This window comes from Pelmatolapia mariae, linkage group LG8 (assembly GCF_036321145.2).
Source record: "Pelmatolapia mariae isolate MD_Pm_ZW linkage group LG8, Pm_UMD_F_2, whole genome shotgun sequence".
Taxonomy (NCBI): Eukaryota; Metazoa; Chordata; class Actinopteri; order Cichliformes; family Cichlidae; genus Pelmatolapia; species Pelmatolapia mariae.
Window position 1 is genome coordinate 15,480,252 of NC_086234.1, and position 144,179 is coordinate 15,624,430.

A 144,179-nucleotide genomic window follows, 5' to 3' on the forward strand; every position below is an offset into this window, starting at 1 on the left:
AAAGGACCAGAGCCCGACGTAAGATTTTAGCAAACTATATAAGAGGCAAAACAAGAAATCTGACCTAAATAGTTACAAAATGTTAGATGATCATAGTGCTTTATGTATTAAAGTAAAGATTATGTTTTTGCTTTTTGTGTGTGGGTTAATTTCTGTCTTTTATATAGATATAATTTACTCATGCCATATACTGACGCTGACAAAGTTCACAAACAACTCCAGTTACGACACAGCTGAACTTGTGCCTGGTTTCAGAATCGCTTAATTTTAAAGGGTATGTATTTTCATACATGTCATTAAATGCACTTTGACAGAGTTGTTGCACAGCAGCTATGCAGCACGTTTCCATAACCTTTACAGAGCTCTGCACAACTTCTTTACTTTAACAGCATCATTTTTAGCCAAACACGTATCAGGGACATGCATGTCGACAAATGAGAGACTTCCAAATGGATGCTAATCATGTTCAACCTCTGCTGAATATTAACTGAATTACAACATTCTTAGGTTATAGTTAGTGGTGTTCATTATGATAGAATTGGTAACAGACCAAAATCTTTTCCTGTACCTTTTTTTAAATATATGCCACGAAGAACGGGGCTGCTACAAAGACAGGGTTCAAACCCAGCAAGCAAGGTATAGCAGGTAGGTATAGATAAGTATAGCAAGGTACAGAAAGCTGATTAAGAATGAGGCACAGAAAAGCTCAAGTGGACTAAATAAAGATAACTAGAGATACAATTATCATGCTAAAAACTAAACAAGCAAGCATGCAAACAAACCTGAGGATCAAGGTCACTGTGGGATAAGGAAATTAAGGCAAAAATGCAGAACTACAAAAATACTAATAAATAACTAAAAATACAAGAACATTTAAGACTACAGGGATGAAGTGATGCAAATGCAGCACTCAGAAAATAAAATAAGCAAATAAAGACTTTTAAAAACATAAATTGTGCCAAAAGTCCATGAAGAAAAAGCAAAATCCAAACTCCTGGAAGCACATATGTAGCACACAATAAGATTCTGTATGAGGACAAAGGAATCAAGACACTTGGGGGGGGGGGGGGGGGGAAGCTGTGTGCAGCAGGCAGAATAGGACCCAAAAGCAGACTCTAAGACAGGACTTAAACTCAAAAAATACAGCTTTATTTGCTGAATGGAAAAACAAACAAAAACAAAACACAAAGCAACACTAAACTGAGAAACCTAAGAATCTGAACACAAGGGGAAGCACAGGGAGACTCACACAGCCACGAGGGAGATGCTGACATAAATACACAGAAGGATAACGAGGGAAGTGAGAAGACACGGGGAACACAGTTGACACTAATTAACATAAAGCCACAGGGGAAGCAAAACTAAACACACCGAACATGGAAAACAAGACTTTCACAATAAAACAGGAAACGATGTGTGGTGGCACGAAGGAGGGATAACCAGTAAAGGTGACCAAGGGGTGTTGACAATGCCACCTGGGGAGAGAGTTACACCCCAGGAAAGATTTTTATAGCCAATGTAGACATTACACTGGCTACCAAAGCCCACAGGCTCGTTATTAACAGCAGAGGTGAGGCAGATCAGTTTTACGAATCAAAATTTATTAAGAAAAACTACTAAATCATAGAACTGTAAAATCAGAGAAGTTCTTAAGGTAGCAGGGCTGAGTCTGCAAGACTGTTAATTAAAACACTTTAACAATGATTAAAACGACAAGGCTCGCTGCCACGGTGCTACCCTAGTAAAATAACTACTCAATAAAATAACTAAACAAAATAGTAGACCGGCCACTTGAGGAGGCAACCTACAGAGAGGAGTGCCCAAGGGTGCCACCAATTACTCACCCGTGTAGTTCTACTGCAAATCTCACTGTCACTCACACTGAAATCTAAATGGTGCAATCTACCTACTCTCACTCTCATACATCGGGGAGGGGATTCCACCTCACGTGCCTAGCCCCTCAACAAGCGGCCACACCTCCACTAAAGCAACAAAACAAAGCATAAAATGTTAAAGAAATTAGTAAAATAAATAAAACAAATACACCTTAAGTTACAGTTCTTTATAAAAGTATGATTAAAATGTATAAAATAATTCCGAGTAAAAGACCATAAAACCAGGAGTCAGTCGAGGCCAGTCCATAAATGTTTGTAAGATGACAAACAGGCCACAACAAGACAGAATAAAACCAAACAAGACAAAACGGGATAAAACAAGACAGCAGCAGTATGGCACAATCCTGTAACAAAAAGAGGGAAACAGTCGTCAAGGTCCACCCTACTATATGCCACAGTATAACAAACACAAGAGTCCCACTCACCACTCTCTAAAGGGCAATACTAAAATGAGCAGCTTTCCTGAGGAGCTCTGCAGTGCTTAAACTGCCTAACGCTCTCAGCCACCTTGGATGGGAAAAGACTGTCAAATGCCTCCGTGTGGTTGTGAAGCACAGCTGTTTCTTATAAGGTTGCTAATTATCAGCTGGGAAGGTGTGGATGTTAGTGCTGCATTCGCGGACATTACATAAAATCCTACCCCAAAATCTGCTTCACTACCATCGGAACATGGCACAGCACTGGAGGAAAGGCAGATGAGAGGGAGCGAGGGAACATGAGGGAGAGAGCCCGAGAGAGACATGACAGACTGGGGAAACATGGATAAACATGACAGGCAGGGGGGAACATAAAAAAACACGAGGAGGGAAACAAGACACAAGAACTCACACAACATATATAAACACAGAAACACAGAGGCCAAAGACACGAGGTGAAAATACTAAATAAACAGGGAATATAAGAAACTCAACACATCGACTAAGACTGCTACTGAATCTGAACACCAGAAACTCACAAACACTTGGTCAAAAGGACCCAGGACCATGGCAATCGAAACACTTAACATAGACTTGGCAAACATTTAACAACAAGATACAAAGAGATGAGGATACCGACGAGGTAAGACTAATTTGGAATACAAAGAAACAGATATTGATAGCTCAAAAACCATATAGATATATATATATAAGTATTAGCATAGAGGCATACTAGGATTTCACCTGCCACTGGTTATGATGACCCCAGCTATCAACAGTTTTTTCAAGTTTAAAAATACTCAAGAGCCCTAAGATTTAAGTGAATTGTCTTCGCTTGCTGCGGAGTCATGGGAAATCCGAACCATGCTAGTTATCCTTTAGTATCACACAGGAGAGAAAATTACATGTTAGGGTTAAATTGTCACACTTGACACTGCATGTTCCACATCTCGGTGACAAAGATGAAATTAAATAATGCACACCCAGTTCTTCTTTGTATTTGTGAATCTCATAAATTGCGTTAACCATCATAACAGGTCCGTCTATATAGATTATCACAAATTACAGAATTCAATCTTCCAGAAAGGTTAAGGTAATTATCTTTCTTTTGTTTTGCATTCAGAATTATGCAGGCAGTTTACTCAGTACTAAAAACCTCGACTGCACTTACTTTCCTTAGAGTTTCTCTCTTGTTGCTTTAAGTGGACACATTTAGTCCTGGACGTGGCCTAAAAGTGGTTCTGCTTTGCTCTTAAGTGTGAAATAAAATTATAATGAAGTACTGTCTGCTCAAGTTTCTCTATATTATCCTGTTCTCTTTCACAGATATATGAATACCAGAGCAATGAAGAACCGGACAGTACCATTAAAACCTTAACCACATACAGTCACTTCTTATACTCGTCAGCATTAAAATTCATACATCCACATCACACAAAATTCACTGTAGCACACACACAAAGGTGCACCTGTCAAGATGTGGCATTATTTAGAGTGACACAATCATTCAACCATAAACAGTCTTTTTTATTATTCACACAAATATATTCTCATATAACACAGGCCATAATCTAAGACCTATTTCTCTTTGTGATTGAATACAAGAAGCAATTACTTTTACTAATATTATATTTATAATATAAAAAAAAACATGACAGAATATAGGTAGTGTGGCATATAGGCGAATCTGATATTATAACTTAACCTTTAGTGGTTCAAGCACAGACAACTCTACTGTGCGATTGTGAGAACGCACTTACCTGGATGTGCTCGTGTCGCGCAACAACAAAATCAAAACATAAGAAAGTTCTCTCTTTGTGAATTGAGTGAAGTTTTGAGCTCCAATTTGTTAAGATTATTCAGAAGAGATGTCACCTCATGATTCCTTTCAAAACCAATGTTCTGAAAAAAATGCTTTTGTATTAATCAGTGCTAAAAATAACAATAATAGATTTCCTGTTTGCAGCAGTACAGAAACAGTGCTATCTTTGCCTCTTCCAGTGGACACAGCACCACTATACACAGACAGGCACATGGCCCTTCATTAGCAGCTGCAAAACAAAAGCTAACACCCCGGTATTTGTGAGGAATTTAGTGAGGTCACTAAAGTTCGATTTCAACAACACCTAAGTTTTAAACAGTTAGCATAAATGTTGACCTGGCTGACATGCACTTAAATGTTAGCGATTCAACTATTAGCACTTACCCAATAGCCACATTAGCTGTCTCTTAAGTTGTCACTAGGGTAGCAGATAGCAACTGTGGCTAATTAATAAAACAGTTACATTAATATGGGAAGTGGGCAACAAACTTCACCAGTTCTGCTCTTACAGAAAGTAATAATTTAACAGGATAGCACAGTTGCTTGTATCTAAAAGTAGTATGTTTCTCTTAAAGTCCCAGAATGAACATGAGAAAAGTCTGCCACTCTACTTCCTTAAGCAAACAATACTTATTTCAACATTTAGCAAAACTATTCAAGCATAAATGTTTGAATTTCATCAACTTACCATTGTTAGTTGTGGTAATATAAAAGTAGGAGTGAGAGTAGGTAGGTAGGTCGGTGGGGGGATGAATTCCAGTTTAAAGTGATCTGGGCCACTGCTGATTGGTCAGATGCAATGGAACCATTTTCGCTTACTGACTGGGATAAATCCATGTTTTGATGACTTCATGGAGAGGGATGTCAGCTTTAAGTTACCATATATGGTTCCTCGTCGTATAAAGGGTTGTTGAAGAATATAGATGTTTAAACTTTTTTGAAAATAAGTCCCACTAGCTAAACACAAGGCACAGGGTTCACCGCCACTGAAATTAATGGACAGCAGTCATTGTGTCTGTAAAAAATGGTCTTATCTCAGCATGTGTTTGGAAATTTGCTGTCTTTAAAGGGGCTGACAGAAATTTGTTTTTGGTTGTTTTGGCTAATTTTTCTCACCAGCAGTGTCTGTTCCTAGTTAATTCATTTTGGATCAAAGCTGAAATATAATTCCAATTTAAAATTCCAATTTAAGTTTGACATTTTAGTACCATATGTAATTCTCATGCTTGCCATTCTCTACTGTAATGACTTATTGTTAGGTGTTATTCTTGTACAATATATGTAACATTTCAGCTATATCATAATTAAGGGACAAGTGAAGAAACGCAAGCTCTCATCAAGTGGTGGGCGGTAAACGAGAGCCTTTTTTAGCGGGAGGAAAAATTCTTTAAAGAACGGATGGGAGTATGTAATGATTTGAGTGCTTGTATTATTGCCTGTGTGTATGAGAAAGCATTGGAGGCACACTGGGAGTGTCCATCTATTTTTTATATTATACTGAAGTGGCAATGTGTCACCTTTTGTTACTTATTTAATTATTTGTATTTCCTCAGGGACTCTGTTGGCTGTTCAGGCCTGGTCATAACAGCCAAACAGGCCAAAAACAAATGAAATAACTTGAAGGTAATCTTCCTTTTCCTGCCTGCTTCCTTTTTTTGTTTTAATGGATTCACTTTAGTTTCCCAGGCTTTACATTTAAACCATTCTTGTTTTACACAAAATTGGGTTTGAGACTAAATACTTTAATTATGTTAACATTGTAATTAAAAAATTAGGTCCCCACCTCCCAACAAAGGGGTAGTTACAGACATCAAGCAGATACTTGTGCAGTAAACCTGGCTCAGACGCAGTTTACTGACAGCCCCCTGTCAGCACTTACGTCCAAGTCTTCCCTCCAAGTCTCTTAGAGAACATCATGGGAGCAGATGATGCTGCAGAAAGCCCCCGCAACTTCAGAAGCAGAGGCTGGATCTCGAGTGCTCACAGGAAGATTGATTGCCAGCATGTTTTAAGGATGCCTTAGGTACCCTCAATGATGTTTCTGGCCTTTGTGTGATGTCTATCGAATCTTTCTTCCACGTGATCTGTAAAAAAAATAATAATTGAGCCAAGAGTCACATACATTTATTCTGTGCTCAGGAAGATTTTGGGGAGGGATAATAACTAGAAGAATAATATTGCTTTTGTTCTCATAAAGTTCCACACACTCCCACACTATTCAAGTGCTCATTGAAGATGGATCACCAGCAATGTTTTAAGCATGCCTAAGGTGGGCGCAGTGATGTTTCTGGGCTTAGAGTGATGTCTGTTGAACACTTCTTTGACTTATTAAAAAAAGGAAGCAAAGAAAATAAATAGTAACTTCCAAAAAAAAAAAAGGTCTTTATTTGTACTTTATTTAAATATTACTACTAACAACGGCAGGAAGTTACATTAATATTATGGGTAAAGGTGAAAAAAACCCTTTAATTAATTAATTTACCTTCACAGTGTGTTTTGGCATTAAATAACTGTCCTGTTATGCTTTAGCTGAAACATGACGTTAAAACGTTTCATAATAACAGCCCAGTGTGTTTTTGCCACAGGCTGATGATATGGGGTCATCTTTGAGTCTGGGTACTGCAGGGATGGGTATCCTCCACATCCTGAGAGGAATAAGTCTGCTGGTGGATACACGGCCTGTTTGTACATCAGTGAATGCCGAGGGACAAGTGCATCTACCACAGATCCTGAATTGCAAAGGTAAACATAAAGAAATGCACCTCTGGCTTCACAAATACCCTGCAGTATAAGCTGAAAAGTTTCATACAGCACTTTTGCTGTAACGAAACAAATTTCCCACCTGTGGGACTAATAAAGGTCATCTTATCTTATCTTAATCACATATATTTTTGTGTAACATGAAAATGTCATATCTGCTCTGGGAGCGTCATCTGTTTATGTTGATCCAAAATCTAGACAAGTCCAGGCATGTGTGAGAGCAGGAGCAGTGTGTTTTTTGGACATGTCTCAGTATTAGAAATACTACTATTATCAGTTGCCTTATTGTAGGTGATGCAAAAGTACAACAAGGTGATATCCACTAAAAACTTCTTCACCAAATGTCTCATCCTCCATTTCATACATAAATACAAAGATCGTTGTTCATTAGATATGTAGCTGACTTTCCTGTTGTTAGGCAGCTCCTCCAAGACAAGTCCTACTAGAGAAGAACACAAGAATATTATAAATAAACAACAACACACATCTAATCGAAAATTAGATCCCTCTTAGTGCCCTGCAGCTAGTCAGAATAAATGCAAATGAGGGGAAAATCTGCATTATAATAATAATAATGGCTGCTTTTTAATTTTTATTTTTAACCAAAACCACAGAAAAAACATCAGTAATGATCTTTTGTGTTAAAGGTATTAACATAACCAAAAGAGGAATACTTTTAAATAATAGAAAGGCAACTACAACAGGTAGAGTGGAACTATGCAAAGCTCAGACTTTATTATGGAGTAATAAGAGCAACATATAGAATTATCTATAGCGCTTTCTTGTTTAATGTCAAGCACAGCTGCACATTGATTGAGAAGCTCTCCTACTGGCTGTGATACAACTAGAAGGGAAAAATATGTATTTCTGGTTGGCGAGTAGTTCCAGGAAGTTGCTGGTTTCTTAGTTTCTTGCATACTTACGGATGCAGATCATCAGACTTATTTTAATAACAGACAAAGGTAAGCTAAGTAAATACAAATATCATGTGTCTTTTACATTACTGTGAAGGAGTATTGGCCCACTGGTCTTTGCAGAATTTTTTTAATTCTATCATGCTCTATACTGGTTAAACTGATTCATGATCAGTTTATCCACTAATTTTTTCCTCTGTTATAAATTGTTGAAATGCGAGCACTGTTAAATGCTATCAAAATGCTGCAATTTTATACCGTTAAAAAGCATCTGGCAACACTACAGTCTTTTAGGCTTGTTAACACTTGTCACACATCAGTCACGCTGAGGTTGAAGGGTTTTCATATGTTTTGGCTCACAGCAGGGTCCAATTTAACATTTGAGATCTACTGGGTTAAAGAGAATTTCTACTCCCTCATGTCTCGACTGAGCTCTGGATACAGAGACGTTCTGCGTCTGGAAGGGAAGGACCCAGCTGTTGTCTGTGGAGCGCCGGATCACTGTCATTGCTCTGGCTTCTTAGACAGCAGATCAGCAGTTTGTATCTGGACTCTCTCATACCTCTCTAAGGTATTTCTGACCTTTTGGCAGCCCGCTTAAAACTTTAAGACAAGGGCCTTATTGACTGTCAGCAATGATTTATGTTAGTAACGACTGAGGGCGGGAGGAGAGTGAATAAGAGTCATGGAAAGAAGGTAACAGAGCAAAAACAAGCAAATTGGCAACAACTACCATCTTTTCCTTTATGTATAAAAATTCACACAGGGAGGGCAAGATGGAATGGATTACAGCAAAGCTACTTGTTGCTTTGCTCATTTTTTTTGACTTGATCCACAAACCTTCTGTTAACCAGAACTATGTGGCCAGTGGATTGGAGTGTTTTCTTATTACCCTTCATTTGAAAAGGCCAACTCAAAGGGTGCCTAAGTTACTAATTACAGTAGTTTAGCTATTGGTGTTAAATGTTGCAATTATACCAATGACATTTCCCAGAAATAACACACTATCAGCCATTTAAGACCTGCAGAAAACCTAAAAACACCTTGTTTGCTCTCTCACCTCTAACATGATTTTAGATTTTGCAGTCTTCCTGCTCTTCTTGCCAAGTACACATATCTGTGCTTCTGTGCATTTCAGTTCACCACACACACACACATATATATATATATATATATATATATATATATATATATATATATATATATATATATATATATATATATACATGTGTGTGTGTGTGTGTGTGTGTGTGTGTGTGTGTGTGTGTGTGTGTGTGTGTATTTCTCTACTCCTTAGATGTTCTGACTGTTGCAACATACCACACATCAGGGCTTTTCTTAGATGTCTTTTCTTAATTTCAGAATACAAGATGTAAGGAATTCTGAAGCATGTTTTTTAGGCAATACACTTGTAGGCACAACAGATACTGTTAGACTTTTCAAGCTCTTTATTTTTCCAGTTTTTCTCAAGATCTTTAGCCTGCTTTTTAACACAAGAGTACACCTTTCCATCCAGATTTAGCGTAAATACAAGGATACAGGAAAAAGAACATGTTGAATTAATATTAATGAATTAATATCCATCTACCGCTGTGGTCAAAGTATTAGGACATGGTTGGTCAAGATAAACAGTTTCCCGATTGGGTGCCTGTAAATGAGTGCAGAAGTAGAAAGCATGAAACATGGGTTAAAAAAAGGGCAAGACACATCCCTAAGAGTGAAAAAAAAAACATAAAGAAAAAATGGTATTGATGTTTAGCCCATTACTTTTTTTCTTTGGTCTATTGATTTGACAATGTTTTCATCTCCCGCTAGTTTTCATCTCTTCAGGGGAGCCACAGCTTCAGTGAATCCTTAAAACACAAGTCTCCCTTAAATTGAAAAATGCCCACAAAGACAGGCAGATCATAACCATTTTATGCCAATCCTTTTAATGATCTTACACACACAGACAAGTGGTCTCTCCTCAGGGTGAAAGTGTCCAAAGTCTGAGGCTAGACTCTGACCTCGGACTTTCAGTCTTTTGATCATCACCTGCTTATATACAGGATTAGGTGACTAGACGAATATACTGGCTTTCTGCAACGGACAGACTCAATCAGAAATTGTTTTTAGGGACCAGTGTTATTAAAGGGATTTCTATTATTTCAGTTTGCTAATTCAGTTGCCTCCTTAATAATGTATTCGATAAATAACTTGTAAAGCACAACAGATCAGCAACTTTTTTCTGCGATATATCTTGTAAAATTCTTGAAAGAACATTAATAATAGATTGCATTTATATAGCGCCTTTCGAGACCCTCAAAGCACTTTACAATTCCACTACTCATTCACACACTGGTGGAGGCAAGCTACAGTTGTAGCCACAGCTGCCCTGGGGCAGACTGACAGAAGCGAGACTGCCATATTGCACCATCGGCCCCTCTGGCCATCACCAGTAGGCGAAGTGTCTTGCCCAAGAACACAACGACCAAGCCAGACAGAGCAGGGGATCGAACCAGCAACCTTCCGGTTACAAGATGAGCTTTGCAACCCCCTGAACCACGGTCGCCCCTTAATCTCAAAGTTAGAATTTTTTTCAGTGAAGCATGTCACTGTGTTTAAAGTTATTTAATGCACCATAAAGAAAGGCAACAGCACAGTTAGCAGTGTTAACCACTGCTCCAGATGAAATCAGATGAACTCTATGAAGTGTTGCTGACTTCAGATGTGCTACAAAAACAGTATGGCCCCTGATCTGTTCAGTGCCACATTGAACTCAGTGGTAAACGCCACTTTAGATTTAACTCAAACAATCAATATGTGATTGACTTACAGATTGTCAGCTTTTAATTCAAATGGTTTAATAAAAGTATTGTATTAACTTTTTAGGAGTTACATCAATTTTTATACAGCATACACCCCCCCTGTCTACAGGGCTCAAAGTAAGTGGATAATTAACTGACGATTGTTTCATGGTCAAATGAGGCCTCTCCCCTTGTTCATTTATAACAGCATAAGCAGAGAGAAGATCTGCAGTTGATTGAAATTGTTTACTTTAGAAGCAGAATAGTTATCCCTTTATTATTTAATAGCTTTTCAACTGAATTGTTGATTTAATTCAAAAGAGAGGCCAATGCACCTGAAGCAAGCTGGAAAAAACAGAGAAATGGCAAAAAATTGTCTCCAAATCAACAATCTGGTACATTCTTAAGGAGGCATGCACTGACCAGCTCAGCAATGCAAGAGTCTGAAAGATTTGCGCCATTTTCTAATACAAATGGTTCTGACTGTAAATGAAATACAGCAATACTTACTATGCACATGGTAAGCCAGACTTGCCATGTGTAGTCTTGAATTTACAAAGGTTTTTCATCATAATACCTCAGGGAAATTAATATCAAGCACCACACAAAAGCATTGCTATACTCTACAGTTTGCTATGATCAAAGAAAAAAAAGATAAGGAAAATAAATAACTGAGAGTAATGACTAGCATGAACTGTATGGAATGACAGTTAAAGGGGATGCTGTGGACAAGTATCTTCCCGTGTGTTTTATGTCTCAAACACACCTTTTTTATGTCAGTTGCTAACGCTCCCATTGTTTGCCTCTTGTCTGAATTGATGTTTTTCAATTCTTTTAATCCTTTTTATTTTTCGACTCTATCCTATTCGCCTTTTCTTCCTTTTTTGCCATCTTTGTCTCCATTGAGATTTCACTTCTCTCGCCATGTTCGCTTCATTCTGTGTGCTGATTGTTTCTACACTGAACCTTATCTGAAACTCCCTGCAGGATTGGTGCTGGGTAGAAGTGCACACACGCACACACACACACACACACACACACACACACACACACACACACACACACACACACACACATCCAACTCTATTACACACAAAAACAGACACGCAAGAACAAACTGTCATGAAGCAACACACAAATAGCTTAGCAGAATTTCCTCTCTTGGTTTAGAAGAATTGAAATGTCACTGCAGTCATGATCACAAATCAATAAACCATTCTCACCGCTGCCATTTTAGTGTGTGTGTGTTTGTACATGCTTTCAGGCCAAAACTCATGGAATTTTGGACATACCTCCCCAGTTTTCATTCAGTGTGTTTTAATCCCCTTAAACATCCTTAAACCAGGATGACATGAACTTCACTGACCTGCAGGAAAAGCAAAAAATCTTTGGCAGAAAAGAAAAAGATCTAAAAACAAGAAGCTCGTGCTCTCTGCAGTATTTACCTTAAAGGGAGTAGGTAGGCATTAGATAATATGTATTGATTTTTACATAACTGTACCTGATTAACTCAAGCGTATTGTATAATATTATCCTATGACATCTCTAACTAGCTAACTAGACAGCTCATTCTCTTGATAATACCTTAATGGACCTTGACGAAGAGGTCAGAGGGCCAAAATAATCTGATATTTAGATTCTCCATATACCAATTCCATATGCCATGTCAATAAAAACAATCACAGTATGAAACAGTTTAAAAGCTCGATATAACATCATTATGTCTTTGACCTTCAGATCAGTCTATTGACACTGAAAGACATGTCAGAGGTTAAATGGGACATATATGTGATATTTTAAATCTTTTATAGGCTACTTTCTGTGTGCCTATATGTATATGTATTTCTATATGTTGACAATACACACCACACTTGTAAAAATCATAGTTTCTAAGTTAAAAGGCTTTTTCTCAATAATCGACTAATTAATCATTAAGTTGACCTTGAAGACCTTGGTGAATTGTTAACATGACCCCACGCATGCACACAAACACTACCAAAAACATAATCTCCTTTGTGGAGGTAAAGAAATATGAAAATATCTTCCCTTTTTTCTGCAGTGGGTTAAAAAAACCTTTGGCTATGTGCTTTTCTACTTCAGCTCACATATATTGTAGGCTGAATCCATTCATAAAAGGTTGCTGGTATTTTATAGAGCTGTCTGTTGTTTGTCCAGTGTTGGTGCATAAGTCCAGTGTGCATAAGACAACAGTCTGTTGTCCAATTTGCAGTAATATATATTATAGTTACATAGAACATGACATCTACCCAACAAATCCAGTATTGATTGGGCTGTAATATAGAGAATATTAAGCTGTTTATTGATGTCAGCACAGTGTGTTTGCTACTGGCATTAGTCCCACATATCCAGCATTATTCATTAAAAAAATAAGCATTTCAAAGATTAGAGCCCAACCAAATTCTTAGTGGACCAATGATATTTGCTGATATTATGTATTACCCAATCTATTTGTATTGCCATTCATAACACCCAATCCATTTTAATTTAAAAAGTAAAAGAGAAACACCATTCAGTAGTGTTTTAAATGCTGAAGTTGCCTAGTTTGCCCACCAGAGGGAGCTCTGCAAAACATGTTCGAAATGCCACAAACACAGAAACCAGCTGATCCGAGCAGAGCCTAACATGTGAATAAAAGGCTACACATAAACAGGAAAATGTCGTTATGATTTGTGAGTCTGAAAGAAAAAATATCTTTTATTCGATGTAGTAGGGTATTGTGTTTTTAAATATTAATATTGGTCTTGGAAGTAAGCTTCTGACCTCTATTTTATTTTTTGTCCAGTCATCTTCTCATTTCCAACAGGTCAGATTATAATTAAAAAAAGAATTCTGAGAATTCAGAAAGATTGGTAATGATATGGTGAAAATGTGCAGAGGGATATGTGGATCAAGATAGAAATCTGATTCATTCGCAATTAATCCACGCTGACTTTGCTATGATTTCCCTCCTAAATATGGGATCCTCTTAGTTTCCACATGCTGAAGCACTTCGTGAATTAAGTACTTAGTTCTGGATTTTCCTTTGATCGGTGCTACAGACTGGTATCCTCCTCAATCTCCTGCTGGCTGAGTTCAATGTGTCACTGAACTCCAACATAGCAACGAACACCCTAATTTCCCTAGGGAGTGTTTCGCGTGCCCCAGTAATGGTGCATTGCCTTTTGTAAGGCCTAAGTGAAAGCATGAATAATTCTGGCACTATATTACACTGGATATGTTGTTGGAAAAGGCACGGAAGGTGATACGGGCAATGCAGGGCAGAATAAATTTATTAGTTATGCCACCTCAGCAGGGATCTTCTGCTGCAGCCGTTGAGATGCTCTTAATGGTTACTTTTTTCAGCACAGCTTTGTATATTTAAAAACTTAATGGCAACAATAGACAAAAGTAACCAACATTCAAGAGTTCTTCCTGTATTATTATTATTTTTGAAATAACCAATGATATAAAACAAGAAAAATGACAATGCTAGTAGTAAAACAGTTTTAAAACCATTTTTGTTAATTGGGGTCGACTCAAACATAATAATTTCTTGTTAATCAAATATTAAATACTAACATAAAAATGCATTTTATTGTACAATGACCAGTAATATATTGCTGTGCCCCCCGTCCTCTGCACAGGCCTGTTCTAAGCCATGGGAAAATCTTGCATTCCAGCTGCTCCAGCTCCGTTTCCTCTTGGCTGGATGTCCTGAGCAGTGTCTGCTGCTTGTTCATCAGCATTTAAAAATGATTGATGGTTCCCATATCCTGTGAGATCAAGTCACTCTGGCCGATGTCAGACTTTTATATTTGGGAAAATGGTCTAGACGCTTTTCTGTCCGTGCACTTAAGATATAAGACCTGACATGCACTTAACTTTATGTACTGCAGACAAATAATAGTGAATAATTCCTGCAGAAGTTAGGTCTTAATAAATCAAACAATGTAAGTCTCTAATGCATTATCTTGTCATATTTGTGACACTATTTCATATGGTGGCCTCATCCGGCGGTAAGCTGAGAGATCACAGACAAAGCCAGACACTAGAACATTTTAGAGGAGTTCAGATAAAGTCAATGATGTTCAAAAAAGTAGAAGAAATAACAGAAACACCTCTGTGAATACTGCAGTGCAGTTCAATAATATCACAAATCACACCCTCGATAAGCTCTATGGACACCTCTATCATAGAGTTTCAGCAATAAATAGCCATTATTATATACAGTACAGGCACTAGCTATTTGTTCAGTGCACCTGTTCAATTACTTTTTAACTCATATATCTAATCAGCCAATCACATGGCAGAAACTCAAGGCATTTAGGCACATAGACATGGTTGAGACAACCTACTGAAGTTTAAACTGAGCATCAGAATGGGGAGGAAAACTGATTTAAGTGACCTTAAATGGGGTTGGATGTAGTTGGCAATGTGAGCGTTGCCTAATTTTGGCATATAACTGTCTCCAGAGTATCCCTGTGACACACTGGAGATCTGTTTTGGTTGCACCCCACCTCTCGCCCTATGGTAGCTGGGATAAGCTCCAGCCGCCCCATGACCCTGATAAGGATAAGCGGTAAATCTCTGGGTTTTAATGGTCCAAAAAAGCGAAAATATCCAGTGAGTGGCAGTTTTCTGGGAGAAAATTCCTTGTTGATGTCAGAAGACAATGAACAGACTCGTTCAGGCTGGTTGGATGTAACTCAAATAACCACTCATTGTAAACAAGGTATGCAGAAGAACATCTCAGCATGCACAACATGTTGAACCTTGAAGCAGATGAGCTACAGTAGCAGAAAACCACACCACGTGGTCCTTCTGCCAGCTGAGAACAGGAAACTGAGGCTACACAAGCTCACCAAAACTGTACAAGAGAAGATTGGAAAAAGCTGCCTGGTCTTATGAGTAAACATTAAAACAAGGATCCACAGTGCTTTGTATCAGTGGTTTAGGCTGGTGGTGTAGGTTTGTGCTTGACTTTTCTTGGCACTCTTTGGGTCCCTTGATCATCATTTAAACTCTGTCTTCATGACCACAGTGTATCCATCTCCAGAAGGACACACCATGCCAAAAAACAAAAATCACTTAAACTTTACTTGTACAACACAATGAGTTCATTGTGCTCAAATTGCCTCCACGGTCACCAGATATACACTTTGGATGTAATGAGATGAGATTTGCGCAGCCAACAAATCTTCAGCAATTGTGTGGTGCCATCATGTAAATAGGGAAAGAAAATCTCAGAGAAATGTTTCCAGCACCTTGTTGAACCTATGTCATGAAGAATTAAGGCAATTCGGAAGGCACAAAAAGGGCCATACTCGGTATTGGCAAGGCATCTAACAAAGTAGCCAATGAGTGCAGATAAAATGTATAAAACCGCAATTGTTCTTTATTCATTAGTGGTTAATAAACCACCAGCTATGTATAATAGTCCAGGTAGATGGCAGAAAAACAAATTACTTGGCACTTCCTAACCAAGTAACAGACACAGCTAAAAGAACCAGCAGGCAGCACAAACAAAAAAACAACACACAGACAAAGGCAAGAAATATTAATTGTTAAAAGCAGTCTACTTAAAAGAACTAAGGGATTGGTAATGTGGCCAAATTACCACACAACAACAACACATCTGGCAGGAGCAGCTATATCTTCCACTGGCATGAACATCTGTATACTTCATTCTTCCCAATTTAGAAAAAGTTTACATAAACAATATACTGTATGCCTCAAAGCTAGTTTCAATTCACTTAAAATTAATGCCAACAACAGCAGTCAGACAGAACAGACAGAAGCTAGAGAAATATGTCCGTTGTGTGTGTTTCATCCAGGCAAACAAAGCTTGAAGTCCCTGTCCTATCATTTATACATTAGACACAAACAACATCGGCAGGAGGTTTTAGGGCTAAATTAGCAGCCATGAATTGTGCAGGTAGTCTTTTCATTTAGATACAAGCCACAGAACTGTAACTTTGAATTGTTTTTCACTTTCAATTGTGTAGAAAACCTTAAATAACCCTTTCCATTTATAAGGTTAGCTAACTCTCTTTGAATGAGCTAGCTAGTCTCACACACCTTTTGTGACCTTTCATGTGTGACAAGAAGTTTCTGCAAATTTGTTTTGCATTTTGAAAGATTCACCTAAACACTACAAATAAGGCTGAAATATAGTGATTAGAGAGCAAACGTCTATAGGGAAGCAATTGCATCAGTTTGTTGCAACTCAATTTCTTTCTGTTGGTCTCTCGACGCTGGTTGAATGTCAGCGCTGCCAAACGTCTGCCCAGATGACTTTGGTGCACAGGTGGTGCAGGAGTGACAGGTTCTGGATTCTCTGCCGACAGAATTTGGCACAAATTAGCTTCTGGGTTTTTTTTATGCATTTTTTATGTATTTATTTAGAAAGTGAAGAGGGTGAGTGGATGTAATGCATCAATCCTTTTGAACAAATGGCAACAAAACTATGGTAAAGAAGAGCTCTGGGCTTGTGTATTCAAAAACGTGGCTCTGTGAGTGAGATCTCAATAAAAAAAAGAGTTGACTCAAGAGAGGAGAAACAATCAATTAGGAAAGAAGAACAAGAATAATCTCTCTCTCTGAATGAGATCAGCGACTGCATGTGTAACACAATTGGAATTCATAACCAAAACTTGGAAAGAGTGATTCACATATGCTGCTAATACTTTCCCCAGAGCAGTTCACGCTTTAACACACACCTCACCAAACCTATTTTACCCCATAGTGAGAAAACGAATCATGTCCAACAACTATTCAGCTGTCAAGCCCTTCCTCTGGCAGTACCACAAATGTTGCCCTGTTCGTCTCTTATGTTCAGCCATCTGCTGGAAGTCCCTGAGTCACCTCAACACAGGATCATCACCTATTCTTCTCCTTTTAAATCAAACAGACTCCACTGAGGATTTTTCAGTGCAAACCTAATCCATCATCAATGCCTGACATCACTTCGCTGCATCAGAGCCAAAGAAATTCATCATCTTCACCTCTCTTCACAAACAATGCAAAACTTTAATAGATTTGGCAGCCTAATATTGGAGACTATCCTTCTATTCCAATGCATGTCAAAGTTTTTTGAAGTGCCTAGCCTCATCACGCTGTTTTTGACTGCTGCTTCTTTTTAGATTCTTAACGTTGCCAGTGTGACATGTGCTTCTCTACAGACACCCAGAGTTGACAGCACAGATATGTGTTTCCGTGTCGAGGCCACGATACAGGATTCACGGTTTAGAAAAAAAAAAGGTGAGTTCTCAAAAAGTGAAACTGAGCTTGAGAACTACACCTACACTTTACGTTTACATTTTAAAGCAGCTTTAAAATTATATCTGTCCATAATCTGTATTGTCTTGTAAACACATCATGTTTCCAAGAATCATGTCTCGATGGAAGTAGATTTCTGAGACTGCATCCACACTGGAAACAATTTTCTTGTTGTAAATCTCCAAGGGCGAGGGCTCAAATGTTGCTTGCAGATACTCCAGTTGCCTCCAGTTCACATGCCAATTAGGCACAGTCATCGGCTATCTAAAGATTCCAAAAAAAATTACTGGGATGGATTGGTTTCACAGTCATGTAGTAAACGTGGGTGTATCTTTGCATTTTCAAGCTAAAGCTAGGGAAACAGTATTTCTAATTATCTCAATTTTAGGGATTCTAAAAGACCGTTCTAGAGTTCTGGGACATTTTTTGGCCCACCAATAAAGTTGAACATAATCTGTGCCCTACATACATTTGTTCTCTAAATGACAAGTGTCATTTACACTACTTGCTGAAAAAGTTCCTCCAAAATATTACTCGAAAATCAGACACACTCCCCCCCCCTCCCCCCCCCCCCCCCCCCCACACACACACACACACACACAAAAATGTAGAAAGGAGGAGAAATGATCCAGTTGTATGCTAACGCCATGGGCCGACCACAGTTCAGTCCTCTTTCATATAATTTGTGTCATCCCAACACCCTCATTGGTGCGACCCTGTAAACCATATTAGCAAAAAAAAAAACCAAAGACAAAACAAAAATAAATTAATCACCAAGCTTCCTTCTTTTAATTTATGTATTTGTTCTTGACTTTCACATAAACATGTGTTAAAACATAGAAAATATTATTAAACAACAATTCTGTGGTCCTGAATATTTATTTTTCAGATGTATGGCATAATATAGAAAAATGAGTCATATATTCCTTTGGCCCTGTTATCTTGTGCACACTGTTTCTCTAAGTTTAACCTTTTTACTATATAACAAAATAAAATCATAATTTTTAATACTATAACCTTAAGTAGTTTTCTTGGTTTGCAAGGATTTAATCTGTTTAATCTGTCTTTGTAATTATTTTATGAATAGTACATTTTATGAAACATAAAATAAAAACTTATATTAGCATTAAAAGAAACATGAGTGACTATTAATAGGTACCTTGGGCAAAGTAGAAAGTTGGTTAAATTTATATAAGTCTTATCTGGCACTGAGACTGATTATCTTTAACTTAAAGGTCAAAGATTTGGTAAACGGTAGTTTTAAAATCTACTTTGAGGTGCCAGAGTATTAACATTAGCAGTATGGATAGGTTGGGGACCGCTGTATTATATAGTGCTGTCAGCGTTAATCTCGTTAAAATGACGTTAACATTAGCGAGTTAACGCGGATCGCTCCGTGCGAGGGCTGCTCGTGTTAACTCGCTAACGGAGATTTACCGCGTTAATGCAGTTATGGCATTTACGTCATTTTAACAAGATTAACGCTGACAGCACTAGTATTATAGCAAGATTCTATTTCAAATGATTCAATTCCTGAAATTCAAATTTTTAGTGCACTTCTTCAGGTAAAACAATTCAAAACATGAAACTCTTAAATTTAACTGCAATTAGTCAAGTTGAGGAATTCAAATATTAAAGATTCAAATTCAGTATTTTTGGCCTCATATTTCAACCAACAGATCAGGTTTAGCAATGTGTGTCTTTCAAGAGACACAAATGTAAAGTGTGGAATAAAAATACATTTATTACAGAAACACTTGACATCAAACAGATAAGAGATGAGCATGTGTCTGAAGTTCCCAAGCCTGAAGTTAATCCGTCCACAGAGAGTTTTTTTAATAATAGTTCCCCTTCAAATAAGGACAAGCAGTGAAAGTCTCTCAAACAACACCCAGAAAACAAGCAGCACTGTCCACGAGGCCTCCATAGCTGCAGAACAGACCACGCCAGTCAGTCTCCACCAGTCTTGACCTTTCCAGGCCTCTCTGTAGTATTAGCAATTCACTAAACAGAGGGAGCAACTCTAGAAAGTCCAAATTAATTATGGCTGCCAGAGGGCTTTGGTACTCCATAAATGTAAGTTGCTGACATAACTGATAGTCTTTTCTCTTGGGAGCGCTGTCTCTGCCTGTCCCTGACTTGCTGTCTGCTCTCTTGGTACTTGCTGAGAATGACTGAAGGTCTTGTAGGCTAGCCAGAGCTATTGCTTTTTTGTTTTGATAGTTCAGGATGAATCACCCTCATCACCCTTCAGACAGGTGGCAACACTCATGGCATCAGCTCATGAGTGCAATGCAACTTAGGCACCTGGGTAATGGGGATTTTTTGTTTGTTTGCGTTTGTTGCGCATTCAGGCGCAGAGAGCTTTATCAAAATGATGCAATTTTCACCCACGTTTATTAAATCAGCACCAACACTTTTCTTCCGGCTACAAGAGAATGCATCATCCCGTTGCAGGGTAGACGACTGTGTGACAGTCATACAGTATTAGAAAAGCATAAATATGTACAGTGTTTCCCCCAAGAAATGTGTTCTCGTACAGATTCATCATGACTCAGTTTGCACTGCCTGGAGCAAACCTGTGCCTGCTCACATCTTTTCTTTGACTTTATATGCAAAAGTGCTTTTCTTGAAATTCATCTTGCATTCACCATGAACATACCTTAAGGCTCTAAGAATCTCTTCTACCCGGTCTCGTGTGCTTCACCCTGTCATGAGTGCAATGGATTTAATGGGCAAAGTCGTTTGGGGAGCATAGCTATGACCTGGATTCACACAATAATGGTTCTATTGCACAGAAAGGGGGACATGTCACATTCGAAGAAAGAAAAATATCAGTTTCAAATCCCTCTGCTTTCGTCTCAAGAGCTGAAAGTCTCAAACAGGGATGCACTGTAAACAGGTTTTTCTCTCACTGTGTTTTTCTTGTCTGTTTCTCAAGCATGACTATATACCTCTGAGTATGGATATGTGCGTGTGTATTTGTATTACTCGTGTCTTGGGGACTTTGGTGTGTTTACACAGTCACAAAAATTAGAAAATTGTTCCATTTTAAAGTGAAAACCTAGTTGAATCCTGGGGTGAAGTATAAGACGAGGTGTGGGAATATCTACGCCACATGTTCTCAAGTGATGGAAAGAAAACTGTGATTCTATGAATGCCTGGTTCTTGCTTTTTGCCACCTGGACTGACATATTGCCAGAGTGCATGGGCAAATTGCAATGTCAACCATTCCTGTTGATATCAATCTTCTCAGAAATGTGAGTTCATGTGTGTGAAAGTGTATAAACTGCATATGTGTGCCTTTTGGCACATTCGGTCCTCAGCATAGATATTTGCACTATACCATCAGTGGGGTGTCTGATTAAATTCATTCTGCGGTGTGACAGCCACTCTAATAATGGTATAGCTCCCTTAAAGTCCTGATCTTGAAATCGTTAAGCCAGTGTGAGATAACATAAAGAGACAATGAGACATCCTGAAGCCACAGGAGAACTCTCGCAGGTAATTTGATTTTCTTTTTTCTGTCAACTGAAATTTTCATGAAGTTAATTGATAGAAACTGCTCACGACATTGTTTCTGAAGTCATCCTCACTTCCCTTGTAGTGCCTGAAATTTTTGCCTGGTACTGTGTGTTTGATGTTATTTTATTTCGTCCTTCCCATACATTTTTCTGTATTATCGATACGCTGGTGCGGATGTCGTTGCGTATGTGTGTAAAGCTTACCCAAATGCATGCTGTCTCATCATGTTGTTGTACTGCTCCTCCATATAGTGTTTGTGCTGAATAAATCAGCTAGGAGCAGGGAAGAAGCCAATGATCCCATCGCCTCTCAGTAAGAGGTTATTACAGGAGAATATCTCTGCCACTGCCACAAAACCTCCAGTGTTTGAGGTATTTCTTCTTTTTAAACTTCACAAGGTCCTATATTCATGCTTTTAGGAACCATAAAAAACTGTTCTTATCCAGCTGTTAAGCACATAATCGTTACTGTAATGTTACTGTAAAATTTGACCCCTATTTAATATCAATATTATTAATAGTAATTATTATTTTTAATCATTAGGTTGTCTTGTCCCGTCGTCCTCCCTTCACCCCCAACCAGACGCTTGTCTCCTCCTCCCTGAGCTTGGTTCTGCAAGAAGTTTCTTCCTGTTAAAAGGGAGTTCTTCCTTCTTGCTGTCACCAAAGCGCTTGCTTATAGTGGGGTTATCTGATTGTTGGGGTTTTCTCTGCAATTAATCCTCTGTTATTAAACCTTTTCATTAATAAACTTGAGATCTCGTTGTTTTTGAAATGGTTGCTTTGTAGACAAGGACAGGTCTGCAAGCACTCGCAGTCAATTGTTATTATCAGAACAATAAAGTAATAAGATGGCAATAAAACAGCAAAAAGACAGTTTGTCAGCCCTCAGTTCTGGACTGAATGGTTTCAATTTCATGCAATCTTTTTGTATGATAGGATAAGCTGGCAAAAATCACAAATCTTTTGCCATCTGCTGGAAATCTGTTGTCATTCATATGCACATTAAACATAATTTCCTATTAACTACAGTGGAACCCCGACTTACGAATACTCTGTTTCACGAAAAATTCAAGTTACGAAGGCACTGAACGGCAATATTTCTGCCTGTGTTACGGCAAAATGCCCGAGTAACGAAATCCGCTGGCTCTGATTGGCTGAGCCTACAATGCCCACAATGCCTTCCGAATCATGTGACAACCCCTTGGCTTCTGTACTTGCGCTTCGCTGTTCCACTTGAACGACGTATTGTTGTCCTAGTTAGCAATTAGCCTATAGCCTATCGTTCAGCATCGCCTCACACAAAACGCGCGATGGGTGCTTCGACTTACGAAAATTTTCGACTTACGAAAGACCCCCAGGAACGAATTAAGTTCGTAAGTCGGGGTTCCACTGTACTTACATTCAGACCCCAGCTAGAACCTCATGGATTTGAAATAAAAATCCCTCAACAGTTTGTGATGTAGTTGCTGCAGGAACTTGCTTTTACTTAGGAATAAAAAACAGTATACTGTACAGACTGTTCACTGGAGTCTCATATTGCAAAGAGATGTGCCACAGATGAGTTGCATTCATCAGACTCAGATTGAGTGTTGGCTCTATGTTTATAAATTAGATGTTAATTATTTGCAAATCTTTGCCAGTCTGTCTGAGAATGATCGCAGTCAGTCCAAGTCAGACTGCGATTGTTTGGGGACAGGTTGCCTACCACCATCTGGCCTGGCAGCTTCACAGTGGAAATTTGAAATTATTTAATGCAATCACCATTTGATAGATGTAAAAAAAAAAAAAGTCCCAATAAAATGGAAAGAATATTTCAATCTCAGGTGACAGTGTTGTTTTTTTTAATTAGCAAATATTCATGATAATATGAATGTAGTGGTTTGACGCTATTCCTGTGTATTCTTGTTGTAACATCTCAAGATTCATAAAAAAGAGAGACTTTAAGGTGACAAAACCTGACTCATTATTATCTTAAGCAGTCATTTCTTTGATAAGTGTCCGAACATCCAGTCCTTCTTTTGCGCTGCACATTGTTCAGAAGAATGTTGCTTAGCCAGAGCTGAAAAAGTTCAACCTGGCTCTGAGATTTATGCTAGCTTCCCTTTTCCCTCTAAAATAATGTCTGAATATCAAATCCTCATTGTTACGCCAATGGATTCATTCACTCATTTCATGCCAATCCCTCTGTCTCTGCCAGAGAGGCAACCAAGCATTGCCAGTCCCTTGTGCTAGTCCTGGCTCAGGATACAAGATCCCTGCATGTACATGCACAGACTGCGTATGTGAGTGCAGATGAAGGTCCGGTACCTGTGTGCATGCATAAAAATGCATGTGTCTGTCTATGCATACACTTATGTGCATCCCATTTTATTCCCTGAGAATTCCATCCATTATTTTCCCCATATTCCTGCCTTTTGTTAAGGCGAAGGCTGTGACACCTGGACTTAGCTTGTCAGGCGATCAGTTGAAATGTTTTGTTTGTTCACAAATTAATGAAGAGTTTGCTCCTAAAATGTGTCTCAGAAATGCCAATGACCTGGTTGACATTTGTTTTTGTGCCACTAGCAAGTGGTAATATTCACTTAATGACACTTCAGCTCATGAGAGAACACATGCAGCAAAACAATAACCATCTTTCCATTACATTTGCAGTCTGTTTATTCCACTCTCAAGGTGACTCGGGTGGATTCTGGTCACCCCCTGACCTTGCCATTAACATAATGGCTGATTTTTACCATGACATACATAAAGTGGATTATGCTTACCTACTCTAAATAGATCTGTGCGCCCCAGGGGATTCATCCTTTGGATTTTTAACAACCTCTCTCTAAGCACCATCTGCAGGGAAACCATTTTTACCCATTGTATCTAAAATTCTAAAGGTTAGATTGTCATAAGCAATTTCCTGCCACCTGCAGAAAGTACCACTTTACTATTGACAGCACTCTGACCTTCTCACAAGCACCTCATTCAAGTTATAATTTACACTTATATACAAAACAGTAGATTCAATTAAAAAATCAGTGCAATACTTAATACATTACAGATATGCTTATGCCAATATTGATTAAATAAAGAGAAGATTGCAAGTGGATTCTGGCTCCACTGCACCATAAAGGGGCCATTGAAACTCTGTGAGAAGGATTATTGATGTACATATGCCTGTTTGAAAGGCATACATCGCATTCAAACATGCTAAGTGTTGTTTCTTATTCCTATTGCCCAGGGTTTTATTTCCAGGGTTTCCTTCCTCCTTAGCAGCTGTGCAGACAATGTTGCTTCCATAAAAGAGCCTGGTTGCATCCTAATAAACAGTTAGCAACCAAGGTGTCTTTGAGTGCACCACTCCTTCAGAAGGTCTTTCTAAAAAAAATATATCAAACATCCATAATCCTGCATGAAAAAAAAACTTTCTAGGCAAGAGAAGGCATATTTAGCTTGTCAGCTACAGCAGTTTTATGAAAAATACCTACTCAGACTTGAAGAACTGTTTTAAATCCAGGCCATTGCTTTGTACCAAGGACTGTAGCCTGAAGCACACTACAGCATCTTAATATTAATATGCATTGTTAATATACACTGCCAAGCCCAAAAATGAAATACTTGGTTATAACTAAGCAAGCAGTTGCATCCATTAGATTATTACATCAGTGGTTAAAATATTCTGATGGAAACAGTTATTAGACTGCGTCAAGCTAAGAAAACAACTAAAGAGAGTGCTAAAACTACTAACACCTGATTAAGAAATGTGAAGTATCATCGTTGAGGAGGAAACTTTGCTCAGGAAAAAATTGTGCATCTTCATGATCTTTTAAATGTAGAAATGAAGAGATGGCCCTGACCAACTCCCTTAGAGTAACTCTCTGTCTCCTGGAATCTCCTCCACGCTCTTCAGACTGTGCTGAAAGACAACCAACATTATTGATGTGCCATCCAGGAGCTGGACTACCTGTGCAACCGGTGCAGGGTCATCATGCTACCAGTAGTTATACTGACTTCAGTCAAATGCAAAACTAGTGAAAAACAGTCAGAAAACATGATGAGGGAAAAATGTCAGTGGCCTCAACCTGTTTCAGGGGTTCTCTCATTGTTGTCGCTCTAGTGCACTTTTTGTTAATTTCGTTAATACCAAAGCAGCTGAATCTGATCACCTGATTAAATACCTCAGGCAGCAGAAACCCAAAGAAGAAGAGGCGGTAGAAGAGGAACCATCATGGAAGGACAGGCCCCTGCATGGCATGTACCACCAGCAAATAGAAGAAGTGGCTGATATTGAAAAATCCTACCAATGGCTGGACTGAAAGGTAACACAGAGGCACTAATTATGGCAGCATAGGAAAAAGCTCTGAGTATAAGATTGACAAAGGCTGAGGTTTACCACACCAGGCAAGACCCCAGGTACAGACTGTGCAAAGATGCCCCTGAGACAAACTGGCACATAACAGCAGACTGCAAGATGCTAGCAGGCAGGGCATACTTGGAGCAGATCCCAGCAACAACATCCTAGATATGTGTCCAGAGGAGGGCAGTCCTAGAAATAGCAAAGATACTGTGCAGGACCCTCAAGCTCCCAGACCTCTGGTAGAGGATCTGAGGTTGAAGGATAGAGACCGTCCACAGTTTTTGATTCAGGTTTAATGCTATGAATGCATTCCTAAACTCGTTGAATAGACAAATATTAATAACAGTAACAACAGTGTTTCTTGAGTCATTTTCTGTGTTTGTGCAGTATGATATCAGTTTGCTCGTGCTGTGTTTTGTTGACCTTCATGTCAAATTTGGAGAGCAGTGAGTAGCTAGTTTGACCATCCCTCTGATAAGTGCAGAAGAAGTGAGGGAGTGCTCTGCTTGCTGATAAAAAGGAACCACTGAGTGTACACAGCATCATTTGCAGGTGGTATTTGCAGCTGCCAAAATGTTCTCTCAATAATCCAAATATTTAAATATCAGTGGTTCTGAAAGACATTAGTCCATATCTTTGACCATTTTTTAACTGACCCACTTTTTTCCCTCTATTTTTCTAAGTAAAGGATGCAACTTGAAAGGATTTTTTCACCCCTTTCTTTTACACCCTCCATTTTTCCTTTTGTCCCTCTGTTTAAGGAAAAACTGCTCTTTCCTGTTCAGTTACTCTTGGTCCGTCTGTCAGTTTTTACTGATGTCAAAAATAGACCTTTTCATTCCCGTTCCTGCCTCTTTCCCCTCCTTTTTGCTCTCGCTCACCTCTCTGTTCCACTCTCCCTCTGTCTTTCATAGGTGTCAGAAAGACGTCTGTGTGCTCTGAATGTGGAGTGGAGGTGATGTTTGGATGTTTTGAAGCAGAACTGTCTGTCTAACCGTCTGAATACAGAGACCTATTGATTGCTAGTTTATGAAGGGATCAGAAGCTAATCTGTACGGCCTACTCACATACACAGAGATACACGCATACACGCCTGTGCGTGGACCAAGCGCTCACTGTCAGTGAGCTTTTCTTAATAACTGTCCATGCAGAGATAAACAGTAAAAACAGATTCATTTCTGATGGCTTTCATGGGGAGTCATGACCTTCACGTGGATATATAAGCAGCTGAATATGCTCAAATGCACAGGCACATGCACGTGGAGTAGGAGTGGGAGTTTACTGTAGGGCATAAGAAAGATAAAATGTAAAACCCAGCAGAGTACCAATAAATTAGAGTTTCTGAATATATGAGAATCAAATTTATCATCTATTTTATTTATGATTTTATGGTTGGTTCATTCACAATGAAATACATGAAAATGTGTGCATGGTGCTGAATGTGCTCACACTTTAACGTGTGATACACACAAAACCAAGGCAGTGACATGAATTGTCTCATCATTTTCCATGCTAAGTGATTTGGGAGGCTCCCAGGATGAGTCACTCACAGCCTGACACTCCCAATAACACAGCCCTGCTTCATGAATTCTGCACTGTCTCGCTCTCTTCTAATCACTACTCCATTCATTCATCCACTTCATCCGTATGTTCCACCTGTTGTCATGATGATTTGGGGTGAACCTCACGTGGAAGAATGAAGCAATCTGCACTAAACCAGACCTATATCCCCATCTGAAACCAACTTCTGACCCTGAAGATTTTTATCTAATCATACTTGGAGTATAAATTGAATCTGAAGTTGACGTAATAGCAGAAGTTGTCCAGTAATGCATTGATAGGATTACAGTAAACCTTTAAAAGAAGGGGATTGATTGCAGTGATCTGCGCAGTGTCCCGGTTTTTAAGCCAAAGCTGAGAAGATAGCACTAATAGGGAATAACTGGTATGTCTAAGTGTTGCGTCGTCTGTCATGATGATTTGTGATGAAATTTAGATGTAATAGTGTCCCAAATGGAGCCAAACTGTTTCCTGAACTTAAGCAGCATTATCTGCCTGACCCTAAGGCAGCTGCTGCTGCTCCCGCTGCTGTCGGAGTGAGAGTTGTTTCCCTTACAGCTTTAACTTTTTAGCCTTTGCACGCCTCAAAAACTGGTGCAGCATCCAAAGTTAGGTCACTAGCTTATTTAAATTGGGTACAAATTGTTCTGGAGATGTTTCTGTCAGAAAATGGATTTATAAAGTTCTTTGCATGAAAAGGCTGGTGACAAGGATGGATGGATGTCTATTTTCGCATTCTTACATATATCTTACACTGCATACAATCAACATGGGGTTTGACAATACGAGCCAACAGCCAGTAAATGCTGGTAAATTTTGACTGCTGTTGTTTAGCTGTGTGTATTCTGCCACCATGGCAAGTGTCCAAACCGGCATATGGTGGTTCACTTAAAGCACAAAATTACTTTGGCTGCTAGAATAATAGAAGTGACTGGCGAATTTTGGGATGCAGAAACCACTATGGCTGACATCCAAGAGAAGATTTGTTTTCTGCTTAGAATATAATCGAGTAGGACAGGAAGTTTATAGTTGCTTGAATAGACAAAGCAGATACATGCTTGATTAGTCCTGAAAGTTAGTGATGACAAGTTTCGTGGAGAAAGACAAGTTGTTCCTCTGAGGGAAAAGGTCACATGGAGTTTGTTACAATGAAACTGGAAAAATAAAGGCTCAATCATCTAAGAAGCAACACCATAGGTTATTTCTGGAAGATGATAAAGCAGCCTGATGATATAAGGATGACCTTATAAGTAAATGCACATAGATTTTGTGGTTGTAAGGGACCAGATGGAAGAGGATTCAAATAAACACCAGGAGGCAGATCCAAAATCCAAATCTTTAATCCGCACAAGCAGTGGGCATACACAGGTGAACAAGTAAACAACTCTTTTGAAGGGCGGGAAAAAGTCACGCACGAAGGGATCAATTATGAACACAAGGAAGATGCGAAGAACACTGAGCCAAGAACCAAGAAACAATGGACAGGAAGCCTGAGTAAAATCAATCTAGGAACTGGGGAGTGACATGTAGAAGGTGTATATACTGAGGGCTATGGGAAAATGGGGTCACTATCTCTAAATTTTGAATGATATATTTCAAAATTTCCACTTAGAAAGTATCTTGACATTTTGATTTACCTCTGAGTAACTCACAATTTTGAGATATGAAACTTGAAATTTCAAGTTATTTTGAAATTTGGAGATTTTAACCCAAAATGAACAAATGAAGTTAATTCTGAATATCTCTAGGTCTGGTATATTAAGTAAAAGTTCTTGAAGTGAATATGTTGGATGCTGAGAAGTGGGAAGGTGCAAAGATATAAGAGTAACTCTGACAAGAAGCTAATCGTAGCACGCCTGAGATGATAAAGCCTGTTTCGAACTCCTAGTGTCAGCAATGTTAAATACCCACAAACACTGATCTGACAATAGACAAACCACTGACTTGCTACAGAGTACAAGCGATCTGCACAAACAAATCTCCTGGCAGAGAGGCAGCTCCTTCAACTCCTAAAGGCTTTAAGAGATCTGCTGCTAATCTCTAAGGGCAATGGGCACCATCAAATATCTTTTACTCTACATAAGACTGCATAAGTAAGACAGACACAGGGAAATTCAGTGATTAAGAATTCATTATCAATTTCGATATCACTTATTGATTCTCATCGGTTCTCGCAGTTGCTAAGCAAAGACATTACATTTGTGTGAATTAATTGCATGGTCAAATGTTTGTGCATAGATGTATTTCCCCTCTTTGTTATGATCATTGTTACTCAAACAAAATAAATGCATTACACAGATCACTGTTCTTAAAGGTAATACATGACTTTACTGTCAGGAGAAAATAACTTGTTGCACTACTCATTACTGTATATTACTTTCGCGTTTCTCTGTAAAATTACCTGAAATGCATTGTCTCGTGATTACCATTAAAAAATATAAACCTACAGGCTACAGTCCCACACACCAACACAAGAATCCTTATCCTAATGAGGACACATATGATCTTTCTCTTGGTATTTATGTATAAAAACAAAGCTGAAAGCATTTAGCAAAGATGAAAACCAGCACAAAGAGACTTTAAAGCGATCGCCACACTGATTCTACTTTAGAAAAATGAAAAGGTAGAAATGGAAGCTGCAGCCTGACTGCTCATCACTGCCTTTGTTACCTGATAAGGTTCAGGGTCTGGCTGCAGGGCTGGGGTCGGCATTCACTCAGGTTTAACATCACTCTGGTTTCTTGGCTAGCTTAGCATTGCTGTCTGCACAGGTGCTTGCAAAGAGCAGTTATGCTATGTTAATGCAAATATTTCTGTCCTGGATGCAGTTTGCAAATAAATAAATAAATAAATAAATGTGATGTTGTAGACCACACCACTATTTTTCTCCTCTGGCACTCAAACTCAAATCAGTTGATTGCAGCAAAAAGTGGAACCAAGCCAAAATGATTGGCTAACATTTCCAAGAAATTGAACTACTGGGAACCAGTTCTCTACAAGAATTAGTTCTTTACTCCTATCCCTACCACCAAGTACATAAAAAAACAATTAATTTTCAAAGGATACTTCTGAAACAAAAAAGGTTGCTTTTCATAGTGTCCGTAGGTATTTAGCTTAGAAAAACTCCGAACTGCACACCTGAAGCTCTCTCATTATTTCTTGCTGATTAAATTATAAACATAAGCTGTGTCCCGGCTGCATCCTTCGGAGGACCCGGCCTTCGCGATCTACGTGGGCCGGGTCCTTCGAAGACCGAGAAGGCCGGAAGTGCGAGGCTGTGAAATGGGACGGTCTAGCCTTCAGATTAGCGTCACCGCTGTCTCAGTGGAGTTTAATAAACTCGGCCGTCTGCTCCTTGCTATCTAAAATATAACAGGACACTGGCGTAAATTCTCGACCGTCTCACACTTCTTTTTAATCAGTTTTCTGTTTAACGTTTATTCAGCTGTGTGAAAATCCCGGAGGAACCCACCCGATGGATTAATAAAGTTTTATTTAATCTAACAATCTAATAACTTTGATCTCAGCCAAACCGATTTACTCCGGAACAAATAAAACACCGAAAAAAGGCAAACAATTACATATTTAAGTTATCCGAGTGACTTATATATCATGTTTAACCTGAGTAGCGAAAGAGCGGGGGTCTAAAAACGATGAAGCCGGGAGTCTGCTGCTCTCGCCGGCTGGAGTGACCATTGAACCCCCCGGCTTGCTATCGAGCGGGTGGGTAACAGACGTCTCCGAAAACGTCGGCACACTTTTGCAGATATGTGATGTCTTGATAAACCAAGCAGATATTTGTAATTTACACAGTTACTTTCTCGCCTGAAAATATGTTAAAAGTTTATTTTGTGACCCAGAAAGATTAATAAGACTAATTTTAAAACTTAATAGCGGCCGCCATTGTTGGCAGCTGAAATTTGGCTGGGCCGCGCTATGAATTCTGGGATATGGTGGGCCACGAAGGACACACCCGACCCATCCTTCAAATTCGGGGAAATGAAGGACGCATTTGTCGGCCGCATTTGAAGGAGTCGACGAATTGGGACAGCCTTCGTCGCCTGGCTGTGATGTAATCGGCCTTCAAATGCGGCCTCCGGAGGATGCAGCCGACGTTTTGGGACACAGCTATAGTCTTTGAAAGTTTATCATAACACGTGTTATGTAACAGCACAGTGATGACAACGGGCACTTCCTGAAGTCACTGTGAAAACATGTTGGATTTTTTGCACCTAACAGAGTTAATAGTTGTTATTTAAGTTAGCTAAACATACTAAAGAGGTAGGCAGGTCCTTCAACCCTCTGCAAAAAATGGATAAATAAATGAATGACACCATAGTGTTCAACTTGTGGACTGATGTTATTGACCAATTTCAGCTATTTGCCAGTGTATCGGTATCAGCATTAATAATGGTGATTTTTTTTAATTAGAAAGTAAACAATAGATGAGACAAAAACCCACTGACTGTGTTGTTTGTGTTGAAATAGCACAATTTGTCCACCAGAGGGACAAATTGGTGGACCAGAGGGACTTGCTGCAGCCTGCCTGTTGGCAGCAAGTTTGAAATTCCAGTTGGCTAACTTGTGACAATAAAGTTATTTTTTTGTTTGTTTGTTTGTTTTTTTACTGCATCATCACATTATCTTAGTACAGATTCATAAATAACGTTTAATCTGTCTGAAAGAAAACAGTTTTGACGGATGTATCCAATTTTATATTCCTAAATTTCAATATTGATCTTAAAAAGTAATTTCTTTGTTATTATTTTGAATTAAAATGTGTATAAAAATTTCCTTTGGTTTGGTTATAAAGTTAAAATTATTCTCCAGTTTTAAAAATGGAGCCTGTTTAGCTGAGAAGGTTGAGCGGGCAACCTGTAAGGCTAATGCAGAGACCTAGGTTCAAATCAACCCTCAGGCTATTTACTGTGAGTCTTTCTCCTACTGTTTCAGTCTTCTTTTCACTGTCTCACCAAATAAAGGCTTGAATCACACAATCGCACTATTTTATATTCAAACTACACTTGTCTTACCCTTTTTTTTCTTTAGTGCTTGACAAGTGTGGATCTAGAAAAAGTAGAAACCACATATTCATTCACTTTACAAACACAATGTTTTGTCCTCTGATTTATTGTGGCCTCATACTTGCCAACGATTTTTTGGAAAAAGATGTACGCTGGTTATTTTGTGTCTGTCAGGGATGGAGAGCCAGAGGGTTTTAAAGTGATGAGTCGTGCAAGAGAATATAAATACAGGACACCAACAACAAAGCTCAGTCGGTGCTCTGCCACATGGTGAGATGAAATCATATGATGCCAGAAGACTGTCCTATTTCAAAGTTTGTCATCTGTTTTAACAGGAAACCGTCTTCTTTAGAGTACCAGACTTGTGAAGCACACTGACAACGCCCATTATAATGAAAGTACATTGTTGGAGTCCAAAACAAGTACAAGCTGGGCTTTCACGTTATTTGCTAGCTTATTTGATTATTTAAAGGGTGTCGACTCGACAACTTGATGTATACTTTTCATGGTTTGTGCAGCATTTATGTGTGTGTGTTATTGTGTAAACTCATTGGCCACTTTATTGGCTACACCCACTTTTGCCTTCAGAAATGAATGTTATGCGTAAGTTCAACAACTCCTCACGCAAGTCACTCCATCCAGTCCTCCATCATATCTACACCACCGGCTAGACTCTGGGGGATCTTGCCCTAATTCCTGTGACTGCTGGGATTTCATTGTGCTGTGATGTGCCATCAGAGTCTAGCATCCAAATAGCATAATTAAATTCTCTATATCAATAAATCAGATTCAATTCAGTCTAATGATCTGTCCGTATTGAACTAAAATGATAGCATCACACAGCCGCTGCTGATTTGTCAGCTGCAGATCTATGATGTGAATCTCCTGCTCTACCACATCCCAAATGCGCGCTACTGGATAGATGTCTGGTGACTGTGAAGGCCATTTGACTACAGTTAACTCATTGTCATGTTCAAAAAAACAGTCTGACATGAATGTGTGTTACCCTGCTGGAAGCAGCCATCTGTTCTTCATACCTTGGTTGTAACAAGTGGTTATTTGCCTTCCCATCATCTCAAAGTGGTCTGGCCATTATCCTCTGACCTCTGCCATCAAAAAGACATTTTCACCCAGAGAACTGCAGCTCACTGGATGTTTTCTCTGCTTCACATCATTCTCAGTAAATCCTAAAGATGGTTGTGTGTAAAAATCCCAGCAGATCAGCAGGTTCTAAATTCCTTGGACCAGCTCGTCTGGGACCAACAACCATACCACATTCAAAGTCACTTACATCACCAGCAGGTTGCATTAACCAAGTCTGCATACATAAAGAAATTGAGTTCGAGCAATGTGTTTGGCTGATTAAATACTTGCATTAATGAGCAGCTGAACAGGTGTACCTAATAAAGTGTCCGGTGTATATGTCACAAATACTGTATACTTATATACAACATATTTTGTGTTCATTTGGCAGTTAAGTGGATGATGTTTTTATTGAATTTCTCTATCATGTCAAATGATATAATGTGGGATTTATAATACACGAGAGATTGCCTACTGTTGACTGAATATCGCGCCAGGCCAAAAATAATGAAACGGCTGCTTTGAATCGAAGCCAAATACCCATACTTAGGAGGACTCAGCATCATTCACTCGAGACTTAAAGTAGTACTTGAATTGTTAAAGTTCAACAATAACAGAATAAAAATAATCAAGGCCTTGGCAGAGTGCGTACCCTTAATCTCAGTTTGAAATCAGCGTTCAAAACCAGGTTTTAATCTTAAACTGTGATGTTTTTGCTTGAAAATGCAATCACAGTCTTATGGACACACACACACAAAGTAGTACAGATGTTTTTTAATGACTTCATTATCATCATTACAGAAAAATACCTACAGTAGCCTTTATAGTAAAGGGGTTTTTTGGGGGGTGGAGAGATTCTGGGTGTACTCAAATAAATTTCAGAAAGGTGCAGACCCAGACAGGTGATGTGTGGTTTTGCCCCATTTTCTGTTTCATTTCTTTGCCAGAATAGATAATGGGATTGCAGAGTGATTCAGAAAGAAAAGGTGAGGTGAAGGTTGCCAATAGTAATAGTCATTATTGGAAAATCAACATTTCAATCTCAGACCATGGGGATTTTGTCAGTTATCCGCCATGCCCTTGAACAGGAAACTCAACATTTCTTGTCACTTTTAGTTACTTTTACTCATCAACGTGTAAGTTGGAGAAACATCCTCAGAAAAGATCCCCAACTCTCCTGCCATGAACTCTCCTGACTGACTTTAATAATGAAAGTTGTACAAAGAAAGAGAAAGCCAACGATACTGAGCTCAGAGCTGATTTTGAATGCAAATACTTTTGTCCAGTTCTTTCATCAAGTGTGGCAACATGGCCAAATAATAATAACAATGCCTCTGATTGCCTGACTTACGAGGGAGGACACTCCAATCAGTGCAAAACAAGCTTTTCATTTTCTGAGTTGTTGGCAACATGAAAGACGCGTCATGGACTCCTTGATGAAAAGCTGCTGTTTTGGAGCCAAAATTGGGCCGGTAGTAATTTTGCACTGACAGGAAAGACACAACCTCTGCCTTCTCGAGTTTAATGAGATAATTTGACCAAGAAGATTGGTTCAATTGCTAACCCCATGAAAAGTTTGAACTTTCAGATTTTGTGCAAAACTCTTGAACAATCACTCATTTCTTTATATTTTGTTAGAAAAATGTGAAATAGTTGCCTTGGTTTACTGAAAAATCTGCAAATATATCTGGAAATACAGTCGATTAGGCAAAAACAGAGTTTGTACAACTCTGACAAACTTGAAAGTGAATATTTGGTATGAACAACTTCATTCTTCAGCACAGCCTTAGGTCTCTTAGGCAAGGTTTCTTGTAATTTTTGTGAGTAGTCTTCAGGAATAGTTCTCCAGGCTTCTTGAAGGACATTCAAAGCTCTTCTTTGGATATTGGCTGTGTTTTGTTCTGTTCTCTGTAAAGATGACCCAATACTACTTCAGATCTGGTGTTACTTTTATGCATTCGTAATTATTCAATTTTGACAACATCCCCAACAACACTGGCTCAAATGCAGCACCAGACCGTGAGTCTCCACTGTATTGGCTGTTGACACTCACTGCTGTACCTCTCTCCTGACCTTCTTTCTACATAATGACGACAATTTCAAATTTGGATTCATCACTCCATAAGACTGTGCTTGCCTTTAGTTCGGTTCTTTTGGCATATTTCAGCCTAATGTAGCATATCTCAGCTTTTTCTTATTATTTCCATTCCTTAAGAATGGCTTCCTCACAGCCACCCTTCCACTCAGACCATTTCTGATGAGGCTTCAGTAAACAGAAGATGGATCAGCTGAAATGCCAGATGTGTCTCTCAGGTCCTAAGTCAGGTCATTTTCCTATTTCTTATTTATTTCTGACTTTGCTGCTTTGAATTGGGTTTTGGGTGGGGGTTTAGTGCTGCCATTTCTTCCTTTGTCTGCCACTTATCCAGTCCATGCCAAGATATGCCAAGTTTTCAGCTAATAGCTCTTTAGGAATCACCTTCCTGGGGCAAAATACTATTTTATGCTTGTCAAACTGTGTTAACTTTGGCATTTTTCATAGATTCAACAAAAGAAATTGGAACAAATTCTGTGTTTTTGCAACAGTTTGCTTGTCAGGTACTGAAAATGAATGAAAACACAATGTAGAAAAACTTTGAAAGGCATTCAGAAAGCCTGGAAAACAACTGCTCAAGATCACCTGAAAATAAAATTACAAGAAAGTCTGGCTTCCAAGGAGCCAGACTTTCTTGTATAGCATAGCCAGACACTATACTACTGCCACAATGCGAATGTTTTACTGTTACCAACTAGGCAAAAACAACTATTGAGAAACCATCCCGCAAAAAGATGTATTGCACTGTTTGATGATATTTGTGAAAGATTAAAACAATTGGGCAACTTAAGGCCACTTTAGGTACTGGTTGACAAACCAGTACCTAGTCTGATTACCTATCAGTGGCAGTATGAAAAAGTACAACAATCCTACCCTAGAAAAACAGCAGGAAATATCATCTTTGCAGGGTGATCTCAGTCACCTGGTGTGTCCGCATTTGTAGTTGGAGAGAAACTCCCTGGAAGTCTAGAAAACTGAGCTTTTTAACACCATTTAACCTTTTTAAAGGGTGTATTTTGACTCTAGACCTTGACATTTACCTATCCCAAGCCAAGAAAAAAGTACCTCCTAACAATGACTATGTCATTCCTTAAGTGACATGGCCCTATATGCTGTGTCAGGAACTTTGTATAAGGAATTTCAGACAAATGTTTAAAAAAACTGTTTGACAGCTGATCACATGATATTAACAAGAAAATATGACATACCAGTAACATCTCAAGATCAATTTGTAGCATTAATCAAGGGATAAATGTACAATTTGAACTACTTACACTTTGCTGCACAGCTCAACATAACAGCATTGGGCATCCGTTGCAAAATTCTCCATTTTCCACTAATTTTTGTGAATACTAGCTTTTATTGTGAGGGGAATATCCAAACCTCATACCAGGTGTAAAGCTTGGTGGTGGAAATGTTTGGAGCTACTTTACTGCCTTGGAGACTCAGCAGCTTGCGGTCCTTGATTCAACTATAAATATTCTATTCTGCATCATATCAAAGAGTATTTGAAGGTAATGTGTGGCCATCTGTCCAAAAGTTGAATCTGAAATGGAAGTGGAGTGTTCAACAGAATGATGATACTAAATACAAAGCAGAAAGAAGAAAGAGAAGGCTGTGGAGTTAAAACACAGAATTAAAGACATATTTAGTTAAAAAATTACAATAATTACAGAGCTGAGGAAGAAGGGTGATATTGTAAGAAATATTCTAAGAAATTTTAAGGGGAAAAAAAGTATTCCGGAGATTAAAGTCAAGAAATCTGTAATGGGGCGTTATTATGACAATGGATTGGTCCAGTTAAGTGAAATAACTAAACAGACATCTTTAAAAAGTGCATGCAAGAAAACCTTTAAACACCACTGACAACTGTGAACTTTGGAATGGGAAAAAATAATGAAAAATATCTGTGAGCTGATATCAGAGGCTGATAGACAATTATGCCAAACGCCTACAACAATTAGTTTTTCCTTAAGGAGGTAGTACCATCTGAGGTTGAGAGTGTACTTGCTTTTCATCTGTTGATATTTTTGTTTAAAGATAATTACCACCTCCCACCTTTATCTACAGGCACTGTTTCAAAGAGGATCAAATGTTTACTTGTCCAAATAAGTCTAAAAAACCCAATCATTTCTATTAATTTCATGTCTGTATCTTTATCTTGTCAAAATGACAATGGGGGAACCACATAAGGAAAAGAGAGAAAGAGAGAAAGTGGCAAGTGAACAAATAAGAAAGCAAAGATAAGCCAGTCGAGTTATTATTTAGGCTGAATGCAGAAAAAAAGATAAACAGATGTTTAATGGAGTAATTACTCCTGTGCACTTTTTTAGAAATATCTAAGATATATCTGGAGATCATGATGATTCATTTGACAGCCGTGGCTGACAAAAAGAATTGAGCTGAGATAAAGAAATGCATAAGCGAGAGGGAGAGAGAATAAGACGAGGGCAGAACAACAAGCTGAAAAATAAATCTGAGCGACAGTGAGTCAGAGAAACTGAAAGACAAGAGTCAGCAGAGAGAAAGGGAGACGCTGAGATTGTTGCTCATTCATCCAGACTTGCAAACAACAGAGTTACAGAGTCTGAGACAGACGAGGGAGATGGGGAAGAAGAAGAGAAAGCGAGGCAAAGAGAGGAGGATCTTGTTCGGCAGAGAGATCACAGCAATACAGATCTATTTACAGATTAGTAATGGTTCTGACTTTGTGTGTGTGTGCATGTGTGCGTGTGTGTGTGTGTACAGCAGGTACCAACACCTACAATGTCAAACTCAGAGACACACATGGCAAACATACCTTTGGCAGGTTATCCTCGTATCCCCCGAGTAGAAAGCAAAACCTTCCCGCTCTTGCATTGTGTTTATTATCAGTTGTAATGGGCTGCAGGTGTTTTTGCGCCATCTAGAGAGTGTAAATATAAAGCTTTTCATTTTTATCTCTGGGATTGTGATGCAGGAAGTAATTGCAAAACTAGAAACATGGAGTCATTCTGTAAAATTCGATACTTAATACTGGAAACATAATGCCTTCCCAGTGATGTTTGACCAGGTCTGCCATTCTATGTCTGGAAAATTCCACCTGTTTTCTGCTGCTCATCTGTGTTCGGGTCATGGGGGCAACAGCCTAAGCAGCGAAATCAGACCTCCCTCTCACCTGGCCATCTTTTTAAGTGTAATTTATGGTTCTGCAAATGTGCAGACACACTCCTGTGGAGTCTTTCAAAATCCTGACTGTCTATCTGTAGAATGCTGATTGGTTGTCAAGTTCACAGAGAACTGTGAAAAAAAATTTCAAAGATCAGAAAATACAATTTGAAAAGCACTGACAGTGGCTGCAGTGATCAGTCTTCATTGTTATTAATGCTCAGTTTCAATTCAGCTCTTTGCATGTTATAATTCTGCTGGGTGACAGACCAACAACAACATGATTACCCACTAATCGGTTGTAACACCAACTTTGTAAACTGTCTCTATCTGACAACAAAGCTCTCTGCAGTTAGACGGGCCAATTCCAGATGACCAGCAGACTGAGAATATGCTACTCCTGCTGGACCATCAATTCCTCTTCTGCTCCTTTGTGGAAACACCAAGGTATTCCAAGCCAATCAATAGACATAATCTCTCAACAATGTCCTGGGTCTCCCCCCATTAGGGCACACACAAAATTTATTACCTAGGAGGTGTCAAGGAGTTATCGTATGCAGATGGCCAACCCACCTCAATTGGTTCCTTTCACCACTTTGCAGCAGATAGAAATTCTTTTCATAAAAATTATTACCAGAATTGGTGACAAATGACAGCGCTGGCAGAGTCCAACACCCACCAGCAACAGATCTGACAAACAGGCAGCGCTTCTCCTGGTCCACTAAACACATGTAGATTCGCTGGGCAAACTCAGATATCCTTGAGAGGATAAAGAGCTGGTCTGCTGTTCCATCACCAGGACGGAAAACTCTCGACTAACAGACTTGCTCTCCTCTTGAAAAGCTTAACCTCCAGACCTCCTCGCTGCTGAAAAGATATCTCAACCGCGACAGCCCCACAGCAGATCCTCAAACAGATCTCGTCCAACCCAGGGGCCCGCAACCTCACCGACCACTGACATTGTTGTCTCCTTTGTCCCCAGAATGTGCTTCCTTTAAGAAGGCACACCAGTGGATTCTCAAAGTACTTCACCTTCATTCTCAGGATTCAACAGCACCTCATCCCTGCTGTACACGTGTGAGCAGAGCATTGGTTCCTCTTCCAGAGTCACATGTCAGTTTGTCAGAATTGCTCCAAGGCCGTTTTCTTCAGCCGTTGTCAGAGCTGAATTCCAGTTGATCCGCTGCAAGTTAACTAAGCTTGATATGACTCCTTCCACAGATTTATGACTCCATGTAGCTTGGGTGTCCACCATTTAGGTCAAGAGTTACAGCTACAGCTGGCACTGACCACCTTACCACAAGGACCGCAGGATCCAGGATGGGATGTACGTAGCCCAAACAGGGAAACTTGGACTGTCTTACTTTTCAGCCAAACTGACAAAAAAAAAATGCTACTCTGTACTTTCATCATACCAATAAAACCCAAACCCAAACAAACACGGGCAAAATTTAATTAGATCAATTGCAACCAGTGACAATGAAGAGATTTATTTTGCTGTTGTCTTACCAGATGCACTAAAAACACAGAAAATGAAACAGATAAAGAAACACCGCAGACTGTAACAGGTCTGCCTCATAGGAGCTTGGCCTCCTCATCGGTTGTTTCCTAATATTCCCTTTCATGAATATGATGGTGTGGGGCTGAACATTCCAGTTTTATCTAACTGCAAATCTTATCCTTTTCATGCTGGCTTCATAATAGCACTCGATGGTCACCAGGCACATGCTGATTTTGAACACTATCATCTTGAGCAAGAAACTGCACTGGCAAATGCATTTGATGTCAGCTTATGACAGAAATCATCACAGACACATTCAATTTATTAGTTCATCAAGCTTTACCTATTCTTGTCATAACTGGTAAATTATTTTCCGCGTGTCGGTGTACCCCTTCAGACTCCTTCAGACAGGACTATGACTCGGTTAGAAGATTAAATTTTAATGTCTTCTGGGGGAAACTTCAGCTTTATAAGAGAAATGGGATTCAACTAGAAAAAAGTATGCTAGTATGAAGATGAACATAAACATAACATTTATTAAAAAGCTGTTTCAGCTCACTAGAAATTCATTGTGTGGCTATCAGTTGGAAATGTCATCAACTCGTCTTCCTCCCTTTCCACTGGCGCCTTCAGGTTGCGCAGCTGAGCAAGCTGTGCCACCAGTTACCACCGGCTGTCTCTACCATGTTTTGCAGCTGCAGTGCAGTGGCCTTGAGTAATTTGTGATTGTAGAGTGTTACATTATGTTAAAGCACCTGAAACTCAAGATGAGCATGCTCCAGTGCCCACTCTTGCCCTCTGTCTCTTTGTTGTCACATCAGAAGTTGTGTCTGAGGTAACTCCACTGCCTCACCCTGAAAGATGACAGGTGTTACGAGCATCCTTCTGTTGGCATTTAGCTTTGAGTGGCAGGATAATAACACAGCAGAACCAAGAAGTATAGACAAAAATAGCTCCAGGGTGCACATTTAAAAAAATAAAATAAATAAAAGATGCAGGCTGCATCTATTTTACATGTATATTTTGGTTAAAAAACACTCGGATCAAAGCGGAGTGGACCATTTATAGCACAAATCGTTATGCAGATGAATTGAGCTCAGTACTCAGGAGGATGCACGCAAGAAGAATCCAATAAAGTATGCAACAGACTCCTCAGGGACCGCAATAAACCTCCCCTGGGGTATAACGGAAGAGAATATTTGTCATGCACAATGCAAGAGATGTCAGAATTATCATTATTATTAGCAAAAGTGGCAGCAGGGAGAAAGCATGGCCAAAAGCAGCTGATTAGTTTGAATCTAACTGGAGATCAGCTCTTATGAAACAAAAAGAAAATGCCTAAACTTAAGACCAGAGAGCACAAATTTTTGTGTCATAACACATTTTGCAGTCAACAAACTGTTATTCCCCTTAAGGGATTTTGCCAAAATTACTGTAGCGGGGGAGAAGTTCTGCGCTTTGTATTTTATTCAATAAAAAAGCAAGTTGTCCCAAAATTATTAATACTTTTCAGGCATAGCAAAATGTTATTCCAGCCACTCTGTGTTTTCACATACAGAGCTGCATAATAAAGAGTATTACAGCTCTTTGAAAAGTCTGCAGCTGCTGATGGACTGCATTGTTCATGCACTATGACATGAACAAAAGCCATAATTTTATGTAACTATTTGATCTTTTATTTATTTAAAAAACTCAAGCGTAAGAATGACATATTAGATTAATCTTTTTTGAAGTTACAAACCCGTTTTTCTGCTCTCTTACAAAACAATTAAGAATTCCCTTCTCTTCAAAGAAAAAAGGAATAGCTCTCCGTCTTTCCTGCATTAGAGCAATCGGCACCTTAATATTTTGTTCTCTGCTGATCTTATATGCAGAGCACAGATCTCTTGATGTGTGTGTTGATGAACATTGTGGTATTTCTAAATTAAATATCAATGATGTGTCAATAATACACAGGTATTATTATTAGCAGGTTGGATGTGCTGTGCGTTCAAAGACAATCTTCTGCAGGCCTTGGTTGTAACAAGTGGTTATTTGAGTAACTGCTGCCTTCCTATCAGCTCAAAGGAGTCTGGTCTGGACCTCTGGCATCAACAAAAGAACTGCCGCTCACTAGTTATTCACTTCAACCACCTTTCTTCCCCATGCTGATGCTCAGTTTAGACCTCAACAGGTCATTGAGATCATGCTTGCAGGCCTAGATGCACTAAGTTGCGTCCATTTGATTGGCTGATAGACTTTTGAGTTACAAGCAGTCCAACAGGTGTACCTAATTAATTGGCAAGTGACTGTATTTCAGCCACATTGAGCTCTTATTACTCCCTAGTACTTTAAACTGTAAACTGATGTTACTTTAATATTTTGGTAATATTTGAATTCAATCGCTATTATTTGCTTGTGTGCAGAAAAATCCTCAGTGAGATTATATGGTCAAATTAGCCGTGTTTTCTTACATTGTGCTGAAAAAGCACAAAGATCGTCAAGTCCACAGGAGATATAAAGTTCTGGAAAAGTGCTGAATTTTAAAAGGGTGCCTGTATGGGAACTCTGTAATTAGGCAGCCCCAACCAATTAAAACCTCTACCTGGATCAAGCTGCTATAAGCTTTAATCTACCAGAGGGCTCTATTTAGCAGCAGTCTGACATATGAAGACCGTGAGAAGTCATATGTAATTGTCCATATTGTTCTCGGTTATCTGTCCACTGGGTGGGAGCTGGGTTGGGTAACTGAGGCGTCCGCCCTCCTCCCCTCACTGCTTGCAGAGATAAGAGATGAAAAACCCACAAAACACCACCAGTTCACCCTCAGCTTCAAGGAGTCACACTTGCTTACAATGGCTGAGTCAAAGTAGTAAGTACAACAATAAATTCTGTTTTACATTAACTGAACATCTAAAGTTTCAGTATTGAGTACAGAGGAATATACGGGAACTTTAGGGCATTAAAAATGTCTTTCAGTGATGAGAAGCTGGCAGATGACAAGAATGGCAGCCTTAAGAAGAGCAAAAAGAAGAAAAAGGGGGACGATGCCTGGAGACCACAGGGGCCAAGAGACCCGTTCGCCATGGTTTGTTTTTTTGTGCATGTTTGACTGTGATATTCAATATGTTTTGTTTGTGGACTATGAATATTTGGCTGCTGGAAACATTTCGTTTTCAGTGCATTTGTATTCTAGCTGTAGCTGATTTTTCGTTTCTTTTTGACAGTCAAACTTTTACTTCCTTAGGTGGGATATTTGCACAATGACCTGTCCTTTCAATGTCATGTTCTGTACTAGCTGGATGCTTTGCCAGAGAAGAAGCAGCAGGAGATCCAGAGAGCCCTTCACCTCTTCTCCTTGGAGCCAGGTCTGCCAAAGACCCTGCAGCAGGCCAAAAAACACACCTACTGCTTTTGGGACACGCAACCTGTCCCCAAACTGGGTAATTCGTCTTTCAGAAAACGTCTACATACTCGTAAAAAAGAAAGCACTAATAAAAACACTAAACTTTTTCTTTGGTCTGTCTGCTAGAATTCTGGCAGCTGTGGGTTAGCGTAGCTTAGCACAAATAGAAAAATTAAACAAGCTTGTCCAAGTTTGTCCAAAGATAGCAAAATCTTTATAAACTTTGGTTTTAGCAGACTAGACAAACAAGGCATTATAAGAAAGGTAGTTTAATAATCAAGGTAATTATGGAGCTTTAGCTAACCCAACATGATTGGGTTACTTGTTTCTGTGTCCAGTCTCGTGGTTGCAAAAATAACTCCAGTTACAAAGGACTCAATAGGAAAACAATAATTCCATGAAAGTATAGTGATTGTCTTATGTTGAGTTCACAGTCACACTTGCTAGTTTCAATCCTTACTGAATAGACTGAAATGTTGATTTTTCAAATTATGGCCCTTAGCTGAGTCATATCTTTTACATACAGCCTGGACTGGCTGCTTTCTTTGTCTGTATACAAAGAAAGGAGTAGTTTTGGTCCTCTCAGTTTGTCAGTACACTGTAAGAAATATTTAATTTTGCAATTCTGTCAATATTTCATATGTAATCTTTTGCACTGTATTGGTGCATTCTTACATTTTACAGCAAAACGTATCACAGCTACACGTATGGATTGTTAGTGGGCAAGATACAGGACCTCTTCTGGAAAACAGATTTTTCTTTTCTTCCACTGTTTCTGGCATCTGTATGATATCACATTCTCATTATATATATATATATATATATGTATGTATATTATTTTAAATTGTCTTAGTTGCATATTATTTTATGCTCAGCTGACCTTCCTTTTGCTTTTACATATGATAAGAAGTCCTGAAACACTGACTTTATGTTGGCCTTTTGAAAATATATTGTAAATTTATAGTATATAGTATAAAAAGTGCATTTGTACATCACTCCTTCATTCACTTGTACTGAGAATAGTGTTATCTGAATGTCATTCGATGCAGACATGTCTATTTCTTTGCCCTCAGGTGACAGCATTACAATTCATGGCCCAATAGTAGAGGGTGAGGCAAGTATCCGGAATGAGCCCTACTCACTACCTCAGGGCTTCTCCTGGGATACTCTGGACCTGAGCAGCCCTCCAGTGGTAAGTTATTTATTGTAGGTTGTTGTATGCAATAACAGAAAAAATATGACAGTCTTTTTCTAGCATTTCAGAAGTAAAGGACCAACTTCTTAGTGTATGGCTCAGGAAAATAAAATGCTATTTAAAATAAAATGAGTCCAATTCAGCGGTTTTCCATCATTTCAGTTGAAAGAACTATGCAGTCTACTAAATGAGAACTACATGGAAGAAGATGATAACACGACCAGATTTGACTTCTCTCTGGAATATCTGCAGTGGTAAGCTCCGAAAAGATGTAGTGCCTTTTGATGTCTACTTTTTAGCATTAATACCTTTTAAAACCTCTTATCTAATAGAGAAACACACAGACATACACACACATACGGCTCAGGCATACTTCATAGATTTTTACAGATTCACAGCTGGACTCTGCTCTGTGTAATCACAGTGCTTTGCTTTCAGCCTCTGCGTTACACCGAATTAAAACACTAAATGTCTTTAAAGGACATTTTTTTCTTTTTTTTGACTTCCCAACCTGACCTAACACATCATATCTTTAACAAGCCTCTGCTTTAATGTCGTCACTGCTGTTTTGGTTTTTTTGTTTGGTTTTTTTTTGGCAGTGATCTCCATAAAGCAGTACCTTCGGGGCTACTTGCATCAAAATATAATAACATTTACTTTGAAATGAATAATTAGCGCTATCTTTTCAGGAATTGGCACAAGTGTTTGGCCCTGAGGTTGAAAAAACTGCTGCATTCATTCAGCCTCTGAATTCACATCATGCTGAGTTCTTTCTTTTTTTTTCAGGGTGTAGTGAACTATGTCTATATGAAATGAGTGTTGTGCTGCAAACAGCATTATTTGTTTTCTCTTAAGGGCTCTACAGCCTCCTAACTGGGTGGCTCACTGGCACTGCGGTGTGAGAGTAGACCCCAATAAGAAGTTAGTCGGCTTCATCGCTGCTGTTCCTGCAGATGTTCGCATTTATGAGATGTGAGTAGCTCATAAATATATGCAAAGATGTGTGTTTGTGTGAAGTCTGATGAGTGATGCCCGCATTCAGAGCACGTAACCGTGGCAATTTCCTCGTGAACATCTCAAAGCTGGGACTCAAAATGTTTCTGCAGGGAGAGGCGGGTGGTACAGGTCAAATTCCTGTGTGTTCATAAGAAGCTCCGCCTCAAGCGAATGACTCCAGTGCTGATCCGAGAGCTCGCCAGACGGGTCAACCAGCAGGGGCTCTGCCAGGCTGTCTACACCACTGGCATAGTACTGCCCACACCAATAAGCTCCTGCAGGTAGTAGCTGCCACACATAGTTGAGTCACAATTTAAAGGCAAAGGAAAGCGATACATATGAGCTTTGCATGGTGCAAAAGGGAATAAAATCAGCACCTTTTTGTCACGTTGCCATGGATGCCAGACTCTTCCGCCTTTATCTACAATAACTAATTATACATTTAGGTGTTTGTGTATGCTTCACTTAGGTTACATTTCGTGTTTTATTTATGAAGGAACGTCTCTGTCAAATAAATCCTTTTAGACTTTGGCATCGCCCACTGAATCCTCGTAAGCTGATGGAGGTCAACCACCCAGCACTGAGACAGAGCATGAACCTGCAGAGAGCTCTGAAGTTCAACCGCTTACCTGAGGTTAGTCTGTGCCGCCATCTAGAGACAGAAGTTTACTGCTGCATGTTGCTACTGCAGCACTTCTCGAAAGCATTTCTCCTGTTTTCATTCACCTCGCTTGAATTATTTCCAAGGTGACAAAAGTGCAAGGTCTGCGCCCTATGACCAGAGAAGATATCCTGGGGATAGATTCACTACTCCAGACAAACTTCTGCAAGTTTCACCTCAGCCCCATCTTGTCTGTGCAAGACGTAGAGCATCTGTTGCTTCCAAGGGAGAATGTGATCGACACCTATGTGGTCGAGGTCTGACCTCACTGTATCTCTACTTTAAATTATATCGAAGAAGGAAAAAAACTTTTTTTTGCTGGGGTTCTTTTTTTTGGGGGGGGGGGGTTTAAAATGATATTATGCTGTAGTCATTAAAAATGTATTTGCCTCCTCTCCTTCCACACAGGGTGATAATGGTGCCCTGACAGATATAGTGAGTTTCTATAGCTTCTCCTCGAGAGTGCTGAATCACCCGGTCCACAAAAGCCTCAGAGGAGCTCGCCTCCTTTATGTTGTCTCTACTAGAACGAAGCTGGTCGACCTCATGGAGGACACCCTGGTCCTGGCAAAGTCTGTGAGTGTGTCACTGTAAAAACTTAGTTCATATAAAGCATGGGAGCCAGGGATCCTTTACAGAGGCCAAAGTACATCCTCATATTCGTTACCCTAGTCTCTGGTCTCTGGTTGGGTGGGGGGTTGGAGCCTATCCCAGCTGTCGTAGGGCAAAAGGTGGAGTAATGCCTAGATAGGTTGCTAGTGTGTTGCAGGACTAACTATTCACAGTCCCATTCACACCTATGACCACTTTATATCACCATTTATCATCTAAAAACTGAATAATGTGGCATTATGTTTCACTCCACTTCATATGCTGTAAGCCATGAAGCTGTGTATAATTGATTTTGTGTATATAATGGTAATGTTATTGTTTTTCGTCCCCTCGCTAACAGAAAGGTTTTGACGTCTTCTCTGCCATCGAGGTGATGGACAACAAGAGTTTCCTGGAGAAGCTCAAGTTCAGTGTCAGTGACCAGAGCGTTCATTACTACTTGTACAACTGGATGTGTCCTAATATGAGCCCAGACAAGGTATTCAGTGCATTAATGTTGCAATCAGTTAAGAGCTATTACTGTCGTTCTTTACATTTACATGCAATCTGTTTGGTCCACCACTTTATTGTCTAACCTTGGGTCAAAGCACTGAGTTTTGTTTTGGGTCAGATTGTGGGTTCAGTGCATCGAATGTAAAGAAAAGTGGGACAGAATTCCTCCATGGTGATGTGGCAAGTTGTATAGAAAACCACTACTGCAGGTTATTGCTGCTCTAAGTAGTTCCACATGCTATTTAATCATTGGGTATACATAGTTTTTTACAGGACCCAATAGATTCCTGTCCTGGCAAATGCCTTACATGTACATTTTTTAAAGACTAATAGAGGGTGACTACTATGACTTCAAGTAGAAGTCAGATTACGGCGAGGACGATGAGAAAATGATGCTACGTCTAACTTGATTTAACACTTTGTTGTATACTTTTTGAATTAGTTTATGGCCTCAAGTTTCAAGACAGGTTTATTATAACATGATGTTTATTTTATAAAGTATAATCCCATTTAGATTAAAATAGACAATAAATGGAAGTATGATTCCGGCTGTGAATACTTTGTGTTTGACAAGTTGCTACATTATGAGTTGACATTCCTTTTGTCATGTCAGGTTTAAAAAGTAAATAAATAAAATGGCAATGTCAGAAACTGCTCAAAAATGTTTGTGAATCCGCCCTGTAAGGTTCAGTGTAGGCGTCTCCTGTCCTTGGTAGCTGTTGCTCATCAGTAATTCATACAATGGACGTTTGCTTCACAGGTTGGCTTTGTGTTCCCCAACTGACCTGCTACTGGAAGAGGGCAGAGTGGCAGAGCGGTGAAGGAAGTGAAAGGATTTTCAGGAGACTGGACGTCAAACTGCATCAGTATCAGCAAAGGGGAATTTGGGGTTTTGGGGGAAAAACACGTGCAAAACACGTGTATTCAAAAATCAAGAAGAGGAATAAAGGCTGAATTAAATGTCTAGATGCATGTTTGATCTTTATGGCAGATATTCATTGGGTCCAGTTTTTCAGTAACAGGGACGAATTGTTTTTGACGTAATGGAGAATTAAGTTGTGTGTGTGTGTGTGTGTGTGTGTGTGTGTGTGTGTGTGTGTGTGTGTGTGTGTGGACGGGTATTAACATCTTCATGGGGACCAAAAATTGGTAGTTTACTATACTTGTGGGGACAAACAGCCCTTGTGGGGACCAAAATCCCGGTCCCCACGAGTTTGAAGGCATTTTTGAGCCTCAAAATGTGGTTTTAGTGTCAGGGTTACAATTAGGTTATGGTTAGGTTTAGGGTAAGGGTCAGGGTTAGGCATTCATTTTTGATGGTTAAGGTTAGGGTAAGGGGCTAGGGAAAGCATTGTGTCAATGAGATGTCCCCACAAGGATATAAATACACACATGTGTGTGTGTGTGTGTGTGTGTGTGTGTGTGTGTGTGTGTGTGTGTGTGCGCGCGAGCACTCACAGAAGGGCATGATGCTGTATTAGTCTATTAGTCTCTGACTAATAGAGGAAACTCATATAACCTGTGATGGCATGACTCTTGATAGAGTGCAACCAGCACAAAAACATTATTGGAAGACAAAGGCATTAGAGTCACACACACACAAACACACTCACTCACACACACAGTCGTGTTTTCATATCTTTGTGGGAAATCTAATTGACATAATGCTATCCCTAGCCGCGTACCCTAGCACTAACCATCAAAAATGAATGCCTAACCCAAATCCTTACCCTTACCATAACTTATTTGTAACCCTGACACTAAGACCACATTTTGAGTCTCACAAATACTTTCAAACTCATGGGGACGTGGCCCCATAAGGGCTGTTGGTCCCAACAAGTATAGTAAATTTCCACTTTTTGGCCCCCACAAAGATATGTAAACACAGTACACACACACACACACACACACACACACACACACACACACACACACACACACACACACACACACACATATGCACACAAACCAGTCTGTCTTCTTATCTGCTCTTGCTATTCACTTTAAGTTTCCAAGTACACCATGACAGGAATGAAGCCATTCAAGTTAAATCTCAACTAGGCATGATTTGTTCCAGAAGTGTGAAAGTGAAACATTAATGAGCATTTCTGGGGGGGTTTTCTCTGTAGGGCTAACAGTCAGCAAAGAAACCAAAGGAAAATGCTGTAAAGTGAATAATGCTATCACAATCTATAAATCTGTATCTATCACACAGCAGGAAGTTTTGTTTTTTGTCTACATCTTAGACATTCTGGAAATCAAGTGCTGACCGCATTGCTTCAGAATAACCAGTTTGTAACCTGTTTGTTATGTTTGATGAAAAAAAGACAAATTACACATATTAAATTTTTGTTTTACTTTCTCTCCTGAAAGACAGTACAGTGTAAAAGCTGTTCATTGTACATAGGTTTTAAGCATTCCCTCATTTTTTTTTTTAAATATATGGTGCCTTTACTTGAGAACTACTGCTCAGGTGGCCTTGAATGAAGGAACTGAATTTTTTTTTCTTGCTTTCGGTTTGTTTGTTAAGCCTCTTAACTCCAACCTATGAATCATTTAAGCATGAAGACATACCTAACTCAAGGGACAAACCACAGTTGTGTCTGCACAAAACAGCTTAGCAAAGACCTTATTTTAAATGGTGTCTTTAGGCACTTTGCTACTATGAGCCTGTTGCAAAACACATAATTTGTTCCCAATTCTTTAGTTGAATCTATGAAAAATGCCAATTTCTGCACCAACAAGGTCAAAGCGCTGTTAGCTGTAAACTTGGCATAAACCGGACAAATGGAGGACAAAGGAAGAAACTGCATATAAACCTACATGTCCTTAAGAAAGAGGGAAAAAAATCCAGCAAAGACCTGACACAGGACCTGAGAAATGCATCTGGCTCTGCAGATGTTCAGTCAACTATTCACTGAAATCTCATCAGAAATGGTCTCAGTGGAAGGGTGGCTGTCAAGAAGCCAGTCTTAAGAAAGAAAAACAGGAAGAAAAAGCAAAGATATGCCACATTACACAATAACTGGACTGAAAATCAGTGGCAAAAGGTCTTACGTGCTCAATCCAAATGAAACATTTCTGGTTCAAATCTTCGTTGACATTAGGGTCAGAAGAATGAGGTCAAAAGAAAGGTACAACAGTCAGTGCCATCTGTAAAACATGATGGAGGCTCTGTCATTGTTTGGGGCTGGAGTACCATCACACCCTGATCCACAATGTGAGACCATCTGGAAAACATCTTATTTGCAACAGCTTCACTTTCAACATGACAAAGATCCCAAACACACTGCCAATGAAGAAAAACACACAGTGGAACTCTGTCAGTCATGGATCGACTCCCCAAAGCATAGACCTTAATGCTATTGAAGACTACTTACATAAATTACAAGAAAACTTGCCTATGATAGTTCACACTGTGTTGAAGAATAAAGGTGTTCATTCCAAATTCTGACTTTCAAGCTCTTAGAGTTTTTCAAACTAAGTTGTTGCCTTAGATGGTGTATTACATGTTACATGTTTTTGCACCTATTTCTCATTTTCCTTGCAAAATATAAAGAAATGAAGGGGTGGCTCAAGACTATTTCACAGTGCTGTACCTACAGTGCCTATCAATGAACAGCAGGGTGCGCTGCAAGATATCAAAGCGGGCCTTAGCTTAATGAGCAACCGAAGTGCCAGATATAGAACTCACCTGCTTTGCATTATGTGGTTGCATGTGTAAGAAAATCTGTAACATATAAGAAGCAGTGACAGTGACACACAAAGAGAAAGACGGTTGAGTGTGTTTTGAAAGTGTTGGGTTTGTAGTTTGTAGTTTATGGATCGATAAATAGTGTTAAAGCTTTCAGTCCCTCACTAACAGATCATAGACTTTGCCACTGGCTCAGTTATAGTTTTTATTTTAATCAGTGCGGTACAATGCGGTGTATCAAGCAGCACAAACAAGAAATGCCCCAATAAGGAATACACATAATGTAGTCATGTAAAGCTTTTGGCATTTACTAAATTTAACTTCTTGGTATATAATTACTTTTATTTTCTTACTGTACACACACACACACACACACACACACACACACACACACAGTCGTAATTTATACATTACAGCTAGGAAAAGGGGCGTTTACTGGGAAGACGCGAACGCACCGCCGTTTGGTTCCAACCAATCAGAGACGAGATAGCATTTTAAGTTTGAAGCAACTCGACCTGCTTCCAGTAGCCGCTATCACAGCTTTTTCTCTCTCTGCTTACTGACCAGGCAGGACTCCGCCGTGCTGACCCCTCAGTTTCGGTGAAGGGTGGTATGGAGAGCCTATCTGTCTTCTGAAGAAGGCAAGTGCTGACTCATTGCTCACTTTGCTTTCATGCCGTCTGTCGTGGAGGACTCGCTCTTGCCGGTGAAACGCTATCTGACGGCTTGAACTACGTGCTCAGGTTAACGTTAGTGCTGCCACCAAACTTTCCAAAACAGAGCGAGTGTTTGAACAGCTGTATCACAGAGGGTCTCTTTAATATCTCGGCGTGTATGTGGTTGTTTGCTTGCGCGTAAGGAGACCTCCACGGTGGGTCGCAGGTATGTTTACAAGTTAGGGGGTTATCCCCCCCTTTTTTTGTAATGACCGTGTTGTTATGGTGTAACTAATTCCGGTGCTGTCACGCTGGATGTTTGAAGGCATTAGCACAAACTGTGCACTTCCTGTGAACAATTTGAAGCATTTAATGGCTGTTTGAGGAAATGCTCATCTCTGATTGTCGTGCATTTTTGTATATGAAAAAAAAAATTTTGCGCACAAGGATATGATGCATGCATTGTGTCGAAACACTCATTGTAAGTCGGCTGTCATCGCCTTATTCATGTTTAGCCTCGTATTTTACTCAGTGTGAGTAAAATGTTGCTTTTTATAACACCAGTTTAATGGTTAATATTGCACTTGAATACGCCTACTACCGGCTTGTTCCCTTTAACTGTATTCAATGAGCAAAACGACTCCAAACGCTCCTTTCCATCTATAGGTTTTTTTCCCCGGGCAGTTCAAGTGTGACATATCAAATTGCATGTTAAAGTTAGCTGGTTTTATTCGTCCCCTCACTCTTTTACTTAGTTTTCGGCAAATTAGTCAGCAGAGAGTTGTTGAGCTCACTTTCCACAGAGGGGAACTAACCCTGGGTGCAGTGAGTGAACATTTGAGGCCTGTTCTGCAAAACCACCTGTGAAAACAAAGTGATAAAAAAAAAAAAAAAAGACAGAGAGAGAGCGATAAAAATGAAAAGGCTTCAGGGCCCACTGCTGTTACAGTAATGTCACTCCAGCTGGCACATAATAGTTTGGAATCAGAGTCGTGTTTATCTGTGTCAGACTACCATGGCTGTGCAAATACTGGCAGACTGCTGGGGAGGTGTGTATGATTGGCTTTGAAGTATGTTTTTCTTTTTTTGATCATATGATTGGGTCTGGTTCTTGTCACATGCCACGAAGCATATTCAAATATTTAAATTCAAAATGTTGTCCTTTTTTTGGTTTTTAAGGGAAAGGTGACCCTAGAGTTGATTACAGTCTGTTTACTTGTTTTTTTTATCTGTCAAGAAAAGGGTTTGATGCATGATTTCAAGAGTCGCTGTTACTTTTTCTGAAATTATGAATAGAACTAAAGTTTGTTTTGTTTTGTTTTTTTTTTTTTTTTTTTTTGAATCCCAGGGGTACTGTGTTTAAGGCTTGACTGTAATTTTCCCATTGTAAGGCATTTCAGTGGCTTGTGTCACAACAGGCTTCCCAGGACCATCATGAGCCAGCTGGTGTTGAGCAACACAGGGGGGGAATAAAACCCTGATGCATGCCTAGATAAGATGTACTATGTGCTGTGTGTCAGGCGCAGAGCAGGATGGCACATGTTAAAGCATTGCTCTTAATCTAATTTGTAACGGGGCCTGTTTCTCTGTGGGAATATACTAACCCAACACTGAAAAGGTTGAAACGCTGTGCAGAATCTAAATAAAAGCAAAATGCAATGATTTTCAAATCCCATGAACCCATATCTTATTCACCACAGGATATAGGAAACACATCAAATGTTTATATTGAGAAAAAAAAAGGGGGGGGGGGGATTTTGAGTCCTGTGTTTTGCCAGGTTTACCAGGTATGTCTTCACTGGCCTGTTGCTATTTAACCTAATTAGCTGCAAAGTGTTCCTCCAGCTATTTTCTTTATAGCTCCAATTACTTTTCCAGCCTTTTGCTGCCGCAATTCTAACTTTTTTGAGACATGTTCATGCAGTCAAATTCAAAATGAGCTAAACTTGTTTTGTAAAATAGTAAAAACGTCTCACATTAAACATTTGATTTTTTTTTCTGTTTTTTATTGTGAATAAAATATGGGTTCATGAGACCAGCAAACAATGCATCCTGCTTTTATTTACAGTTCCTCTCTCTCATCTGCATAGTGCTGCTGCACATTATCTGCCTTTTCTTTGAGCCATGCAAAGACCATAAACAAAGAGAGACAGAGACTCCATTGTTGTCAAGCAAAAGTGAGTGTTTTGCAGTGGCATTGGGAGGTATTATCATTCATCCAAACACCTCCTGTCAGTCTTGGGGTGGTAACGGATTGTCCCTGCAGGGATCTTGTTACTCAACGCTAGTGGAGAAGTGTGCCGTGGATGAGGGCTTTTGCTGCAAAGACTTGTTGTGTTCTCTTCTAGAAAACTCAATTCCTGGATCATTGCCATCACAAGAAAACAATAACAAGGTGTACGAGTCTCTTAATCATGGGCCAGTTCCCTGGAATCATCCCGCAGAATCAAAGACCGTGGGACATTGCTCTGCTACTTGGTGGCTGTGCATTTCTTTCTTTGTTCTTTTTTTTTTTTTTTTTTCTGCTATCAGAGTAATTTCCCACTTGTTTGCAAGCGACAGATGGGTTGAAGACCTGTCATTAAGGCTTGTTCTGCATTTTTGTGAACACTGTCAAAATGTTTTTTTGGTGTGTTCACCTCCCATAGAGTGTTGCTATGCTCAAAAGTAATTAAGGGATGTTTAAAAAAAAAAAAAAACCTGTAAAATTAGAGCTGTCAGTTGAGTTGAGCAATGAATGTTTTAACAAGACTCTAAAGGCAAAGTACCAAAACAAGTACACCAAGATTTCCACATTAATTTAAAAAAAAAAAAAAACAACCGACTAAAATCACATTGCTTTGTATTTCAGTTCTCCAAGGAGTCTGACTTTCTTGTAATTCTTTAAAGTGATCTTGAGCAATAGTTCTCCAGGTTTTCTGAAGATCTTCTTGACATTGACTGCTTTTTTTTTTTCACTTATTTTCGGTCCAGTCCTTTCACAGAAATGTTTTCAGAGAAATGTTTTCCTGTTTTTCTTGTTTGCTGTGAATTATTCAAGCATAAAAAAAAAAGGCAAAAAACTCAAGATATGAACCAGTGTTGTGTCTACTCATAGCAGACACCTTAGTAGAGTTTTAAATTATATCTTTAGGTATTTAGTTTCACTTCAAAGAAGCTCGATGTTTTAATTTTTTTTTTAAAGTTTAATCTGTGAAAAATGTCAAAGTTGACACAGTTTAAAATGCATAAAATAGTAATTTTGGAGGCAGCCGACATCCAAAGCAGAACTTTCAATGTCCTTAAAGAATGCTGGCAAACTGTTCCTGAAGACTACTGAAAGAAATTACAGGAAAACTTGTCTAAGAGTTCAGGTTCACTCTGTTTTGCTTTATATACTGTATTTCCATTTATGTTTGCATATGTTTCCATAAATCACTGCACCTACTTCTTATTTCCCAAGCAAAATATAAGGGAATGATGGGGTGGCTCAAGGCTTTTGCATAATACGGTATGTGTGCAGCTCCTACAAAAAGAAAACAGCACATAGCCTGACAGTGGTAAAACACTGACTGACTGAAGCATTGTTTTGAACAACAACAAGGACATCAGGAAAGAGGAGGAAGTGTGGAAGAAAACATCAAAAATCAAAAAAGCACAAATGGGAAGAAGAGTTAAATTACTTCTTTAGACAGTTTTTGTAACCCTGGCTTCATTTTATTGTTATCTCTATTTTCATACTATCACTTCTGTTTTTTTTTTTGTTTTTTTTGTGGTAGAGGCTTAGCTAACGGGACAACTGGTTATTCCACATACTTATGACAGTGCCCCCAGGTGCCTGTCACTACAACTACAACTTGCTGACATGTGTCTCGCTGTACCACCCACAGACTACCAGTGCAGTGCTATGTTGGGACCTTAAAACCCACACAGGAAACCACTAGCAGAGAAGTGGTCAATCATATTCAGTGATTTGAAGACAATGTCCCTGACCTTTATGAATTGGAAAGGTCCCGAATTAAACTTTTGTTAACTTTGAGTCGAGTGAAGTGACAACTACTGAGAGCCCAGGATCCTGATGATTGTCATATGACAGGGTTTTGATACATTAGTGGAATTTCCGAGATGTCTGGTCGTGACAGAAGCAATGCCTGGCAGGTATGGACACTCCTTAAGTTTGTTGCCACATTGTAATCATAATCATATGACTGAAGAAGGCTTTACTCACTTCACAATGTATCCCTTTTGACAGAATAAAGTGTACATGTACAGACGGGCACAAACCTCCAGGGCTGAAAAAATTAAGCTGAATGGTGCAGAACAACTGCAGTTCCTCAAGTGGCCACTTGAGGCTGACCCCCACAAGCCAATCAGTCCTCATAGACTCCTGTATTAAACATAATATAACTTGTTTCTAGCCTACTATATAAACGTTTTTTGGTCTCTGTAGCTAATTCGCCCTTTCTCACCAGTTGTACAAACTCATTGGTTTTTATTCTATTTTAAATTAAATTAACTTGACAGGTACTCGCTGATATAGGTGACTTATCACACTTTATGTCCAAAAAGTCTCCTCAGTTATGGTGAGGGGAATTCTAGCATTTAATTGCGTGATACTTAGTGCTAATAGATAGGTATCTCTGGCTGTAGTGTGCATACATAGTGCATGGATACAGCTGGCTAACCATGTCAGAAACCAATAACTTCTGGCTCAGGAATAAAATGAAAACAAAACAATGTTCCAGCATCCAAAAGGCTAAAACTAAGAGTTTAAGATGACTCTGCCATCTAATTTGAGTGCTAATGTTTTATATGTAAAAGGGAGGGTACCCACTCTGGGCAAGGGACAAGTTGCTCCCCCAAGTGGAGGAATTTAAGTATCTTGGAGCAGTAATGAGGATGTTGTACTGGTCTGCTGTGATGAAGAGAGAACGGAGTATAAGATGCTATGTCCAAGTGCTTTGGGTAGCATGAGACTGTGGACACGAGTGGCTAAAATAAGGTTCCCCCCGTAGTGGGTCTGGGTTCTCCCATAAATATAGGGTGAGGAGTTTGGTCATTGAAAGGAGCCACTTGAAGTGGTCTGGGCACTAGGATGCCTTCTGGATGAGATATTCTGGACAAGTCCTATGAGGGGAGGCCCCAGGACAGACCCAAGACATGCCGGAGAGATTATAACTCTCAGCTGTCTTGAGAACATGTACAGTGTAAATAAGACAGTTATTAGAGTAGATATTGTTTTACCTGGTCAGTGGAATTTAAGTATACTGAGAATTTCTCAATCTTTAGCTATAGTGTACTTGAGAAAGTCAGGCACAATTCCACTCAGCCCTGTTGCTCCCCTCTTTCTCGCTCTGACCCATCTTTTCTTCCTCAGCTCTCAGTAGGATTTGATGTCAATTGCACAGCCAAAAAGTTCAGCAGTACAAATATTTATATAAACCAGACGGGATGTGACAGTGTGAGGAATAGGAACTCCACTGGGAAGATGCTAGAGGGTTATCCTTGGGCTAATCTCCACTAAGACATATTTATAAACCTCGCTAGCAGTTAGAGTGGACCGCTTCCAGCTTCAGCGCTAAGATGCAAACTGTATTTGGTCAGCAGCACCACCACCGGGACCAACTTCAATAACGACGTCTGTTTAACCAGTTTAATATTTGCATGGCACATAAACATATGGTTATACTTCAGGGTTTCGTTTGATTTGCACAAACGCGTAATAGTTTCCATGCGTTGAGGGAGCACAGGGGATTTCTCCGTACTGCCTTTCGCTTTGTTTTTTTTAGCTGTCAGAGCCGAATTTCATCTGACACCACCGTCAACTGACAACAAAGCCTCAGAGTAAAATATAAGTGAGGTATTTAGTGTATCTGCGGTGCTTTTTTTTTTTTTTTTTTTTTTTAATTTAAAAAAAAAAAAAAATTCTGTGCTTGTCAGCCAGCGTTTTTATTGCCTTCAAACCCATATGAGTGGCAGATGTTACCATGAAATATCCATGAATAAAACATGCACAGTTATTGGTAAACCATATTTAGGGGGAGTGTTTAAAGGCAGCAACACTTCCTGTTCTGAGCCGAAGTTTGCATGGAAGTTTTTCAAGCTTACAGAGCAAATCTAAGTAAGGCCTCTTGTTCATCATATATGCATGTCCTATATGGGGCAGTAGACCTTATGTAAATGTAATTAGCCATAAACTTTGGAATGAACTGCAAAACAGCATTTTTGGAAAATTCGGAGGGGGTGGGGTCCTCACTTTTTTGATGAGCTTTTTTGATCCTTACTTGAAACATTTTAGTTTGTCTGGCATTAAGTGGTTAATACCACTACTGTTAATACTCTCTCTCAGCCATGACCCATCCCCCTGCAAGATACTAGACCCCCTTTAACCCTCTACTCACCCCCTGCTCAGTAGCATTCCAGCTGGCCAGATGGTGTCTGCCCTGCACAGTGGACACCACAGAGCTGAGAGGGAGAAACCCCACTGGCAGGATGAGACATTCCACCCCACTGATCCTCCCCCCCCCCCCCCAGTCCTCATTTTGCGCCCTCTTTCTCTCTGTTCTTCTTCTCGGTATCTCAGAGGCTGCTATTCTGTGGAAGAACTCTATGCTGATAAGTTGTTGGCAAGCGGAAAAATCTCATTATCGTTTGTCAGGGTCATCAACTCAGTCAGCTGTGAGGAAGAACAACAGCAGAGATAGCTGTATGTGAAATAAGAGCATGCAACTATCGAACAGCTGTCTGAAAAGAGAGAGTGGATTAAATCTCATGTAGTTGAGGTCATGTCATTTTTAGCTACTGAAGTTGCTACTTTAACATGTGCAAACCCATTTATTTGTCAAATGTCCTGCCTCTGGTCAGTTTTTGAATTTAGATTTGGTTGTGCAACAATATTTGCATTCGATCAAAAGTGGCCTCACAGCAGGAACTACTGATATAAATCGTGGAAGTGCATGCAGAAGAGAAGGGACAATGGATGCAAACATCAGTTCTCCCTCTCTTAACTGACCCAGTAGAGGTTTTTGTAAAATTGAAACGGCTTTTAGTCATTCTTTATTTTTCACATTTTCCATCGTAAGTTGGCAAAACCGATGTGCTGGAAGTGTTGCTGGAGCACTAAAATTCTTTGTGTGTCTGCTCTGGGGGTAGTGGCTTTAATTGCAGCTACTAAGCTAGATCTATCCTATTTAACAAAAAAAAAAAATCTGTGTGTGTGTGTGTGTGTGTGTGTGTGTGTGTGCGCATGTATATGATCTCCTGGCTAGATAAAGTACCATAAACCCCACCCTTCCTTCTCACCGCTGTAGCTTCCATGATTGCAGTCTTTTGTTGGAGAGGCAGTGTGTGCGTTTCTCCTCGCCTGCCTTCTTCCTTGTTCTTTTTTTTTTTTTTCTTGTTTTCCCCTCTTTGCATGTGCACAGTGCATTTGTGTGAGTGTGTTTGCTTGTTTGTTTTTCCCCATATGCAATGCTTAATGGCTTCTGAATGGAGGGAAATGGAAAGCTGGAAGGCTTGGACAAAAACGTAGTCTGTAAATAGACGAAAAAAACGCGCACTCACGCTGTCCAGTGTAACTTTGAAGCTTGATTGTGTTTGAATGACATGTAGCCAAATTAAAGATTTCCAGGAGGGGAAGCTGCACGCTTTCTTTGTCTTTCTGGTGACATAAGTAGTGCTGCCTGAAGCGGGTCAGTGCATTTCTACAGCGCGAGTACCCACAGGGTTGTTATGTCAACTGCTTTTCGGGCGACTGGCTCCAGTCAGCAGGACTTCTGGTAAAAGGGATTTAAGGGACTTTGTGTCTCTGTGAGAAAGAGAGGGAGGGAGAGGGGGAGGTGGATTAGTCTCAGACCCTGTTGTTTTTTTTGCAGTAGCAGATTTTGTCCTCCTCACCCCCATATCACCAAACTGAGGCCTCTCGGCACCCTGGAAACACATGCCCCACAAAGCCATCACATCCATCCCCCCCTTCCCCACAAAAGCCCGTTCTCTCCAGCTTTCTACCCATCTCCTGTCCTCTTTCCCCACACTCTGACCTCACTTCGTTTTCCTGCTGGACCCTCTTGTCTCCGTTCACAATCCCTTTTTTGTATCGTCCTCTGCCCTCCGTACTCTTCTTCTGTCTACAGCTGCTTTTCCTTCCTCTGTCACTTTAACTCCATTTCCCTCTTTTCCCTCACAGATCAAAGGGATAGTTGAGTCATGTGATTGAAGACCCCGTTGCCAAGATAGACAAACACACCCTGCTGTCAGAATCAAACTCTGAAGCGGACTCTATTAGCGGTGACGGGGATGCGAGCAGTTGGAGTTGTGATTTAAAATTTGCCAGTTGTTGCAGGCAGGGCACTTACACCGCCTTAAGTGCTGAAAGATTGCTTTTTAATGAGACACACATTGAACACTCACTATGTGGTTAATTGTTATGTGAGGGTTGCTTTAAAAAAAAAAAAAAAAGCGACACACCCTCCATCTACCGTCCTCCCGGGCCACATCACGATGCATTTTTTTTCCAGTTGAAAAACATTGGTTTGATTGCTTGCATGGATCGATATACGTATAAAACATGGGGTTATTGCATCAGGGCTAGTGACCTGTATCTGCTTTCAGTGGAAAGGCACATGACCTGGTCGTAGTCATACACACCCATTGCAACATATTGTATACCAAACAAATCACAGGACTTCTTGTGCTTCCTGTCATTTTTCTGTTGTCGACAGCGGTAGGATGACATGTTGCTTTTTCTGGACATAAAAAGAACACAATAATGGTAAGATTTGATATTACTATATTACGTCTACAATTAAGAATATTTTTGTGGACTAACTGTTTCTGTGCCAGTGACTTTTTGACTGCTTTTGAAGTCCAGTGAAGGTGGAAGTCTGTCCTCTCGGGTGTTTGACCTGTGACTCTGCAGCAGAGCTCCTGGTGGGCTAACCAGGGCTAGGGCTTCCTTTAGAGGTTTGTTGGACTTAACTGGGCTAAGGATTTAATATTACTACATGTTTCTCATCGGTTTCTGTGTGTGCATATATCACTTTAACCCTACCCCCCTCATGGTAACACCTGTGGAGAGGAAGTACGATAGAAACCATTGCACAACATACATGAGTGCAAAATGCAGTAGAGACTTGCACACTGAGCTGAGACGTGCATAAATTGGGTACATTTTCTTGAGGGCTGGATGGGTGATGTCACAGTCTCCCTCAGAGACACTGATCTTTTCTTACTTTTACTGGAATTCATCAGTAAAATTTGGGGATTCACATTAGATGACCAAATCTCAAAGGAAGGAATACTTTTGGAAGTTGCTCGCATATGCTTCCTTCCTGTGCACTGAAGAGCATACTTTTTTACTTCCATCTTTTGTTTTGTTCCTTCATGGCTCCTGATGCTGGCAGAGGATTTCTCAGCACACCACCAGCTGTAAATCCTTTTTTTTCTTCTTTATTTCAAAAATGGAAGGCCAGTTTGTTTTTGCACTGGCACCTGGTTTTCTTAGTGGAGCAGAGTTTCCACTCTCCACCCTCTTCCCTCAGGAAGAGACTGTGTCAGCAACTGGCTGGCTCTGTCTTCAGCAGCTTCCCCTGATTTTGTACGATTAGGAAAAGAACATTTCTCTGATGGTTTACTGTTTATGTGAATTTGTGAAGTGGCTAAAATGTTGTCATGATGATACAAAATTTATATCCTGAGTACTAATGGCCATAAAACAACTTGGCAGATTTGAAACCTGAGAGCTGTCAAAGTCTAGCGCTCTCAGGTGTAAATGTCTGTGGTGTTTAGGGTTTCAATGAGAAAAAACAGAAGACTTGTGGGAATTCTGGCAAAGCTGAACTGAAACAACACTGAAAGGTTGGACACGAGTTCATATCGGTCTTTGGTTGCGAGCTCAATATGTTTCATTGGTCCTGTGACTTCTCTCATTAAGTTGATGACTTACAGAGCTGTGGGCTTTGTGGTGAAAGGCTGACTGACTGTCTGTCATAACACCTTAAATGTTTGCTAAACAGTGCTTACATGCACTTTGGTTCATTCTTTACCAGTGATGTAGTGATGCAATTTTTTTTTTTTTGTATATATACACAGTTAAAAGCTTTTTCCATACAAATCTACTATTCATGAGTAGGGTGTTGACCACAGTCCTGCTCTGTCCTCTTGTTTGGACATGTGATTTCTGACAAAATCCAGTCTGGTAGACTACAGGTCAATATCTGCCTTTAGGGCAGCATTCTGTCTGGCCCTTATCTCAGAGTAGTTTCTGTGTATGCTGTTCTTATGAATATGTCAACAGGTGTTCATTTCCTGTAACTCATATCATCAGTGACCAACAGTGACATGGTGAAAATTAACTGGGTTTTCTCATTTGAGCTGCTTATACCAGCCAGTAAAACACTTGACAGTTTAACTGCAGGCAGCATAATTGTTTTATCCAGTGAGCTTAAGTGTTGTAACTTCTGCATTTGTGGTATATTGCATTTCTTACAGATGTTATGTAATCTCAAGTAACTCCTTACTTGAGAGGAGTAAACATTTTAAGATGGCCCTGTCATGCAGTACTTAGACTTACAAGAGGAAATGATTTGAAGATATTTTGAGTCCAAAATAGATGCTGTCTGAAACAATTCAAAGTTTTTCTCACTACCCATCCCTTCTATTTAAGAGAGCACTGGACATTTGCCAGGGTTGAGAAAAAGCTTTTAGGAAGAAGGATATGGGGCACGGCCAGGAAGTGACACACTTGGCCTGTGTTGAGACAGATCTTCCTCTTGTAGACAGTAACAGCTCCCAATGGGCAACAAAAGGTCAGAGAACACTCTAATGATTGGAAGCCGATGATTCAGTTTGTTTGTGTGCCCTAGAGGAGCAGAAATATTATTGCCCACATAAATTAGCCGGTAGGACTGGTATAACTACATAGTGAACAAGACAGACACATTGTCACCCGTGACACAAAACAAAAGAACAAGATGTGTTTTGTTTTGTTTTTTCTCTTTGTCTTTGTTAACAAGCTGCTCTCAAATATGTGATGTGATCCCCTTTCAGGGACAATCAAACTGAACCAGATGACTTAGCTGCTGTGATGGAAACAGATGTTTTGTTCTGTTGGGAGTTTTGGCCCTTTTTTTATTGTTATGTCGACTGCTATTACTCCTTTCACTTATGCAGGCCTGTCTTACTGCTTTTTTTGATCCTGGTAGCTGCGCTTGTCTTCATTACTCAAGAAATAACCATAAATAGGTAAAGGCACCATGCAGTGTTTTGGTGTTGTAAATCACCTAACAAAACAAATATTCTGGGTGAGTCCACATGTGCTGATAGAGGGGGTGATGATTTTTAAAGTATGACTCACAACTGCATTTTGAGTCCCCCTTGTTGCTTAAAATAACAGAGGCGGCTTCCAAACAAAGCAGCCTCGACGTTCTGGGTCTCCACGGATAAGCTTTAGTGCACTGTGGAGCTCTCCTTTTATAGGTAGTGACCTAGGTGAATTACGTAAGCGCGCACACACACACATGCGCGTGCAGTCCTGAAATCAACATCTAAACGAAGGATCCTTTTTGCCTTCATAAGGCTTTGTTTTGGTGTAGCATTGAGTTCAAACCTAAAGGTCAAGTCAAATTAAAGATTTCTGTGTTAGTATTTGTTGCGAAAATGGCTCTTTGCTTAAAACAGGTCAGGGAACGTCACAGTTTAGGGTTGCTTTGGTTCTACTTTGATTTTGGTGGTTTTACCATATTATAAGAATGTAAACTGTGAAATACCCTAAAAAATTAGGCTTGATGAGAAATCTAATACACTCTAATCATAAATATCTGTTTCTTATTGAGCTCTGTAACCCAGGAAAGCTTCAGTCTTGGAAGCGGTGGATTTCTTGTTCCCAGTTGATTAGGCGTGCGTGTTTAATTTCTCATTTGGTTTTCATATTGTGTTGTGAACTCTGTTTTAAAAGCTTTGGCCTAGTCTAAGCTGGGATGTGTACTTAGAGTCTGTTCTAGTTTCTGTTTTGATTAAGTTTAGTTGCAGTTTTTCCAACAGAGCTAGGTTCCAGTTGTGGTCAGAAGTTTACATACACTCATCATGGGCATAAATGTCATGGTAATTTTGGTCTTTTAATGATTTCTTTGAGCCGTTTTTCTTCCAGGGTGGATATGATTGTACAACATATCTTCAGTGGCTTTAAAAAAACAAATTGGGTGCACAAGTTTAGAGAAAATCCAGAATAAATCCAATCCACACAAGAAAAGAAGTATACGTACAGTCTCAAATATATACAAACACCCCCAACTAATATTTGGCTAAATGTCCCTTAGTAATTTGTACCACAACCAGATGCTTTTGATGCCATCAACAAGCTTCTGGTATAATTCTGGCTGAAGATTTCATTTGTGACCAAATAGCTCAAGCTTAGTGCAGATTGAAGAAGGAGAAACTGAGTTTCTTGGACATTTTCCTGAGTATTGGTCAATCCAACGAGTCCTGTCAAACAAATCCTTTTTATGGCAGCAAAGAGAAATTAGCAGTTATAGTCAATCATGATGACTAATGAGAACTTAATAGGCCTTGGCTTTGTCAACCCCTCAGCACTTGTGAAAAGGTTTGCGTGAATTTATTTGAGCCTGTATGTGTAATCTTAACCCAGTGTGCCCCAACTTGTGTTTTGAAGTAATTGAAGATGTATGCAGCACAATTATTCCACCATGGAAAACCGCTTGGAAACCCCCCAAATTACCATGACACGATGATGAGTGTATGTGAACTTCAAACCACAACCTCTGGTGCTTACATCATTTGTTATTAAGTAATACATGTATAAGGAGCTAGCCTTTAAATGCCTTAATACCCAGGCACTTTGTCACAGTGAATTTTTTCTTTCTTTCTTTCTTTTTCTTTGTCTCATGCAGAGGGACAAGAAACCAGTTTCAGCCAAGACTGCACTTGTCTTGGTTGCAACTGTAGTCCTGATTCAGTTCTGCAGTTCTGGTTACAGCGGCCCTCCAGCTTGAAGCTGCTCACCAAAACAAGAGCAGGAATGCAGTACACAAAAGTTATCATTGTCAAGGCATAAGGCAAAACACTAATTGGAGAGGCAGCTAAAAGTTACCAAAGACCACCAAAACAGCGACTTAGTCTGTGATCCAAAAACGCAAAGACAGGAAGAGCTGGGACCAGCATGCGGGCAGTCACTGAACTTTTAAAATAGATGCAGGGGACTTTTCCATGTGTAATTTGATTTGAAGGGGTGACAGAATGAAACCTAAAGCACTAACATAAGTTGCCAAGCATAATTTGTGGCACTTAATATACCTGGGCGTCTGCGAGAGAAACGGTGAAATGAGCACAAATGCTTGACATCAGACTAAGTGGAATCAATGTGAACTGTACTCATTGGCTAATTTTTAGGATTGTTGGGATCTTTTCTACACAACGCAGATTAATTGTAGGTGTCTTAGACATCTGCAGGCTTGTAAGAAGGCTCAGACAGCATGGAGTCGTCCAGCACAGTCACAAAGTAAACTAAGGGAGACACTGTGGTCGCTCAGTGTTTAGAAAATCAGTTATTTTAGGTGGAGGAGGAATGGGGGAGGCCAAGGTGAAGACCAACAGACACATTTTCTCTTACTGGATGGCACTCGTACACATACACATTCTGTATAATATACACCAGTTTCCTATGTAATATTTCAAAGCTGTATTCTCTTTTAAAGGGAGTCATTTATTAACCAAAAGGTGGTCAGAGATTGTAAGCACTCAACATTTGTTCTAGCTTATCACTGTTACAGAATAGGCTCTTAGAGTCAGAGCATTTATTCTACCTTATGATCAGACACACCTTTGTTTTTCCTGTTGCCTTGACCCATTCCTCAGTTTTCCTCTTTCTTCTTGCCTCTCACATTACTAACATTGCCCAGATGCGGAACACTTATTTTCCTATATCCCTGAAGTGTGAGAACTGATGTTCTTAATTAACTTGTGCTCTGTATTTATACGGAATTCAGGGGGCTATGTTTAACATGTGCCCCTCTATGGTATATGCATCATTGATTCATGTATGCATGTGTATACTGGTCATGCATGTGCATGGGCTAAAATGGCCTGTGGTGTTGTTGCTTTTGGCTTATCGGCAAATATGAAGATATTTGGCTAACGTTTATCTGTGGTGTCACATCGACTTTGCTCTGGTTAAATGTTTAGAGATGGTGTGACGAGCCTCTAAAAGACTTTGTTTTTTGTATAATGATGGTTTCTTTGTTTCCCTAATAAAAATACCTCACGCCCCTCTCTGTCTTCTCTTTGACTTTTCCAAAGCATCGTGAGCATACTTGTGCTGTGAGAAACGTCTGTGGAAAAGCCCCAGTGCTTTTGGTCCAGCGGTCAGAAATGGTGCCTAATTATTATTGCTGTTGTCAGCTGGCAGTGCCGTTTTCAGAGCTCTGCGTCCAGACCGTGTGTGGCTTTTTTTCCTCCTCTGTGAATACTTAATGGAACAAAGTGAGTTGAACTTAACAGTCTTACTGTTTTTTCTTTCTCCCTAAATCATTGTGACTCACTTGGTATTGAAAAGTCAAGTTATTTTATAGTGCTTTTTTTGGGGTGCTGAAGGATGTGGAAAGGAGATGATTAAAAGATGATCCTTTTCACAGACACGGGTAGCTGAAGCCTGTCTCAGCATGCACGGACTGAGAGGCTGTATACACTGTGGATTGGCTGCAAATATAAGACGGGAAAAACACATGTAGTGATGAAAATAAACATTTACTGATTCACACTAATGGACAACATAGAGATTTCCATGCACTGTAAAGACAGTCATTATGCCGGATAATAATTCTGAGAGCGGATAAGCTAGGTACAAAGCTGTAAGGAATAACATGGGATTAAGATAATATTGCATGTGCATTTACCACTCTATACCCCCACCTCAACTTTCCAACCACCTCAAAAGTCGGTCGATGTAATAGAGGTTAAAATCGGAGCCTCACAGCGGTGGTCGGGCGTCTTTGATCTGGCTGACATCATTTTCATGAGGTGGGTGCCAGATGTGATACGGCAGGGCTTGACTGAGAGAGATGCAATTTGCTTAGTTTCTTATGAAAGCTGCACCAATATGCAGTTTTGTGTAAATATGATAATATGGAAGGTTGTATCAGTTTACAGTAATTGCTTTATTTCTAAGTTAAACATTAAATGCATTTGCAGTTTTAGATTTACAATCTACAAAATACACCCTCCACAGGAGAAGATCAATGCTTTTTAACAGTCATTATATCTTAAATTACTGAGACTCAGTCTAAAGCTATGTGTCTGAACATGGATTATACTAGTGTTGTGCAAATTTCAGTCGTTCTTTGCTAATGCTCGGGGGCAATCCGTTAACATACTTGGGCAGGTCACAGTTTTCGGTTTCTTCTTTAGAAACTGACGTGCGCTTGTTTGCTTGTTTGTTTGCTTTGGATTTGTGTCATGCTGGAATTTTTGTTTCTGATTCCTGGGTTTGTCTTGTCAGTCAGTATTTTCGATATTTCCACAGGCTAGCATGGTAAATGTTGCCTCCCCCAACATCCCACCTCTGTGCATACTACACGTTCAAAAAACAAATGTAGTTAATCGTCGTCTTATCTCAGGGTTCACAATCCTTCCTTTTTATGTGCTTTAGCAACGTGTATTAATTTTCTGGATGGAGTCTATTGAGGTCAAGGTTGTGCAAAATGTCCTCAGCAGTGTCTGAGCTGTTACTGATATGCACTGATGCCTCTTGTGCCAAGTCTGAAGCATTTACCCATCTGTTTTGCATTGGACGTCTAAGTGATGTTGTACAGGAGTGCCCTCACTTCTCTTGTTTACTGTATGTGTTGGTACATCCGGTTTTAACCAGCTTTAATGGGCCAGTTGTCTGAAATTGTATCTGCAGGATGCACTAATGATGTCTTCCTTCCTTGTTTGCAGTGCTGGAATGATTTTGATGGAGTAAGACATTGCTGTCACGGGAGATTTTAAAGAAAAAAGTTGGATCACATATCAAGAAACTAGTCTCTTAAACCGAGTCGAACTGCGTAATGGATGGAATAGACACCCTGCAGAGCTCTGCGCCAGAGACCAAGGCTGAGCGAATTGCTCGCTACAAGGCAGAAAGAAGGCGGGAGTTGGCTGAGCGCTATGGCAACACAGAGGAGTTCACCTCAAAGTACGTGCGTAAGGACAGGAAAACTGCAGGCACATCCGAAACAGTGTCTTCAACAACAAAGGAGAAAGAAAAATATGAGGATAATGGAGCAGAGCAAACATGCACCAGGAGGGCCTTTAGGAGTAAAGTAGCAGAACCTGTGGAGCCTGCTGATGAAGAGCCCACAAAGAGAACAGCTCACCCCAAAACAGAAACGACTATATCCTCAAAATCAGAAGCTGTGCCCTCCATAAAGATGTCCTCCCATTCCAGGTGAGTTTATTCACATTGTCATAATATTAGATATTAAACACACACTAACCCGTTGTTTGTGCAAGACCAGTCTCATTGTTGTTTTCACAGTGACATATAATTGGCCAGGGCCACGAAACAGAACTGCACAGGCTTGTGCAAGCGGGTCGTCTAAGAACAGATGTAACTGATGCGCATGCAAATCTCTTAAAACTAATTTCAGGAGAAAAAAACCTGAAACAGTGTATTGCTTTTCTGAGGTTTCTTTGATTTAAAGAACATTTGCAGCAATTGGGCCATTTTTATTCAGCTATTAAATGACTTTAAATGGGCTTGCTGGCTCCCAGTACGTGAAAAGGAGGTAACAAATCGGTGCATTTGAAGAACACTTTGTGCTATCTTCTGTTTGAGGTAAACACAAGTGCTAGCATTTCCAAAATTGGCCATGTGTGGAAAGAACAGGACTACCTTGTTTATTTTGCCATGGTGTGTTTTGCTGTGATTACGTACATGCTGCTTGGTTTGGTTCACTTCACAGTTATATGAGGGGCTCACAAAACCAGTGAATAATGAACCTCTATTGTCAGCTTGACTGGATGAAGAACCTGGAGGTTTCTCAGAGGAATGCTTGTTTCTGAGAATTGTACACAGACGGAGTAAAACATGTCCTGTCGTGGGTCTGGGGCTGTAATCATGCTGCGGATTCTGCTGCATGCACATAACTGGACTTGTCTGTTCCTGAATAAAGCTGCCTGAGGGAGTGATGCTGCTGAGGAGAAGAACAGAGATGGATAAGAGTGCTGAGATAAAATCAGAGTTGGAAGCGAATGAGTGTAGAGCTGTTGAGCTTTGCCAACTTTTCATGCTTTGCACTTAATTAAGCATATTATAGACAAGTTATTTTATACATTGGAAAAGACATGCCTTGGGTTATGGCCTTAAAATAAAAATAGAGCGCAAGCAGCATGGCATGTTTCAGTGTTCTACGTTATCATATTTTATGGCAAGTTTGGCTAGTTTGATTACGTTTTAAAATAAATAAGTCTTTTTTATTTCTACATGCATATTTTAACAGTGATCATCGTCCTGCTTTTGTGGCTTTATTTGGATTAGAACTTTCTCTCTCTCTCTTTTTTTTTTTTTTTAAACAGGTTATGAAATGTGAGAGGAACTTCTCTCAGTGCGTCGGCTTACCACAGCAGAAAGAGTGTTTGGGAAAGTACAGAGTGCAGTTTATGTACTGTGTTTTTAATTACAGAGAGCAGAAAGTTAGGTTGACAGGTTAAAGTGTTTGTCTCACATGCCTGTCATGTTATCTACTATTTTTGTAAGTTCTGTAATGACGTTCATTTCACGTCACAGCCCAGCTGTGCAGGCTTACACAACATACATAAGTATGGTATTGTAGAAGCTTTTGTTGTCTAGGTATTCCCATATATTAATGGTTTTTAGTACTTCATATATTTTCCTTTATTTTAAGGCGTCTGCTTTCCGCGTTGACTATTGTGTCTTTAGTGGGTCACACATATTTACTGAAACATGAGCAACATTTTTGTGTAGTCTTTTACAGAAGGAGCGTACAGGAAACTGGAGCTTAGCTGTCTCGGTGATAATGAAAGCTGTCAACAGGCGTTTATCTGCCACAGACACGATTCTTTTCCTCGTGAAGTTGCAGTTGAAGGGTGACATTCCAAAAGTCTGCTTTTTGACGTGAAACTGTTACATTACACCCTTAGCAATTTAAGAAGAATTCGTTTGGTAATGCTTTGTCATCCAACATCTGATGCGTTTGTATGCATGAAAGCGCACTCTTTGGCTGGCTTTCTCCCATTATTTCTCCAATTTTATGTTAAAGACTCCTGGTTTTTAATAGAGGTAGGAATCGGAATCACCAGACACCCCACGATACAATATTATCACAGTACTTCCCTCACTGTGTGATATCACTGAGACTTTCAACATTTTGCGACATACTTCGTATTACAGTAACATTTTTCCAACTTTAAATTATGTCCTCAAGTTAAACTTTGTTGATATCTGTTTTGTCCGATAAGATAACGTTCACTTCAGTTATTATTTTGCTGCAAAATGTGATTGTCAACACTGTAACTAAAACCTGCCATTAAGACAGAGTCAGTGTAATATCAGTCTGACTGCAGACAAATGAGGTCAAGTTGCCAACTTCATGCAATCTGTTTCTGATAACATAGTAATGACCTGTGCTAAATGCAAATGTAACCACTACATTTGCCCTCAGCAGCCTTCTCATTCTATAGGAATATAACCAGAATACAACCAGCTTGCTGCCAATTGAGTCCAGTCCCCTTGAATTGTGCTCATTGACAAAGATTCGTTCAGACTGATGGCAACATGCTGGCAATCTGTCTGAACTGATAAATTAGACGGCAGTTATTTGCAAACTTTTAATCTCTCGTAGATCGTTTGCTCTCAGTCCAGACCATGACTGTTTCCAGAAAGTTTGCCTCCTATCAGGTAAACTGTGCAATCAAACATGATAGTGAGTGTGCAACACTCTGGGCAACCATTTAGTTACCACAAGTTATATTCAGTTACAGAAGGTTAAAAGTCAACAGTATATTTTTTTTTAATGTGTGTGTGTGTGTGTGTGTGTGTGTGTGTGTATGTTATCATATGAATTTGGGATAGTATACATGGAATTTCCAGGACTGCATAGGTCATAGTAATCTTGGTTTGAAAGTGCTCTATGCTGTCAAGCATGTTTAACAAACCACAACTATTAATGCTACTGACATGATGGGGTTGGTACCCAACCTCTTTATAAACAAAACAGAATTAGGATTAAGGCTAAGGACTGTTTACAGTACGGAGCCACAGCAAAGACAAATGCCTCAAAAAGTTAAGCACACAAATCAGATGTAATAAAATTACAGCTTTTAACAACGTCGCAGCCACAAGTGTTGTTTTTATGCTCTTATTTCATTTTCTCTCATTATATAATTTAATATGATGCACACAAAGAAAAACATAAATTTATGTGAAAAAGTTTACTGTGAGTCGTGTTTGTTTGATTACACAAGTGCCCGGCTGGATTGGAAAGTTCCCCTCTGTTTTGCTTTTTGCCCACTCATGCACTGCATTCCAGTTTTCTTCATCTACTTTCAGCTGACTGTCAACGTGTGGGTAGCATAGGTGATGTGTTTCTGATACCTGTTATAAGGTTGGTTGTTAAAAATGGGCTGTCCGAGATCAAACGATGAGGTTTACAACAAATACATTTAAGTTAGAGCAACGACCGATTTGGACTTCTGCAGCAAATCATTGTAGAGTCTACGACATAATCTACGCAAGTTACCGTCACCATCAAGAGCATTCATACTTGTGTGAGGTTCATTATGTGTTAATTACCTTGTGGTCCTGTCCTGATGTTTTATGTGCTGCCAGCCACAGCAGAAACAAAGTGCTGGGACTTTTTTCCTCCTGCGTTCCCACTCTTTGTTGTGGTCAGTTTTTCTTCTTTTTTTTCGTTTTCAAGAAACAAACATCTTTGTCCCTTAAGTTTTTCCATTTCTTTGTACAATCCATTGTCTCCATTTCAATAGTTTTGGCAGTCTCCTTCCACAAATGAGCTGACGTCTGTGAGTCCTTACATTATAATGTTATGATCATTCTCTCATTGATCCAATCAAAAACTGTGGCCCCAAAAAAGAAAATGTAGCTGGAAATGTGTAGGAGGAATCAACGGTACTGAACAGGCCAATCAAAATAGTTTGGAGTTGTGTTGACTTGACGTATGGTTGCAGATCTACAAAGGCGCGCGTCATGTTGTGGCGGAGAATGGTTTCAGAGGGGTTCGTGGTTTGCTTACACACAACATAGATTTAACACAGAAGTATAAAACATAAATCTCTGCAGCCAGAGATTTTTGAGTATTGCATCACTTCAGTTTATTGTTAACTACATATATTGGCCTGGTGTAGCATGATGTCTTCACAAAACTATCAGGAGGCGTGGCCATTAAGAACTGACAAAAGTTTGTGTAGTAAACAAATCCAAGCCAAGAATTACTCATAAGAAACTGCAATAAAAAACACTTCTGCAGTAGTTTTAGGCTCACAAATTACAGCAGTACAAGGAAAAGCAAAATAATACAGAGTCCAAGCCAACGTTTAAATGTTATTTTGTTCCCTTTTGCAGCTGCATAGTGTAGTTGTAGCTCTTGTGCATGTAAACAGTTAACATTAAGAGTCAGCTAAGAAGATATAGTGCTTACTTAATAAGAAAAAGGAGGAAACAAACATCCTTTATGCCTGGGTGTGGCATGCGATCAATTTTGGACTGATGGGCATAGGCAGCTTTCATAAACTGACATTTGATTATAGTATGGTACCTGGCACTTGCTCATCTGTAGCCATATTTGCTCAAAATATCTTTAGGAAGATTATCAAATCCTGATAATAATCCAACTGTGTCAAGTTTGTCTTTGAGGAAAAGAGGGCTGGAAGAAATCAGCCAATTAATCAGCTTTTATTTGCTTAAAACTACTACTACTTTTGCTTATCTCAGATTCCTTTTTATTTCCACTATGCAGAAAGTATTTAGTGGCAAATGTACACTGAAGGAACAACTGAACTTAAGAGGTTAGACTCTTAAAGTAGAAGCTAAACCCACGCTCCCTCGTTCTCAAGAAGCACACTGTGATGCAGTTAATTGTAAGCGCTTGCTGCTGCTTGTTTATAGTGTGAACTTTGAGGTTCACTTTCTCACAATAGTGTGTGGTTGCGGGCTTTTAATGAAGCACAGTGGGATGTACTTGAATGAAGCATCTGAAATGAACTAGGGTTTGTGTAGCTTCTGCCTTCCCTTTCTCCAGTAACCTTTGACCCGTTGCAGATGTCCTCTATTGTATTAAAGCATTTCTCCCCTCCTCCTGTTACATCACTGCTGCTACCCCACAGGCAGCTGCTGTCCCCATCCATTTTTAACACCCATTACTTGGAAATGAATGACCATATCTTCAGATGCAAGAAAGGCTTTGCTGTTATATCATAGCTGACACGGGAGTGGAAGAGCAGCATGAGTAAATGGATTTATGTCATATGAGACGCAGTAAGTTGCTTGCTGCAGTTCTTGCAATTTTTTTAGACTTAAGTGTGCATTTGTAGGCTATAATAGTGTATTTAAGAGTGATGTGCATATATTTTGTGCTGTTTGCCAGCATCACTTGTGAAAAATGTGTAACTTCTGTCATCTCTTTATTGCATTAGAGAGTGACCTCATTTCTCTCTGTCTCCCAGGCTGCTGGAAACTGATGACACAGAGGAGCCAAAGGGTAAGATGAACTCGTACTTTCACTGCACTCTGATCCTCTATTGTTCCACACACTGCCTTATCACTAAGCTCATTCAAGTTCTATTACTCAGTGTGAAGGGAGTACTGAGCTCATTGCTGATGTCAGATTACCTTCCTGATTTATAGACGTTGGCTTTTTAATACTCTTTTATCGAGAAGTGAAGAAAAATACATCTGAAATGTTCTTTGCTCAGTTTGTAGTTGATGTATAATTTTAAAAAGCATTGCTTTAGGTTTTCTAAACTGATATATATTTTTTCCAATAAAGAAATAAATAAAATAGAGACGCTGTTTGGCATTTACTTGCTGAGACAGCTAACCAGCTAGCTTTACAAACTAAAGCTGTGTCCAAGCTGTGTAGATAAAACACAGAAACATATTTTACATACAAGTATAGTTACAAGGATTATTATCTGTGTCCACTGTGGAAAAGAAGCTATGGATAAGCAATTTTTTATCTTCTGTTTACTTATTACTCTCCTCTAAATATTACTAACTGATGTAATTGACAATATAAACAAGTTTATTAGCTGATAACCTTTTTTATACTTATATCATCTAGTGGTTTTGTACTTTGAATTATACACTTTGTTAGCATTTGGGCTGCTGCCATCTGGAACTGTTGAAACAAGAAGCTTCTATATTAGAATGAGAGGGTGGAGCGCTAAGTCATCGGCTAAATCAGCTAATGCCAGCAAACTTGGTTAGCAAGGTATTCATAAACCTTAGCAGTGCCCAGGCACATATACAGTCTTTGCTTTTTGATGCTAAGTGTCAGACTGATAAAATACTATAATTTTACTTATTAAAACTGAAGCATAAACTTTTTTTAGATGGTCTGTACCAAGCAGCAAGTCACATTTTTTTTTTTTTTTTTTTTTTTTTTTTTTTTTAGATATTTTGTTAAAATGGTACAAAAGGCATCAAAAGCATAAACACTGTCTGTAGGTCCAGTTTAGTGACTGCTGTTAGTGGATGTAAAAAAATACAGGACGTAGGATGCTAGCCATAAATGTAGTATAAATGCCACATTTTGAACAAAGACACTTTTTTCAAGTCTAGTCAAGTGGCTTTGTTATTTCAAGCATGTGCAGTTGTACAGTACACAGTGAAACGAGACAGCGTTTCTCCAAGACCATGCTGCTACACATAACAGACAATCAAGGCAGGACTACATAAAGTGCAAAAATTGCAAAAAACCAGTGCAACACCAGACAGAACAGAATGATACAGACACAAGATAAAGAAATAGAAAAGTGCAACAATGGCAGTGGGTTGTGCAAAAGACAGAAATGTTGTGCAAAAGGTAACATGATGTTTAAAGGTGTGTTTGTATGACATTGTGCAGATAAGTGCTTGAGGTGTTTTAGTGTGGATGCATGCAACAATCTGTGACCATGCCTTTCTTTACCCACTGGTTGGCCCACTTACCCGTGTATTTCTCTGCTTACATGTTTGTTGTCCCTTCTGTTTGGTTAACTTGTATTTAGAGATAAGTGTAAGTGCTGGGTAGAAGTAGAAGGTGAAAGGTTTCAGAATCGTGCGGTGAGCAAAACAGTTACTTTAGTGTTTCACAGCAGAGTAATGTTGTGTAGCATCTTATTGGCACATACAATGATCACGTTTCGTTTTTTTATGCTTGAATTCTGGAAGTTAGCTTCAGATTTAATTAAAAGTTGTTATTTAATCATGAAAATCATATGTTAGAGAAGAGAAATGGAGCTAAATATATTCTTGCCATGATTGTTTTTCATTTTAACATATAGCAAATTTTAACCTGGACTTGCCCAGTGTAAAAGGTGCACTGCAGGCATAAATTATAAATGATAGCACTATTGTGTCCATAGTGTACTATCACTGGTGTTGCTTTTATTCACTGCACCAGCTGTAACTTCTCCCCAGTGAACTCGGTCTGATCTGTAATAAGAGGGTTTGAAATTTAAAACCCAGCATGAGGACAGAAACGAGCTGCAGGCAGTATTCTGCTGACTGTCTCAAACTGCCATATTCTTCAGTATTGAGTGACTTTTCTTTTCTGTCAACACCAACAGGACACTGAATCATTGAGTTTCCCAGCTAAATGTACCCCAGCTTGGAAACAACAGGATTACATGACCATTACTTATGTTATTTCAGTTAAACCGTGTTATAGCTTTAAACAGCTCATTTCAATGTTGATTTTGGGAACAAAATATTCACAGAATAACATTAAAAAACGATATGTTGGCAGAAGAGTCGGTTCTTAGGCAGAACAACTCTCGTGTTTACATCAAAGGTTTCTCTGACCTCTCATCAAGTCAGTAATGCATGTATGCAAACAGCTAGCTGGTTCAAATTTAATACCTAACAAAGATGCAGCAGTGTTGATACCCACATAATTATTAAACTCTACAAAATAGGTGATGCCCACCACTGGTGCACTATCTGTTTACAGTAAATACACTCCATTTGATGTTTGCTGATACTGGCTAAACATCACCTCTGCTGCGAGTTTCATTTTACAAATCTGATGTTTTGATGTTCCCTGGTATTGTAGTGTGATGGTTTACACTTGTCAAGCAGAAGGTTGCTGGTTTAATTCCAGACAGTGACAGAAATTTGCTTTGAAGTTGTGTCAGAGAGGCCATCTGGTGTCAAACATCTGGAGCTATGTGCTGTGGCGACCCCCAATAACAAGGGAGCAGCTAAAAGTAGTAGTGCCTGGCTGTTATTTACATTTGACCTGAGCCTTTGACCTGGGCATCAACAGTAGAACAAAGATCGCAGTCTTGTAAGAAACACTACCTGACGAGTCTTTAAACTTCAGTGGAAGTTTTTTTTTCTCTCTCTAGTTTGGATCTTGGATGGGTGATGATGTTAAAGACTGGACTAAAGTCAAAGCTATAAGAGTACAGTCTGAGTGGAGTCACTAGTCTGCAATGCTTAGTGTTTCATCATCTGAATTAAATCATGTTATGTTCTCGACAGCAGGGGAGCTCGGAAACATAAATCAAAAGTGGAGCTTTCTTTTTATTTTTTCTTTCATTGGAAACAGTGAGTTTGTCAGAGACGTGCTGTTATTTTGGAGTAAAAATGTCACATTGTCGGGGCGATAAATACAGATTTAGAGCGCGGGGATGAATTTAAGTGCGCTGACTTAAGAAGTGTGTGTTGTTTTGGAGTATTGTAAAATTTAATGATTTCCTTTTGTTAAGATTAGAAGATTATATTCTCAGGGCTGTTCTTGATTAGGGAGTTCACATGAGACCCAATTCTCTTTCTCTCTAACGCATATGCACAAGTAAACGTATTCCTCTCATCAGATGTTGAACTGTTGCATTATTGAAAGACTCGCTGAATTCAATGTGGCGCTCCCCACTGACTTTTCAAGCTCCCCCTGAAGCCAGTGGAGCTCATTAGCCTTTTGACATGAGTTTTTTTTTTTGTTTTGTTTTTTTTGACTACGAGAGAGATTGGTGTGTAGTGCATTAAATTACCTGCTTATGTCTACCTTTGTACAAGCTTTAAAAATGTTTTCTGTGCCAAACACACTGTCCTGAATCATTTTCCCTTGCTGACACTCCCACTGATCGTTTTTTACTGCACTGGCAGAAAGAAATACACTTGTGGAGCAATTAATTCTCACTCTTTTATTCGCTGTGCTCATTTTAGTTGATAAAAAGCCTGTGGACTCCAAGAGAAGTGCAACTTCCAGCGTGTCTCTTTTTAAGGTACGGTATTTTGGTTTCCCATCTGTCTCACTTCATGCATTTGTCTGTTTGTATATATTTGCACTTGTTGTGGACACATAAATCTGTTTCTACTGCCTCGTTGTAAGGACCTGGCACCTTTTTAGGGAACAAACATCAAATCCATTCATGAAAATAAAAGGCTATTAGCTTTAGATGACAGATTAGAAATCAAGGTTAGGCAAGCAGCTGGTAGTTTAGTGGTAGAACAGTTTTTTTGGGGTGCATTTGTCTTTGGTTTATCCCTTTCAGCCCCCTTGCTGATTTACTCACAGCAGCTTTCCAGTGCAGCTGGTGTACACTCCAACTCCCCTCTGGAGGTTTGCACCATTAATAACAAATTGAGCCTTTCCATACAGCACGGAGATGTCCTGCACCTGGATGCATGCTTGGCCAAAGTCATGACTTCAGCTCACACAGGCAGTGGAATTGGTGGTGGAAAAATAAAAAGATGCACTCAGAAACAAAAATGTCGATAATGTCCCCAATCCTATGGGAGAGCTTCACATGTGTTCTTAAAATGAACTGAGTGTTGGTCTTTCCCAGGCTGCTAAGGTTTCAGAAGTGGTTAGGTTTCATGATGTTTGATGTAAATAGCTGTTCTAACTGGGCCTGCAAACTAGGAACGGTGCCAAGGCTGGCCAAGTGAACCCAGATGGCAGCAAGTTGCTTGAACCAAAAAATTGCTGGGAAAGTAGCCTCTTTGGGAGCCCAACTGAAAATCGCAGTACACCCCCACCCCCACCTCCGCCCGTTCTTCTGACCTAGATCTGTTATTTTAAGATGCCTCACTCGACTGTCAGCAGCAGTGACAGATGCCCATTTTCTGTCTTCACGTTTCCCTTATCACTCATTTCTCCTCCTGTTGAAAAAAGCAGGTGAGTCAGTGTCTCCATCAGAAGAGACAGAGTAGGAGTGAGGTTACAGCATGTCTTCTTCCAGCTCGGATGGAAGCAATAAAAGAGAGATTCAGCTCATTTATACTTAGAATTTCCTGACTGAATTTCCTGAATGTATAAAAATCTGTTCTGCAGAAGGCAGCACATCCTCCCCGGTGGAAAAATGTGTTCGTTCTTTGTAATCAGTGAGCATCGCCTAGGTTGTAAGGAGCCTCTAATTCTCTAATTCGATGGAGTTTAATTTCCTCACTGCTGGAGATCCACTTATCTTTACCAGGTCACCTCAGGGCTCAGTAAAGTGTTTACTGACAAAGGTCCCACACAGCTGCACAGTTCACACTGTGTGCAGGTTTTAAAAAAAAAATCTGGCGATTAGACAGAAATATAAAGGAAGACATGTAAATCCTTTCACTTTTGCTTTCTTGGCAAGTTTGATGAGTAAATTGATGTTATTATGTTACAACACAAGATATACAACCTATTAGTTTACGAGCTTGGGTGAACAGTTACCATAGTTCACTCTAAAGGTAGTCATACTTTCTTAATGCTGTTTTATTAGCATTTAAAATAAGCACACGAGCAGAATTGTAAACGACCTGGCAGGAAACAACAAAAACAAGAAACCTGCCTCAACGGTTCCCTTGCATTAACGTGAAAAATATAGCACAGCTAATCCCTTTCTTTTTAATTCTTACACTGCATGTACACAGGGTGGATGAATATGTCATACCTGCTCTTTGACATCACATACTTCCTTTTATCTTTTTTTTCCTGGAACACCCTGTTTGCGTTACAGGGGTTAACTGCTTTTCTCAAGTAGAGGGAGGCGGAGCCACATTCATTTATTTACTTCCCATATCAAGAAATCCTTTACAGCTGCCGTAGGACTTCAGAAGTATGTGTTAAAAACTTAAACCTAGTCTTTAAGATACTACTCCCTCCATTTTTTTTTCTTTACCTGTAGGAGGTGGAGGGGATGGAAGATGGAAGCAGCGGCCGACAAGTTGATGTTAAAGGAAAGCATCAGGTAATCGACAGTGACGAAAAGGAAACCTCTACGAGGTAAGCAATTCCAGCCAGGTCGAACGCTTTTATTAGATGAACTATATTAACCGTTTAAATGCTGTAGTGTCTTTTTTTTGTGGACTGTGATACATTATACAGCACAACATTAATAATTAGATATACCTTGAAACACGGTGACATGCAGGGCGAGCAGACTGAATGGAGCACAGAGGTAATTACAGGCTGTCTAATGTTGTAAACAGCTGCAGAGATAAACCAGATAAACCTGCAGGGCTTGCCTTTAATACTGCTCTGTCTTGCACGCACGCTCGTGCACATGCATCAACACACAAGCACTCAGGTGTCAGTGGTAGCCACAGTGATTCAAACCAGATTGAAGTTAATAGCTGCTGCAGTGAGAGCAGCACTGTACTTAGCACTGTAACCACTGTGTGGATCCGTTTAAGGTATAACTGAAACCATTCCTGGCCCTTCTGATCCATGTGGAGTTTGAATGAGTCCCACAAACTGTTCTCAGCTTCTCCCCAAGTCAGGAATTGTTTCAGTGTGTATGTGTGTGCATCACCATTTCCAACTAAACCTCATCACTGCCTGCAACATGTATAGTGAATAATGGTTAGATTCCTATTTACATCTGTATCTATATTTTTATTCTTCTTGAGTATTTTTGCATGATTCAGATGATTTCAGGATATCTTTTTCTATTATACTGGACCTTGGTGTTGCCCCCTCAGATTAGCTACTATCTGAAACAAGTCGATTTAGGTCCTCACCTCTTTTCTGATTGGCTGCCCCTCACAAATAAAAGGTTTGAACAGTCCGGGGGCAATCCTGCTGTGCTAACATATCTTCTGTATGTAATCTTATATCTTCTGTATACATTATACTCATACATGCACATATTAAACATGGCTAAAGTTTCAAAGACATCAGACTACTGTTTCAAGAGCTTCTGAAGTTATAAATCAATAAAATACAAACAGTGAGAGTATCATCAGCTCCTTTTTATTACTGTGGATTCACCATGTAAGCTGTCACAGTGGCAGCCTTATGTTATAGTAAGCTTAAAGTCATATCAGTGTTGCCAGTTTAATCCAGCAACTTGATATAATGTTTAATTTTGTTCTAAGATCTTTGTGATTTCTGTTTTTTTCTGATATATTATAGGCTCCATAAACCCGATACAGGCAAAGTCATGGAAGAGAAGGAGTCCGCAGACGAACCTTCATGGAAACGGCAACATGAGGACACTGCCACTACAGAGGAAAAGGTCAGTTTACCTAAATGAAAAATAATGCACTCATAAAACTGTGACGGTATATAAAAATAAGAAGTGATTCTCACGAGTCAATAGGCAAACCTATAAAAGCGAAATTCTGTGAATTCTTTTCTGAAATGTCCTATTTCTAGACATCTGCTATTTCCAGTTCCAAAACTCTTTACTTGGTTTTGTTTTGTTTTTTCCTGGTCTGGTTTAGTTTAGTTTAGTTTAGTTTTTTTTTTTTTTTGTAAACTTGATTTATAACTCCCTCATCTGGACAAAATATTATAACGTGACCCAAACCGATTCTCGAAAGTAATCAGATGAAGTACACACACATACTTCTTCGTGTAAATGCCCACACACGTATCGAACTCTGGAGTTCATTAAAGGAGACCACCGAGTTAGCACTGGACTTTACTGTTACACCCAGCTGGCTTTGCAGTCTTACTTCTTTGTGCGTCTCTTCCTAAATCAGCACCCTCTCATCACCTTTGACCTCTTAGTGTCTGCTGTCACAGCTGCTTTTGCTAAGTTATAGCATATTAAAGACATGATCATGCCTCCTTTTTTTGCAGGGAAGAAATTCATGGTCTGGGTTTGGAATTTCTAATATTTTCAAAAAGCTTTGCTTTCTGACACCAGTTTCTCTATCTGAATTTTTTCCTTATATTGCAAAAGACAAAGTCTTTCAGATTTGTTGACAATATCCATATTTGATATGTTGACATTCTTAGAGGGGGGAAAAAAGTGAGGCTAAGTCATCATCATATTTAGTGTGACTCACTAACCTTAACGTGGGAGTAGGTCACTGAAAGCAGTGAGTAAGCACTTGAATCTGTCTTTGTGTTGATTGTATTAGGTTGTACAAATATGGAGAAGAGAGGGAGAAAAAGAAAAATAGATTTTCACTCTTAATGCTGAAAAACTGAGAAAGCTGTTAGATTTAAAAGTTTTATTGCAGGTTTTTTTTAATATTATAATGGCTGCTAATAAAAAAATAAAAAAAAACCTTCTGTGTTGTTTTCCCTCTACAGTCTTCCAGTCTCCACTCTGACAGAGCTCTCCCACTCAGCAGAAACAGAGACGCCTCTCCCCCTCCCAGTCCTCCCTGCCAGTCTGCCGCCGTGCTGAAGCGCCAAGACTCGGGGCCTCAAGGCATCAAGGGAATCCTAAAGAAAAGCCGCTCTACTAGTGTGGAGTCAGACCACAGCGACGGCTCCATGCCTGACCGTTTTCCAGCACAACAAAGTAGTGTCACCCTAAGCCACCCTCAGAGTGAAGACAACGAGGAGGAGGTGGAAGAAGAAGAAGAAGAAGAAGAAGAAGAAGAAGAAGAGCGGGAAGAGGTGGAGCAGCAGCAGCAGGAGGAGGAGGAAGAAGAGATGGAAGAAGAGGTTAATGGGGAAAATGGCAAAGAGGATGAGTCATTAACAGATGAGATCCCAGATGGAGGGTGCATCAGTAACAACAGATATCAGAGGGGGAGCAGCAGCAGTAGCGGTGGAGGGAGCTATGAGGAGATGCGGAGTCCCTCCCCTGATGAGAGCCTGGAGAAGTCCTCCACAATGTCAGAAGATGTCGAGGAGCTCGAGAGCAGTTTGGATGGAAGTCAGAGCTCGTCATTCAAACAGAGGTCAGCATGTGGAGAAACATGATCAGACACTCGGGATGAGACAAAAAATCGATATCATACATAAGATGGAAATTTAAATTTCTTTAAAATTATTAAAAGGTTCAGACTTTTAAAGAGAAGCAAAAAGGATTCATGTGTCTTGTTTTCTTTTTAGACTGGCTGAGCTCGGTAGAGAAGATGAGAAGGACAGACCGAAGAAGGCGAGGCCACCTCAGGTGATCCAGACGTCACTGGCTGACCGCTTCAACCAGCTCCAAGATGCTGAAGGTGCCTGGAAGAAAAAGGTGAGTTTTTACTTACTGAACAAATATGTGATGACAAACTTGTTCACTTTGTAAAATTGCACCTCTACAAAACTTTATATTGGTCATTTTTGCTGGAGGCTATTGTGTTGGCAGGGTTGCAGGACTTTTTCACTGGGAAAAGGGTGGTAATGAGCAAAAAAGAGCCATATGTTGCAGATTGCCTTTACAGAAAACTGATGGGAAAGAAAAGACTTGGTTGCAGACACATTTATTCCTTTGCTGAATCAGTTTGTTTGCCTGAATTGCTGCCAAAGAGGTGTGAGGTCAGGAGGGCTTGGCGGTGCAGCGGATATAGGAGTGGCGATGCTAAAGCCAGAGATCCAGGGCTCAGCTAGCCTGCCAGAGAGAATGAAGGACACACCTTCTACCCCTTGTAAAAATAAAATCCTACACCATGACCAAACACCTGCAAGCCTTCCAAGCTTATGCTTCCTTCCTTTGTTGGCTTTTGCACTCTCCTTTCTTCTTCACTTCTCAAAGTTAAAACAACAATTTCCTCCACAGGGTTAGCTTTTTTGTTCTTAACAGACTTTCTCAGAAATATATATAAACATCCAGATCATACGGTTTTGCACAGGTCAGTGTAAACTGTCTAGTAGATACATGCTAAAGCAACTGTCGTACTTGGCGGTGATGCAAGTTTATGCAGGTTTCTACACGCTCTTCTTTTCTACAAAAACATGACCACCCACACAAAGCAAGTATTCAAGTGGAAACACAAGACTACACCATACAAAAACCAGTCCACTGAAAGTGCTTGTACTGGATGGTACTGCACAAGTGAAAAATATCCGGTGTGTTCTGCATGGACATCCCCAAAACGGTTAAATGGACTCTTAAGATTGAAATGATGTCATATTTATTTATATATTTTTATTTTTTATTTTTGGCTGGGTGTCTGTCAAGATCAGTGATTTTTCTCGGGGGATTACTGGTTTGGGTTCATCCAAATATGAGCTAACGTTAGAACAAATCCAGGTCTGGAAAAAGCCACTTTATGAGTGAGTGCAAGCAGCCAAAATTTGAGCAAATCCCCAAATACTGAAGCATGATGTCATTTCATATTTGTGTGGTCTTTATTCGTTCTGATAAATCCATGCTAAAGCCATAAAAATTTTTTTTAGTGTATTTCCAGTGATGGCACAAAAACTGCATCCTCAACACTCGCACGCATGAACGGGTGCCAAGCTGGTGTCTGAAATGTCTCTGGATCGCTTCCTTTACTTCTGTCTGAGGCTTGTGAATTGGAACCTACTGTTTATTGTGGCTGCTACTGTAGAGGTCTGGGAAACCAACTTATGTCACGGATGCAGCTAATACAGGGTTTGGCTAAATTACCGGCATTAGTGCCATGTCTGCATTAGCCATGGGGCATTTACTTCCATGTGGAACATGTCTCTCTCATGTGGAAAGGCCATTGGTTTTCATTAGAGCCAGACAAATATTACCAACTGATATTGACCTATTGCAGATATTGTCTGAAATGCAGCAGATGCACATGCAGTTGTCAGACACTCGATTAGTTATACCTTGCCTGTATTGGGTTGGACGCACTTTTTGCCTTCAGAACTTCATTAATTCTTCTTGGGATAGATTCAAGAAGGTGCTTCAAAATTCCTCTAGGATTTTCATCCTTGGCATCACATATTTGCTGCAAATCCATCGCATCCATTCCGTCCAGTGGAAATTTCATGTTCCACTACATCCCTAAGGTACTCTATCAGTTTGCGATCTGTTGACTTCATACCATTACTCTACCAGCTCCACCCTGAACCTTTGAGCCAGGATGGATTCATGTTTCCATGGTTTTTACACCATATTCTGACCCTACCGTCCGAATGTCACAGTAGAAATTGAAACTCGTGAGACCAAGCATCAGGTGTCCAGTATTGGTGAGTCCCTTTGAATGTAGCCTCAGTTTCCTTTTCTTCACTTACAGATGCCAACAGCAGAGAACCCCACCCAGTATGGTCTTCTGCTGCTGTAGCCCATCTGTTTCAAGGTTTGATGTGTTGTATGTTTAGAGATGCGCTTCTGCATCCTATAATAACTATCAGCTCAGAGCAGAGCAGACAATTCACCTCTGACCTCTGACATTTTCACACATTTTCATACAGAGAACTGCCACTAACTGGATATTTTCTCCTTTTCATGTCATTCCCTGAGCCTTGAGATGACTGTCTGGGAAAATCCCAGCAGAAATACTCAGACCAGCCTGCCTGGCACCAACAACCATGCTTTGTCCAGATTCACTTAAATCACCTTTCTTCCCCTTTCTGATACTCAGTTTAAACTTACATGCTTAAGACGACGTGTGTATGCATATATAAATGAATTGAGGTGCTGCCATGCGATTGGCTGGTTGTTTACATGAACAAGCAGTTGAACAGGTGTATCTAATAAAGTGTCTAATGATTCAATTTCAGACAGAGGAAAGCTTTGAGTAAACGGAAATGTGCGTTCACATAGTTTGTCCAGAGAATCCTGTCTAATAGATCTGTATTGGATTTTCAGTTTTTTCTCATAGCCTCAAAAATCCCGAATCAGTCAGACTCGAGTTTTCATGTTAAACATTTTCTCTTATCTCATACGCTGCCAAGTTATTTCAGATGTTTTTACTCTTCGGTTACTATGTGGAAGACCAGAAAATGTAACACGCATGGTACAGGCCATGATCGGCTCCAGATGTTTCCTGTTAAGCCTGCTAAGCTGATCTGTACACCGTGGTGCTGTAAAGTGATGCTTTGTTGTAAATTTAATTTAAAGAGGGTCTATTGTGCCTGTTAGTCATAAATTGCAATGAGTGATGGCTACACGTTTCGAGCTAATGGTTAATAACATAAAAAAACAAGCTGTTTTAGGTGTCCTTTACAAAAACATACCGACTCTTGAAGATTGTTTAAAATTGTTTGCTGTAGGCTTGCTAAGTTTTTGGGTTTCATGTTTCAGAGATGACTTAACAAAGAACAGTCTGGCATCCCTCCACAAGCTAACACACTGACAGCGCAGGCCCCACACAGAAACTTAACTAGTCATTAGACTTATGTGTATAGTTCCCAGAAAGTCTATTAGAGAGTCTATTAGCGATCGACTTAAGTTGTGGTCATTGTCTTCAGTGCTTCAAGATGCATAAAGAAAGACGCTTTAATGCACATGCAAGCCTTTCACAGAGACTCATATGTGCTGTCCCTTAATGCAGCTTTTAAAGGAGTCTCAGCTTCACCCACTTTATGCTATATAAATAATCCTTGTCTTTACTGTTGCCCTTCTTCTTTTCTAATTCTTCTTCTGTTGTATTTTTCCTTTCTTCTTCTCCTCTTATATTTTCCCTCCCCTAGTTTCCTCTGTCTTGCTGTGCTCCTATGGCCTCTGTCCTCACATGCAGACTCTTCCCCTTTCTTTGACTTTGGCATCTACCTGCCATCCTTTTCCCCACCCCTTCAGGTGAGTGTATGTGTGTGTGTGTGCACATACATACAATGCATGGACTTAACTGCTTAACATTCGCTCATATTTCTCAACTTGTGTCCCGGACAGCCTCTCGCCCTCATCGAGTCCCACTGAGAACTCAGAGCTGTCGACACACTTTCTTTCGCTACATGAATGCGGTCTGCTGAACTACAGGTGGTCGATATCTGTGTTAGTGGTTCGCCCAAAAAGCTGCCCACACTGTACGGTAAAGCGGGGGTGGAAAAGTGGTTTCCTGTGGGGCTTTGAGGTCTTTTCCTCTCCTCCACTCTCTCCAGGGTCCTGTCAGGCCAAGGTATTTCCCTTTTTTGATTGACTCCAGAGGAGCGTGCTAGCTTGAGGGGCTATCGCAATGTGCAAGTGTGTGAGAGTTGTTCCAAGACTTTGTGATTAGGGAGATATTGTTTGTATTATAGCAGGCATGAAATATAATATGGAAAGGGTTGAAGTTGTAGTTTTTGACTGCAAGAAGCAGACTTTACTTAGTCCTGTAGTCCAAAAGTGTGTTATTGGTATGCAGAAATGTTTATTTGGGCTTTCTGGCTCTTGAAGTGATTTTAAGAAAAACACAGAGCGCCTTGTACAGTAACTCTCACCCTTTAGTGTGTGAGATGAGCAAAAGAGCAGGAATGTTTTAGAGGGATTTGTCTGTTAGAGTAGAAAAGCTCTTTATTAGCCTATCCAGGTGTCTGTGCATTCCAGTATGGTTCAGTCTTAATTCTTTGAGCTTTTGTCTCATGTAAGGCAAATATTTGAGCACATATGGCAGCACATTCGATATGAAAGCAGAAAGTAAAGTTCAGGTTGAAATGGCGAGACGCGGAAGGAGAGAGAGAACGTGCGATTTGATTTGGTGGATAATTGTTTGAGCATGTCAGCATGCTTTTTTTCCCTTCGTTTTTCCATTTTCTCATACACAGTAAAAAAAAGCACATTTATTATATTTCAGTGTGCTAAATATAGCAGAGGCCAAAGATGTGTTTTATCTCTAATATTGTTAAATATGAGACTGGATGTGCTCTATAGATGTGCGATTTATTGGCTGATCAAAAATGATTTTCTTGATTCACAAAAGGATTATTTTTTTCCTACTAAGTGATGTCTGAAGGTAATGAGGTAATGCCCGATGGACTGTTTTTGGAGTGTGCTGATCTGACCTTGGGTCTCCAACTTTGTGCCTGTTGGAGCGTCAACAAAAGTCTGTTATCTCATATGAAACACTGAACAGGACCTCGCTGTCTTATCTACATGGGAGAGAAGCTGTAAATCCAAGTATTTAAAAAAAAAAAAAAAAAAAAGTTTCTGAAGGATTAACTGGATGACTGCACTTTGTTGATCTCTGATTTCTGTTTTATGTTACCTAAAAATATAATTGTCTCCTAACTGACTGGCTTGACGTGGTGTTTAAGTGTAAACCTGCCCTCACAGAGATTTGTGTCTGCATACGTTTTCTTTTAACTGTGCTTAGCATTTTGCAACAACAACAACTGTAGAGAGACCTAATGGTACATTTATAATAAAGTTTAAACTGCTATTAGACGTTTACTCATGGATGCCATGAAGGAGGATATGAGGAGTTGGTGTGATTAAGGAGGAACAGATGGAGAAAGATGATCTGCTTTGGCGAATTATCTGAAAGAAGAAGATGATAGTTTTTTCAAATTGTTTTGCCAAATGATTTCGTGTCTTCGTGTCGTGTTAGAAAAATAATGAAAACAACAATAAACTGCACCGACAGCTTCTTTTGAACCTCTGTTAATCCCAAATTTAGCTAAATATGTTTTTCTCTTTAAAGCTGCCTCTAGCATCTGTAAGAGTTTAAGGTTTCTGAGCTTACAGTAAAGATGAGGCGATGAGTTATAGAGTAAGAGTCAACAGATCACACAGATCGTTACTCATCTGCCGAGAACATTCCAGCTGTTTGGTGTGGGGAATCCCAAACATTTGTTTGTCGTCTAGCCAGTTTAGCTTTCATCCCGCGCTGCTTAAATGCAGTACGTACAGCTTGCATGCATAAATAAATGTAAAATCAAATCGTGTAGACATTGTTTTTATGACCTTTCATGCTTGGTTAGCAGTTAATTTTGTTTTGTTTTGTTTTGTTTTTTTTAATCTGTGCAGTCACTGACTAAGCTGTGTGTAATCAACTGCAAAAACTAAGGCACACATTGCGCACGGTGTGAATTACTAATTAGACAGCAAAGGGAAAAGTGTGACAGAAACAACCTAAATATTTCAGACTGGAAAATCATTAATTACCGCAACACAGTTCCTGGGCTGTAGGGAGGCCAGTAAACTACTGCTGATTCCCTTTTAATGGTCGAGTTCAGGTGCAAAAATGGCAGCAGGAGTAAATCACAGAAGGAACGGTGTGCTGAATAATGGGTGAGAGATGGATTTGAAAAAAGAAAAAAAGGTCTTGGTTTTTATTGCCAGTATTAAATTTTCCTAACTCGCTGACAGAGTAATTTTTGCCTGTATGACTGTTTCACTCTCCTTCCTTCATCCTCATCAGAGTCTCTGTTTTCCTGATGCAACACTTTTTCCTCTCTCATAGTTACTGCACCAAGTTTTCATGTCTGTCTGCTCTTGTGTACACAGTTTATCAGAGTGTAAGCCTTAACAGATTTGCATTCAAACAAAAAGCTGAAAGTGTTTGAATGTTTCAACAGAAATCCAACGTAGATGTGGAGCCCAAAATGTCGCTGGCAGACAGGATGAAAATTCTCAAGGAGAAGGAGGAGCAGTGGAAGAGCAAAGGCAAAGGAGCGTCCAATGACTCAAACCAGTTCACTGTGGCTGGACGCATGGCCAAGAAAGGTGAAACTATACTCTGTGCTTTAGTTGGCCTGAATAAGCTCATTGTTTTCCACTGACAACAATCCTAATAACTGCAGCCCTTATAACATTATACACAGAAATCCAACCCTCCCAACAGACGCAGACAACCTATATTTGATTACACAAAGCGTACTACTTTGAATAGGACGTTTCCAAGCCATCGAGTTGAATGCACTCATTGTAAAGTAGATACAAATATCTCTGTAGTCCAGACAGTCACAAAAAACCTAACATTTGAATTTAAAGACCAAAAAACAAACAAACAAATGACCAATACTGAAACTTTTTATTTTATTTGCAAGGTCTCGTCTCAGGAATAGAAGAGTCACCCATTCGAGCTCTGAAGAAGGCTAATGCAACACCCGTCAAACCTCTTGAAGGTCTGTAAATCTTTCTAATACCTCACTGAAAGGTCTTTTGAAAATATATTCATGATTAAATATGGCTCAAACTGCCACTTAATTACAGATGAAAAAGATTGCACCTAAATTAATTTAGCTGTTAAGAGTTAGTTGGAAAATCCACTGAAAAGTAAATGAGTTTTTCTCTGCTGTACAGAAATCTCCACTCGATCTGATGTCAAGGTGGAAGGAGATAAACGGCTCGACAAGCTGGAGTCCTTCCTAGACAAGCTCCACAATAAAGGTACAGTTTCTCTGCTTCTGATTATTGTACACAGTATTGAATTTGATGTTGTATTGCATAATCAGTACACGATTATACCGAGTCTGTAAAAATGTGTCATTCCAAAGTTGAAATCTAGAGCTGTGTCCAATTTAAATGGTCCATAATCTGTTGAAAAACACAGTTTTTGTCATTTTGCCTCTGTACATCACGGGTCTGTATGAAAATGTCTGTGATTCCTTAACAGTTAATGCAAAACTGTAGTTAAATCCACTGAAATAAAGCTGAAAGTCTGCATTTCAATCACATCTTGAATGTTTGATTTAAAATCCACTGCTGATTGTTTGCTGAGGCAAAACTACAAAAATTGCGTCTTTGCCAAAAAAAACAAACAAACAAAAAACTGGAACTCCAATAAGTGTCACTAATGATTTTGACCACTTCAACATGTGGAAGCAACAGACAGGAACATATTTTTAAGCGTTTAAGAATCAATAAGCAAACAGCTGCGTGTAACGCAGAGTAACTGCCAACACAAATGTTTGGGCCACCATGTGGATTAGTGGAAACGATGAGATTGGCAGAACATTTGTTTTTCAGATTAAATTAAGCTTTTGGAGCTTTTTTTTTTTTTTTTTTTACTTTAAGGAATTTAAACAAAAAAATAAGCAAAAGTAAATAAATGCAAAAGTAAAATTGCAGAATTGTTTTTTTCCTTCCATTCATTTATTTTGTCCTGTTTATTATTTTTTAGTAAATATTTATCCCTGTGCAGTTTAGTAAGCTCTTCTGTTTCATCCTATTAATATAATGCACACTAATTTAATAACATTAAAAAAAATGTTGACTTTCAATTGGTGTAAGCATTTAAGCTATAGACATCACAGGACATCCATCACCTCACGTGACCTTTGACCTGTAAAATGCCAGAAAAGTTATGCACAAAAAGTCTTTGTAGCACTTCCTTTTCCATCCTTTCTTCTTGCTGATGTTATGGCTGGTGGGCGCAGGCGTGAGCAAAAGCAAGACATCCACCATCGAGGTGACAGCAGAGATGGAGAAAGAAGTGATGAAGCTGGACGACGAAGAGACGTTCGGCAACTTCTACAGATCCGTCTCGCCCTCAACAATCCAGGACACCGGCGTGGTGGTGACTGAGGAAGACCTAAGCCAGATCTCGACTGAGTCGCCAAAGTAAATTTGTAATAAACATAAATGGGTTTTTTTGTCCTTTGCTTTTTAGTATTACAATATTTTTAAGTTCCTAAACTTTGTCATCAGGCTCACTTCAGCAGTAGCAGAGCACAAGCGAGCGGTGCGACCAGCCAGAAGAAACCAAGGCTCCAGGAACCCTCTGCGAGCTTTAGCTGCCCGCAATGACATCAGGCAGGTCTACACCGAGCAGAGGCTTAACGTAGCCACTGTGGAGACCAAAAGGATCCAAGTGGAGAGGAGTAAGTGCTCAAACTTTCCTACTGTAGCAGTGCTTACAGTATATTCTCACCCAGGATAGCCAGAAAGTCTTGGATAGCTTTAAAGGAGCACAAAAAGTTTTATTTCTAAAAAAAAAAAAAAGAAAAAAATCACATTAAAGTCAGTGAATTATTTTATACAGGAAATATGTCTGGAGAGTGAATTTCTTGTTTATGTTGTGAATCAGCCGTAACGTAAACACACTGTATATAAGAAGAAAATATGAAAATGATGTTCAGGTAAAGCTGTGGGGCTGTTGCTAGCCGGTTATTGCATAATCATATTAGTGTGATGTTTGCTTGAACAAGTATTGTACTCTGCTGACTGACCACAGTGACGTCTTCACAGTTTACAAAAGAGGAAGTGAGCACCACAGCTACGTGTGCTGTGTGCTAGTATAGCTCACATGAAAGAAATAATTAAAGCGCGTCTCGTCTCTTTGTTTATGAAAAATTAGAAAAAGGAACAGAAAATCATCAAAACCTCAAAACAGTTTAATATTTCAAGAGCTGATGTGTAACTGAGTCCCTGTTCTTGTTTTCTCACCTGCCCAGTGGCAAAACACTCAAACCTGGCTGACGTTGCCTTGGCCGGTCTGGCCAGCAAGGAAAACTTTCGCAAGGTGAACCTGCGAAGTGTGAAGTCCACTGATGTTGTGACCAATAACAGTGCAGTGCCTTTCAATAAGCTCATGCTTATCCGCATCAAAGGTGAGGAAACACGAGGGGATTAACTCTTTCTATGAGTACGTGTTGAATATTGAAGCGATCAAAGGTTCAGTAAAATGTTTCTTGTTTCATTTCTTAAATATATTTGGTAAATCGGTTTAAATCCTTTTAATGTTTCAAATAAGTAAAAGGTCTTTTTTTGTTACTTTGTGAAGGGCGGAGGCACGTCCAGGTTCGGTTGGTGGAGCCCACAGCTCAGTCTCTAAACAGTGGTGACTGCTTTCTTCTGATAACACCAAAGCACTGCTACATGTGGAGTGGAGAGTTCGCCAACGTCATCGAGAAAGCAAAGGTAATGAACCTCACACACTGAATCAGCACCCTAATGACCACATTTGAAAAAACAAAGAGATTCAGAGCCGATAATGTTGTGCATTGACGGGCTGTTTCCATCATGAACTGCAGGATCAAGTTTGATGTTTGATATATTCAGAGTTTGAACAAACAGATTATAAAAGGCTTTAGCTGTACCTATCAATGGGACACTGTTCTGTGGGAACTGATCTCTGCTGCTCTCGTGGTTATTGCATTGTGTAATGTATGAAAGCTTGTTTCTGCCACTGAAATCAAAAAAGGTTGTCAGACATTCATGTTATGTGAACTTTTTCGGTTATTATATGTCAGTAACTTCACATGAAAAGTGAGTTTTTATAAATTTCTCTCTGAAGATCCTGAGGTCTCAACCAATAATTTAAAAATCCATCAAACCAAAATAAGGTTTCTGACATAAAGACGTCTTTACACTGTTTGATCTGTAACTCAGACAATCATCACACTAAAGAGATGCAACAGAGAACCACTTTGGTTTTAGGAGTTCAACCTAAAACATGTTTGTTTCCAAATGTAAAATATTGAACATAAAATATATAAACCGGGATAAGCTGAACCCTCAAACATGTACAGGTGAGTAGACAATGGTGTCAGTGTTTATATCAGCTGAATTTCATCAGTAGATCAAAGGCTGTGCCTGAGCTGGAGAGCTGACTTGGTTGAAATGCTTGCATGCTTACACTACAGGGTGACGGATTCTTGTGGTTACCAACAGAATTGCTGTATTAATAAGACCCAACCCGGCTGATACAGGTTCAGATGATTCCTCCACCTCTATTTCATCATTTATTTTCTCACTACTAGGAATACTTGATTTGGTTGGGTGAGGGCCCTGTCTGAGTAGGGCCTGCAGGATGTGGGACAGCCACAAGTGTTGCCTGTGCTATTCTCACACAAGTTAGCATAGTGTAACTGCTTTGTGTTCTCATTTTCACAAAGTCCGATCAGTACAGATGGATTAAATGAGCTAATATGTGTCTACTCTTACACATTTAGAAAAAAATGTGACTGCTGTGTATTTGCTGTAACGTGTGCTTTGTGTGGACAGGCGTCGGAGATGGCGGCGTTCGTTCAGGCTAAGAGGGACCTCGGCTGTAAGGCCCCTCAGGTGACGGTGCTGGAGGAGGGCATCAACACTGAGAACAGATGGGCCAAAGAGTTCTGGACCCTGCTGGGTGGAAAGACCAAGTACAGAGGTACGTGCACACATTTTCTTAAGTAAACACCGACACGGTCTCTGACCTCTGTATCTCTAATAATACTGACTAGTACCAGTAGATATTCTGTCAGTCTCTCCTTAGAGCACTTCTCTTATCCTCTTGAAGGATTATCTGTCTAACCACTGAGCCCCCACACCACCACCACCGCACACATGTGCTTACCCTGTTTTTGATTGTAGGGGCGGGAGAGCCAGAGGAGGATGAGCTGTACGAGAGTGGCGTGGTGGACTCTAATGGGGTGTACAGACTCCAGGGAGACAAGCTGGTGCCTCACGAAGACGCCTGGGCCTCTATCCCAAGTGTGTCCTTGCTCGACTCTAAAGAGGTGATGTCACTCATATGTCTGGGAAGTTCTGATAAGTGGAATAGAAACTCAGTCCATTTCATTCTCCTACAAGCCTTTAAGTCTTTAAAGGCTTACAGGAAGCTATAAACTCTGAAGATCCTTAGGACGCGTCCATAAAAGTCAAGACAGAGATTTCAGTAAACACTTAACCAACGTCTCCCTCTCTTCCTTCCTCCTGCTGCTGTTGCCTCACACCAGGTGTTAGTGTTTGATTTTGGCAGCGAGGTGTACGTGTGGCACGGGAAAGATGTGCCCTTGAGCGACAGGAAAGTGGCCGTCAAACTAGGCAAACAGCTCTACAGCGGCAGCTACGATTACAGCAGCTGCAGAGTCAACCCGTTGGATGCTTCCTGCACAAACCAGGACACGCCTCAGTGAGTGTGACATGTTAATCCTGTATTCTGTCCTCTGTGGGGTGCTTTTTAAATGCATGATGTGGTCATCTCACATTTAAAGCAGCTTTAAATGGTTTAAGAAGTTTGGAGCTTCAGCAGCACATGTAGTTTAAAGAACAGCTTTATTGTTTGGTTAAGTAATAAAGCTGTTCTTTAAACTGCATGCGCTGCTGGAGCTTCAACCTCTTCAGACTCTTGTTCTTCTCTATGCACTTTGGAAGTAGGTGAAGTTGTGCCAGAAACCTCTATTGTCTGTTTAAGCTGAGAGCTATGTTAGATTTTTAGTTCTATTGCAGCCCCTAGTGGTCTCACTGTGCATGTACAGCCACACAGAGAAGACACTAAAAATAGTAAAGGTAACTTTCATGTGTGTGACATGTAGGAAAGGGGAAGGTCGTCCAAGCTGGGCTCTGTTTGGTCGTTTGTCAGAGCACAATGAGACGTCCCTGTTCAGAGAGAAGTTCCTGGACTGGGCTGAGAGGAAGAAAGAGGAAGCGGCTCAAGCTGAGGAAGTTAAGGTAGAGGAGATTTGTTTTGTTTGTTTGGTTTTTTTTTGTTTTTTTTTGTTTTTTTTTTTAAGTAACAAATTTAAAGCTAATTAAAAGTGTCCTGGTTTGCTCAGAGCCCGGTCCACTCCACTGTGCGCTCCCCACTTGACTTGGAGCTCCACCCATGTGACGCTAAAGATTTGCTGAACAATGAGCCGGAGCCGGTGAAGACCATTCTGGAGGGGATCGATGTCCAGCGGGGTCACGGCCTGGTGAGGACAGAGGATGGGAGGCAGGCAGAGTTAGCAACCGTGGCCGTAGAGGCGTGGCACATAAGAGAGCACGGAGAGGAGGAAGTGCCTGAGGAAAGCCTGGGCCAGCTGCACGAGGGCGATGCCTACATCATCCGCTGGAAGTACTCTGTCACCACGCTCGGTGAGTCACATTTTGGCACAGCCTCAGAATAAATAGTGGAAGAAGATGCGCGTGGGGAGCAAAAATAATAATAATAAATTTGCGTTTGTGTGGCTTCTCTTGCGTGCCATGTTGGCACGCATTCATCAGAACTGCATGTGAAGAAAAGCTGACTGTTATGTCACTGAAAGCCTGAACCAAATAAGAAGGTTTTCTGTGCTCTGTTCTTCCAGTGGGGAAGCGGCAGAAACCTGGGGAGCTGAGCGCTGGAGGTCCTGGGAGAGAGAGGGCTGCGTATTTTTTCTGGCAGGGCCGCCACTCCAGCGCCAGTGAGAAAGGAACCTCCGCTCTCATGACGGTGGAGCTCGGAAGCCACAGGGGGTCACAGGTGAGTCACAGATGCACCAAAAATAACCATAATAAGTGTTAGAATCGCAATCCCTGCTTTTTGAAAGTACATTTGGATCCAGCTTTGTTTACCTTTTTCTTTGTGCGTGGCTCTCCAGGTGTTGGTGACTCAGGGAAAAGAACCTCCTTGCTTCCTGCAGCTCTTCCAGGGAGGTCTGATCATCCATAAGGGCAGCAGAGAGAACAACACCAACAACACAGGTAACCAAAAAAATCTCATGTTGAAACTTTGACTTGTTGTAAAAGATTAAAGCCTCACAATATTTCATAAACCGAATGAATTATTTAGGTTGTTCTGGTAGAAAACATGAAAGCATGCCACGTCTGTTTCACCTCTGCAGAAGCCTGGAGGTTGTTTTGTGTCCGTGGTGAGGCAGAGTCAGAGGCCTCGCTGGTGGAGGTGGACTGTCAGCCTAGCAGTCTGCGCTCTCGTGGCAGCCTGGTGTTGCTTAATGCTGAGAAAGGCCAGCTCTACTTGTGGCACGGCTGCAAAGCTCATGAAAGCGCCAAGCAGGTGGCCAAAAGAGCAGTGGACAAACTAACCCAGAGGTAAGGCACAGGATGTGTAAATGTATGAATGGATGTTTGGCTGCGGCTGCGGATCAACACGTGTCTGTGTCTTCAAGGCATCCATCAGAGTTAGGCCTGAGCCTCAGCAGCAGTGTGAGAGTGGAGGAGGTGGAGGAAGGATCTGAACCTGCGGAGTTTATGAAGGCTCTGGGCCTGAAAGACAAGAAGGCCTACGACTGTATGCTGGATGGTACGGCCCAACATGCGCTGCTTAGTAACTATCCAGGTGTTTAGCAGAATGTAGATATGTAGATAGAGAGATAATATGTGTGTGTGTGTGTGTGTGTGTGTGTGTGTGTGTGTGTGTGTGTGTGTGTGTGTGTGTGTGTGTGTGTGTGTGTGTGTGTGTGTGTGTGTGTGTGTGTTGCAGATCCAGGAAAGTACAACTACACACCACGGCTCTTCAGCTTAAGTGCGAGCTCCGGGGTGTTTGAAGGGGAGGAGGTGCTGTATCCCGCCAGGGTAGCAGAAGGAGTCATGGCGATGCCTTTCCTGCAGGAGAACCTCTACGCAGCACAACAGCCAGGTAACACAAGCTGGGAGCAATGTCGCATTTCAGTTATTTCTACATTTCAGTTCTTAAAGAATTTAAAGTTCGCGAAGCAAGTTCAGGTTTATCTTCAGTAAACATCTACAGATATAAAGAAAGATACATATAATCAAGAGGAACGTCTGCTAATGCCACATACATCACAAATATTTTGCAACAGTTCAAACGCAACACAAAAGTTCAGTGTAATCATTTTATGGCTTGCTATCTTATCACATCACTATTTCTTCTTCAGCCTTGTTTCTGCTCGACAACCGTATGGAGGTGTATCTGTGGCAGGGCTGGCAGCCTGAAGACACGCAGTGCACCGGATCTGCGAAAATGCGCTGGGACAGCGAGAGGAAGTGCGCCATGGAAACTGTGCTGCAGTACTGCAAAGGTCAGAGGTCACACACAAGCATTTTGAACATTTTATTTAAAGTCTTGCAATATTCTTCACAAATACTTCATCATCATTTTTTTTAATATAGAAAAGAAGAGAAATCAAAGCGAGAGGCCATAAAAATCTTCAGATCACAGATTTCACTTTAACAGTCGAGTCATGCAGGGATGATTTTCATAGTAACGTGTGTGTCTGAGTAATGTTGTTCTTATGTAAAGTCTCTTATATTCTGTACTTTAATGTCCGGTCTCTTTTTTTGGCTTATGTTTTCCTTCTGTTTTTCAATACAACATCGACTTACAGAGAAGAATCCTCGGCGCCCCCCTCTGGCCTATTTGATCCTAGCAGGCTGTGAACCCCTGACCTTCACCAACATCTTCCCATACTGGGAGAAGGACCCCAGTATCGCTTCAAAGGTGGGTGATGGCTTGTCTTTTACTGCAGAGTCTCTGTCTTATGAAGTGTTGGTGTCAGGGAGCTGTCACAGCTTCACAGCTTGAACTGGAGATTATTTTGTCCCACGCATCGCAGCAAGAGTGCAGGGCTGTTTTCTATCCTTTTATTCAGGTGTTATGTTTGATTAAATGTGTTGCAAAAAGACAGAGTTTGAGCTTAAATGTGAAAAAAAAAATAGAAAGTAGAGTATTTCTGCCTCTGTCTTCGCAGGCTGGGCTCTCCAAAAAAGTGATCTTGGTGAAAGAGGCCCTGTCCAAGCTCAGTAAGCAGCAGTACTCCATCGAGGAGCTGACCAGGAAACCGCTGCCAGAGGGAGTGGACCCTCTGCGTCTGGAGGATTACCTCTCAGACCAGGACTTCAAGGTAGGACGCGCTCTGTGACCATTAGAATTATTTATTACATTTAAATTCAGTAAATAAAGAAAAATGTTATAAGTGCCAACATTTATTTTTCCGCTCACTTTTAATGTTTTACAGAAACTTCTTGAGATGAGTCGCGTTGAGTTCAACGCTCTGCCAAACTGGAAGCAAAAGAATCTGAAGAAAAGCAAGGGTCTGTTTTAAAACCGCATCGTTTTCTTCACGCATCTGTTGGGTCTTTTTTCTTTTTAATGTGTTTTATTAAAAACAAACAGGCCTCATTTTGTAGAAAGACTTAAGAAAAGCAAATGTACAATTTTGTTCAAATGTTGATCTATTTTTAAAAAACAGTGCCATTTTTCCCCTTTATCAGTGAAATATTCTAGCCTATGTGCAATTGTTAACCTTTTTTTAATAGATATGTGTTTTCTTTTACATTTATCCTCATATTATAAATATGTAATATACCATAAATGTTTTTTATCAGTTTTATTTCTCATTTAAAACTGTTTGTTTATAAAAAAAAATGCCTGTGGTCTTTATACTTTGGCAATTTTATTTACTCCTTTTTAAAAAAAAATTTATTTTTATTTTTTGAAATGCGTCATGGAAAAAGCCACCTCTGTGTTAAGAAAAACAATTGCTCAGCAGAAATATGAAATATCGACATGTTTTGAGAACAGAGGAAGAAAAATTGAAGGTCTGTGCACAATTCCTGTAATCTATCATTCTCTGATGCTCTTTAACCAGAGTGTTGGTACAGACGTCTGATTCACACACAGAAAAATATTCAGCTTTTAGCATTTTTAAATGTGTGCAGAGGCATGAGTAACAAAGCAATCTGCAAAACTCCCCCCCAAAATTCCCTCGTTGATCATTAATATCGATTAGTTTGTTCTTATAATTAACTGCCCCTCTGGTTATCTGGGACCAAATCTAATCTTTGTCTCATTTATGTTTTTCTGTGTATGTGTGATTTTTGTGAGCAAGGGTGCAACTTTTAAAAGTATTAGGTGTGTGTTGTGGAGAAAGACTGAGAGAAACTGTGCTGCATAACTGCCTTTAATGCAAACGTACTCCCTGTAATGATATGATGGTATATACAGCATGCTGGTAGTAAAGCTGCCTGTCACGTCTGAACTAGAACACTCTCTGCATGGTGTTCACAATCATGCATTCATTTTGTTGCAATATGCATCTTTTTTGTGATTAAATAAGATCTGTATTATTTGTTTGGGGCCAGCTTTTATTTTTTTTGGCACATAAAATAAAAGGTTGGTGGTTTGGGAATGAGATGCTCAGTATTCCCTTTTCAAATAAAATGTATAAAAAAAAAAAAAATTATGTATTCTGATGTAATTATTCAAAGAGTATTGGGAATAATTTCATCATCACTCTCATTGTTAGCCTCATAAACAAAAGTGTGTATATATAGATAGATATAGAGGGGAAACTGCACAATCCAGTGATAATACGATGAGACGCTCCAGCCGTCCATTCCAACACAAACACATCAAAGTATCACTGATAATTCAACAATAAAATAGCTTCATGTTGTGGCCATCACATAGTGATTCGGGATCTGAAAGTGAACAGATTTAACGTACATCATGCTTTGTTAGGTTTATCATTTTCATTTCACACGTAAAACAGATTCATTCCAACCCGCTCTCATTCCCAACGTGTAAAATATCAATGACTTGTCACAATCGTCTGTATTTTACGCGTCAGGATGAGAACATGTCGTAGGTAAACCTATTCATCTGCTAGTCAGGAAATCACATGGCAGCAACTCAGTGCTTCTAGGTATGTAGATGTGATGTGGTCAGCATGATCTGTTGACTGTTGACTGTTTGTTGGTGCCAGAGAGGCTCCTCTGAGTATTTCAGAAACTGCTGATCTACTGATCACATAATCTCTGTAGTTTACAGAGAATGGTCCGAGAAAGAGAAAATAGCCAGTGAGTGGCAGTTCTCTGGGCCAAAATGGGTTCCAATGAGGGCAACAGTAACTAACCAGTTGTTACAACCAAGGTGTGCAGAAGAGCATCTCTGAAGCCTTAATGTGTCAAACCATGAAGCAGATGAGCTGCAGCAGCAGAAGACCAGACTGTCAGCTAAGAACAGGAAAGTGAGACTAAACACTCAAGGTCACCACATTTGGTCAACATATGGTTGGGAAAACATTGCCTGGTGTGATGAGTCTCAATTTCTGCTGCAACATTTGGATTGTAGGGTCAGAATGGACCCATCCTGCCATATATCAGTGGTTGAGGCTGGTGGTGGTGGTGTAATGATATTGGGAATATGTTCCCGGCACTTTTTGGGGTATTGTTGCTGACCATTTCCATCTCTGACCACAATATATCCAGTATCTGATGGCTGCCTCCAGCAGGATAACTCACCATCTTACAAAGCTTATATAATCTCAGACTGTTTTCTTGAACATGACCATGAGTTCACTGTACTCAAATGGCCTCCACAGTCACCAAATCTCAATCTAATAGAGCACCTTTGGGATGTCGTGGAAGAGAAGAGTGAGGTCATGGATGTGCAGCCAACAAATTTGCAGCAACTGTGTGATGCTATCATGTCAATGTTAGTCATTTCAAGTCACACTATTAAACAAAAATGTTAATTTCATAGATTCTTATTTTTAAAAACACTATACTGATGTCCAGAGACCTGCCTGTTCTGACACGCCTTTGCAATCTGCAATTTTTAGAAGTGACCAGAAGAGGGTGCTGTCTGTCTGTCCAACCTTCACTCCTGTTTAAACACTGTTTTTTTTCTCCCCCCCTACAAATCTCTCCAGCCTTTTCGTTCATAAATATTTAAAAGCTGATGAGCAGAACAAGAAACTTTAAAAACAAACTTGCCAGATGAGAAAGTTTCATTTGTAGGCAGATGTTCTGGAAATTTCTTCAACACCATGTCAACAGCAGTCATGAATATTTGTCATGCCTGCCTGCCTGACTCATGCATTGGAATAGCTGTTTTGGACAACACCTGCTCATTTAGGATGCAGTACATCTGTGCCTCACACTCTCAGGGTCACTGACAAGCAAAACAAACCCAGATAGATGTGCACCATATGGATTACACACTCACCTCCTCATCGCTTATCTACATTCTCATTTCATATAGACGCCAACAAGAATGCGGCAGTAAAGCTTTCTCTACAACAGATTACAGAATGCTGTCATTGCTCCTCCAACAGCAGAGAGATGAAAGGCCAGTGGGTTTATTTATCATAAACTCTGGCTTGCATTAATCACCTGCATCCTTCTGCCTTCTGGCTCAGGTGCCACAGCAGCCCACGATGTGGCTGACATGCAGGCAAACAAAGCCGATGCTAATACAAAGCAGATTAGCTTGACTAATGATGTCCTGGATGTTAGATGACGGAGCTGGGCCTCAGCTGGAAAAACATGAACTAAACTCAGTCTGAAGAAGAAATTAAGAATTAAGAAAATTTAAGAGTTTACTTTACACCCCGAGTTTGTACATATACAATGTGCAAGTGACTAGAAACAAATACTCCCCTGTCAACGTTTGTTGCCCTTCCAGTTCATAAGGACACACCCAGCTAGGTTATGCAAGAAGATGCAGCTAGTACATGTTTAACTTAGCATAGCTTAGCTTAGCTCAAACACTTGTTTAAAGTGTTATAGCCCACCTCCAATTAAAGATATTGTAGTTTTCCTACAAGCACTTGTAAGCTCACTGGTTAGCACTAAGTTCTAAACTAAACTAAAGTGCAGGAATGAAACATTCCCAGATTATATCTTGGGCCTGGATGAGGAACGCCCTGGAGTTTTAGCTAGTTGCCTTCAGCTGCTTCCAGCCAAGAAACTGCTCTAATCTCAGTTTATAATTTTTTTATTTTTTATTTTTTTAAATCTGATAAATGTCATATTTAACCAGATTACTGACAAACAGTTGAACTATGTTAAATAACTGGCTGATGGACAGAACCTTAAAATATATGCTTACTTTCATTATTTTGTTATTATATTTTTGTGAAGTAGCTTTGAATCAAAAATTCAAACCAATCCTGTTTTAATTTTTTGTCTTAAAAAGTAGATAAATAAAAAAGTTGAGACTTTCAATATGTGTAACACTACAATTTTACCAGTATTTTTTTTTATATATATACTTTTGCCACTGTCAGACTGGACTTTTTGGTTATTTGTTGCATTTTACCTCAGCCATTCAAATTGCTAACGCTGTCCTTGTGATCAGTTCCCAAGTGAACACAGAGCTCTCCGTGTTCCAATTTCAAGACTTTAAAAGGATACAAAAATAGCCTCAGCGTATTTTTTTCTCATTTTAGTTTGTTTACCTTTTATGCTGAAAGATGGGATGAAGTCATAATTGCTCTGCACAAGCTGAGAACATCAATATAACAGGCTATCAAAAGAAAAAACACTCCACCAAAGTCTTCCCAGGAGACATTTTAGGAGAATTGATTGTGTGTGATGAGCCAATCAATCCTCATATGCTGTGGACTGTATGTTTACACTTTTTAGAGGCTTTCTTATACTATCATGCATATCATTTGAAGCATCAGATAGGAGCCCCTTATGGACAAGACAAGTGAGTTCTTCAGATTTTAATAACTCGTAAAACAATTCTACCTGGCTCATTTGAAAGGAGAAAAAAAAAGAAAGAAAGAAAAAAAATCTTGTTTATATGTGAGAAATCCAAGGCTTTGAAAAATTCATTGTCGCTCTGAGTGCAGCAGCCAATATCAAAGTGAAAGAAACCTGCAATAACCTTGGAAGCGCCTGTGTGTGTGTCGATGTGTGTGCGCACAAGTGGTAGGAATAGAGGTGATAATGCTGCTAATCAATGTTGCTCCCTGGCTTCTCTCCCAGCAGTGCTCTGTCTTTGGATTTCTGCTGCTGAGATGAAATTTAGCAACTTCTCTGAGACTGCAGGAGAGCTGCAGGATTAACGTACGGAGCTGTCTAATTCATTCTCCTCACAATATGCTTTGATCTATGAGGTATGACTCATATTAAAAACACCTCGAACCATTTCAGATTAGTCTGAAAGTTTTTCAAGACATTGAATTTTATCTTACAGTGATTGTTATGCATCACATTTCTATTAAAGGGAATATTAACAAAAGAAATATGAATATAAAAATCTGCTGTCTCTTTTCTAGTCAGTGTCATCAGAGTAGTTTCTTTTAGTTTTCTTTTCAAACTGCTGAAAGGAGAATCAGAAGCCACTGATCCCCTGGAAACCTTCAGTTCCTCTGGAATCTCGTGTATAACCCAAACAGTTGGCGAAAAATGTGTTGTTGGTTGCTCAGTGGAATCACAAAGAGGGTGTTGCACCAAAAATCTCCTTTTGATTGCAGTCACACTGATACAGAGACTAGTCTGCAACTGTCTGGCAACCACTTGGCAACCACTGGTCAGTGAAAAATTTGTATTCCCCCCCCCCGGCAACCATGTTCTACGAGCAGTTGCTGGCAGTCAGTACCACAAAACCAATTGCAAAATGGAATTTCTTTGTGCACCGAAAACTACAGGGTCTGTCGTCACTGCTTCGTTTTTGTTTGGGTTTTTTTGGGGTTTTTTTTCAGACTCGTACCCAGAGGTCAGACCAGGCATAACCAGGCTGCTGCATTTCAGCCTTGGGTAATACGGACACCTGCTCAACCAGTGAACTAAACTGGTGCCCTCATGGCCACCAGTTTGCATGGAAGATGGCGATTTGTCTGCAAACACCAAATACATGCCAAGCAATAGTAAAAATGTGAACTGCGCCATGCAAATTGGAAATAAAGAACTTTTACTTTGAAGGTGAACTTTATTCGTTTCCTGTTTGCAGCACATTTTTTCAATCTTAAATGGTAAATGGCCTGTATTTGTATAGCGCTTTTGCTTAGTCCCTAAGGACCCCAAAGCGCTTTACACTACACAGTTCGCAGATAAGTTGGCTATGGGCAACCATGGAAATCTGCTAGTGACTAAAACAATCACAAGGAGGGTTTTTTTGCACCTTGTGATAGCTAGCAGTGTGTTGCAACCACTTGCCAATCAGTTGAGGACTGCATATTTTTGCCAGAGTGTCACTGACCGGTCTGTAGGCCTGCTTAAATGTTGCTTTATAGCAATCATTTTTCCAGCAACTGCCATTACAGCAACCACTTGGGTACTGGCTGCAACTACTCAGTTTTCCCTCCTGATTGTTGGTTGCCAGATGGTCACAGACCAGCTGTGTTATGAGACCTTATTTATATTATCATATACTGCCACCATAGTTGTCACACATGCAAAATAGCAGAGGAAGTTAACGTCACGTAATTAGTGGTCACGTGTCCGCAAAATGTCTAAAGATGCTCAGACATTAGTGATGTGTAAGCATTACAGTGAAAAGCCAAGTCAGTCCAAAAGAGTCAGTTTTCTTAAACTTGCTTGTAGCTACTGAATCATTTTGCATATGTTTGCCTGCAGAGTTGCTGCGTAGGTGTTTCATTTCTGTCATCTCCAAAAGTCTGTCTGTGTTGATCCGTGCAGTTGCTCATTATGGTGACATTACAACAGAGATAAGTGTGATACAGAACCTGAAAAAGTTAGAGCTTCGCCTCACATATATACATACGGTATATTGTACCTTCTTTGCATTATAACCTTTTTCTCCATTTCTCTCGTTTTTTCTAAACATATTGCCAAGGTGAATAGATTTTAAAAAAGAATCCAAACTTCCAAACATTTCAGAGGAGCTCAGACAAATCCCTCCACGACTTGAGATTAAAGTTTAGGCTTCTCCCAACCTCTCAAAGGTACAGAACTTTTGGCATTAGATTATCAAGCAGCTCAAACTTCACAAGGCTAATAACATTCAGTCGTTTCCATCGTCAGGAGGAGGGCAAAGTAGAATTAAAGGAGAAGAAATCATGGCTGTCTTGCTTTGGATATGATGCATAAAGCTGCTCTGGTGGTCAGGGCTGGCCTAAATGGGATTCTCTTCTCTTTCCAGCAGATGGATTCAGCAGCAAGACGATGATAAAGAGGCCAGAGTGATGTATGAGAGAGAGAGGAAGATCTTTTCAATCAATCTGTCATCTGCAGTTCCTGTATCATCTGTGGGAAACGGCACTGATGTCATGGTCGATAGAGGCAGGCTTTTGTCGCTGGTAAATGTGTGTGTGTGCGCGTGCGTTTGTGTGTTTGCATTTAAATGGCATGCAGTACCTGCTATTTTCAGATGGGAATATGGGACTGAGAACGTATTATAGGTTTTTTTGTTTTGTTTTTATGGTGAAAGTTGGAGTTTGCGTCCCTGTGCTTACGTGTGTGTGTTTGAGTATGCATAAGTGTGTTCAGATGCATTGTGCTGAAGTTAAGTAGGCAAACTGTCACCATCTGCTGCCTGGAAATACCCGCTGACATTTTACATCACACAATATAAATGCTCACTTCAGCGGTTGGCTCAGTGGAAGCAGCTCTCCTAATCCCAAACATGTGAGTGTGTGTGTGTGTGTGAGATGTGCAAGTTGTTGTTTTTTGTCTTCTTTCTGTTTAAACGACTAAGATTTGAATAAACCAAAGCAGCACTTTTAACATCTCTTTTTTAAACTGTTTTTAGATCCTGTTTTCAGCCAACGAGCTGACGTTAAAAAAATGAACTTTAATATTATGCTCTGAATTGAAAATAGTACTGGCAATTTTAAATGCTAAAATATTTTAGTTCTTTATTTTGTTTTTTGTCCATCCTACACACATTTCAGGCAGAAATCAAACATCTGGTGCTCTTGTTTCTGATTTGGTGCGTCAGTTTTTGTGGACAGAAGGATTTAAAAGCATACATGACCTTATTGTCTATGCTGATTTAAAAGGCCCTTATTCAGAGACACTAGCACAAGAAAAACTTGCAGGTCACTAAAAGATGTCCAGTAGAAGAAGTGGCAGGTTCAAGGCTGTACAGCTTTCTGCTCCAGCCTTGAAAATAATGGAGCTCACAAAAAGAACCTAAAATCACATATGCACTGCAGAAGGGTTTAAAAAAACATTTTTTTTCTCTGGTTGGCATATTGTTTCCTTCATTGAGGACAACAAAGCCATAGAGCTGTAGTGAAAATTACTGGTGTGATGTGCATATTGCTAAAAGACTGCTGAAAGAACAGCTTTCTGTGGTTTACAGTGGAATGAGTAGAAAATGTGAACAGATTATGTGGGAGACTGACTCAGTAGAGAAGAAAGCAGCCTGCTGCGTTTTAATATCCATGATCATGCTTAGTGGAAGTCATAGTTTATCCATTTAGGGATGGTAGTGTTCGTCAGACAGGCCGCCACTTTGCTTCATCCTGAAACATCACAGAATTTTAGCTGGATTGGGAAAATGTCCCCAGAGGAATGGGGAGCCTCTGATCCCAAATCATCAACACATGATATGATGTTATAACCACCAGGGGTCAAAATTTACTGTTTACTGTGTGAAGCCATGACTTTCCCTCCAGAATTACCATAAAATTACTGGTTTGTTTGTTACTGTTGCCTGTGGGCTCCTCCTCCTCCAGGATCAGGATGCAGTTTGTGACAGGGGCGGCTGCCAGGTGCTGCTTACATCAACTTTATTCCTTGGCTTTCAAATATTTTGGATCATTTTGGAACAAAAACAGGTAAATGATCTGCTGGCACCGGCTCTACGAAGGAAGCTGAATGAAGCATTCGGCACTCTTCACTTTGATTTAGCGACTGTAATTACCTTTTGGTGTTCGATTCATTTTTCTAAAGCGGAGAAATGATGAAAACAGTCAAAGTTCTGGGACGAGTTCAACCAGCTCCTAAACCTTCAACCCCCCATCTTGTGGCGTTCCCCACAGCGTTGTTTTTTGTAGCCGTTTCCTTCGCTGCCGAGTTTCTAAAACAGCGGTTTTGATTTTGGTGAAGGAGACACCCTCGTGACTCATCGAGTAACACCACCAACCAGCCAATCAGTGGCATGCAGTCCGCTGATGTCACATTTTTTGATCTCCTCGGATCGCTTGGAAGCCGGGTGGAGTAGGTACCAAAACAGTAGCTGGTACCAGGAACTAGCAACAGATTTTCCACATTAAATATGTGGAAAAGTTTGGCACAATTTTCATTTCAAAATGTAAGTTTCTCTAACGCTGGTTAATGACTCAGTGCTTGTCAAAATAACGACATCACCACCGGTTCAGTCTTACTTTATGCTTAATACTAGCATGCTAACATTCTAAACGTAGTTATACTTGTAAAGTAACATTGTTTAGCTTTAATATTATTAGCACTGTGGCAAAGAGCTGCTTATCTTCTTAACTGACAATGCCAACAACCATAGTCATCAACATGCACACATTTTCAGTAGCATTTTACAATGCGGTCTGTGACTAAGGGTTAATTCCCCTACAAATGTATTTGTATTTTATCTGAAATTACTATATTTAACTACAAAGCCTTACCAATAGGTACATTCAAAAATGGGGTAACAATTCAGCCTTTTATAGGGAAAAAAAGTAATATTTTATAGAGAAAATGACACAGGAAGTAACTTAAATGAGTGTGTAACTGTGGGTAATTTAGCAGCAATTCCTGAAGTTGTGCGGTACTTCAAATTACACAGTATTATTATTTATGCAGTTCTTAAAATTACTTACAATCTATTTTTTTTCTTCCTTTTTGTGAAAACCTGAATTGTTATTATAGTGTATCTGCTGGGAAATATGTAGGGAAATGCATGATTACATGATGTCATTAATTTCTGTTCATTTCAGGTAAAATTCCTTGAAATTCCCTTTAATTCTCGGAGATTTCTACAGGAGTCCTGGGCTATATAATAAAGTTCTATCAAATATTCCAACACACTAAATGTAGGCTAATGCAAGAATAAATAAAATCACTGTCTTAAAACAATCCTGTGACTGTAACTACGGAAAATCACAAGGGTGACACTCAAAACCTCAGTTACTATAATGTAAGATGTGTTACTATAATGTATGTCTGACACCAATAGAAACAGACAGTCTGCTGTCACTGAGCTTTGCTAATCTCAGAGGCTCAAAGCAGACTGAGAAAAATGTGAAATTAATACAGTTCTTCCCAGGCCAACACGTCTCTGTGGGGTTTTAATATGAAAAGACGGCTTTGTAATTAAACCACAACCTCTGTACGATGTTGGGTCTTGCCTATCCTTGTTCTGTCTGTAGATTTATGTGCTTGATATTTCTAATTCTCACTAAGCACACCTGGGTCTTTGGCACTGCTAAACGGGGTTGTCCACTGTTTCTTACTGAGTGACCTTCAGCGTGGCAGAGGAAACTGAATTATTTCTGCTAGGGCGCAGTTGCTGTCCTGCTATCATTTCGTCTTTCTTTCTCACTGTCACTCCCCTCATCCTGAAGTGCCTCTCTGCTTGCTGTTTATTACATGAACTGATTTACTGCAAAATAACAGTTTTCTGCACCGTGTCACCCGCTCCTCAACCTGAGCAAACGCTCTCAGAAGCAATCATGTAAAATGAAAAGTGTTTAATTTTTGTGCATGGCAGCATCATCCACTTTGCTCATCATCCCTCTGTCTGTTTTGTGCCTATGATGTCCACTTTATCCTGCAGTTTTCATTTACACGTATCTTAGAATTTGGGATAAAAAAAAACTAATTAAAATGATAATTACAGCCTGCACTGCTTATCTTACTTAACTTAAAAACTGAAAACAGCAAGCCTGACTGTTCGGTGCCAAGGTGTGTGTCAGACTACTTCTTGAGCAGAGGTGGCGATAACCTGTTATCAGGTGGGTCACAGCACTTGCAATTATTGCAAATAGGTGAATTTTCTTCACCTGTTTTCAGTCTAATGCTAAGTTGAATGATTTATTTAGGCTATCAGCTAACTCACAACAAGAAGTAGTGTTGAAATATACTAAATAGTATTGCCTAATTGACTGATTTGTATACATGACTGACTTATACGAGCATATCATTTAATCTGATCTGCACTTCAAAACACACAAACAAAAATTGTGTGTTTCTCATTTGAAGCTGCTGAGGGTTTGGTGACAGCTTGTTTATGAAATATAATAAAATCAGTGTAAAATGAGGACTGATGCATCTAAAATCTGTGTGTGTGTGTTTAGTATGTTGTCATCTGTTTTGTAGGTAAGCGCTTTGATGTTTTTTCCTACATTAGCCTGATTTTCCAGTCTCTCTTACAGCAGTCTTCCTAATTATCTGTTTCAACAGTATGCACACCTTTATATCCCTCCTGTGGTTTTATACAAATGCCCAGGCAGATGCTGTGAAATTGCCTTTACAGTTCTGTTTACCTTCGCCTGTGTGGTTCACTACCTACACACAGTTACACTCGTGTACTTAAACAGAAACTTTCATGCTGCTACAACTCAACCCAGTCGCATCTAACGTTTTACATATCAGGAAACAGTAAAACATTTTCTGGTCTTTACCAGGTGCTAAAATGATTTAAGTCTAAGCTCAGATGAACAGCAACACATGAGATATTACACAGTGTCATTATTTATTTATTAAAAGCCAAGTAGTGTGTGTAAACACAAGCACACCTCATGAATTAGTAGCTTGTAGAACCGCTCTCTTCAGGTCCCGCCACAGACTGAGGTCTGGACTTTGACCGGGCCGTTGCAGCACATTGATTCTTTTCTTTTTCAGCCATTCTGTTGTAGATTTGTTGCTGTGCTCGGGATCATTGTCCTGTTGCATGACCCACTTTGTGCCAAGCTTCAGCTGTCAGACAGATGGCCTCACATTTGACTCTAGAAGGACAGACGAGAAGTCTTGCAGTTTGTTCGGAAGCAACTTTGTAAACCTAAGCTGTGCTGCCATGTTGTTTTTTTAGAGAGAAGATGCTTTCTCCTGGCGGCCCTTCCAAACAAGCCACACTTGTTCAGTGTTTTTCTAATTGTGATTCAGATTCTCTGAATATTGCATGGGCTGAACTTGTGTGAGTGAACGGGAACACTGATACCCGCCTTGAATGTTTTCAGCTTGTGAATAATGTTTCTCGCTGTAGAATGATGGAATCGGATTGTTTGGAAATGTCCTTGTAACCTTTTACAGATTGGCATGCAGCAGCAGTTTCTTCTCTACGATCATTTGTGATGTCTTTCCTTTTTGGCATTGTGTTAACACACACCCGCATGCTCCAAACCAGCAAACTGCCCAAAAAATCTCCTTTCACAGAGGTGTTCACGTCTCCTACTTACCCTCATCTTAACTCCTATGGAGGCAGTAAGGATGCATGATTTTAAAATAAGTAAAGACTCGGTGTCTGAGCTTGTGCTGGAATAATTGTAAGACCTGCTGAGAATAAGATGATTTTTTATTGATATGTAAAACATTAGAAATGAAAGAGGGCGTATTTTCTTTTATCAGAGCTATATGAGTTTCAGCATCCCTGCAGGTGTTTCACAGTGCATCAGCCAGATTATGTGTATCATTTCCAAAAGTGTTTTTCTCTGGTATCCTTTCTTCCTCCCTCTCATTTCCCCACCACCTCATCTTCCCCCACCTGATCCATTTTTCTATCTTTGTGTATCTATTCTCTCTCGCTTCTCACTTTCTCTCTCAATCTGTCAGCCTCCATCTTCTTTCCTTTTGCCCTCCATGCTCGCCTTCTCCATCTCCTCTGAATCTTTCATCAGCAGCAGCAACAGTTGAAAACTATTTTCTAGCTCCATGCCAAACTCCAGCATCTGAACTTTAAGATCAGAGAAAAAAACATAATGTAGCCTTGATTTCTTGATTTCTTACACCTCTGACAAAGAGTCTTTCCCTGGATAGGAGGACTTTAGTTTCATTTGTGCAGCATAAAGGCCTCGGGTTTCTCTTGAGACACTGGATTTTGTTAACTGGGTGCATGAGTTCTTTGTTGCTTGATTAATCTGATTTAGCGTCAAAAACTGCTCTATAATTGCCTCGAATGGGTTCCCTTAACAGACTTTTCCCATTTGTGAAAAATGTGTTTGAAAGTGTCACAGGCTGTAGAAGTGGGGGTGAAAAAGAAAGAAATCATTGTTTAATTGCAGGCTTCTGATGAGGATCACAGCGCGATTTAAAATGATAGCAGCTCTGTAATTGTGATGAATGGGGTGTCACAGTGTGTAACAGTGAAGCATTAAGCTCTGTGTTAATTGGCACGACTGACATTACCCGAGTGAAGGATAATGGATCCTTTCTGAGCTCGTGAGGAAGTGTTGAGCTCAAGCAATCAACTCAAATCCCCCAACATATCAGTGCACACGGGTAGCAGGCAAAATCACAAAATATTTAACACACTGTACACACACACACAGAAGCAGGCTGAATGCATTCTTTCCTAATCTTTGTTCATCTTCACACATCTGCAGAACATGGATACAGTAAAGTGTTTCCTCAGACAAGCACACCACAAACTTTAATGACATCAAAGAGCCAGCCTTTGCTTTCAGCTCAAAACCTTTTGTTTATTTCCTCTGCTGAACTTCAGCTTTCTCAGGAGTGTAATTTTCTGCAAGCGGCGTGACGTCTTGCCTCTCGCGTCTCTGCTTTTATTTGTAACGCCGACCGCACCGTACTCCGTGTTTAAGCTGGGAATGTGAAGGTGAGACGTCTGCAAGATGATTTAGATTTTTCATTATTTGCTTTCTCTTTAATATCTACAAATGTTCGGGGAGATTTGCTTTGGCAGAATCCTCTATTGTGTTATATATCAGCGTGATGTAATAAATGTGATACAACGGCGACAATTTGGTAAGAGAAAAAAACTCAATTTCAGCTCCGGCGAGCAAGTTGGGATTCTTTGTGGTGCTGCTGTGTTTCCTCTTCCTCACTTTGTCCCACCCTCGCGGTGTTCATTACAACCCTTTGCTATTGAAGAAGTTTATTGCAGGCAAAAAAATTACAGTCATACCTCTGTTTCCACCTGCCAGCGTACATTTCCCATAATAGCGCCTCCTTACTTTGACATGTTTGTGAAATAATCTGTGCTGTGACCTCTCCTGACAAGAGGTTATGAACAAAACCATTTTCCTGCTGTTTCACAGCCTCCCTGGTGATTTCTACTCCTGCTGCCTGGGTGCATTTTTTTGTTACACATGGCCCTGATCCATCTCAGCCTGACCCCAAGGTCGACCTGTTATTCTGGGGCAGAGATTTCATGATGTGGGAAGAAGGCTAATCTGTGAGTTTGTGACATGTCAGTGCAAAGGGTTAAAACATAAGTGTGTTTGATCCTGGACACAGACCCCACCCATCTTACTCCACTTCCTGTTTTCATTTACATCAACAAAACACATTTCATTGGATTGGTCTTGTAATTACTGATTCCTGCCCATGTGCAAACAACCGAAGATTTTTCAAAAGGTGGAAAAGTCCATCTGAATCACTTTGCTGGTCACACTTGAAACACAGATTTAATCCCACAATGACTCAGCAGCACTTTATAATACGACCTGTATGTAGGGTTGCAAGACCCCTGAATTTAAATCAAATTACAATGTAATTATATTTATCTACAATTAGTTAAAGATATATGCACTAGAATAAGGGGGTAACAACTTAAGTTTTGAAAGGGAAAAATCATTATACTATAAGTAAAGTTAAACAGTTTGCAGGTAATTTTGAATAAATCACAAGTAATTTTAAGTATTGTAGAACCTCATTTAATTTACAGGAAAGTACACATATATTATTTTGTAAGTATTTTAGGTATTTCCTTTTGAAACTCATGTTTGAACAGTAATTGTGAAAGAAAAATTAAGTTAGACTTTGCTCCATTGTTATAAAATCATATAGACCTGAGAATTTTGATGGTGTTTATTTTTTCTTGTAAGTTAGTAAGAGAGAACAGTATACATACACATCAACATAATTAATATTAAATAAAAATGCAAAAAGGCTAGATAAATCCACTCAATAATATGGCCCGCCCCCTGAAATGTACAGCGTCTTTATCATGTAAGATTAAAATTACCTTGAAACTGCACACTAATTAAACATTTTTGAACAGTACTTAAATCTACTTACGGTATAAACATTTCTGTTTCCTGTAAAAAAACAAACTTGTTACCCCCTTATTCTTGTGTGTCTACCTTTTATTATTTATAGGCAAATATAATTTCATCACAGTTTTGAATGAAATACATTGAAATACGGCCTGTTAACCTTCTTAACACATCTGCCAAACCAGCTCCATACTGACAGCATGAGCTAAATAAATTATGTACATAAAACAAGAGTAGCCTTGTTAAAATAGTTAGTAGTTAGTATAGTTAGTATACACTGCCATAAATTTGAATTCAAATGAATGAAGTCCAGCCCGGAGCACTCCTGCACAGACCCTGGAAGCCAAAGCCAAAGACAGCAAGGTCAGAAACAATGAAATGTATGGTCTCAGCAAGTGGAGCCCCATCATCCATCTTTTATATACAGTATAGGGCGCACACATGCATGCATATGGGCATTCATCTATTATGAATACATGTATCCAACCTTTTTCCTAAGAGCAGTGCAGCAACAAAAAAAAGTTTTCTTGTTATTAAATTATTGGCTGTATTGGAAATTCCTTAGAGTCATTCTTGAGGTTTCTTATAAATAAAAATTTTAATAAAAACTTCAATGAGGAGCTTTGAACGTCTTGTATGGAAATCTGAATGCATTTAGAAGTGCATGCTTCACATTCACAAAGCCTCATGAGACCTTCAGCATTAAATGTTTTTTGTATCTGTCTCATTTATGACATTCAGTGGTCAACAAAAATGCTAATAACTTGCCTTTTCATTAAAGAAATACTTGTGTTGATTTCCTTTCATGCCAATGTTTATATTAAATGAAGTATGAAGATGACAGCCAGGATTTTTTTTTATGACAGTTTCTTGGTCTGGAGCAGTGAGTCTCTGCTGGCCGCTGAGCAGGAAAAACTCCCTTTTAAAAGGAAGAAACCTTCAGCAGAACCAGGCTCAGGGAGGGGCAGCCAATCACTGCAATTGGTTAGAGGTCGGGGAAAGAGCGCAGAGGGAGAAAGGACAAAGTGCAAACTATTGGAGAGACAGCCTGACTTTTTTTCCTTCCTGTCACCTCTGGCATTGCCATATTACACTGTGGATGATGATAAAAATGAATAAACAGACAAAATAAAAGAAAAAGAAAACTACAATGGTGCTATTCAATAAGGCAAATTTTGGTGTTGATCTGATACCAATTAAATATAGGGCTGATATTGCCAATACCAATACCGATACTGAGACTTTTTAACCCACAAAGGCAGCTTATGAAGAGGAGAGCAGTGCGTCATGATCCATGAGATAAACCATGATCAATTTGCAAATTCTGAATACATTTTAATGTCCACTAAATCACATAACAGCATTGGTATTGATACTATTGCTATTTGGTTCTATCTGCCCACCTTTAAAATACAAACAGGAGGAGCCTATAGATTTTAAAGAGCTTGTATGGGAGTTTAATGATGAAGCCTTCCCATGTGTAGCACACTGAGCAATGACAAACTGACGCTGACATTATCACTGTCAGTTGTGTCCTTTGGTTTTTGTAGAGATTAGATAAATGGAACAGAGCCTGTTAATTTGTTACCTGTAAGATTTTGTAACCTCATAACATGCTTCAGGTATAACATAAATCCAATTCAGTCCGTCTAAATCTGGTTTTGAAATCTCCTCAAACAGTTAATGCGATTTCTGTCAAGGTATGAATTTTACTTACTTAGTCTTGAACAAATGTGTTATATTTGGCAACTGTGTAAACAGAGTTGATCCAATAAATGTCACCTGCTCATGCGTCAAATGCGCTCGTGCTGGATAAAACTGACAGCTCTCCTGGACACCTCGTCCCCTGCGGTTAGCTACTGATCCAGCCATGGGAGGTTCACTCCTCCATTAATACTGTACATGTAACACATGCACACCACACGCTCCACACTTCATTGCACACTTCACGTCCTGTGTGGTTCTCAACCTACCCACTCCGTGCTGAGATGTACACACATGACACACATGCACACCCCCACATTCACTTACACTACTTACTAACACACTCGGTTATACATGCAGAGATGCTGGTTGACACAACACATGCGTTTAATGCCCTGAAATAGAGAATGGCTTCAGCATTCATGCAGCACGTGCTGCAGGATTCACTGTCTGAAGATTCACTGCTGTACACTTCTGGGACTCAGTGCTGCTATGCTACAGTGGCTCTGCAGTGCGGCTGGGATAGTTGGAGTCTAAAATACAACCCTGTTCATTCCATCTGCATATGACACAGAAGATAAATACACACCTTTAATGGAAATCTAACAAAATAAGGTATTGAGGTGTTGTTTCCAAATGAGCATATATGATCTTGGCAGGTATTAAAACTTGGTAAAAACATATGTTACATCCTTTCTTGTTTTCTATTTAGCATTTCATCTGCCTTTGTTCATTTGAGGTTGTGTTTACCTAATTCTAAGACGTGCTTAGGGCCAGATAATTTTTCATTATTGCCTCATGTGCAAACCCTTAGAACTGGACAGATAATAGGTTCTTTTTATTATGTATTTTATGCTTTGATTATTTCCTCACTATCACAGCACTCCATACAAACTGGGGGCTACTGGAGATCAGTTACTAATGTCACATAGCTAGAATTAATCAAACCTTTTTTTAGTGTTGCATTTCTTTCCATTTTTTCCTATTCCTATATTTCCTATTTAATTTTTTATCAATTTAGCAGACAGCTGTATCCTCTTTATGAATGGCTTGGTGTTTGAGATATGTATTGTTTATTGTTGGTTAGTAGATGCTAAATGTTAGATGAACTAACAGCATCTTTATCAGTACTGTGCTGGGCACTTTTCCTCATAAATGATCTTTTAGATATGTATGAGGAACATTAAAAACACAGACAGACACACACACACACACATATATATATATCACACACACATATACATATATAACAAAAAAAAAAGCTTCAAGCTCGGGTCCTCTACCAGAGGCCTGGGAGCTTGAGGGTCCTGCACAGTATCTTAGCTGTTCCCAGGACTGCGCTCTTCTGGACAGAGATCTCCGATGTTGTTCCCGGGATCTGCTGGAGCCACTCGCCTAGCTTGGGAGTCACTGCACCTAGTGCTCCGATTACCACTGGGACCACCGTTACCTTCACCCTCCACATCTTCTCGAGCTCTTCTCTGAGCCCTTGGTATTTCTCGAGCTTCTCATGTTCCTTCTTCCTGATGTTGCTGTCATTCGGGACCGCTACATCGAACACTACGGCCGTCTTCTTCTGTTTGTCTACCACCACTATGTCCGGTTGGTTAGCCACCACCATTTTGTCCGTCTGTATATGGACAGAGCTAAGATCCCACAGGATCTTAGCTCTGTCATTCTCCACAACCCTTGGGGGCATCTCCCATTTTGACCTCAGGACTTCCAGGTTATACTCGGCACAGATGTTCCTGTACACTATGCCGGCCACTTGGTTATGGCGTTCCTTGCCTGCTAGCGTCTTGCACCCTGCTGTTATGTGCTGGATTGTCTCAGGGGCATCTTTACACAGCCTGCACCTGGGGTCTTGCCTAGTGTGATAGACCCCAGCCTCTATGGATCTTGTGCTCAGAGCTTGTTCCTGTGCTGCCATGATTAGTGCCTCCGTGCTGTCTTTCAGTCCAGCTTTGTCCAGCCACTGGTAGGATTTCTGGATATCAGCCACCTCCGCTATCTGCCGGTGGTACATACCGTGCAGGGGCCTGTCCTTCCATGATGGTTCCTCCTCTTTCTCATCATTCTTGGGTTTCTGCTGCCTGAGGTATTCACTGAGCACGCTGTCAGTTGGGGCCATCTTCGTGATGTATTCGTGGATGTTCCTTGTCTCATCCTGGACTGTGGTGCTGACACTCACCAGTCCCCGGCCTCCTTCCTTCCGCTTAGTGTACAGCCTCAGGGTGCTGGACTTGGGGTGAAACCCTCCATGCATGGTCAGGAGCTTGTCTTGATGTCAGTGGCTTCTATCTCCTCCTTATTATCCCAGCCGGGTACCTGATCACAGGCAGGGCGTAGGTGTTGATAGCCCGGATCTTGTTCTTACCGTTCAGCTGACTCCTCAGGACTTGCCTGACCCTCTGCAGGTACTTGGTGGTTGCAGCTTTTCTAGTAGCCTCTTCATGGTTTCCATTCGCCTGCGGGATCCCCAGGTACTTGTAGCTGTCCTCTATGTCTGCAATGTTGCCTTCTGTTAGTTCGATCCCCTCAGTTCTGACTACCTTCCCTCTCTTTGTTATCATCCGACTACACTTCTCCAGTCCGAATGACATTCCAATGTCATTGGTGTACATCCTGGTAGTGTGGATCAGTGAATCGATGTCTCGTTCACTCTTGGCATACAGCTTGATGTCATCCATGTACAGGAGGTGGCTGACAACTGCTCCGTTCTGTAGTCGGTATCCGTCTTCCAGTCTTGTCAATGATCTCACTGAGGGGGTTCAGGCCTATGCAGAACAGCAGTGGGGACAGAGCATCTCCTTCGTAGATCCCGCACTTGATGGTGACTGGTGCTATGGGCTTGAAGTTGACAGGAGCTTCCATGTGGTGCTGAGGCAGGTTATATATATATGTTAGCGGGTTAACGCGGATCACCCCGTACGTGGGGTTGCAGTGCGGTTAGCTTGTTAACGCGTTAGCGCCGTGCAGCCCCACGCACGGGGCGATCCACGTTAACTCGCTAACGGAGATTTGCCGCCTTAATGCGGTCATGGCGTTAACGTCATTTTAACGAGATTAATGCTGACTGTACTAATATATATATATAAATTTATATATAGATATACATTTGTTTGATCAGGCTTTAACAAACTTCACTTTACTTAACCCTGTGACTAAATGTCAAAGCAAGTTAAGAACTAAAAATGATCATAATTTAGTCTTTTTAAACCACAGCTAAAATGATAATAATTTTTTAAAAAGCGAATAAGTTACTGTGTTGCACATGCATTGGCAGGAAGAGAGGAGAAAGCATCTGGTCTCCATAAAGAGCTTTGTCCAGAGTTTGTTGAAGATCACTTGGACAAACTGGAAGACCATTTGAACAATGTTTTGTGGATGGATGAGAATTTTTTTTCGTTGTGTCATGGTTTATACATTTGGTACTAAGGAAAAAAGAACCTCAGTTCAACCCTGAGAGCAGACAAAAATCTCTCTAGGGTTGCTCCAGGAAAAGCATCCAGCATAAAACTCTGCCATATCAAAACACGCTGTGACCCCTTGCAAATAACGTAGCAGTCAAAAGTATCTGTACTTTATGTCTGGAGAGAAGCGAACACTGAATTCCACCATTAGTACCTCATTCAACCTGTGAACTATGGTGGTGTTGATGTCATGGTCTGAGCCTGTTTTGCTTCATATATAGGGTGACCATTTCTGATGAAGCAATGAATTATACCAGCAAATGGGTGCGTGTTGTCACCAAGGTGTTAAAGTGTTGACCCAGAAAACCCCAAACTGCTCCCAATGCATCCATCAGAGTGTGAATATGTGCATGCGTGATAGCTGGAAAGCACTTAAAGGCGTAGAGTAAAACTTGTGTAGTAAAGTGCTTTGAGTGCTCAGTTTGAGCAGAAACTCACTACACTGTACAAGCACCAGTCCATTTACCAAATTCTATGGGAAAATGTCAGAGCACCTATCAGTGAACTGAGTCCTGAAGAAATTGTCATGTTGTGGAATATCAGGGGACAAAACAAATGAGCTCAAACTACTTTAGGTTGATGTCCAGGACTGGCAACAATTATTTATTAAATCTTATTTAATTAATTGCTAAAAAAAAAAGGGTTAAAATGTTTTGAACATGATATGTATCTTTATATCATTTTTCCAATAAATAAGTCACCAGACTTACTATTTTCACTTTCAGCTTTCAAGATCTAACTTATCATCACCAAAAAAATTCATTACGAATGTGTCATATGTTTTATTAAAGGTGCAGCTGTAGCTCAGTAGGCAGAGCAGGTTGCCCGCTAATTGGAAGGTTGGTGTTTTGATCAAGTCCATGTGACAAAGTGTCCTGGGGCAAGATGCTAACCCTCCAGTATTACGAAGTGGCTGATCAAAAAGCATCTCTTTCAACTCTGTCACGTCTGTCATTCATTGGGTGTGCAGACTTACAAGAACATTATCAGTATAATGTGTCACTTACAGTCCTGGCTTTATGAACCCCTCCATGAACAGGGACATGGGTTAAAAATCAGACTGTGTGGTGGGAGTGAAACCCATGATTAATAGCTCGGATGTGAAATGGAGAAGCTTCTTCTTTTTTTTTTTTTGAACTACTGACTCAGTGAAGAGGAGCACGCAGAGTATCAGAGCATGAGTCTGTCCATGTGAATATACGTGTGGACGTGAATGTGTGTGTGTGTCATGTGTCTACCAGATGGAGCTCTTGACACTGAACAGTTTGGGGGTGAGGGGGGGAGAGCGACAGAGGCGACATTGAAATGATGTCACTCAGTTCTCTTCCTGTGTCTCTATAATTAAATAAACTCTCTCTCCCTGTCTGCTCCATAGCCCGCTCTCTCCCTCTGTCTCACTCTAATTCCATCAGATCCGGATCCCTTTGCGTACATTGCAGGGGCAGGAGATGTGTGTGTGTGTGTGTGTGTGTGTGTGTGTGTGTGTGTGTGCGTGTGTGTGTGTGTGTGTGTGTGTGTGTGTGTGTGTGTGTGTGTGTGTGTTAGGAGCACATGGGGTTAAACATGCGGATAAGACAGCGGGTGCAGTAAATTCATGGCCTTCTCCGTTTGACAAATGACTCTGTCAGCCTCTGGAAGGGCAGCGGCCCCTCCATCGACCCTCAAGGTGCCCTTCCACACATTCATCTGCCACTGCACATCTAAACCGCAAGTGCAATAAAGTTTGCGAGAGGATCTGCGGCCTCTGGGGAACACGGTTAACACATTTCATTGTATCCTGCAATGCAGTGCATCCACCTTCCTCAGGGTTAGCTGCAGTGGGAATTAAACTATCAAAAGGGCTAATTTTATGCTGACTTATACAAGATGATTCGTTAAGAGGGAGCACTGAGTAGACAGAGGTTGTGCAAATTCGCCGGGCGTTAAAGCTCTGAGCAGCAGTGTTTAAGGTTTGTCCACATACAACCTTCAGTGTTTAGGCTAGAGAAAATGTTTTTTAACATATCATCCAGGGTAGCAATGCTTCACACGTGCAGAAATATTCACACAATGACGTCTAGAAACTGTGGCAGTGAAGCAGAGTTGAAGGGTGATGCTGAAGATAGATAGTGACGTGAAGCTGATTGGACGGACACATGGACATCACTGGTGACTGGAGGTGAATAGGGGGGGAGCACTGCATCAATATGACACTGAAATGACAGCTGACAGCAGCAGAGAAAGCAACCTAATGACTGGGTGTGAGACACGGGTTATGGCAAAATCTGACAGAAGTCCCCTGGTCGGGTGGTGTGATGAGATGGACACAAAGGGAGAGGCAGAAGAAGGGAATAGCTAACAGGAGAACACAATTATCTTCCTTACTGTAATTTTTACTTAGATTTATGTTACAGAAGAGGAGATGATGCCCACACCTTCTGATAATTTTATTTGTAGTGACTCAGGATCCCTTAAACTCAGGCAAGAGTGTGCAGTTGCATAAGGTCACATTACCCTTGAGTCTTTATGAGCTATATCTTTATAGCCCCTTTTAGACACGGGATACATAACATTGTTAGCATCATCGGCACAGGTCACTTTTATGTTACTGTCTCTCACAGCTCCTGATTCAACCAAGCTGCTGTCCTGAAATTAACATTTGTATGATTCCCCCGGGGCAAATGCTGCTTCAGCCAATCAGTGTTTTTAATGTCATCACAGAGAGTCCCTGCTGTCATTAAACAAAAACTACAGAAACTTACGGACAGCATGAGAGTTTCAGGATTTACTTATTGGTTTACACTACTCTGCTACTGCAGCTTTGTTGTTATTATCATGACATGATGATATTAAAATGTCCTTAGGCCCAGTAATATCAATGAACGTCTCCATTTTGAAACATAGTACGAGCAGGATTTTCAAAATGGACTTAATGCTTTTCATTTAATTTCACCCAAAACAAATGACTGAGCCTATGAGCTCAGTAAGAAAGTGTTTACAGAGGACTCGTCACAAAAACTGTTTTGCCAGTATAACATCAGGCCAGTTAAAATTCCGAGACATTGATCTGGTCAGTCAGGTAGCAGATGGGGTACTGATCAGTTTCAGCTGCTTCAGTGTTGATGACAGTGATAGTGATAGTGAGACAACCCCCCCAAACAGGAAACAATTTACAGGTGGAGGCCACTGAGTAGGGGCAGTGTCCTTACTCGTAGTGTGAGGCGATACATGGACCCTACAGAGGTTGCCCAGGTATCCAGGATGGTACATCAGTGCATGCCTTTGTGAGAAGGTTTGCTGTGTCTCCCAACATAGTCTCAAGAACATGCAGCAGATTCAAGGAGACAGGCAGTTGGTCTAGGAGGGCTGGAGAATGCCGTGGAAGGTACTTAACCCATCTGGAGGACCAGTCTCTGCTCTTTTGTACAAGGAGGAACAGGATGCGGATTGCTAGAGCTACCAAATGACTTCCAGCAGGCCAATGGTGTGAATGTCTATGGTCAAACAATCAGAAACAGATTTCATTAGGGGCTGCTGTCCTCTAGTGTGCCCTGTGCTCACTACCTGGCACCATGGAGTCTGATTGGCATGTGGCAGGTGTGAAAGAGTCTGGAAAAGCCAAGGAGAACATTATTTTGCCTGTAACATCATTCAGCATGACCGATTTGGCAGGGGTTCAGTGATGGTCTGTGGAGGCATACCCATGGGGAGCACCAACAGGCCTCCACAGGCAACAGCAACATGACTGCCATTAGTTATCAGAATGAAATCCTTGATCCCACTGCCAAACTCTAGGCTGGGTTCTGGGTTCCTGCACACAATGCCTGGCCTTAAGTGGTGAGAATATGCAGTAAGTTTCTGCATGACGAATGAACTGATACCATTTTCTGGCCCCTAGCACACCTGACGAAAATCCAGCAGGACACCTTTGGGACATTTAGATTCGATCTATCTAATGCCGACCATGTCAGTTTTTCACTTTGACTCTCGGGATGTCTTTAAATTCATCCCTCTGCGAGTTGATAGTTTTCCTTTCGATCAAACGATGTGGCATACTGTCTGTGAAGGTTCTCAGTCATCCAGGTCATTGTAGTCTAAGGAGCTTGGAAAGAAAAGGACTTCTTTAAGTTGCTTGAAGATGTTCACCTCTCAACCATGAAGCTTCTTCAGTTCTAAGGTCAAATGGTGGAGAGTCCCAGATTTAAGCCCTATGGGAGTGTCCTCCAAGAGGGACATGGACGTCCTACCTAATCACACGAGCCAAGGTGTGAAAACGGATGTAGGTGACAATCAGCCAAGGTTTCGGGTGAATCCACTGTGATACCTAGCCCCACCGTATAGCCCGCCGAGTCTTGTCCCGTCAAGGTGGCTCCTCTATGTTGTGCCATGCGTTTATGAAGTGTCTGATTGGTCTCTCCAATGTAGAGGTCTGAGCATTCTTCGCTACACTGTACAGCATGCACTATGTTGCTAAGGTTGTGTTTTGGAGTTCTGTCTGACTGACTGTCAGATGTAGCACACTGTTGCTAAAAGCTTACTGTCGTTCAGCCTGAAATGACAGTATAGTTAACAAGTCATCTGTGGTGCTGGACACACTGCTGCTCTGCTAGGTTGGATAACTTAGGCTAACTACCTTAACTTAGCTAACCTATGTTTGATGCTGACCATCAAAGTAAACAAAAGAAATAATGTGATGCTCGTAGAACTTACATTACTCAAATATCTGTCACTTAGCCTTAACAGTTAAAGCTGGACTAAAAGCATTTGGTTAGTTTTATCTTTACACCCAGACTCTTTCTCTTTTTGTCCTTTCTCTTATCACTCTGACAAAGATAATACCCTTCATTTTCATTGAGTGGCTTTCCACATTGAAATTGGGTTTGTTTAAACAGAATCATGCAGGCCACTTGCAACGGAAGTGAGTGCGGTCAAGTGGGGCCCCCATAGGGAGGTCAGGTCTCTCCGACTGTCATTGCATATTGCTCACTGCTGTAGTTTGAAGTTTTGCAGCCATCAAAAGCTCCCTTCACTGCAGCTCTGTACATTCAGACATAAAGCCGACATGTTCAGATCCTGTCAGATTAATGGGAAGGAGCTCATGTCTGAAAGGGGCTTATGCAATACATAAAAGCAATCGAGTTTTTGTACCATCGATGCATCCCAGGTTTGTCATCCTCCTTTTGCGGTGGTAACACCTATAGTTTTAAGGGTCTTCAAACTAGCCTAAATAATTTCTGTGACGTGTCTAAACACGCCTGAGGGCAGAACTGTTTATAGCTGAAGGTGGGAGAGAAACTGCCATAACTGAGCAGTGAGATGAGTCATAAAAATGGGGACAATAGCGGACACTTTCAGGCACACTGTCCTCCAGTGTCTTCATGCTACTGCACTTTTTTGAATGCATGAAAAGTGACTGAAGAGAGCATTTTTTTTAACCTCTGCACATGTAGTGGATCACTGTCTAATAACTGTGCAAATGAAGAAAACAGAGCAGTTTAAGGCAGGCTGACACTTTTATTAAGGGATATAAAATGTACTTGGTTAGTTGTATTTTTAAGGTAAATGTAATTGTCTACCTACATAGACAGTTACTGCCTACATTTAAAATTGCTTATTGACATTTCAGAGATAAGAAACAGTTTTTGAGGAGGAGTCATTTTATCTTGTCTCACTACAAATGCTGGGAAGAAAATTAAAAAAACAAACAAACAAAAAGTTGTTTAAATGATGCTTTAAATTTTAAAAGTGAATTTTAAATTCACTGAATGATTGGCCCATTCTTCTTCAGGCTAAATTAAACACTTTCCTTTCCAAAACCTTATTAAAACATGTTTTCAGTGATGACATTTGGAAATGAGAATCTAATCAAAACCATCAAACAGCTCAGCTCTCAAATATTGACTTTCTGCACCCATTAAGGAAAAAAAAGAAGAGTGAATTAGATTTTCAAAGTAAATTTGAACTGCTCCATAACACAAGGTGGTTTAGCTGAATCTGAGCGAATCACAGGAGAGGGAGGGGGGGAGCACTTCCATTAGGTTGGATGCTGTGTGACAGCGGGGGGAAATGAGTTAGTTTGGAGTGGGCGGCCGGGATGTGACTCCCTGCGTTGGAGAGGGATAAGGGACTCTGTTTGATAGAGTTTGGTCAAAGTGGGCTGGTAGAGTTGAGCTTTGCTGTTATGAAAGCAGCTCTGAAATGGAAGCATGTGGGCGCCAAGTGCCTCATCGAACACTCGCTTATCTAATTGCACATCGACAAGTGGGGAAGGGGATGGGGTGGGGTGGGTGGGAGTATAACAGGGAATTAGCTCTCACTCCGTGTCTGCGTTCATTCATCCCCTGCCTATTGCAATTCCTTCATATGAAATCCATATTATTGCTTGTGTGTTTTGTGGTTTCCTGTGCCAGCCTTTGTCGTCATTAGCTCTGAGGAAATAATTAAGGTTATTTACTCATCTGAGTCACTGAGTGTCTGTTTTCATTCAGCTCATACTGTACTTTCATGTGCATGAACTGGGTCTCCCTTCGCTCATAAATGCTGCCGCAGTGACTCGGACTTAAGATCTAAATAACTAGTGTGAAGATTCAACGCAACAGCTCCCCTGGTGGACAATCACAAGCGTTCACTTGAGTTTTAGGCATTTGCAAGATTGCTTTGGTCTTTCACTGCCATAGTCCGCTTTACTCTTGCAGTAGATGTTGAGAAAAAGTGTTGCCAACGATGAGAGATCTCAGGACCCATATGTAATGTTTATATAGTTGTAGTAAAAACTTTGATGGACTTTGGAGGACTTTTATTGGTTGGCACCAAAGATTAGTGGCCAATATCCAAGAAAATGTGAAATATGGCCACAATCTCCCCTTCTGTTCCCGGAGTATTTTTTAAATAACAGCCTGAAAAAGCCTGTAATCGCTTCATCATATTATCCTCTTAGACATCTGTGTGACATTTTATCATCATAAGAGGAATTTATTCTTGAGTTTTGGTTAAAAATGGGGGTTTTGTGAAGTCATAATGACCTTTACTTTTGGCCAACAAACTTTTAATACTTCATCCTTGAGTCACAATGAAGGTTTGTACTAAATTTAAAGAAATTTAAACAAACACAAGGGCAAGGATTTTCTTTTAAATCTCTGAAAAAAATAACAGTCAACTAAATTCTGGAAAAGCATAAATGAGAACACAGCATGTGTCACCTATCAGCAGATTATACCAGCCTCCACTTTATTTTTCATGATTTTTATTTAACTGACATTTGATTTTCATGTTTGTCTTTTTAAGGGAGGATTAGCTGTCCCAGGTGAAATGCAGCTGCTGCACAAATTCTATAATACTGCCTCAAAGAGCACAGAGTATTTTAGCACTGCTGCCTCACAGGAACAAGGTGCAGAGTCCAAAGATATGCTTGTTAAGTTAACTAGCGACTCTAAATTGACAGTAGGTGTGAATGTGAGGATAAATGCTTGTCTGCTGCTCTGTGTTAGTCCTGTGTTGGTGTGTGTAAGGTGTACCGCCATCTCCCAAAGCAAATGACTGGAAAGTGATTTGCTTTCAGTGTGTTTACTCGTTGATTTTAGTGGTAAAAAATGTCCTTTAACATCTACGTTAAAAGTGCTGCATTCCTGCTAATGTACAAATGCATCAAAATAAGAAAAAGAGTGCATAAGAAAAATTAAAAAAACCCACACATTTTAAATACTGTACCAGAAAAATCTTGAGCAAAAGAGCACTGCTTGCATCTTTTCACTGCGCTACAGTTTTGTTAATTTAAACAAAATCATAAAAAATCAGGTCTTTAGTCCCCTGACTGGAGTTTACCTGGTAGAAGCACAATAGTCTTTCACTCCATTCACTGATGGATGTGACTAAATCTTGGATCACTGTGATGTTTTGCATACAGTGTGGATATTGCCACTATTTAGAAAAATAATTGCCTCAGGAGATAACACATCTGCTGTCCACTGTGCTGAGCATTTTCCTGAAGCCTTCATTATCGACCGTATTCAGTGGACACGGTCGGTAATGAAGGGCATGTACACCTATTTGTGATTTCAGTGTGTCTTTGAGAGCCGATAAACACACTGACAGCTGGGTGAATAAGACACAACTCTACATCACTCTTTGCATTGGATTTGCTCTTGTTTAACATAGCTTGTAGTAAATCCAAAAGTATTTTCAAATAGTGGATAATGAACTGCTACGAGGGACGAGCTCTTCGCCTTCTGCTGCGCCAGACATTTGAATTTTGTTGTATATCTGCCTTTTAACATAGTTTTACACATCTAGACTTGTCCAGGATATTTCAGGGAGTGCTTGTTTTCTATTGGTGGAGCACACATTTTCAATATTGTTCAGTTTCTTTCCTTTAAATGTGGGAAGCCAAAATTATGATTCAGATCTGAAATGTGATTAATCGTGCAGCCCTACAAGGATAGTCTCTCTCTCCGCTGTACTCGACTTCTGTGGAGAATCCACAGATTACAGAAAACTGTATATAATCAAGAGCAGAAATATTAATATGTAGTGAAACAAATATACAACAACTTCATGGATTAGGGCTTTAATGTCTGTGACAAACAATACTAAACAGTTGTGACAGCATGAACAGGGAAGATGTGTGATCTCCAGGTTATTTGGTGTGTGTGTGCATGTGTATTTTATGTATTTGTAAGGCCGTACATAATGGACTTTGAGGGTAAAAACTGTTTTTGGAAAGACTTTTTAAAGGTTGAGATTAGACAGACATACATAGAGAGGCTCACAAAGCCAGAAATCCCAACATGCACATGGAGAGGGCTTCATCTGTGCAATATTGACAGTTTGGTATAAGCCCTCAGCTAAGCCAGGCACACTGTGCACCTGCTACATTATTAATGAGCACTGTGTTTATGGATGAGTAACACACGAAGAAGACGACAGAGAGACGTCATCACTTTGCCTCCAACCTTCAGCAGGTAAACATCAAGGTTCAAAGGTCAGCTTGACTCCTAAACTCCATTTAGCCGCTCACTTCTCAGACACAGCGAGTCTCTCAGTAAGAGATGGTGAATTTCACTGTTTTCTTTGTGAGGCCAAATGAAGTAATGAGGCATGCTTCACTCAGAAATGAACAGTGAGCTTGGAAACTGTAGAATTCATTGTGGCTTCCAGCAGCAAACGGTAAGAGTGTGAGATCAGGTGTGGATCTGTATGAACTATAAGCGTTTACAGTTAAAGATGGTGCATGGGCACTGTTCCTTGATAAACAATATGTTTCATACATGCATGAATGAACAGTGGTTGCGAGTTAACCTCTGAGAGCAAAGCTTGAGTGCATGTACAGTATGTGTTCTGGATGAGAGAGCATGTGCGTATGTAGCTATTTGGGGAGTGTATGCTTTGGCACATATAAGACCAGACCTCTGTGCTTACTGTCAATACGCTCCTGCTGTGCAGCAGCAGCACTGCTAAGCCCAGCCTCCTCTGATAATGCGTCTTATAAAGACACAGGCCTTGATTCTTTTGTTTAATTAATCACGGATGCATTCGGAACAAATCCTTATCTGCCCGAGCTTCAAAATATTCCTCTGAGTAAGCAAAACATTACATTTAAAGCGATACTCCTCATTAGGTTGTTTACGCTCATGTGGTGAAGAATTTGGGGATCTGGTGGTATCTAAACAAATTACATGCCTCTTGAGCTCCCATCACTGGACTGTAATCTTATATAATTTACCCTCGATGCTCATACTACTTAATAATAAATGAAGAACTGGCTGAATACATATATCAGCTGGGAATGCTTTGTGCACTCCATTTTCATTTTGGCAGCATTATTAACTGTAGGCTATTCAGTGTCAACATTCATCTCATTATTAAACCGCAGGTCTGTGGCTCATTTAGTTTAGTTGACTACTTAACTAATGGATCTCCTAAATTCTAGTAAATTGCTTCAGACCTGTATGGTGTGACGGTGCCCCCAGGCTGATGGCTATGTCTTCTTTGGACAATACGCTGTCCAAATAGCTTGAAGGACCAGGTCATTCACATGACCCCACAGAGGATAATGTTTTATAATTACTGGATAATTGCACCTCTCTGCTGCTCTGTTCAAATAAACCAATTGTCTGAACACATCCAAAGAAAGTCACCTTGATAGGCTAAAATGTCAATCACCCATTCACTGGACATTTATTTTCATAACAACTTGTTATGTATTTGTTATATTTTATCATTAGATGTCTGTCTACTGTTCATTAAGAGCTTATTTTTGCATGGAGAGCAAACAGTCAACTGAGTGTTTTCCATGTTGAGGTTTTCCTGCCATGTGGCATTTAGCCATGCAACGTTAACTCATTCGTCATTTTGCATGTGTGACAATCTTGGTGACAGTGTAGGATCAAAAGAATGAGGCCCCAGTGACACAGAGACTGCTCCGCCCACTATCTGACAATTACCAGTTGTCGAATGTGCGTGGTTGCTGGAGGTTGATGACTGTAAGTAAAAACCTCTTTGTGTTTGCTTTGTTTGCTAGCATATTTCTACAATGAGCTAATCTCCCAGCTGTAGTAAAAAGTGTGACGCTGCTGCTGCCAACATGTTTCAAAAGGCATCACTTTTAATTTGAAGTTTAAGCGACTTTAGCTAACCTTCACCATTTCTAGTTTGCGCTGCACTTTTTCAACTTTTACTGATGTTGAGCTGGTAGCTAGTTAGTATTTACATTCAAATATGAAAAACTAAAGGCTACCGTAGCAGTCTGCCAACAACCAAAGCAATCACAAGGAGGTTTTTGGTCCAGCACCATCTTTGCAACCAATTTCACCAAGGCAACAAGGCTCCTGGTTTAAGTGGTGTTTGCACGTTCTCCCTCAACCTGAGCAGATCTGGGTGCTTTGGTTTCCTACCACAGTCCAAAGACGTGCTTGTTTGATTAACATCTAAAATGTTACCTCTATGTAGAGCCCATGACATAGCCCGTGCAACTGTATGATGCCTTTGCAAGCATTTATGGCCCATTTATGCTCATTACATTGGTTGCTTTGTGCAGCAATGTGATTTTATCACATGACCACATCCTTTTATACTCTATGTGACCGTGGTGCTTTTGTCTATTTGTCTATCTTCTCCAGCACTATTTCAGAAATCTCCCTGAGGACCTATCTGGGAATCCCTGTCCTCTGTCATGAAATGTCTGTGCAAGCAGACTTGCTCACACAGCCATTCATTGTCCAATTGCAGTGGCAATGGCTAAACTGCATAGTTACAAAAGTCGAGAGGTGCACTACTGGCCGAAACAACTCCAAAGCCCCAGTGGATATGATATCACTTTTTGTTGTCTGGCACCGTTGATAAGGCCAGCACAAATGGGTTCTTTCACCTGTGTCCATTTGCAATGCTTTGCAAGTCTGCCAACAGAGAATTAGATGGTGAATTTCTCTTTGAACTGATCTATTCTCTTCCCGTCCATTAAGAAAAATGTAGTAGTAAAAAAAAAAAAAAGACATGCTGTAGGGTTTCAGAAGGGTTTACGATGAAGATGTACCTATGTTGCAGAACTGTAAATTCACCATTAGCCCTGTGATTGACTGTCATGGCTGGGTGTGTGGTGTGGACCCAAAATGCACGCAAACTAAGGCAAGACTTAACTTAACAAAAAACACAGGGAAACAGAGGGTGACAAGGGAAGTGGAAACACACGGGGAAGGCAACAGGTACGAGTTAAGCATGACAAGACATGAGGAAGCAACACTGAACACACTGAACACAGGACGCGAGACTGTCAAAGTAAAACAGGAAGTACACAAAGACTCAAACTTGACACATGAGCGGGGGATAAACTAAGAGGGAGGCAAAAGGTGAAACACATGGAGAGGAAGAGGGAAAACAGGTAAGGAAGACGAAACAGCGACACAATTTAGACACAGAGGGCGGGGGAGAGGGAGCGAGAGACACGGAGGGAAACAGAGAGAGAGGGGTCTAGGAGAACACACCTGGATGTACGAGCATGGAAACTGAAGAGGGAGGAGACACAAAGAAAAGACACAAAAGGGAACCTAGCAGACAAGAGACTAAACTGGGAGCACAAGAAAACTCAGAAGCACTCAGAGCAACTTGAAAGGTGTTATGCAAAGAAATCTAAAGGTGAATGCTGTTCAAATTACCTTAAGCAGTTAAATATAGCACCAAACCAATTGTGTGAAGTAGTACATCCTTCTTACTTTTGCTTTCGGTATTACAACAGACACTGCAGTTGCACTTCAGCGCTGGTGGTTGACTCGTGTGGCTGCTTCAGTTCAAGTCACTCGCTTTATCTGACGGAAGTATTAGACCTTCTCAAAGGCATTGACCCCGACTACACCGACACATCCGCTCTACGCCTCACCTTAGGACCTCGCAGAAATCTGGCAATGAGCTTACAAATAGATTGTCTTGACAGAAAGAGACAAAACCAGTGTCAGCTGAAATAGTGCTGTAGCTGCTGATTCGCCTGAGCAATCTTCTGTTATCTCCTACAGGGCCAGAACAGCACCGCTGGCTGTAAGCTCTCAGCAAAACACGTTTTCTTTCTCAGGGCCAAAGCTACAAAAGAACATGTCTTACTTTTATGGGTAATCCATTTTTAAACAGCACCTCTTGTATTTAGTATAAATGTCTCCATTTTTAATATCTCTGGTTTAATCTGTTTCCCATGTCCTCAGCTGTTTCAGGCCTTAAGGGTAGAAGAGTGGAGATGTCTTGTGTTACACCTCTCACCAAGCGTTGTGTAAGAAGCATACATGTGCCTTTTTAAATATTCATATGCTACAGCACATGCACTGTGCTTATGCTGTTTTTCTTATTGTTTGGTTTTCCAGCTTCTTGGGTATATGGATAGCTCACCTTTAAAGAGGATAAATTGCTGTGCATCTCTACTTAAGGAATTAATCAGTAAAATCTAATATTTTAATATGCTGATCCCAAATAAGCCAGTACAAACCTGAGGTTAAGCATTGTAGCTTCTCGGCTCAAGGGGACGCAGAAATTTGTAACTGAAATACTGCTAGGATTTCTAACAATCCAACAAAGGAATTTTGAAAGCATTGTAAGTGTTTCTAGTCTTCCCCCTCTGTGCCTCTGCTTCTTGTTTTTCAATTCTCATAATGGCAATTACCTCATCACTTCTAAACATGTTCCTGAACTAAATCTTACCCTAGAAAAGAACCAGAAACTCTCTGAAACTCTCTGTTTCTATAAATCTAATAAATAAATTAAAAATCTATAAATTAAGTAAAATATATATATGTAATTACATTGTCTTTATATTTCACAGTCTTCGTATCTTCTCCTGCCTTGTCCTGTCTGTCAAAGCAGCTTTTCTCAAGGATGTCATAAGGTCTGCTTGCTCCCTGGTATAACAATTAAGTTATTAGCATGCTGCAGCATATCAGCTTATGGGACATGAATATTGGCCAGAAATCACCAACTGTCTCCGAGCCTACGGGTAAGAATCACGACCTTTCATTCTTTTCGCTGAACCGGGGGATTTTTACCTTGAAATACTAATGGAGATATGCTATGTGAGCACCTCTAGAAGGTCAAGCTGAGGCACAAATTCACTGCAGGCAAAATTCTGGATATTTCCCCAGACGATCAGCAGACTGTGGTTTTTATTTAGAAAAGGCTGTTTGTGCAATGAGACAGCAGTGTTTAATGTTTTGGCTGCTGTGACAGCATAATCTCCCTATTTTTGCAATAAATAAAAGATATCTTTAAATCTTATCTCACATTTGCTCCACAAGAAAACAGATGGGTTTTTGCATCACAAAAAACATACAAAAGCCTTTGGAACTGTGGCTAAATCAGTCAAATCATGTGTGACTCGCCGACCTTGAAGAAGAGTGCTTGAATGAGTCAGGATGAAGTAGTGCTCCTTCAGTTTTAGGAGCAAGTCGTGCTTTTTCTTCGGAAAACTACTTCCAGACTGACCTCCGAGTCTGACCCCATGTTATTCATTAAGTCTCTCAGATTCTCATTTTTCCTGGGTTGTGGCTTCGTTTGACCCGTTCTCACATCTCTGTAAAAAACAAAGTTGTTGTGAAAAGATTGTTATAGCTTACCCAGCATAGGAAAAAACCATCTGAATAAAGGTGGAAATCACAAATAACGTTGCACTGTTTCAGTTCACTTAATACGTATAATCACTCATTTCTGTCCCTCTAGCATGAACTTTCTCAACTTCTAGATGGATTGAAACCCTGGCATCATCTCCCTGGTCAAAACTATGAGACTATAAAAGCTGCAATATAGACGGACGCACATCAGTGCTGTTTCTACCTACAATAGAAGTTTAGTCAGACTGTCTCTTACCACCTGAGACGTACAACTCAGTCTTTGTCCGTCTTTGTTTCTTTTTTCTTTTAAAGAATGTGGTTAGACATGCTTATGAACAGATGGCCCTGCAACATCTTCCCCTCATACAAAGACTTATTTTGCAGTTGTTTTTTTGTTTTCTTGTTTTTTATTAAAAATACACAACACTTTTGTCATGGTCCCAGGTTTTTCTGGATTGTTTGTTGTTGTTTCTCCTTCACTCCTCACCGCCAAGGCAGAGTCTGGCCCTGGTCCCCACCTCAGCGTTCACCTGTGCAGCCTCCTCACCTGTCACCAATCACAAATTATTACTCACCTGCCGTCCATCATCAATGACTACTCCCATGCTACTTAAGGCCTCAGTGGAGTCTGAGTCCTCGCTCGATTCCTCAGTGTAACCCAGCTCACCTGGTGATTTCCTTGTGTTCTCCTAGTGCTCCTCATTAACGTCAGCCTCTCTTCCTGTGTATAGATTTCCCTGGACCTTGGCCTGTTTCCATTCCCCATGGACCCCGAGTGAATGAGCGTGAGTGAGAATGAGTTTGGACTGGATTAGTGTGTAGATTGTCATGAGTCACAGACTGTGTGAAGAGGAGTTTGGACCTTCCCCTGGCTGCCCTGGACCCCATTTCCTCCCCCCAGCACTGTACACACACACACACACACACACACACACACACACACACACACACACACACACACACACACACACACACACATATCAGTGATTCCTGAGATTAGGGACAAAACAGGTTTAATTTTCTAAAATATATTTTTTGATTTTTCAAAAACATATTTATATATAATTGTTACACAAAGTTTTGGCTGTCTCACCATGCTTTGGTACAATCTCCCAGGTGTAACATTTTTTAATAATTTATGTTTTTGCTGGAGAAGTGCAAGGCTTTTGTCAACACCGTCAGACACAAAGAAATGCAAAAATATATATTTTAAATTAAGTTGTTTCAGCTATTTTGACTATTAGCAGCTTCTCTATTCTATTGTTTATGCACATATGTTTTCAAAGTAATTATACCACATTTAAAAGTAAGATTGTTTTGGCTTTTTATTATTAGAGTTACAGTCATACATATTTTCAGAAGCTTGTATTTAATCTCTATAAGAAACAATCATATTAAGCAGAATGCAAATTACACATTTATTGAGAAAATTACGTATTTTTATTGGAAGATCATGAGGGAGGAAAATATATGGTTCTCCAAAAGAGAAAAATAAACCAAAACTCCAGTTGACAAGGTGCTGACGGTGGTGACACAAATCTGACGGTGTTGACACACTAGTAGAAAACAAGATATTATTTCTTTCAAAATGACCATTAAACCTTAACAACCTTTGTAATATCACAAGACACATCATAACAATTCTGTTTTTGCACATGTCAAGTTCTACATTTTAATAGTTCACCAGCAAGTAGGTACCTACTACTCCTTGATTCCTACTCTGTGGTTGTGTGTTTAGACCCCGCTGTACTTTCTCTCCTTTTGTCTCTCTGTGCTTTCTTCCAAAACCTTCTCTTCTGCCTTTTTTCTCTTTCTTTCAGATCACTATGTTCTTTATTTTTCCCTTTTTACTCTGTTTCTCCATCTTTCCCTTTCCTTTATGAGAAACTCTTTCTTCAACTCGGGCTGGCTGTTAATTTTTTCTCTCCTTCTTTTTTGATACTCCCTGTTCCTTCTCTTTCGTTCCTCTACTGACAGGTTTCCCTTTGCTATTCTAGCCTGAAATGTACCATTTTGTAATTACTATAGTTTTTCTGAACCTGATGCTTTTTTACAGATTAAGGATGAATATTCACAACACAATTATGCATTAAGCAATAGAGATGCTATCCGGTCTTTAAGTCTGATGTCATTAGCCGTTTCCAATGCAAAATGCGAAATCATACTTTTGTTGCCTTGGTTTGTCTTTTAGGCAGTTGGGTTAACACTTGTATGCATATTTATAACCACAAAATTGGGTTTTATCTGCCGGACATGTTTTGTCCCTTATCTCAAGAATCACTGATATATATATATATATCTATCTATAGATATATATATATAGATAGATATATATCTCACCTGGTGACACCTGTGTAAATAAACCACCTTTTGACTTTTCATTCAGAGTGAATCCTGCACTTATAATCGTGATAACTTTCATCAAACTGGAATATTTTACCAGTAAAGATGATGACAGACATATAACTGCCAGATGAAAAAAGCTTTTAACCCTTTAACAAAGGCTTAAAGGGTTAATGTAATGTTTCAAGGCCAATATTTTAAGTGATTATTGCATTTAGATTTCTCTTCAAATAACTTTTGAACTAAGTGCCCAGAAATAGCAGGACCTGGAGGAATCAGTTTGCATGTAGGCTGATGATGTCCTATGGTAACATCCTTATACTAGTTGAATCCTGGCAAGTTGTTGCAGAGCAGTCCTTATATATCATCTCATATATCACATAATGTAGTTGGCTTAATGCACAGGGAGCAGTAACCTCAGAAGCAACATAGGCCAGCTACGTGACTTATTACTAAATGAGCAAATTCCCCATGATGCACTGCTATCTTAAGAATCTCGCTTTTGTGCACTGCACATTGTGTTTGATTTTCAATAATGCTACACTACCATAATTCATTTTTTCTATACATGATTTACCATGCTGCATCACGCTGTCTCAAATAATGACATGCTCATTGTGTCTGTAATCTTCTCATATTCTTTTGTTCACACATGAAATAATTACATAGAATTCAACACTTCTTACTGATTAAGAAAACAAAACATACAAAAAACATGCACCAGATTTTTATTTTTTATTTTTTTAGCAGGCATAATTTTCTAATGCGATTTATTGGAATGTGTATATGTATAGTACGTGATGCAAAATAGAGTTTGTATAGTTCTAATGAACTCAAAGTCAATATTTAACATGGCCATCCTTATTCTTCTAGACAACTTCAACTCTCTTGTCAATTCTTTAAGCGGCCTTCAGGAATGGCTCTCCAGGCTTCTTGAAGAACGTTCAAAGCCCTCCTTTTTGATGTTTCTGCCTTTTGTTCTGTTCTCTGTCAGGATGATCTCACACTGATCCAATAATGTTGAAGTCCTGACTCTGGGGAGGCCAATCCATGACTAAGGGTGTTTTTCTATCCAGGCACTGGCAGTGTGATTGGGATAGCTATTATGCTCAAAAATGAAGTTGTTCCCAATCACATGCTCTTCAGATGGTACTGCATTGTTGATCAAAATCTGCCGGTAATTCTGTGCCTTCATAATTTCATTAATTTTAAGATTTCCAACACCACTGGCAGAAATGCAGCCCCCACAATATGCAGAAATTACATTTTTTCATCCCTTGATTAGAGTTGGCTTTTTATGAGGGTTGGACAAAAAATTAGTCTGAAGAACTATTTATCAAAACCACTTTTGAAATATGACGGGAAAGTCTTGCTGCTTGGAAACCAAATTTAAAGAAACTTTTGCACAGTGCTGTATTACTATGAATCTGTGATTCTGAGGTTGATTTCAGGTCATCATAGAAATGTAATTTTTGATCAGATTTGAAACACGTGCGAAGAAAAAACTTGTGTCTTTGAACAGTTTTACAGTAAATAGACTCGAGGTCACCTGAGGACAAGACGATCAACAACAATCAAATTATCCCACTCATGAAAACATCCTTAAATCTCTCCTGCTGCTTTTCACTTTGTGAACAGTTCATTGTCAAAGAATTTTAATAAATCTGTTTAGTTTTTGGTCTTTGAAGGTGATCAAATATCAAGAATTGGCAATAAATATAAAAAGACATGTTTTTTTTTTAAATCACTTTCATAAATTTCCTTCTGTTACCTGCCCTAGTCAAGGACAGTCTTAACAAGCTGCAGCAATTTTCTTAGTAGTTACTCTGTTGATTAAATCAGAGTAATCAAATCAATCAAGTAATCAAATCTAAAAATTTCACCCAGCTGATGGAACACAAGGTTGTATAAGAAACCACAGACTTCCACAGAACACACAATCTGATTAAGTCCCTCCCAAACGCAATTTGTCCGTTCTTAATGAAAATGAATGTAACCTGTCTACACACACGGGCTCAGCAGTCAGAAAGTGAGGATGCAGAGCGGTGTAGTTGGTCTGGTCGCTTTTACTTCCATTTAAACGCATATCCTTACTCTCAGCAAAGTGCTTCAAGTGTCAGTATGAATTTATTTTCATTTTTGTCTTTAAGAATTAAGCGTCTCATCTAGACATGCAGTTGGACTTAGGTAGGAGACTGAGAGTGCAACACATCTGGAAACAAAATAAAAACCTCTGGTTGTTGTAGGGACATTTGATATTAGACTTACATGATGTGTAACGTAAAGTTTCCCTTAAATAGTTTAATTTTAGTGTGTTGGAACTGGAGGCACCAAAAAAACAAAAAGGTTCATCCTTAATGTGTGCAAACCAGGGACTCACAAAACTGTCACAATGTTGATGACACACTTGCTAAACACGAGTAACAACACCACAGGAAGAAGTCATAGACTTAGCAAACTGTGATGTTTGCTAAGGCTACGTCCACACTAGCCCAGATAGATTTGAAATCGGTGTTTTCATTTGAAAACGCTCCGCGTCCACACTAGCGTTTTCAGTCGTTTTCACAGAGTTGCGTGTCCACATTGAAACGGCCGAAAACACTTACGTTCCAGTACTGCGCATGCGTGAAACGCAAGATGATTCGACCCGCCTCATTTCTGTCTGCCGTTTATTTACTTTCCGGCTCTTTGAAACGTCGCGGCAAAATGTCGAGGAAAAGCAGGGTTTTTTAAATGGACTAACAATGAGGTGGAGTTGTTGCTGCGAGTAACACAAAAGTACAAAGTTGCAAAAGCGAGTGAGAATTAAAGAATTTGAAGAAAAGCTATCTGGAGCATGTACAAACTGATATTAATCTTTAAGAGGGCTGTCAAAAATCAGAGCAAACCAAACAACTGCTGTATAATGCCCTCCGCTATCCTAGTTTAATTGGTCACATGACTGCATCACATGACTAACATGCGTCATCGTTTTAGAAGGTCTGCGTTTTCGCTGTCCACACTGCCACACGAAAGCACCGTTTTCAAATGTATGCGTTTTCGAGAGCGTTTTGAAAATGCTGCGTTTTCCATGAGTGAAAACGCCGTCTCAGTGTGGACGGGAGGCCAAAACGGAGAGAAAACGAAATTTTTTAAATTTGTGTGGATGTAGATAAGTCAGTCAGCAAACATCACGGGTCTTGACTGTCACAGATTTCGCTGACACTGTGCTGAGCTCTGAAGGAACGTTTGACATGAGTGATTACCTCAGTCGTGAAAGGCGGCCTGAAATATGAGTTGAGAACACAAACCAAAAAAAACATGATACTCATTCAATCTTCTTTTTTTGTACAGCTTGCACTCTCTGTGAAACAACACTTTACACCCTTAAGAGAGGACAAAGGTGTAAAAACACTGCTTATTTCATGCATATACTATATTGTTTCAATAGTGGCTTTATCACAGAGAAGGATGTTATGGATTTCATAAAAAGCACTGTGAATCCAGCAATTATGTAGATAGGATTTTTCATTATTATTTTTTATTAGAGGAAATACTTGCTATAATCTAAAGTCATAAGCTGCTGATCATGTGGAACCAATTAAACACAACCCTAAAACCAAAAGGCTCTTTAAAACTGCAGCATTTTCTGAATTAAACACTGAAGAACACATAAACAGCCTCTTAGCCAGTGTGCTGCACTTCAGCACTTTATTTCTCTGTGCATCCAAACAGGTTTCACATCTTTTTTGTTAAAAGTTCAAAAGGTCAATCTTGGAAAGAAAGAAAAAAATCAAAGTACCAGGCTTTTTCTTGGAATATTGATTTGTCATGGGAATGATATTCTGAGGAGCAATTTCGTTTGCCTGTTTCCCCTCTATGGTAAATTAGAGCGTGGCAAGTCTTATCAAGTGCATTTCAGGACACAGGAGACGCTGTGAATACTGATGAGAGCGAAGGAGGTGCAGCGTCTCTGTGCAAAACTGGAAGTGAGTCAGTTAAAGAGTAAATCCACTTAGTGTTGGAAATCATCAAATGACAGTGAATGGCTGCTTAGTATCTCCTGTGTAGATATTTCGTGTCACATTAGCCGCTGTTTTCACTTCCTGTGCCTCTGTTGGATCTCATTTTGAGATTAATGCATTTAAAAGTTCTTCTCTTGCTTACGTGTACCTATAAATATGTACCTATTAAAGCACAATGACTTTTGATCCCAAAAGTATCCATAGATGGGGGCTATATTTGGGTTTTCTAATGAGTTTGTGTGTGGAGCGGTGTTGGAGAGTTTTCAGAGCCCACCCGTCATCAAACTTGTTATTTATTTTGATGTCAGCCCTAAACCTGCCAGGTTTTGTGACAGTTGGTGTCTCTAGAACTGGGTTTTGCAATTGTGATACACAGAGAGACTCAGGTTAAAGGGGAAACCAATACCAGGTGGTAGAAATCTGAAGTAGAGTCCGCAGGTAATGAACAAGAGCTCATTGTGCCACTTAAAAGCCTGTTTGTGTAATGCACAAAAATGCTTGACTGTTGAGGGGATTTCATTCTAAAGTACTTTAGCCTTCCCTGTCAGGCAATGCTTCTTTCAAACAAGCACACATGACACTAAAGTAAAGTTTTATGTTCGTATCTCCATGGTGATGAGAGTGGTTATGAAAGATTTATGTTTTATGAGGTGTACCTTGAATGCGTGCTTGTATATGGTTGCAAAAGTCACATTTTATAGCCTAAAAACATCACATCTGCCATTCTGTCATAGCATAAACCGTAAATGCATGCTGTGCATTTTAACATGAGCCATCCATGTCCACTGTGAATGACCCTCTTTGAACAGAGGCGGTGGCTTACGACACCAACTGTCTGCCATCTATAATCCAGTGTAGAGCTCCCTTCCCAGACACCTTAATGCCCATTCACATTCTGGGACTTTAGACCTCAGGACATCACATGATAGGGTGGGGCAAAGTCTCACAATGGGGTTCACCTGAAACCTTGGCTGATTGTGACCTAAACCCGTTTTCACACCTTGGCTCATGTGATTAGGTCGAGGATCATTAGGGGGTCCATGTCCCTCTTGGGGGCACACTCCCATAGAGCTTATATTAGGTAAAATAAATAAAAAGGGGGTATTTGGGTCATTTAGTTATCTTTGACAGTTTTTGGAAATAGATCTTGTCACGACTACAAGCCTTTGATTTCAAAACTGGGAACAGATTTGCTATTTGTGCTGCAGAATAATAACCAATACAACACTGTCTCACACATTTGCCAGTTTCAAGGGAAAAAATCCCCAAAAAGCAGCTGAGCAAACAGGCTTTCCAGTCTGCCAAACGCATAAATGTTGAGTGCACATGTCCCAAACTGGCCACAATGCCAGTCTGTCTTCTGGGAAAATGATGCAGCACTAGCCAGGACACAAGTTGTACAGAAGCTGCATACGTATGCGCCCTGAGCCTTAAACGCCTGCCAGTCTGATTTACAGCCTCTGGGTGAGGTTAATCACTGCATGGTTTGGGGACAAATTGGTGAGGCAGGAAAATGAGTCACTCGCACCATGGATGCTGACCTCACCTCTCACCATACTTCACAAGCAGATTATTCGGGTTTCAGGGTAATAGCTGCGAGCAGAGCAGAGGCACTGCACAGCCAGCAGGATTTGAGGGGGGAAAAAAACTCATATGAATCTGGACCACAGTCACGGTTAAAATTAACCTGAGAGAGAATGGCACATTAGGCCTATATATATGTCTAATATAGTTTTTGAAAAGATGCAACAGCTTCTATTAAATGTCTTCTTCTCACATGGCAATGGCAGTGACCTCTGCAGTGTTTTACACTGGCACTGGCATCCCCAATCAGTTGGGAGTAGCTCAGTCAATTAGTTCTGCATTATTTACCTTGCAAGTCCCTGTGGTGATCACTCAGAAAACAGCAGATACAATAGTGCTTATTGACTCCCCAGTGCTCTGGCTGGAAAGCTGATTTCAAGCTAATAGATACTGTACATGACTCCCACTAGTTACAACTGATTCATATAATTATTATGGCATCACTTTATAATACAGCCCATGACTAAGGGTGTAACTCCACTATTTACTGACTGATATTTCTTATAATACTAATATGAAGAGATAATGAGTTTTTATTGGAAAGAAGAAATTACAAATTATACATAAGTAATGAGTAATTTCCAGGTAAAACCAAATGTCCCCGTCTTAAGCGGCATACATGCTGTAGTTTTAGGGGTGCAGGCTTATCCTTGTCTTTTCCATTTTTATTATGCATTATATAAGTGTGCATTATTCATCCACTATTGAACTCTCCTCTTACATTATTATATAAAGCACTGTTCTTCTTTTCTTACTTAGAAGAAAAAATAAACAGCAAACACTGCAGCAGAATTTTTAAAGGAACTATAAGAAAAGTACAAAATAATTGGATTAATGTGAATGAAGAAAGACTGCTATAGAGTAATTAGTTTTTTATTTATATGCAAAACCACAACTGTAGAAACTGTTCCTAATTGCTATACTACCAATACTTTTATTGGTACTTTTTTTTTTCTTTTTCATCAGAGAGAATTCATTCGTCAAAGAAAAAGGCCAGAGAACCTTCCTCTTCCTCCTCACATTCATTTTCACACAAAAGGTAAACATATGACAAAAAGCAAAAATAAAAAAATACAAATAAAAAAAATAAATATAATTATCTAACAATTTCAGATAAAATACATGGAAATTCTCTTTAATTACACCCTTAGTCATTGACCGCATTACTAAATGTAACAGTACTCCTTTTGTCCAGATGCAGATGTTAAACTAAAAAAAAACTAATTAAATTGCCTCCTTTAAAAAAAAATGTTAAAAATTTTATTGAATATATTTGCTTTAATTTTAATTCTTACCTTTTATCATTTACATAATCCTCCTCTACACTTTACATTGACCATCTGTGACTAGAGTGCCAGCAGCTGATGGGCATGCTAAAACAGCTAATGCACTGACAAGACTTGCACTTGGGGGAATATCATTAGTCTCCAGTTAGTGAGGGAGATGGCCATCTGTGATTACAAAGCAAACCCGAGTGTTCCTTGTCTTCTGGTGTAAAGGAACATTTGTTACAAAATTACTTGTGGGCATAATTTGGAGTATTTTTTGCTCTTCACTTTTTACTTTTATGAAAACTATGGCACAGAAGAGTGATTTCTTACCTCTCCAATTAGCACAACTATTGCATTTGGTCAGTATACTTCAAACTAGTCACAGAGCCATGACAGATAATAAGATCGAAAAACAATGTAATAATATTGGGAAATCTACAGCGTATGCCATTTGCCTTCACCGTGTACCTTCCACCGAGGTCAAGCAAAGTCTCTTACAGGGCTTAAATGAAATGAAATGAGCATTAAAGGTATCCCCCATGGGAGGTTTGGTGACCTAGTGCAGTGTCTCAAATCGTGTGCCTTTGATATGGGTCAAGAGACCTGTTCACACCAGGATTTGACAAAAAGTCTTTTCTCTCCTCCTTTCTTTTGTCAGTGTTACAGCAACGTAGACGTTCAAGGTAATTATCATTCGAGTAGAAGGGTGGCTCATAGTCTAAGGAGCTTGGAAAGAAAAGCATCTGGACTTTGAATTGCTTGAAGAAGTTTCACCTCTCATCCGAGAAGCTTCTTCAGTTCTAAGGTCAAATGGTGGAGAGTCCCAGATTTAATCTTCCTGTCGTGATCCGGTCAAATCGCCCCGATTTACAACTTATAACACTCATAAATATTGTGTTTTACATCTGATTGCCTCAAGGCCTTATGGCATCCTCCACACTATCTGTCAAAGAGGTTCTGGTCCGGTTTCTGGACATGAAGAGGGCCCTGAAATTAAAGTAGAGATAGAGGAGGATGTTTCAGAAGTGGAAGACAACACAGATTTTGATCCAGACTTTGGGGAGACTGACCAGTCAACAGATGGAGAGGCACCTGAAGAACAGGCACCTGAGGAGACATTCCAGTCCAACAGTGGACACTTGCTCTGGTCTTCATCCCCCCAGGGCAGAGGAAATAGAGCGAGAGTGGAAAACATCAAGATGACACCAATCTCGTGTGGATGACATCAAGCCCAGCTTCCAACTCTTTTTACCAGAGTCCATTGAGGAAATTCCACTGAAGATGACAAACCTGAAGGGGAAGCGTGTGTTTGGGGACATATGGAGAGAAATCAGCCTGGTAGACCTACAAACCTACATAAGTCTGTTGATTTTAGCAGGAGTATATCTCCCAAACAATGAGGCTGCAAAAAGTTTGTGGGATGAAGAGTCTGGCAGGCCTATATTCCAGGCAACTATGTCCTTAGAAGAGTTTCATGTCCTTTCAAGAATTATTCGATTTGATAACAGAGATACACAAACCGTCCGCTGGCAAAATGACAAACTGGCTGCTGTCAGGAACATTTAGGACAGGTGGGCAGAGCGCCTACCACTTATGTACAATCCAGGCCCTGAGGTGACGGTTGATGAGCGACTGGTTCCTTTCAGAGGTCGCTGTTCCTTCAAGGTGTACAATCCAGGCAAACCAGGGAAATGTGGAATAAAATTTGGGTAGCATGTGACACCAGGAGCAGCTATGCCTGGAATATGCAGGTACACATGGGGAAACCCAACACTGAAAGGGCTGAAGAAGACCAGGGCATGCATGTTGTGCTGGACATGACAACTGGTCTCCGAGGTCACAATATCAAATCTGACAACTTCTTCACATCATATGCTCTTGGTCAGGAGCTACTGAAAAGAAAGCTCACCATGGTAGGGACAGTGAAGAAGAACAAGCTTGAACTTCCCCCTGTACTGGTATCGACCAGAGGAAGAGAGGCACGCTCATCAAAATTTGCTTTCACTGACACACACGCTCTTGTGTCATATGTTCCCAAGAAGAATACAACTGTCATCCTGATGAGCACGCTAAACAAACGCCGCTGTCAGCACCACAGAGGACAGGAAGCCCCTTATGATCCAGGACTACAACAAGAACAAAGGGGCCGTTGACTGCCTTGATAAGGTAATGTAAAGTTTGATCCATCAGTCATTTTATTTTATTTTTATTTATGTGAATCGTAGCATTTTTTGTACAACAGATTCAATATTGTTCCCAATCTCTTATTTATTGTGCCTTTTATTGCAGCTTACTGGTACATACACCTGTAAGCAAATGACAGCCCGCTGGCCTGTGGCACTGTTCCACAACATCCTTGATGTGTTTGCTTTCAACGCATATGTGGTGTGGACAGCCATCGACCCAACCTGGAATCAGGGGAAGAGTTTAAAGAGGAGACTTTTCCTAGCAGAGCTGGGGAAAGCTTTGGTGACTCCTCTTATTCAACGGCGCCAGCACATTCCCCGCACACCAGCCTCTGCCAGTCTGGTTAAGAGGGTGAAAGCCCCAGCCCCAGCCGCTGCCCTGGCTCTCCCCCAACAAGGACATGAACAGAAAAGGAAGTGGTGTGAGCTCTGTGCCCCTAGAGACAACAAAACAAGCCTGAGATGCTGCAAATGTGATGCCTATGTTTGCAAGGGCCACTCTCATCTGAGTGTCACATGCCACTCATGTGGATGAACACACACACACATGTTGAGTTTGGTCTTTGGTTTTCCATTTATTTCCATTTATTTTTTACATTACATGTTCATTTTGTAATACATTCTCAGTGCCTATTTGTATTTTCACTGCAGTTATTTTATGTCTAATTCTATTAATTCATGTTAAACACCACTTTGAGACATTGTTCACAGCTAAAGAATGTTGAATAAAAATTTGGTGGTGAAAAATGGGTTTTGTGCTAATTTAAGAGTAGTTAAAACGGACTGGTCAACTTTGACCGGGAACACTAAAGTAAGGGGCGGGAGGTGAACACGACAGACCTTAATATAAGACTGTGGAAAAAACATTGATTGTGCAATATAATGACTGGAATAATGATGCTCCTCACACTGCAACAGTGCCTGTCATGAATGTCCACAGAAACATGACGACTTCAGGCCTCAGTCACACAGATTTAATGAATAGTCAGTGAACCCCCAGTAGGTATATGGCGCTGGACTGGTTTGCACCAAATGTATGTGATTGCTTTAGTCACTAGCAAACTGCTGTGGATGGATGTAGTTTGCATGC

The 144,179-nt window shown here is 40.1% G+C and overlaps 2 protein-coding genes across 4 annotated transcripts; both read left to right on the forward strand.

The window, feature by feature from the left end:
- Window positions 1-42,929: 42,929 nt before the first annotated feature.
- On the forward strand, window positions 42,930-48,662 carry LOC134633142 (glycylpeptide N-tetradecanoyltransferase 2-like). Its single transcript, XM_063482006.1, has 12 exons — window positions 42,930-43,001; window positions 43,109-43,217; window positions 43,428-43,572; window positions 44,609-44,727; window positions 44,893-44,984; window positions 45,586-45,702; window positions 45,837-46,007; window positions 46,252-46,360; window positions 46,474-46,644; window positions 46,796-46,963; window positions 47,340-47,477; window positions 48,252-48,662. The coding sequence occupies exons 1-12, from the start codon at window positions 42,985-42,987 to the stop codon at window positions 48,273-48,275; spliced, it is 1,380 nt and encodes a 459-aa protein (XP_063338076.1). The 5' UTR covers window positions 42,930-42,984; the 3' UTR covers window positions 48,276-48,662.
- A 3,060-nt stretch (window positions 48,663-51,722) lies between these two features.
- On the forward strand, window positions 51,723-98,773 carry svild (supervillin d). Of its 3 annotated transcripts, none has more exons than XM_065471600.1 (29): window positions 51,723-51,826; window positions 67,769-68,258; window positions 73,514-73,548; window positions 77,220-77,278; window positions 79,160-79,257; window positions 80,389-80,491; window positions 81,520-82,118; window positions 82,273-82,402; window positions 88,564-88,711; window positions 89,035-89,112; window positions 89,291-89,377; window positions 90,367-90,550; window positions 90,638-90,810; window positions 91,384-91,539; window positions 91,713-91,849; window positions 92,936-93,083; window positions 93,287-93,432; window positions 93,652-93,827; window positions 94,231-94,366; window positions 94,471-94,771; window positions 94,984-95,138; window positions 95,257-95,359; window positions 95,500-95,707; window positions 95,785-95,918; window positions 96,099-96,254; window positions 96,514-96,657; window positions 96,964-97,076; window positions 97,327-97,479; window positions 97,594-98,773. In XM_065471600.1, the coding sequence occupies exons 2-29, from the start codon at window positions 67,879-67,881 to the stop codon at window positions 97,678-97,680; spliced, it is 4,527 nt and encodes a 1,508-aa protein (XP_065327672.1). In that variant the 5' UTR covers window positions 51,723-51,826; window positions 67,769-67,878; the 3' UTR covers window positions 97,681-98,773. The 3 variants fall into 3 exon arrangements, with proteins under 3 accessions (XP_065327672.1, XP_063339107.1, XP_063339108.1); XM_063483037.1 differs by lacking the exon at window positions 51,723-51,826 and adding an exon at window positions 51,844-52,067; XM_063483038.1 differs by lacking the exons at window positions 51,723-51,826; window positions 67,769-68,258 and adding an exon at window positions 73,294-73,325.
- Window positions 98,774-144,179: the final 45,406 nt, after the last annotated feature.

Excerpts from the sequence above, each read along its gene's own strand:
- LOC134633142 (XM_063482006.1), top strand. Across the intron at positions 43,573-44,608 it reads GCAACCTGTCCCCAAACTGG|GTGACAGCATTACAATTCAT; the intron begins GTAATTCGTCTT and ends CTTTGCCCTCAG. Across the intron at positions 46,964-47,339 it reads CCCTGGTCCTGGCAAAGTCT|AAAGGTTTTGACGTCTTCTC; the intron begins GTGAGTGTGTCA and ends CCTCGCTAACAG.
- svild (XM_065471600.1), top strand. The coding sequence starts at position 67,879 with ATGGATGGAATAGACACCCTGCAGAGCTCTGCGCCAGAGACCAAGGCT. Across the intron at positions 95,919-96,098 it reads CTACGACTGTATGCTGGATG|ATCCAGGAAAGTACAACTAC; the intron begins GTACGGCCCAAC and ends TGTGTGTTGCAG. Across the intron at positions 97,480-97,593 it reads TCTCAGACCAGGACTTCAAG|AAACTTCTTGAGATGAGTCG; the intron begins GTAGGACGCGCT and ends AATGTTTTACAG.